The following is a 144,179-nucleotide window of genomic DNA, read 5'->3' on the forward strand; positions in this document are numbered from 1 at the left end:
TATAATGGCCAAGGCTTTGATTTTTTCCAAGCTTCATTGGCCTAGAGCCCTTGGCCCTTCCAAGAAAGTTGTCCAGATCTTCAATCTCAATCTATAGAACAAACCACAACAGTACAAGATATAAGATATTTATCTATAATGCATAATAAAGTCTAACATAAACTCAATGGGTAACTTCGAATTATATTTCATACCTTAGGGTGTTCATCTTCTTCAAGAAGACTATCATCATAAAGATTTATTGAACTCTTGGGCTTCTCATCTGATGGTGACTTCAATCTCTCTTCATACCCTACATCATCAATATGAAGTTTCTTCTGGACTTGCAAGAACTCTTCTTCTGTAGGTAGCCCCCCCTTTTCGTATTCTATGATCTGATTAATACATGTATGTAAGGCTATAGAGCTATCTTGGAAATTCTCTCCCTCAACATCAAGACTTGCTAGTGGTTCTTGTTCATAACCTATAAAATTCATGTCATTTTTGCCCCAACCTGCAAGGATTGCTAAGCAATAATCTTCTCTAAGATCAAAAAGATGTTGAATATCATTTAGCAACACATATCTCTTCTTGTTGATAAGATAAGTGGGAAATGTTGGAACACAGGCAAGAGGACCTTCTTCATCAACCTGTGCACTTGGCTCAATCTCCTTTTCTTCCACCATTGTGATATTGTCACTCTTGAATAAACCTACATCAAAACCTTGGACAAGTTGATTCTCAACATCTTCTTGGAACATCTCCTCCTTCTCTTCGACCTCCTTATCCATACTTGCAATATCCTCTAGCTTTCTCTGTTGGTCTATATCTAGAGAAGAATTTTCCATGTACTGAAGATACACAATAAATCCAACGTCCTTGTGGATTAGAAGGCATTGGTGTTGATACCTGTGGAAAGGGCAACATGTTTCTTTCTTTCTGAATTCCTCATCAATGAGGTTGAACCTGCCGAGCAAAGTTGACTTGGATGTATTGGTGGCTCCCATGACATCACTATAATGAACAAATCCATTGACTTCCAAACCTTGCACATGTCTATCATAAAAACATCTGTACTCCTTAAGTTTATCATCAAGATCCTCTAATAACTCCTTCAAATCAAAAGGAACATTGAAAATTTCCCTGATATAGCAAAACTTGGAAGAATTTCCAGTGATGTGTAAAAAATCAAAGAGCCTATCATCAGATGTCTCAATTATCTCCTCCTCATCCATTCCTTCCAGAGATAGCTTCCTCTTTGTCATTTTGACCAGAAAAATATTTATCCCTGAAAAAAAAAAGCAGAAAAGAACCAATATCCAATAAAACAAGATGATATCATGGAAAGAGGCCCCAACATTGATTTTCCAAGCCAAAAAAATCAAAACAGGACAATTTTTTTAGTTGACCGGTGAAACGCGAAAATTCAAGTGTGTAAGGCAAATGCTTGTGAAGGAATCGCGTTTCATCAGACACTAGCTTGAAGACAAAAATTATTCTAAAATGTGGCCGGTGAAACGCGATACTAAGAAAAATATCATCAACAGAGACATTGTCTCGCGTTTTACTTGTCAAAAATTGCAAATGAAGAAAAGAAACATGAACAATAAATAAATTCTATGGAAACACACAAATTGATGATATAATCATTTTTGGAAAAGATATGCTGCATTTGAAAGATAGAAAGCACATAACATCTTTAATTGTTTAAGTGTTATAAAACATTCTTTCTATATTAATCAAATTTATTTTGTTAAAATGCTTGTAATAAAAAAAATTGTTACCTATCAAAGATTGTTGAACTGCTCTCCACACAGGATGCAAGGACCTTGAAGGGAAGTCGAGACGAAATTTTGACAGAGAAGAAGACAATGTCGGAGAAATGGGTTTGAAATGCTTTTATATCGACCGTTAAGCATGTGGTGATAGTTCCAACGAAAAAGTTTGTGTAATAATGAAAATACACGTGTGTGTGACTTAACACAGCGTAATAAACTCCTCAGAAGACGTGCGCATTCTCTTTTTCCAAAAATACGTTTTACGTGTGTTAAATAACCCTTTCCAAGTAAATAAAAAATTCTGATAAGCGAGGGTACGTCACACGTGTGTTATTAACACTTTGCGAAGAACGTTGAGTCCATGCAAATTCACCGCCTTCAGCTTTCATCGCATTTCATCGCTACTCCATCTTTGTTTTTGGTGTTCCTTCCAGTCTCCACGCATTTCCTTCCAATCTCCAAGCATTTCACTGCTTCCCCAACAAAGCAAACCTTCAAGCATATTGTCATCTTTAGGCTGAGATTGTGAAGAACAAGCTAAGAAGAAGGTATGGTTTCTGCATCTTGCTTTTCAATAACAAGCTCCATTCAATGCATTGTTTTGATATTTTTCCTTAATCCTTTATGTTATTATTAGCTCATGACCACTACAAAAGAATTTTTTCCACAGTGAAAGCATTCCTTAATATTGTGGATATTTAAGAAAATCTTACTGTGATCTGCATGAGCTATCTGAAATCCATGCTGCTGTAAATAATTACTTATCTGAGAATTCCATGCTCTCGGTGACTGTTTCTTTCCTCCCTAATTCTATGGATATTTTAAGTAATCGTAAAAGCTTTCCTTGGTCAATTTTTATGCTATTCATGAGCTGTCCGGTGAAACGTGAAAATAAGGTACTTCAAGCAGGTTTCCTGGCTTAAATTCGCGTTTCACTGGACACAATGGACAACAAGTCCGGTGAAACACGAAAAGAAGCAGCTGCAAGGAGGCGCCTTGCTTGACACTCGCGTTTCACTAGACAGCTCGAGAAAAATTCAGCTGATACGAGAAAACGCCATGCAGCATAGATAACTCTTGTCTGGGACTTGCGTTTTGCTTTACATGCTGGAGAAGAAGTAACATATGTTTTTTTGGCAGATGGCTAGGACTAAGGCAACAGCAAGAAAAGAGAAGATTGATCCTAGGGATTTAGCATCAAAGATTCATCAGTCTTCAAAGCCTCAGAAGCTCTCTAGAAAGTCAAAGCCAAGGAGAAGGTTTTCTCAAAATGTCAGGTGTCTAAGGGAGATTAGGAAGGCAGTAAATGCTCTTGACAATGCAATTCCAAAGTTGTCTTTTCAGAGGCTTGTCAGGGAAATTTGTGACAGATATAGTTTGGATAGTTTCAGATGGACAAGAACAGCTCTTAATTGTATACAAGAAGCCACAGAGGATTTTCTAATTGAGTTTTTCCAAGATGCCTACATTTGTGCTGCTCATGCTCATAGGCTCACACTCATGGACAAGGACATGGTAATTCTTAGGAGGCTAAGATATAGATTTTCAAAGGTCCTTGAGCCAATTCCCCTCACTGATATGAAGACATTTAATATCCTTAATGTGCCCCCAGCTAGAAGAAAGAAAGATGATTATGGTGTCAGGGTTGAGGATGTCACCCATGAGAAGGATACAAGGCAACATGAAAAAGAGGAGAAGGCTAAAGAGGAACAAGCAGATAAATGGAGAGAGTATAGGAGGCAAAGGGTTGAAGAAAGGGAAATAGAGCAACTAGAGTCCTTTGAAAATGAGCTAGCCACCCTTCTTGAAGCAACTAATCCAAAAGGATTCAGTGTGTTTTGTTTCTTACCTGGTGACTTAGGCAAAAGAACTGAGGTTATCTCCTTTGATGCTGCATGTGTTCAGATTCTTAAGGATAAAAGAAGAGAAGTAAATGACAGTCTTATTCTTGCTGGCCTAAGGTATGTCCATCCATAATTACTTATACTTTTTTATATTTTTTTAGCAATAAGATTTTTCTTGTTTATACTCACTATTTCTATGCCTTTTCTAGGTGTATAATGCATGAGTTTCCTTTGGATATACAACAAAAAATTGAGGTTTTTGATCCATCTATCTCATTCTTTATGAGGAATGAGCTTGATGCAAGTTTTATTGAGCACTGGCTCAATTTGATTGACTTCGATACTTTGGAGCTGCTTATAATTCCATATAATGAAAAGTAAGTGATTCAATATTCTATTAGAGTTTTTGAGATTTTATCCTACTAATTTGTTGAGATATGATTGCTTTTAGTTCTCATTGGAGCTTGATTGCAATAGACCTTGTGGATAAGCAATGCTTTTTAATCAACTCTATGAAAGGAAGCCATGGAAATGCTAAATTGTAAGTTATATTATCCAAGGGCTCCTTGATATTTCAATTCTTTTTTTTGTAAGTACTCTAAATTTCAACATATTTTATATACAGAGGTGCCAAAAGATTAATTGAAGAGCTAGAGAAAAGACCCCCTATGCCATCTGATTTGCTTGCAACAATGCAATATAGACAAGTTGCAGTAAGTTATTCATTAAAATAATTGAAACATGAGTTTGTTCTATGAACTACCATTCGTCCTCTTTATAGTTTTACTTTGTGTTGGTGGTTGCAGTGTCCCCATCAGGATGATAGCCATTCTTGTGGCTGGAGGGTGATTGCAAATGCTAGAAGAATGGTTAACTTTGTTTATCTTAATGATGATAAACATGTAAAGGTAATATGAAAGATGCTAAACTTTAAGATAGATATTAATTGCAAATAGTCCATTGATGATAAAAATATAGTCTATTGTAAGAACAATAATGAACTAAAACTCTTTTTTCTATAAATGTGTGACAGTTTTCGAAGGATTGCTATACATCTGAGCATATTTGGTACATCAGAGCAAAGCTCTTGAAGTATATGATAATCAATTGTATACAACCAACAACAGAGATTGGTGGGGATTTGCACCATGAAGGAGATGCGGTGCCTATAACCACGGAAGGCAAATCCACAGCTTCAACACCTTCTATACCCAAGACATCAAAGAAAGGCAAAAGGACTCCTAGAAAGGATAGTTCTCCAAAAAAGAAATAGCTTTGCCATATCGCCTTGTAGGCCTTCATATATAGAAATTTGCCCTTCAGCCCTTGTATATCTCATAGAGATGGCAGATAGACATCTGCTACAAAATTTGTACATGTATTTTATATTGATAGTAAAGATATCTTTTCTTGAATGTCATTGCAGTGTATTTTATTTTCTCTCCTTTTCGATATCTGCAAAAAATAAATTACAAATGTTTGTTAGTTAGAAAGTGAGATCTTGATATACATCTAAGTAGATATAATATGATGTGAAAACTTACTCGTTTCTTGTCAAGTTGGAATACAAAGGAGCATGGTAGTTCAATGTCTTCATTTTGTAAATCCATCCTCACTTGATGTAGCGTACATGATTTTCTGATCTTTAAGATTGCAATAATATACTTGTTGAACCAAATATCAAGATCCACAATAGGATCCTTGCTGAAATCATTAAGATTCTGGTCTAAAGCAACTAGACTACTACCAACAAAATGCCATCGACTATAGTAAAAGCTAAGGATAAAATTTTGAGTAGCAATCATATATTTACAAGCTATAGAGTCTTGATCTATCTTACATATAATTTTTCCTTCTGTCCTTGTATCCCATCCTTCATCAATAAATTGTATGATATGATCATATGTTAGTCTCTTCACTGAAAGCATGGTTTTTGTTATTCTTATCTCCATATTAGAGAAGAAATCAATAAATATATTAATAGGCATAAATAAAGTAACTTTGCTTAGCCTACTTGAGATATTAGATTTTAGTGCTTTCTGGATCTCAGAAAATATCTTACATCTATAGCCCTCACTAGTAGCTGGACTTGGCAAAGGCCGCTCAAAGCTTGAAAAATCTGGCAAAGGAAGGAGTTTTATTGATCCCCATTGGCAACACCGCATAGGAATAACATAAGAATGGTCATAAAAGAATATTCCATTCTCTGCAAGCTCTGTCTTCTTTCTACCTCTATACATTTCTTCTCCAATTGAACCATGTATAACATCAATAACATCAATAATAGATTCCACTGGTTGCCATTCCTCAAGATTAGAGGGATAGACATCTACAAGACAAACAAATATTATAATGGAAAAACCTAAACCATGTTTAAGAAAGGAAAAACTTTAAGAATCAAATTCTTACAATTTGGTCTATGCATTGGAAGCTTTGAAGATCCAGGTTTCAAACACAGCTCTCTATGCATGAACACATGTTGCACTAGTACCTCTTTGATACTATTCTTATTTGCTCCAAGCTTAAAATCTCGGATTCTGCCCTTCCAAGCAGAGATAAACGAGCTCTCATGTCTTTGCCTTTTTCCACGTTTTGCTTGTTGCATGGTGATCCAACTACCTTTGCTAATGATAGTAGGAATCCATCTTCCATCAGTTTGGAATGAGTTAAACACTGATATGGATGTGATTTGGGAGCTTGGACGCCTTGTTGAAGGTTGAATTTCTGTATCCATGGTAGAAGAGAGAGATACATGCACACACACAGAGAGAGAGAGAGAGAGATAGAGAGAGAGAGAGAGAGAGAGGACTAGGCTATCATAACGGAGGGAAAAACAATAGAGGAATAAAAGAAACGAGGGAAAAAACTGAGCGCCATGCTTTTCACCAATTTGAATTTCGATTACATCAGTCATTATCATTAATCTAGAAACATCATTAAATAAAAGTAGCCGAGACTCTATGCCATTAATGCAAAATATGTCATAATCACGAATATAAGAGACTAAAAATACATAATAAAAATACAAATTCGTAATATTATCATATTTATATATTTTTATAAAATGATTTTTTATTTTTTTTTTAATTAGAAGTTCCGTTACGGAGGCTTTGCTCTTATTGGTCTAGAGCACTCTCTCTCCACATCTTAAAAGGCATTTTCGAGACCTCAAAACTCCCCTAATGAACAGGTAATCCCCGTAGAGCACAAGGACCACCAAGGAAGAAGAGGAGATGGAAACCGGGCACTTTCGCCCTTCAAGAGATAAGGAGAATACAACACGGATATGAGCTTCTCATCCCGAAAATTTATTTTCATAAATTTGTTTGAGAAGTCATGCAAGACTTGGAGAGCTGAAAGGGATGGGAAGATTTTGGGCACGTGCGGGATGGCCCACCAGCAGGATGTGGATTGCTGCAGCCATGGAGGCCCTACAAACAACTACATAGGGATTTCTCATCAACTTGTTTGAAGATACACAGCTTGCGGCCATCCATGCAAAGCGTGTCACAATCACAGATAAAGACATGAACTTTATCATTTGGCTTCGACACGGCAAGGGGACTCCACCATAGTTTACTAGATTAATGATGCAAGGTTTGTAATGAGTGTTACAGCACCATAACATCTTGGAAGCCTAGAAAAATTTGTATACTCTGACACATTATCATCACACTTATACGAACCACACATTTATTTAATAAATATTTATTTGTAGGAACAAAATACAGTATCTTATAATATCAAGAAAAATACATGTGATGGTTGTTAGTGATGTAGATACAAAAAGTCAATAGCCAACAAGAACTCTCAATTGTTCCTTGGCTTTTTCATCAATGGAGAGGAGGGGCCAGCTTCCGATGAAAATATAAGTTTCTTCTTTGCTTCAAAAATGATACGCTTCCCCTTCAGCTCTTTCTCCAAGAGAAGCAGATCTGACACTTTAGCGAGGCCGCCTAATGTCGCAAGCACACACATTGCTCCACCAGGCGTTTGGTCAAACAAGTAAAGAAGCTTTGACCACTTGATTAGCACCACCTTCTCCAAGCTAGATGTCACAGGTATTGCTCGAAAAGGTCCAAACTTGGTCAAAGATTAAATTTTCATGATTATTTCTTGCCATCCTGGTGAGCACTTCTTATGGAAGACCACCAAATCTGCAGCAAGGTTACTGATATACTCCTTAAGGGCTAAATCCTTGCATCGATCCGCATGTCGAGCTCCTCCTTGCCTTGATGCAAACTCATCTATATATAGTATGTCGTGAATGACAAATTCAAACCAAACAATATATTTAGCGACTAACCTAGAGTTATCAAAAAGCAATGAAACTTGATGGTAGGGTGCGTTGGGTCCCCTGGAGTCCACCGGTGAAATCTTGGCAAAAGATGATGCCTGCAGCTGCCATGTCCGAAGTCTGGCGTCTGGGGCCAAAAAGCCATGTCCGAAGTCTGGTGTTTGGGGCCACTTTCTGGCCCCAGATGCCAGACTTCGGAGCCCCAAACAGCAGACTTCGAACAGGGCAGCTATAGGCCAGAAAGTGACCCCAGACGCTAGACTTCGGACAGGGCAGCTGCAGGCATCATTTTTTGCCAAAATTTCACCAAAAAGTGGCCCCAAATGCCAGACTTCGGACAGGGTAGCTGCAGGCATCATTTTTTGCCAAGATTTCACTGGTGGACTCCGGGGGACCTGACGCACCCTATCATCAAGTTTCATTGCATAAAAATATATGGTAGTTAGAAATCTCACCTTCTCCAGATCATCTTGTATCTTCATTTCCTCGTGTGTCAGGGAGGCACCTCTTTGGGCAAAGGGATCTACAAACTCCTTGGTAGGAAGCTGGGGCCTTGGTCCGAACAAATCATGCTGTAGTACTTCAAATTCAGCATCGGGCACAAGGTAATCTTCTTCAACCAAGGTAATATGCTCATGTGCTGCTATGATCGCACTCACAGTATCTAAGCTTGTGCCATCATATCTTCCAATCTCTGCCATTGTTGGATGCACATCCATGTAATCATAATCGATCAGGTATTCCATTGAATCCCTGACTAGGATAGAAAACAACTCTTCTTCCTTCATTTCCAAGTATTACAGTACATCTGATAGAAGCAAGTATTATACACCATCTACTTCAATGGGTGTCAAGGAGACAAGGTTGGGTTTGTCGACTTGTGGTGGCTGTTCTGAAGAAGATGGCACCATAAGAGCCAACCCTTGCTCTGCCACCACTCGATGTTCCTCTTCAACATTTATGAGCTCTTCAATCGGTTCTTCTCCAGTGTATGTGATAGAAACAACCTGTGGAGTTGTATCTTCATTGCTCTCCTCCTCTAGGGGTGTATCCAATGCAAGGAGCTAAATTGCCAATGCGCAATCACACTCCACGAGATCCAAAGGTGATGTACCTGGTGCACTTCCCATGGGAACAGTGCATACTCTATGCGAAGGATCCACATGGGCCAAACACCTATTCACCACTTTTTAGTGATTCTTCCTTGCCTAAAATACCATGAGCTGTTCCACAGGCACCCAAGTCATGTCGGATCCCTCGATGGAGTATGTGCATGTAGCAATGGTGCATGTAGCAATGGTGCTCACCATTGCTACATGCACATACTCGATGGAGTATGTGCATGTAGCAACGGTGCTCACAAAGTCTTCCAAAACCTAAAGGGGGGGATCCAGCGATAAGAGCACGATTTCAAGGTTGAATTTCTTAGAGAAAACCTGGAATATCTCGTCACCCTGGTTGGCAAAGATAGTCTCGTGGATCCACTCATCAAAGTGTGTGCAAGCATCCATCGTAGCAAGTAGGAGGGATGTGGTGGATATAAAGAGGTGAAGAGAGAAAGTGTGAAATGAAACAATGAAACAAGAACTAAACTAGTTCTACCTTAAAAACCTTAAGTTTTAAACCAATAAGGGTTGTTCACATACGATATTTAGTTATGGCTTTACTTACATCTTTGTAAAGTTTACATGCATATGTAAATGTGTTGATGTGGAAAGTGTATAACAAGTGTATGATTTTGCATAAATACCATAATTTTTAAATATTGCAAGTTTATAAGCGACAATATTCTATTGGCCAAAAAAATCCAAAAATTTACAGGTGTTGAATATTACAAGTAGTGTTGGGATTTTTAGGGAGACTCTACAATTTCTAAAATATGTGGAGCCACACACTTTCCGCCGGTACTAGTATCCTCAGCTCGGCTTCGAATTTTCCTACCATCTAGTTTAAAATAGAAGCTAACAGGTGGATTCTACATTACCATTGTAATTTCCTAGCGCATTATACTCAAGGGCCAATCATCCTCCATTTGTAACACTTGGGGCTCGCGGCCCTCACAAATGACAGTAACATCCACAGCTACACTTTCACGCATGTCTTGATCAAGGCACAACCATTTATCCTTGAGCATCCTCCATCTACGATACTTGAACACTAGGCATAAAGTTTGTCGTGCGACAAAGTACCTATAATTGGAAAGGAAAGTTAGCCGATTCATCCCAAAGTAAGATAATAGTCAACTAAGAGAGAAAATTTTTACCTGAAAGGCATATCCCTTGTTGTGACTCGACACTCCACTGTGTCAGGACTGTGAGTTATTTTTTATGTCCAAGTTTTGCCTAGAATCCTTGTTACATAATCCTCCGATGTATTTTTTATGACGCACGTGCTTTTGGTACATCTCAAACCCTTACATTCCTTGAACATGTGTGCAAAAATTGCAATCGGTATGAACCAGCTTAGATGTACATTCTTTGAGTCGGTGCTTGGCTTCATAGAATTCAATATGTCTGCTGAAATTTTGGTGCTACACATGTGCAAAATGTTGCTACTACACAATGGCCATTCTATGCTATTGAGATTTGATATGTGCATAGACTCAAGGGTTCCATATTCTCGACTCCCCTTGGGCAATATGTACTTGGAGTCATAGAAAAAAACAAGGTCCTTTGCGAGTTGCTTAGCTGTACACCCCTCAAAGAGCAATCTACCAATTTCAAGGTGGTAACAACCAATGAAACTCTCAACATTTTGCCACTCACAGCAATCCAAAGGGTATACTTCTGTAAATACGAGACAAATTGTTACATAGGTATCATGAAATTTCTCATTCTCAATGAGTTGCAAATACTTACTTTTTGCAATGTTCGTTGAAAGGGCACAGTGAGCGCAATATATATTTGTTTTTGCATGAATACATGTTGCACAAACGCCTCTATTACAAGGTGAGAATCAGCATTCCTTTGTCTGAGAACTAAAATTGTACCCTTCCAGTGCTTTGATACATCTGCAATTGCATATGCTTTCACCCTGAAAGCTCCCTTCATACTTGGACACATATGTACCCAAGACGAGCAATGATACGTATCAGTGATCCAATTCCCTTCTTCATCTTTTCTGTTACGTACTTCTATCGAGAGAATGCTTGTTCTTCTCTCAAGTATTATAACCTATGCATTAGATGTAAAGAAGTATGTATTGACCCCTAAATAATAAACATTTTAAGTCTGTCTAGTAATCACCAATATGCCATACAAATCAACATGGCATTAAGAGATGTTTACACTTTTGTAAACAAACATAAGCATCGATATTGAAACTCATGTGGATATATATGTCAACACAAAGTATAGATTTAATTTCAAGACATCACTTTAATCATACCATTTACATGAAATATAATGAAAAGAATGGCACAAGAATACTCAGAGAATTTTACCAAAATAAATTTTATTATAATGAAGAGGAGTCTGATTTGATTCAATGCATTGTATGAAATGTGGGTATTATAGAGTAGTTATTACAAGGATAGCAGCCACATGGCATGCAAATCTTAATAGGCACATTGGATTGACACCTGAGATATTTTAAGACTCAACACATTGTGTGTTATATGGATTATATGATACAAGAGTTTCATGGATCATTGCCAATTGGCGTGGAGATCCAAATGGACACATAGGACCAATAAAGCAAAGGATTTTTGAACCATTGACTTCCAGCAGATCCATATCATCCAACACAAAGAAATCACTCACCACATCAAAATAGTTGATCGAGAATTATATGATTCACCTAAATCTTGTACAATACCTGCATGTACAAAAAAACATCTGCATGAATCCCTTTTAACAAAAATACTTGCATGAATCTCTTTTAGAAAAAAATATCTAGATAACTGCACGAATAGAAGCAATACAAAACATGACCAATTTTACCTATAAGATGATATGCTGAAGATAAGATTGAATCATTGCTAATCCCATCAAACATAAGAAAACATCAATCCCATCAAACATAAAAGTCACTAATTAAATAAATAAATTTTGGCACCACAAAATATTACAGATTTACCTATAAATTGAGCTACAGAATCTCTGCTTTACCTTATGTTAAGTGCTGCAACAACAATTGATCCTTAAGTTAGAACTAGCATGAAACCCTATTGTAAAGATAGTAGAAAAGAGATAATGCATAGAGGAAGAAACAGAGTGTGTGTGAGTACGCTGGAGAGAGAAAGAAATGAGCACCTATCCAATCTTGCCCAAATTGATCTCTGCAAAAGACAATTTTGCAAGAGTTAGTATTTGCATGAAGGTATACTGGAAAAAATAGTAGAAAAGAGGAAACATAGAGAGAGAAAGAGAGAGGGAGAGAGAGATAAGCACTTATGTAATGTCACCCAAAATTATATCTACAATAAAACAACAAGGGTTAGAACTAACATTGTGTTGTATTGAAAATATATCAGCAAAAAAAAAAAAAACAAATAGAGAAAGAGATTAACACCTTTGCCTCTTGCTCCAAATAAACTCTACAAGAAAACAACATTTAGAACCAACATCAAATTCTATTGAAAACACAACATAAAAGAGAAACAACACATAGAGAGAGGGGGAAAAGAAAGAAGAGAGAGATGAGCACCTCTGTCTTCTACCCCAAACAACCTCTGTAATAAAACAATAACAACAGTAAGAAATGACATCAAACCCTATTGAAAATATAGCAAACAAGAGAAAATGCAAAGAGAGATGGGCACCTGTGTTTTGCCCAAAATCTGGAGCTGCGTGGAGAAGAAAGTGTAGAGGTAAGCAAAATGCTCAAAACCCTAATTACTCTCAGCAGGGAGCTTCAATGGAGATGAAAATTCACGAGTATAGAGAAGAGAGGGAAAGTGGTCCGTTGCTTAACTTTTGGGTCAAACTAATTTCGTGAGAGGGAAAAAAACTGAAATAAAAAATTCTCCAAAAAAAGGGGAAAAATACGAGGTGAGAGAAACTCAAATTTTGTGTACTATTCATTCTCCCTTTTTTAATCCCCCACTACCCCTTTTTTTAATAGAAAACCCAAGATTTGGAGAGAGAATATTCACCCTCCATGGATGTCAACATCTAGCCTTCCTATTGGACAATCCAAAAGGCCCACATCTTAAACTATATTATTTTTAAGGGCCCATTTGTGAGTTCATTTTTTTCCTAATGGATTTGACTCTTTCTTTTTGTGCATTTGATCTTTTGGGTTATTTTAATTCATTAATGCTTAAGCATGTCTTCTGAGTAGATGGCACAAAAGAAACCATAAGAACATGCTCCACTAATTATCCACACATTGTAGGAAGGTCAAGAAGGCCATATGAGACCTAAGAATCATGGCATTGTTTTCTTTAGCTCCCTTCCTCTTCTTGTCATTAAGCTCTTGATGTTCTTTTGCAATTGGACCTCCACTGTTTCATTTTTTGAGTCAGATCTTTTGGGCCTTTTACTTTGTTAATGCTTATGTATGCCTTTTGAATAGATGGCATACACAAAGCAAACCATGAGAACATGCTCCACTGATTATCTACACATTATAGGAAGGCCATAGGAGACCTAAGAATCATGGCATTGTTTTCTTTAGCTTTCCTCTTCATGTCATTGAAGCTCTTCATGTTCTTCCACAATTTGACCTCCACTATTTCCATATCTAGATCATGGTGCTTAATAGCACTGAGGAAATCAAGTTCCATGGACTCACCATTCTTGGTGGTTTTCCTTATTAGACTCTCCTCTTCGCCACTTCCTAAGTTTGATTCCCACTTTTCCCTTGTTGCATGGGATGCCTCCACCTTTCACCTAGAACAAATGGCAATATTTAATGGGATTAATTGCTATAAATTGCTTTAGAAGTCACAAATGTCACATTGTATTGTAACAGCATGTTAGCTCCACTTTTCCAACTTCAAAACCCATCGAACATTTGGCATAACATAATCTTTATCTTGATGTCAGGGTAGAAATATTACTATTGGCCTTGAAAATAAAGGATCAAAACAAAGAGAAAATCTCATGCACTCAAGCAAGAAAAATGTTGAACAACACTATCTGAGCTCAATTGACAAAACATGGAAGGACAAGCAAAATTGTATATTAATTCAAACTTAATTTTTTCTCTATTTGTGTCAATAAAATGCATTTCCTTGGCTTCGATCTTTTACTTTGTCTCTATTTTCTTCTTCTTACTTCTCTTCCCTTCATTATGTTCCTTCATATATCATAAAGAGGTAACATTGCTATATCCAATGCATATGAATGTAATATATTCTCTATCTATGTCCACAATCCTCCTTGATGATAGAACATAGGGTTTAAAAATGGTCAAGATGGAGTATCCTTGACTAAAGGTAGAATGTCTAATTGTTATAACTATGCCCATGGCTCTCATCCCATCTACTCAACCTTTTTTCTTTGTGAAAGTGTGAAATTGTATTACATTATTAAGAAATCTTTACAAAGAGCATTGCCCAACCATTTCCACTACTACAAGCTATTTGCTACACAACTATTCCATGGTTACTAGTGAAGGCAACTAAGTATACATTAGTTGATTACATTCAATGTGGACTACACAAGGAGTATAGCCTTGCCTAATTACACACAAAAGCAAGGGCAACCTTAATCCTTCCATCTTGTGAGCAAATGGTTGATTCTCTCTATCCACACATTCCATAAATAGGTTCCTATGTGATGCAAACCCACAACATAGGAGAAGACCATTAGCTTCCCCTAAAAGTATTGTTTTCAGTGATAACCAAGTAGGGATGGAAAGGAAAAATGATTGTGTGTAGCCATTCCAACTTCTCTCTATTCCTAGGGTAGCTGGTAAAAGATGTGAGATTGTCTCCATGGCTTTTTGGCATCTAATACATATGCCATTTCCAATTTTTCCTTCACATCTCTATCTCATGTCCAAATCTCCTTATGAAGTATCAACCATAAGAGGCATAATATTTTGGTTGGATAGATATTGTAGAGATTTGGTGAAACCTATAGCTCCATTGTTTGTGATTCCATGAAAGGATCCATCTCTCATTAAGATTCTTTGTGATTCTACTGCTATGTCTAGGGAGGTTGGGGAGTGGTAGTAGACTCTATCTCATAATTGGATAGATATGGTCAAGATTTGTTGGAACCTATAGCTCCATTGATTGTGATTCCATGAAAGGATCCATCTCTCAATGTGTTTCCTAGTGATTGTACTACTATCTCTAGGGAGCTTGGGGAGTGGTAGTAGACTTTGTCTCAAAATTCCATGAAAGTATCCATCTCTCATTGAGTTTCCTAGTGATTGTACCACTATCTCTAGGGAGGCTGTGCAGTGGCAATAGACTATGTCTCATAATTCATTCAAAGTCTCTTAATTTGACATGCATGTTACACTAGATAAAAAGAGGTTTAACTTATTTCTATTCATAATACAAACCAGATCAACCTTGTTAAGTCTAAACATTTCTTGAAACTCCTATTTATCAACCACTTTTTCTTAGTGAATTTCCATAGGTCTACCCAAAGATAAACCCCTATTCTATCAAGTTTAGCTACCTTTGTGTATTCCTTAAGACCCAATGGTCAAACCGAGAGGCTGAGTCAAATGGAACGTAATACTACGCACCCTATTCCTTTATTGGGGGTTTCTATATAAGATAGGGTTTGTACTTTTTCCAAGATGTCCAAATCTATTTTACTAGAGGAGAGGCATGTTTGTGTCTAAATTTTTCCTTGGTTAGAATCATTTTATGAAGGGGGAGGTTCATGAGTCTAGGGCAAGTCTCACACAAAAGGTCTAGAAGTGATTCATAAATATGATAGACTAATCTTCCTCAAGTTTTGTGAAGGGGAAGGTTTGAAAGTCTAGGGCAAGACTCCACACAAAGGATCTACAAGTGATTCATAAATATGATAGACTAATCTTCCTCAAGTTTCTCTAGGTGTCTAAGGATCCATTTTCCTGCTAGCTTATCTATGTGACTCTAACTTCCCTTGTTTCTTAAGCAAATACAAGTATCTCATGCCACTTCAAGAAGTGCGTATTTTCTTGAAACCCGCAATAAAAAGTTCATGTAAAGTTTTTCTAATTGTCTTATGCTAGATTTAGGTGGATGCCAATAGGCTAGGAAGTACATACATGAGAGGATGATGATGTGGTTTAGTATAACTCTTCTTGAGACAAAGCTTTATTGGATCCATTCCACCTTTCTATCTTTTTCTCCAACTTTTTCATTACCCATCGCCATCTTTGGTGAAGTGATACCCCAAATTCCATATATTCACAAGCCTAAAAAAGTTTCCTTCCTGAAGTGGTTGGTAGCTAGCTTCAATTATCCAACTAGGAGGTGCTTGGATTAGTGTTTTAATTCCTATTTTCATATGGTTGACTTGAGACTTTAAGGCTAAACACAAAATGGATTCCAATATGAAATCCCACTCTAGTATGTAATGCAATCTATCAAAATCAATTTTCAAGAACACATGATCTTGATTAGCTTTTTATGTGTACTCTATTCCTTCCCAAAGACTGATTATGGTATCACGTATGTATCTATCCTTCACAAATCATTTTTCTCCCTATTAATTCACTTACCCATGTGGACTATTAGTCTCCTTACCAATGTTTTGAAGATTTATAAATGTATGTAAAGTGCTCGTGAGTCTCCAATTTCCCAAGTTTCCTTTTTCATCCTTTTTGTGAATTAGCCTCATTGCTCCCTCGTTTATTATTGTGGGAAGGGCCCCATAGTCCATTGCTTCTTACCAAACTGAGACTAATGGTGGGAGGAGATTCTCCTTGTAATGTTGAAAATTTATTGAAATAGCAGACACCATCTATTCATTTTTTACTCAAAAAATCTTATCTTGTACACACATAAAGTGAAGATGATTGTTATTATTATTATGTTATTGATATTTGGCATCAACTTTAGCTATTAATAGGGTGGGACCTACTATTTTCCTAGCTAAGACAACTTGATCAAATATAATTTTGTAAAGTTAAGAAAGATCCAACTTTCCATGGCCCTTCTTGTTTAGGTTTTAGTTCTAACATATGACATTGTTAACTCTTCTCAACACTAAACATGCCATTAAGCATTGTTGACTCTAGAAGACTATTAGGAAACTTGAACATGATACTATTACAAGAATATATGGCTCAATATTTGAGCTACTTGCTCCTATTGACACTAGATTCAAATGGTACCAATAATAAAAGTGTAAAATTAGGTCATGTTTTCTCAAAGATACCTTGTTTATATTTGATATTTATCTTTTTCTCTTACCTTTTTCATTTTATTTATTTTTAAAATAATTTTGGGGTATATTCAAATTGTGTTGCAAACATAACAATATTTTAAGAAATCTTTATATGCACCTTTGTTAAGGCCTCTTAAAGGATGTCACTACACCTCTCTCTCTCTCTCTCTCTCTCTCTCTCTCTCTCTCTCTCTCTCTCTCTCTCTCTCTCTCTCTCTCTCTCTCTCTCTCTCTCTCTCTCTCTCTCTCTCTCTCTCTCTCTCTCTCTCTCTCTCTCTCTCTCTCTCTCTCTCTCTCTCTCTCTCTCTCTCTCTCTCTATCTATATATATATATATATATATATATATATATATATATATATATATATATATAATGTTCTATGTAGACTTCTCTCTTTAGGCAAAAATCCACACCCCCAAACATGTCCATTCATCATGTCTATTTTTTTGTAGTAAATGAGAAAACATGAGATTAATTGTATCTACTATATGTTAAAGTATCCAAATCTTTTCTCCTTTCTTCAATATTTGAGAGACTAAACCTTTATCTTGAACCATAGTGTTTGTACCATGTTTTTAAAATATTAGGACTTTTAGAGAATGCAATCTTTCAAGTAGAAATCACACATCAATTGATGCATACCTACAATTTTGACTACCTTAAATATTACAATCTAAGCTTCAATTAAAAACCCTTAATAGCACTTTGGTATTTGTAGAAAACTTGATAGAGAGCACCTTCATGCTCCTAATATTTTTTATTTGGCATGTATACAATCTCATATCAATTAGTTGATAAACTAAATTAGATGAGGTAGTTCTTAAAGAGACACAAGCCATTGATGAATCAAAGTGGTTGCCAATTGAGCTTCGCACACTATCAAGTTGCCTAATGGAACTTCTTTGCATACCTTATTGTAATGTGCCTGGGTGGTGACATGTTTTAGATGCTACCTGGCACTCCCACGAAATGTCACAAGGTTTTTCGGTTAGTGACTCTCGAGTCTACTCCGCAACAAAACGTATCGGCCAACCTTGTTAGGATTGACCTAAATCTTTCTGAGTCTTTAATAGTCAAGTCACTCTACCACCTTCGAGCGCAGGCAGTCTTCGAACGAGTCTTCTGACAATCTACTTTGCATAGAGCATATGAACCAAAGTGAACTCATATTGCACTTGGTTCAAAGAGAATGGGAAACGAGAGGGATGCATCGCTCGACCTCTCTACCCATAGGGTAAAGTTCCATTCCGGTCCCCTAAAACGATATGAGCCAAGGTTCCACCCTACATTATGTAAGGTCAATACGTCATTGTGATTTGAATGTGGAGAAGCCTCCCAATCCCCTGGGACCACCCTGTCGTAGGATGGACCTATCAAGGGTTCTTCCCACCTGCTTCCCTTAATAGCTTTAGTTTTCTACTTACCTAAGGGCACATTAGTGGCAACACATACGAGCAGATTCCTTAATTAACCCGTTAGTCACATGTTCCTTTACGTAATTTTATGCACCGACACAAAAACAGTTCAGATAATTTTCTTTAAAATAAAATTTTATTAAAATTTCAGCTGAGATACAAATCACGTCCATAGACAATTCTCGCAATCTATAAGGATGCGCCTTATTTTCCTCCAAGTTTCCACCCTTGCACTGGTAAGAGGGCCTTTAGATTTCTTCTTAAGTCACGTAGATCATCTAAGTAGGATCCGGGGGCAAGGAATTTACAGCCAGAGCCCCCCTAGCACTTGAGCATCCTCCTAGACCTCTCACAACGAGTTCAGTCTACATTCCCTACGTAGCTATCAAAAACCCCCTTGGATAGGGTTGGCAGCTAGCTGGGGGTGCTCAACACGCCTTTCCCAGGTGTTTCAATCCTAAATCCAATTTTAAAGATTTTGTTTTTCTTATCAATTCCTTTGTTAGATGACTCATTTTCCAAATGAGTGTTTCTAAGTACAAACACAAGTAGAAGTGCACAATATGTACTAGACAATTATTTATTCTCATTGCCAAAGGAAATTTCGATTTAATATGATAATATCTAGTCTCGGCTTTATCCCCATTATTGTCTGAGATTTTGAGAGATAACCTAATTTAATTTCCTCATTCTTTTGAATGAAGGAGTATCCTTGCAATGTTGATTGCAATTTGGGACATTGGTTTCCCTACAATGAAACCCTACGTTAGGGTTTTTCCATATGAAATACCCTTACTAATTTCATAGTAGAAATCATAGCAATCCTAAGGCTTAGTAAGAACAATTTAATACAATCTATGTGTCTTTGTTAGAAGTTACATGGGCCACGAGATATTGGCCAACACAGTTGATACTAGCAATTTTGCTCATGATGAAAAGAATCCCATGATTCTCAATCATTGATTAATAGCTAATTATATGGTGTGGAACCCTAGGTTTTAAATCTAAACGTCGTAACCCATATTCCAGTTACTCAATTGACTAATCAATTTACTTTACCATAACTTTAAGGCTAAGATATTCTAAGTTTGGATCCGTTCACCTACTTGTGGGGTATGCGTTCATCTTCTTTTCTTCTTCATGAATACAACTTCACAGGTGCACTCTATCTAATGCATAATATAAGTGCAATTTAAAGAAACTATCAAAATCCTTCAAAAGTATCGTATATTTCTCGATGCAAAAAATCTCTTTTTCCTCAAATACTAATTTTTTTCTAATGTAAGCGCTCATGTTGGAGCCCCAAGAAGAACACCAAGGAAAAAGGAATTCTCTTGCAAGAAAATCTACCTTGTAATATCAACAAGCTTTTATTTCATTCTTTTGATCATGAAAACCAAGAAAACAGCAAATCTTCACGCAGCATCATAGTAGATTTCTCCCAGGGATTTGATAGAATCAACCATAATCTTCAATATCTTCATAAAATCCATCAATATAACAAAGAACACAAAGGAATACACCATCTTTGGATGGAAATTAATCACATATTATTCATCTTCAATGTCTTCTCTCTCTCCATCTCTCATATACAGTTACACTGTTTTGATATAATTGACTATCTCTGGCTCTCTCTCTCTCTCTCTCTCCATCAATAGTACATTATATTCTCACTACAATGCTCTCATAATAACCCTCAATAATCCTTCTTAGGTCGTGGATGCACCTCCCAAGAGGTATGTCTAATATGAAGAGTCACCAAAGCCAGTACAGTGTCTTTTCACAGCTCACTACTGTCACTGTCACTTAGTCTTCTCTTCAGTCTTCAGCAATTGTTTCTTCCACTTGTTTTAGCTCTTTTGAACTTAGATTCATCCTTTCCAAAGGTTAGAAAACTTTCCCAAAGTCACATATACATTCTACAGAACACCTACAAAAGGTCTACAGAACAATCACAGTACAGTACCAGAACAGCTACAATACAGTTACAATACAGAGACAGAGCAGAGACAAAGGCTCTACAGAGGGTCTACAGAAGGTCATCAAAACCTCATAACTCATACTCAAACCATTCCAAACTCTCAAAAACTATTCAATAAGCTTTCAAAAAATCTCAGTCTTCATCAATCATCAATCCATGCTTCATACAGAAGATAATCAGAACACAACAGAAGCTATATATAAGGTATACAGAACTAATCAGAACCTATCAGAACATCACAGAACCTCATATCTCCACTAAGAATTATCATGAACTTCCAGAACATAATCAATATCATCCAAAACACTCTCAAATACTTCCCTTACAACCATACATCACTCTAAATCCATCAAAAATCAATCATTCAAACCTCAAAAATAACCAAAAAAAAAATTGACCGTGGAAGACAGAATAGGCTGACGAGGAGGAGGAGGAGGAGGAGGAGGAGAAGGGGAAGGAGGAGGAGGAGGGAGTGGTGGAAGGAGAGAGGCAGAGGGGGGAAGGGAGGGGAGGAAGAAGAGAGGGAGGGGGAGGGAGGGGGAGGAGGGGATGGGGATGGGGGGGCAGGAGGAGCAGAAGGTGGGGGGGAGGGTGGGGGAGGGTCGGGGAGAGAGAAAGAGAGGAAGGAGAGAGAAAGAAGAAAGAAGAAGAAGAAAGAGAGGGAGTTGGTTTCCCGTTGGGAAGAGCACCCTACCACAGCACAATGAGAACCACAAACCGACTAAGAGAGGCTGCAAATACATTTGCTGGCCATGAAAACCTGCAAGAAAACTCTCCTTCTTCTCACCAAAAATCCATGCTCTCCAAACACACAAGAGAGAGGCACACAAGAAATTGGACAATTCTTCCATCCTCGCCCTCTTCCTCTTCCTCACTCTCCATTAGATTTTGCAAAGGAGCACAAGAGAGGGAAGAAAGAACAAGAAGGCAAGTGTTGTGCCAAAATGAGAGAGAGGGAGAAATGAACCATGAGAGGAGAAGATAAAGGAAGAGAGAGGGTGTAACCACCTCAACCTCCCACCTCCCCAAATCACCCGACAAACCTCTTCCTTTTCCTTTCTTGATATTATAAACTTGAATTGCATACACCTTGGCTAAGGTCTAAAAGACCCTTCAATTTTTGGAATGAGACAAAAGGTATTGACCTTTCTTTTCCTTTCTACATTTTTTAATGTGAGCCTTTTGGACTACACATTTTACATTGCTTCATATTTGAAATTTTACAAAGGGGTATAAAAGCAAAGTGTCAATTTGCAAAGGATGTTTCCATGTTGAGCACATTTTGGTGCCTTTATTTGCACTGATTTCCCGGTTATCACATGTACAAAAGAGTATCAAATCAACCACCATAACACACACTCATGTACAAAATACAATTCTCCAACCACCATAACACACACTCATGTACAAAAGAGTGTCAAATCAATGTCTAAAGAAAGAATCAATTAAACATAACAAGGTTCCTAGACTGAGGACAATAATGTATGTTAGTCTACCATGAGCTAAACTTGCTATCGCTAGCCAAACTTATCAATGCCACCCAATATCTTCATTCTTGTGAAAAATGGTGTCACCTCCAGACCAACCACAACACAAAACTTGCCTTTGTGATGAAGATCATATCATGCATCTTTATCTCATAAAGTGTATGGTAGCCTTAGCTAACCGAGTGCCAATAGAAGCCCCCCAAAAGTGATACACTCTAGGTTAGGTGCAACTTGGTGAAGTAGTCACAACACTAGCTGCTTTGCATGACAAAAGATAACACTTGGGAATCTCCAAGCACTTTTTTGGGCAACACTACAAACTCCATCCGAATACATCTAGGTCAATCATGCCAAATAAAGGACTCTCTAATCATCTGCTAATAGAGGTATCAACACAAGGTTTGGCATAAAACATACTTGATGCTCTACTTTGTCTAATGTCTACTATGTGAGGGTGCCTAATCCATATCAACATGCATCAACCAATCATGGTTGTGTAAGACGAGAAGCATTGCCAGGGCTTCTTCGTGATTGTTGATGACACAGCCACTCTCTTAGGTCCCACTTCAACTCCTTGACTCCCCCATATCCAAAAGTGCCATTCCTAGATATCAAACCAACATATGCACAAATCCAACTACTATGACTTGCCTTGGAGGCCAATAACATGGATCCTCCTTCAAGGGATGTCAAGAAAGGTCATAGCTTGTTATCCTCTATTGAGTTCTAATGGCATCCATCCTCTTTTATTGAGAAGAGGGTACTTGGGAAGCATCACCAAGACTACTTGCCACCTACAAAGGAATGCCCATAAGAAAAAACTCTAGTGAGAATGCCTACACCTCTCTTGGCTGCACTAGCTCTTTGTGTGTGGGGGGGTAAGAATCCCAAGGGGCTTGTTGCATCAATTTCTCTTCTTGCCTCTAGCCCTCTCCAGATGTAAAACCTCCAAGTATGCAATCCTATAGATGTCTCTCCAAACCTTGACAAAATGAAAATGGCACATCAACCGACTAGATGTAAGAGTGCTCCCCTAGTTACAACGTGTCTCAATATTAGATATAGGGGATCCAGATCATACGTTATCTATCATTTCTCTTCTTAGCATTATGGGGCCTCTTGATCTTAGGCTTTGTGAAAACTCTAGTATACCTATGTAAGGCACAAAAAAGAGGAATGATTTGGCTAGTGTTGTCTACTCATCTTCTTGAGAGAAAAGCAACGGTGTCACTTGTATATGACTTCACATTGTGTACATATACAAGGGGTGCCCATCTAGTTATGGGCCATTGTCTTTTAACCTAATATCCTCCCACTTAAAGGGCAATGTATCTTTATGTACTATAAGGAGAAAGTGAAGATACTATCCAATGCCTATCAGTACTCTACAATAGTGAATAAAGCACTCAAAAGATAAACTCTTCCTATCATTTATATAGATCTTAACAAGCCCATGTGCTTATCATATCAAACCTCCCTAATAAAGTGATATTTTACCTCAATGTGCTTTTTCTTTGCATGAAATGCTAGATTCTATGCTAATTGAATGGCACTTTGACTATCACAGTGCAATACCCAAGTATTCCACTAGAAAATTAAGCATATAGCTTCCTTACAGGTATCAATTGCTACAACATACTCTACCTCAGTGGTAGATGAAGTCATACATGGATGCAATCGAGAGACATGAGAGAGTATACCACCTATAAAAGTGAAGAAACCTACAGTAGACCTCCTAGAGTCTATATTCCTACAGAATTAGCATCTATATATCCAAAAACATATGCATCCTTCCTTCCGAAGCATATGCACATACATCTAGTGTCATTCAAGTATCTCACAATACTCTTTACTACCTTCTAATGCTTCTTGACAAGGTTCACTATATACTTGCTAATTGTTTCCACTGTATAGGCAATATGTGGAAATGTAGCAACCATGGTGTACATTAAGTTCCCAATTGCAAAAGCATAAGGAACCTTGGTCATTTTAACATTTTGCTCATTTGACTTGGGATTGCCTTACTATCTAATTTTCAAATATGGAGACAATGGAAGATTTCTAGCCTTCCTCCTCTCCATATTGAAACACTCAAATACCTTCCCAATGTATTCCATCTAAGGCAAATAGAGTATCTTTTTGTCTCGATCTCGCATAGTATATACCAAGAATGTGGCCATCACTCCCCAAGTCCTTTATATCAAAGGTTGCATGCAACCTTTTCTTTAAAGCATCCACATTCATAACGGACTTTCCAACAATCCGTATGTTATCAACATAAAGAATCAAGATTATAAGGTTACCATCCCTAACCTTCGTAATATATAGGTAATAATAATCAGTCTCACTTCTAGTATACTATGGAGACTGCATAAAGGCATCAAAGTTATGATACCATTCCTTAGGATACCGTTTCAAACCATATAGTCTCTTATACATCCTACACAACAATTGCTCCAATCCATAATTAGCCCATGATGCTACTACATGCAAATATTCTCATGCAAGTCCCCATGCAAGAAAGTAGCCTTTACATTCATTTGCACCAACTCCATATCCACTATGGTAACCAAAGAAAGGACCATATGAAGGGTGCTCATCTTGAATCCTAGTGAGAAGATATCATCAAAATCAATACCCTTATCTTGCTTAAATCGTTTGGCCACCAATCTTTCCTTACACTTAGAGGTAATGTATCAAATAGACATACCTTCAACTTGTAAACTTACTTACATAGTAGTGTATTTTTTCCCTTAGGCAAAGAAAGTGACTCCCAAGTAGGATTCTTTTCCAAAGAATCCATCTCTGACTACATATCCCTAGCTTCCACTTATATCTTCCCTAGTCATAGCATCAGCATAACGAGAAGGCTCATCACAATCCATGACCATGATATAGTCTACAGACGGAGAGTATATCTATCACGTGATCTAGAAACCCTCATAGACCTATGTAAAAGTGGCTTAACAAGAACCTCTAGCTATCCCACTTGTCTATCCTGTAAGGCATCAGGCTCTCTACCATCCTATGGTACTCCCACCTCAATATTAGTAGGTTGTCCAAGCCTTGCATCATATGGAATAAGTTGGACAATCTGTGCATGTGCTAGGATTACCCATCCTCCTCAAATATCACTTTATGGATCTCAACTATTTTGATAGAATACCTATGCTACTTATTCTTATTAAAGATGACATCATTGCTACATACTATCCTTCTAGATTCAAGATCCCATAAGGATAGCCCATTTCATTCAACTCTCCATAGCCAAGAAATGTGCATTTCTTAGACTTAGGATCAACCTTACTTCACTTGTGCCTAGATATATGCATAAAAATGCCTTATAGCCAAACCATGTAAGTGATCATAAATAGATCTCTTGCTAGATTATAGCTCCTCTAGTATCTTGCCATCCTATGGCTTGCTAAAAGACCATGTTGACAAAATATGATGTTTTCTTTACAACTTCGACTCAAAATCCATTAGTGAGACTAGTATTAAAGATCATACTATGGACCGTTTTCTAAACGACCCTATTAGTCTTCTCATCCATACCATTTTCAGTAGGATTCTTAGGAGTTGTCAACTCTCTCTTGATACCATGGCTTGCACGAAAGTTCAAGCCATACCATTTTCAGTAGGATTCTTAGGAGTTGTCAACTCTCTCTTGATACCATGGCTTGCACGAACCATGGCTCGCACGAAAGTTCATAAATGTGTGGGAAGTGCACTCTCCACTATTATCAATCCTCAAGTACTTAAGCTTCTTGTCTGACCAATTCTCTACAAATGCCAAAAATCTTTGAAACACATCACTCTTCTTGTGAAGAGTATAAGCCCAATATATCACTCTTCTTATAAAGAGTATAAGCCCAAACCTTCTTTCCATCATCGTGTATAAAAGTAACAAAGTAAGATACTCCACCCAATGAAACCATGGATATTGGCCCACATAAATCATTATGAATCAAATTAAGACATTCTAATCTTCTACTCCCACTACCTCTCTTGTGCAACTTTTTAATTTGTTGTCTAAAGAGAGAATGCTCAAAAAAACCAAGATAAAAAAATGTTAGACAAGAAAGATAGTTCAAATGGCACAAAGCTTTCATTCCAATGTGACAAACATATATCCCAAAGAGTGATGCCATAAAGAAATAGATACTTGTTTAGTGTCAACTACAACCTAATCTTTAATACCAAAAAATATGCAAAGAATATAAGTACCAAATTTTGGCCCTTTGGCCACAATAAGAGAACCCTTGTAAATCCTCTACACATGATCATAAAGGATTATAATTGCAATCATTAAGCTATCCTATATCAATCAAACTTTTTTTCAAGTATGAAACATGCCATATATTCTTCAAGTCAAAAGAAAAACCATTTGGTAGTGATAAGTGTATATCCCCAATGCCCATAATGTTGTACGTACAGTTATTTGCAAGATGAACACATCCTCTTTCCAACATCATAGACGTAGTAAACCACTCTCTATATAGAGTGACATGAAATGATGCTCCAGAATTCGTAAGCCAATTTTGAGACATGTCATTATCCATAGAAACCAAGAATGCATTTCCCAAAGATGATATATATCACCATCATCATTGCTTTATGCATTTATTTCCTCTATCTTTACCTTCCTTTTTTTTCCTTTTTGCCATCATATAGCAATCAAGATCAAAAGTTTGTACAAGTTTATTCATGAGATGCCTCTTATACATGCTTAATCATCAAGTGAGAAACAAGATTTGCTTCAATCGTAAGTGAGGTAGGTGCCATTCCCACCAAAGCCTCTTCCTAAGATTCCTCCTACTACATCTCCTTTTTCCACCAATTCAGAGCTAGTTCTCATGCAAAGTTTCATTCCTACTGCATCTCCTTTTTCCACCAATTTAGAGCTAGTTCTCATGCAAAGTTTCATTCCTAACCTTTAGTGCTTGTTCTTATGATTTTGGACCATAATAATACATGTGCAAGATCACAATATTTGGAACACCCTCCCATGGTCAAAACATGGCATCTATTTGACTCATGCAGACTAACGTTGAGCTTTACATCAATTATACACATGGAAGGACTTGAGTTTTACATCTTGGCTATCAAGCTACTATTCCACGAAAGCATTGTATGACATCTTGGCTACTAAGCTACTATTCCAAGATAGCTTTGAGTCTAACATCTTAGCTATTAAGCTATTGACCATTATTCCAAGCATACTTGTGCAACCAAGTACTAGAATAGAAAGCTAATAGAACATTTTAGCTTTCATCAATGTCCAAACTCCTACATCCTTTGTATTTTTTGATACGTCCATTAAATTGGGTTTGTCCAAGCTCTTCATGTTGTTGGATTCTTCACTTGGTTTTTCTTCTTCGAAAACTTTCATGTGCTAATGTAAAGAAATTTTCTTGAAAGGCCAAGCATAGTAGCCATATGCTACGCTAACAAGCATGCACTCTATGGAGTGTCTTCCAAACAACTTTTCCAAATCAATTTAAAGTCCAAGAAAGTCTACTCATCCACTAGACGTTAGTAAAAAGATACAATGATGAGTGATTGTCCCCATAAATGAGAAACTGAAGCACATGGACTCGAAGAAGCCTTCAAGGATGTCATTGAACCTATCTTGGTGAAGGTTAATATCCCTTTTATGCTAAGATTGTTGGTGGATCTTGTGGTTTTATAGGATTTCATGAGATTGGTAAAGATTATCCTCTCCTTCACAAATCTAGGAATCTAGAGCTTTTCTTTCTACCCACTACTACCACCCATGCCTTTAGTACCCCTACACCCATCACTCCATTCATGAATGAGTGTAGTACCATGCCAAAGAGTTTCCCAAAATCCTCCCCTCCACCAATTGGTAGTACTTGACTACAAGACCAAGGAAGAGGGTGGTACCTAGGTGTTTGGGAAAGTAGTGCTGAAGCACAAAGTCTGAGACTCTAAACCCACTATACCATGGAACCATATAAATGACTCCCTTGGTGGATGCGATAGGGGAGCTATCAATAAGTTCCCATATTGCATCTACTAAGATGATTCAAACCATAAAGATGACTTGCTACATTAACACCACCTCTGCAATTCCCGAGGTCCTAATGTGCAAGGTGGAAGAAATCTAGCCTATAAGCTTTACTCTAGAGAGGGAGTGACTGACGACTTGTCTGAAGATTACAATCTCCTTCAATTCCTCCTTAGTAGCTTGCACTGAATGCAGATGTTTCTCCATGACGACAATACACTACGCATTTGACTAGGATGTACATCCAAAGTGCTCCCGTGTTGGGCCAAAGGTTTTCATTATGTCTTCTCTGAGACCCATTGGATGTGTTGCATCCTTCAAGGGAGAATGCTACTACAAAGAGAACATCTGATGACAACTTGTTAGAGCCCATGCGGGGGGGTAGGAGAGGGAGGGAGGCGGGAGAGATAATGCACATGCACTCAATCACTCACTCGACATGGCATAGAAAGGTAACACAATATACGAGAGCAATGTATACTCTTGTATTATTCAAAGAAAGAACCGGTATAACATAGATACACTCCAAGTCTACACCCTCATGACATCGTACAAGTGAGGGTTCACCATTGAGTATAGGAAATCACACATAGAGTGGAAACCAAGCAGGGCTTAGAGTCACTACTACTTCCTATAGAAGTGCATTCATAGGCAACACTATGGTATACCTACAAATCCCTTACACTCACCCCTTCCAAATGGGTTGCTATCCTCAACAATCTAAGGGTGTTTATTTTGACTCATTCTGAGGTCTTCACGCAACTCATGCTAACAAGCTAGTCAATGTCTACCGAGTCTAGGACTGCGACTCATAAGGGGAGTCTTAACATAGTCTTTTCTATCAAGCCAGTCAGTGTCTACCACACTACAACATGGGGACTGAACACAACTTTCCTATCAAGCTAGCCAATGTCTTCCCATCTAGACTCTTTTGCTCTTTATTTCATCGATATGCTCATCCACCCTCCACTCAACTACATTTGAGGAGTGGAAGTGGTAAGGTCCTAGTACAATCTAAGGGCTCAAAATACTTTGGAAGTATCAGTGGGAGTCTCCTTGAGCCAGGTGGCCAAGGCCTCTTTATTGCATTTACAAGTTTTCACTTCTGAAATCCAAGTGGCTTCTTTGAGAGGGTGCCCTTTCCAATTAGTGAGGTATTTTGTGTTACCTTTGTGCTCTCAGCACCGAAGGATTGCCCCAACTTCAAAGGTGCTGTTGGAATGGAGTAGTGGTGTGTGTTGTGCCCATTGGATATCTAGGTAGAACTTGCGTAGAAGGCATGCATGAAAGGCATTATGCACACAGATGCTCTCAGGCATGTCCAACTTATAGGTGACCTCATTTAGAACTTGGGTGATTCAATATGGTCCATAGTAGCAATGATTGAACTTTGGGCTCATATTTTTGGGTAGGGACATATGCTTGGAGCTGACAAGGACCATGTCCCCCTTAGTGAAGAGAACTGCATTGCGATTCTTGTTGGCTTGTTCCCATGGGGATCTTACTCTTTTATAAACTTTTCTTGGCTACTACATTTCTCTCTCTATTTCCTTAAGAAATCTTCTACATCCTATATCCTCTACTTTCGTGGCTCAGAAGGCTAAGGCCAAAGTGATGATGACCTCTTTTCTTGTGGCTAGCTCAAGGGGGATGTAACCTATTGCCACTCCCACATGTGAAATTTCCTTTTACTTTGGTCAGCTAAGATAATGGGGCCATGACCATACTGTAATCTTTCACAAACCCTCTGCAAAATATTGTGAAGCCTAGAAATTCTCTAACTTCTTGGATTGTTTTTAGGACTTGCCATTTCATCACTACTTCTACTTTCTTTGGGTCTACTTTGATTTCTTCCTCCCTTACAATAAACCCTAAGGATTCAAGCTTCTTTATTGCAAATTCGCACTTCTCTAGTTCAGCATATAGCTTATGCTGCTACAACATCTCGAATACTAACTATAAGTTCTCTTTTTAAGCATTTCTTCTACTTTTTTGTTGACTTGGAGTTTTGGTGCTTTGGTTGATTCCTCTTTCATAGACCTTACTATGCAAAGATACACCATATCCCCTTAATTCATAAATTCTTAGGTTGATTGATTTGGAGCTCTTGGCTTACGATGTTCTAACTTTGGCAAGAGACCCCTCATTTGATATCCTTCATTTGCACTTTCATTGGCGCCATGTCGCATTCTTTCACATGGCACTCCTACACCTACTCCTTGTATTTCTAGTAACATCTCATTAACTCATTTGCCAAGCATTCTAATAACATACTTGTCATAAACGGTAGGGCCCAAAATGACTTCAAAGTCATCCATAGATATCACTAGAAAATTAAGCTTAACCTTCCATTTCCTTGCTTCCACTAGCACTACAAACCCTTATTTTGACTTCTTTGCTTCTCCTTGCACAAAGGTTAGTGTTAATCTTTCTGGTTAGTCTCAACCCATGCTTTGCTGCACACTCTAGCGTGATGAAATTGTGAGACACTCCTGTGTCCACCACGATTGCTTGATTCCTCTTACTTACTCTTCCCTTGAAGTACAGGTGGTGCACTGCTTCTACACGTGTTGCAGTGCATTGGGGATGTGCACTACATGCTCTGACTCTCAGGTAATCTAGGTTCTCCTCACTCCCGTTGGGGATCTCTTGAATGTGTGGGGGTTATGGCTCATCGCCTCCATAAGCACTTGTGACTATTACCTTGGATCCACTTGTTGATGTTATTTTCCATAGGACATCTATTCTGTAATTGGTCGCGACATTTGAAACGTTTGACTCCTACAACTGAGGCTTGGGGTCTCCACTATGATGTATTCAACCCTACTGACCCGTAACATGCGCTTGGAGTTGGTCTATAGTAATTGTTTCTCCACCTTTTAAATGCTTCCATTGGTACCAAGGCAAATTGTGATGTGGTTGGGATTACTCTTTAGAGCTAACTTATAACTTCAGAGATGGGTCCTCCTTCAGGGTTTAATCTCATGGTCCAAGAGTTGGTGGTAAGGATTGTGTTGAATCTAGTGTGCTCCCCTTACTCAATCCTCCTTTCTTCCAAATCTACTAATCTCTCAACCATTCTCATGGCCTTTGCTAGACTCTCGTTCTTGTCTCTCCACATCTCTTCTGGCCCACTCCTACATGCGGAATAGGTATACATGCAACTTGCTATCTATATCCATGTTTGAGAGTTGAAGCATTAATCCCCTATACTTGTTGATTTATTCCTTCATCTTCCCTTACGCTTACTTGAGATTTCTCCACTCATCCCTAACCTTGAGTTTTTCCATCTTTAGGATGACGTAGTCCTTAAGCTCCTCACTTGCCCTTGTACTTGGTAGGTTGTAGCATCTTAAGCTTCCCATAATCATCTCCTAAACTCTCACTCTCCTCTCCATCATTTGTGCCTTATCTCTTACCCTCCTTGTGGAACGCTATGATCACCTTCTCCTCCCCCTCCTTGCCTCCTACTTCATCTTCCTTTTCTTTGACCTTCATTCTCTCTTGGTACTTCCTAGATACTTCCTCCATAGCTAAGTTATCTCTCAATCTATCTATCTCCTCTTGTAGTTTTGCCTCTCTTCTCCTCCTCATGTTGTTTCATCCAATCCTTAAACCCTTGCTCTTCTTCAACCTTTCTTCTCTTCTTCCTTTTGTTATATGCTCCTGCAAATAGAGTCCAACAAGCCTGACATGCCATCTACCTATCTCTCTAATCCAACTACTTTTTCTTCTTAATCTTCTCTCCATTCTTAACCTCGGCTCTTCTTCCTATTTTCAACTACCACGTGGATTGGATGCATTTCTTGTGTTGTCCTCCATGGTGGTGTTGAAACCCCCGCCTCGGATGCGGGTGATGGATCGCAAGGGAGTCTTGTCTTAGCTCCAAGGTTGTCATCGCAAAAAAGCCATATTTTGACTTTGATGGAGGTCGTGGAGATGGCATATCATGCCAAGGTCATTGCGCCGTGGAGCATGGTGATGTGAAGCAACATGATAGTCATGATGCGATTTCGGAGCACTAGATCTTTTCTCCTACTTCCGCAAGCACTCCTTGACTCCAAGCAAGAGTCACTTTGATACCAATTGTAATGCACCTACACTCAAATCGCTTACTCCACACAGTACAAAAAAGTAAAACAATACATGAGAAAAAGGTATACTCTTGTATTATTCAATGAAAGAGATGGAACATGGACACCCCCTAGGACTACACCCTCATGAGAGTGTTCACCATTGGGTATAAGGAATCACACGTAAAATGGAAACCAAGCAAGGCTCAAAGTCACTACTACTTACTAAATGGTGCATTCATAGGCAGCATCATGTATACCTACAAAGCCTTTACCAGGGGGTATTAGGAAAGGGAGTGTGAGGCTTGGGCAACTCCATGTCTCCCCCCCTCCATGTAGGCCGTGCCTCGTGGAGCAACCATCGTTTTTGCCTCTTGGTGTGCAAGGTTCTCATTTTGAGCGAGGCAACCGGGCCCCCTGCTCCAAGTTCACGACACCGTGACTTCTTTTAAGGACAGGTGGGTTATGAACTATGTCGCCCCTATGGTGCCGTGGTCCAAGATGGTTGATTGTGGATCCTTGTGAGCCCATAACTCTTCTGTGGCGCGATCCAACAACTCCAAGTGCCATGTTACCTTTGTGCGAGTTAGACAAAAGGGCATGTTGTGAGCAAGCCGCGACGTAAGAGGGATATCAAGGGCATAACGGCTTGTGACACAACGCAACAGGGTCATGCTGTGACGCGACATGTGTCAACTTGGCATGTTTTGCGAGTTGGCTTCTGCTGCGTACTCAAGACGCGACACGGTATTACGTGCCTGCAAACCATGTTGCTTGTGCGGGTTTCCATGCACGGACCTGTGGGACCAGGAGTCAGCATCACACCGCGGGGGGGGGGGCGCTGCTTGCTTTGAACATGGCATCGTGAAGGGGTTGGGATGTAAGTGGAGCAGCTGTCAGTGGCGGCTGGAAGCAGCAGACTGCTGACAGCACGGACTACAGGGGGCAGAAATGATTACACAGGTGGGCAATGGCAAGCTAGGCTGTGGCGGTGGGGTGTCTGCAGGCATGGATTGCCAGCCAAGCGGTGTGGAAGCGTGGCAAACAGCAGCACAGCCAAGCATGGAGCAAGACAGCCAGGCGGCACAGGGAACTGAAATAGCAACACAGCCAGACAGCTAAAAGAAAGCTTGCTGCCTTCCTCTCACTCGCTATGTGTTGGTGGCCCTAAGCAGGAGGGCCCAAGCTGTAACCAGCAACCACATAACCCATCAACATGAAAACATCTCCCTCAAAGAGCACCCACATCCAAATTGGAAAGTAGCACGTAGCATTGCAAAGCCTTACCAAACCCACTAGTCATATGATTAGTCTTGTGGAAGTCCCCAAATATAGATTCTAATACCCTTTCATATTAAGATATTCTGCTCCAAATTTTCGGCTCAACAATCCAAATCGACCTAGTAATCAATTCTAATAGATGGTGTGTCCACATGAGACCTTGGGTTTAATGATTCTATGTTCGAGTTAAATCAAGTATTAGCCAAGAAAACGAGGTAGATGGTCAAAGGTACAAGGCAGGAAGCCTGAAAGTAGCAAATGACCTCTACAAACAAGACAGGACACAGTGAAACCTGCTGGTAATTACAAACAGTACATGTCTGATTCAAAACTTGTAAGTGGCATCTAACCCATGTAAAATCTTAACTAAATGGAGACTCGGGGCATGACTTGCACCAATATCACATCTACAGTCAACCATACTTTGATCAAAGACAAAGGAACAAAAAAATGCCAAGTGAATGCTGGGATAAACAGCTTGCAGAAAAAGAGCCACCCAGTCAACTGGTCTGCAAGCAACATACTCCAGAAAGAACTCATCATACAGAAAGCTGCTCATGACCTAGCTTTACCACTTGAGAATCCCAAGAAACGCAAATAGCAACCCTAACCAATGCTTTATAGACAATTGTACAAGAATGGTGTGACTAGCTTGTTTGTGTTGACTTCATGCTTCAACCAGATTGCCGAGAATTGGGCAGAAAAACCTTGAGTCTCATTAGTTCACAGAGGAACTCTTGTACTGTTGTGAGTGGTCACCATTGTAGATTTTTTATGTGACTTATATGTAACACTTACAGTAGAGGATACAATCTGTGTCCAACAAAGTGAATATTGAAAGAACGTTGCATTGGGATTCACCCATCAAAAGTTGCCAATAGCAAACAACTATCATCATGACATCTTTCTTTAGATGCCGATATGGACAAGAACCAGTTGGTCAAAAATTCTCACTTGTGTCATACAGAATTTCTACAAATGAACATGAGCAGCCTGAGAAACTCAATGCTCGTGTATCATAACTAGCTTCACTGTAATATGTTACAGTTCACTATACAAAGGGTGTGATTCTCCAGCAGTTCCCACTATCAGGGAAGCCTTCTTTTGTGTGGTTAGTTCAATAAACTCGTAAGTGACAAAATTGGATTCAAGTTATCTGACCGACAGGCATAATCCAGAAATGAATTAGCTTCCTTCCCTACAACTTTCTTGCACAAGGGATAGCACAAGCTGCTACTTGCAAACCCAAGCTTGAGGTCTTCTTGCTGTAGCAAATTGGAGTTGTCCCTTTTGACATCACAATATTATTGACAGCTGTATCTGCTTGAGCCTTGGGCTCACTGCACATGCCATATTGACTGCTGGCAACCTGTGTACATTGCTCAACTTAAGCCCTTGCTCTCCCTTCATTATTCCAGTAACAATGACGATGGCTGGCCTTAAAAATCAGCAAGTCATCTGTGATTTCTGAACTCCGTAAATGTGTTGCTTCGTGAAAAAACTCAGTGATGCTTTCCTATATGAGCAGTATCAGAGCAGAGAGAGCATCAGATGAGCTGCAAATTGTTCAGAAAAGTGAGTCCCCTGTGGCTGTATTGAGAGGCTCTAGGCATGGAATTGATACTGATGTGATAAAATCATTTACAACTCATGGACGCTCATCAAGGTCTTGAGAGGAAGAACCCTTCAATTCATCCGGAAGTGTCCATGAAATCAGGTGTCCTCCAGAATCAGCACTATACAGCTGCTTCAAGTCTGGTGTCACATGGACACATGTAACAGCATGTTTGTGCCACTTGAACACTTTAAACAGGCTAAGCTGGTACTCTGGTGTTGACACACCACTTTTCTGCACTTCTTGTTTTGAGGATGGAGGCATTGTGTTCTCAAACTCACAGCCAGAAGGAATGCTCTGACTACGAACCTGGACATTAGACACCCCACCATTTGAACTGTGATCCATATGCCAAAGTTTCACAGATCCACTTTGATGGCCTGTTATGAACCAGTTTGTCTCCATCCAATCAGAAAAGCAGGAGCTTGTGACAGAAACGATCGTGTCAGAAGGAAGCTGAGATGTATTTATCGTGGCCAGACAATCACCATTGATGCTCCACACAGACAGTTGTGTTCCAGCTGCAGTGACTATATCACCAGTCATATCATTTGCATGTACAGCAGATGCTGCTGCAGGCAGTACTGGCAGCTGTCTTACATATTTCAAGCTGCTCAGATCCCAAAGAATGACTGTGTGATCCTCCGAGCCACTGACTACGAGACTGTAAGCCTGGCATAGTGCAAGACATGTAACTTTGCGTGTGTGGGCACACAGTGCCTTCTGCAGGTGCAGACGCCTTTGTTTTTTAACACCATGTTTACGAAGTCGCCATACTGCCACCACACCATCTTCCCCACCAGTGGCAAGGATTCGCCCATCTTTACTCACACCAGCACAATGCACTTGTCCACAACCATGCAGACCTTCATGTGTCGAGATAAGCTTGTCTTGATCATAGGAGAAAAAGCGCAAGCTTCTGTCAGGAAAACCCCAACCTATGTATTTGCTGTAGGAGCAAGGTTTAAGAATCCGATTGGCACCAGCAACCAAAACTTTTTCGTGCAAAACAGCAACCTGGGAAATAGGAAAAGGAACTGTTTTTATCTCCTGTGGAATCAAATGATTGTGTTGCCGCAGGATATGCATGGGAGGGAATTTGTGCTGCAACTTCCTCTTTGGATGAGGTTTTAGAAAAAGCTGACGTGGAGTCTGTCCAAAATGATTAATTTGTGCCAGAATTGAAGCTTTCATTGCTGGATCCTCAACTGAGTCTATGTCAACAGCTCCTTCATATGTCAGATAGAAGAAGACATTTGTTGCCTCCACAGCAGCCTATGAAAAACCACATGCAAACAGCTTAGAACAAAACTGATGCAACTCCATAATACTACACAATACAGCAACCTTTGCTTGGAAGTAGTACCTGGCCTTGCTGCCGATAGCCAAAAATTAGATCTATCCAATGGTGTAAATTCTCTGATACATACTGTGATTCCAATGCCTCCCTATGCTTGCGTATGAACTCTCTGGCACTACCCTTTGCCCACGGCGGGAGAAGAACATTGTCAACCTGTTTAAATTTTTATTTATCATTGAATAAAACAGCCTTCATCCCTTTCTCCACATCAAACAAAACCACTTAAACCTGGTGCCCCATTAACCCAATATTCAGGTGGAGAAATAAAGTGTCTCTAAGCAAGAGTATTCTTCCTAGAAATCCAACCCAAAAGCTCTTATTTCACAAATTGAAAGCACAAGAAATCCAACTACAAGAAATTTCTCTAATGACCCATCAAGGAGGCAGTCCCTACTAACACCTGGGATGCAAACTTACCCGTGTGAAATCTTTGCACACTACCAGCAATCACAAGAACAGAAATCCTGACTGATGTCCTGCTTACCCTAGGATCATTAACATAGAAAGAATAAAAACTCACAAGATTTGCTCATTTCCAGTTTCAGTATCAACAGGGTTTCTTTCTTATGTTGAGCTCAGAAAGTAAGCAAGCTTTTGAAGGATACTACAGGTTGGCAAATGGCTTGTGGGTGTGGCTCCATACACAAAAGCAGCCTAGACACAAAAGACTGGAAACATAAAAGCATCTAAAAATTGAGCTCCAAATAATGGAACATTAGCTGCCACCCAACGTCTATGAATATGAAGCCTTTGCAAAAAAAAAGTTCTGTCAAACTCAATCTTCCAGAAACCAAAGGATTCATTGCTTTTCCTTTAGCAATTATATACTCAAGAAAACATGAAACAGAAGAATAAATTTTGTGAAAGTTTGAAAGATGCCCAGATGTGGTAGGATTCGATTCAGCAAAACAGAGCCCCTCATTCTGCAGCAGGCGAAACGAAAAATGCACACGTGCACATGAAGCTTACACAATATGGATCTATGATCAGAGACAGAGGTCTTGACTAAGGTCAGCCTCAGAGACGGCAACAAATGCAAAGGACTCAGACTCTATAGCACAGAGAAATAATATGGCATTAGAGGGAACATGGATAGGAAAGAAGGCATCAAGATCTTACTTGATATCTTTATAAAGTCCCAAATTCTAAGAATTGGCCACAACAATGCAACCTGGCAATGTCTGCAGTGGGAGAAGTTTTGTGAAGGGCAAAACCAAATACACTATCTTTATAAAGTCCCAAATTCTAAGAATTGGCCACAACAATGCAACCTGGCAATGGCTGCAGTGGGAGATGTTTTGTGAAGGGCAAAACAAAATACACCATGAACACAGTTATGCAGACCCTAAGGTATGCGAAAAAGAGAGAAGCACAAAAGCATTCACACAGTCATTAACGAATATATAATCAGTTCTTTTAATCCTATTATGCTATCCTTCCTATTAGGCTTCTCTTTGCTTTCAAGGAAATAAAAACTAAACTGCACATTCTCCCTTTTTCTTTTCGTGTGTGTGTGGGTGGGGGGTGGGGGGGTGTAGCAAAACTGCACCTTCTCCCATTTAAAAAAAGGGGGAAAGGACTGCACCTTCTCTCCTGACTGCTTGAATCCAAAGTCGAGATTGAATCGATTCTCAAACATTTCTGAAAGATAAAAGAACTCTGGAATAAGCTCCTTTACATCTGCCGTATTTCCCTGGCTGGCACTGAACCATGTATCTCTCACACTATTGAATAGACGGTCAGCATGATCAAATTGACCTCCCTGCAGCTTTTGGTTCTCGTCACTGAAAGGTGGCAATCGGATGAGGTAAAATAGTACAGTTCCAGCACTTGAATAATGTGAACCATAATGAAATTTAGGGATCTCAGGATCATCCCAGCTATCATATCTGCAAACAGTTTCATGTCAGCAATTTACACAGTAGAAAAACTACTACCACAAGCGCACGTGGTTTGAATCAGTACCTTCTTTTGAACTCTTCTTCTCTTTCAGGAGTTAAGGCACCCATAGGTTTGTCTAGCTGACGGAAGCACTTGGGATCATCTAGATTCAAATTCTCACTTTCATAATCAGCCAGAACCCAAGGGAAAACTGGGTATTGAGTGAGGTCATTGTAACCTCGGCCTGCAAGTGTGTTCAGATGCATCAAGTACTGAAAGTTGCTAATTTCCCCATTCTGCCAGCGCTTGCTAAACGACTTGGCCATTATCTTGAAGAGCCGACCCCCTTCATTACTTTCTTGTTTTGAGGCACCTGAGATGGTAGCATCCAACCTAACCAGCAATGTAGAACATGTAGACACTGAGAAAATAAGTACCACCAAAGGACTGGCAAGAGCAAACAGCTGTAAACATCAGACTAAATTAGAGCCATCCATATATTATGTTTGTTCTGAGAAATATTCATATTGTTCCTAAATTTCATCAAGAATTTTTCACTCTTGATGTACACAAAAAAAAGAGAATAAATCAATTCAAAAACATGTATACAGTTTTAAACTCACATGTTATGTTAGAGAAACAAGAAGATGCATCAAGGGTTCTAAAGTTAGGAGAATACATACATGCTATTCCGAGGAAGATTCATGGCGAGAAGATTTTTGAAGACTTCGTCACGTTCATTTTTATGAAACACAAGCAGGTCATTACATCCATCCATGCTGAAAAGCTCAATAGCTACAGGACGGAGTTGATATCGGCGTTTCAAGATCTCATGCACACTCTCCAACTTCCACATGCGCCAAGGGTGGACCATATGACTGATGCTTTGAACCTTTTCCTTGCCCCAGGCACCTCCGCTATATGCCCATGCTCGGCCCCCCAGCCATTCACTTGCTGTTTCTTGCCAAGAACCACTCTGCCTGGTCTCTTGAAAAGCCGCAATACCAGAGCTGCTTGACCTCACTCCAAGGGCTTGGTCTATCACAGACAAGTCATCTTCTCCAAACTTCTCACATATACGAGCTGAGTCATCTATATAAAAGTTTTCTATTACATACAGACACAATTCCCCGATAAGAAATATTCCATCCTGCTTCTCCAGGCCAACTACCCTTTCACAATTATACCTGTATCGTATCTTCTCACCAGGTTCTAAGAAAGGCCTGATAAGATATTCACCATCATCATGCACCTCCTTGTCTGCCCTTCCATCATCATATTTCAAGTCTTCACTCATTTGTTTTGGAGAGCTTTGACCAGATCGAGGAAAGTCAACAACTGTGCTAGTTTGAGCAGAGAAAACACTACTATTTCTATGGAGGCCTTGAGAAGGATAGGAAGTATTCCACCCACCTTTGGCTGAGGATGAGTTGCTATCCTCTTCTCTTCCTCTCAGATCATCTTCTTCATCCTCAAAACCTTCCAGAAAATCCTTACTACTGTAGCTAAGCCTATGCTGACTTGCACCACCAACTGAAAACAAATGAAAAAATGAATCATAATCAGGATCTGTGATATCCAGTCCAAGTCCATCTTTAACATTTCCCAGCTTATCACCTTCACCATAAACAGAGGCTTTGTATTTACTGAAACCCATGTCAATTTTTATTTTACAGCGCACAAGTTTTTTGCGCATGCGGTAGGGGCCTTCAGTTGCACAAAGTTCCCACTCAAGGTTTTCCTTCAAAGCAGGTTTCAGCATAGGTAATATGCCACGCTCGTGTATCAGATGCTGAAGCAATTCCTCCCATTCACTTTCTGCATGCAGAACCCAGCCAAACTTGTCTTGCCGCATGACTCTCAACTCCGTTGCCATTGCATCTCTAACTACATCAAGTGCATAGCGGCGTTCATTCATTTGATCCCAATGACGCTCCTCTAGCTTTGAAATATCACGAATCCTCCTCGACATTTCCCGCTTCCGCCGACTCTCTACCAGCTTCATCCGCACACCAGGAAATTTAGCTGCATTTGCAGCATACTTCATCCACATGATTGAAGCACATTGTTCCAACACCTTTGAGAGGACCTCCTGCGAGTTTCGGAACCATTTATAAAACAAATGCATGTTATTTGACTCGAGTTTGTCAAGCCCGTTGTTAAGAACATCCAAAGCTTCCCCTTGGCTAGGCCTAACAATCAGGAGCTCTTCCAAAGATGATCTCCTAAATGTCAGTAAAGCTTTCAAAATTTTAACTGCAAGGTTGCGGACACTTGGCCTTGAATCACACAACATAGATATGCTGTTGGTGCAAAGGCAACATACCAAATCTGTATCCAGATTTATCTGGCAGAGTATTAAGTGTGTGTTTGCTACCACCAATTGAAGCACTGAACAGATATCAATAGCAGCTGATAGAGGGCCTCCTCCGTCTGTATCATCAGACCTTTTCATTTCCATTTGGGGCCAACTAGAAGAAATAAAATCATCTTCCCCTATTGCACTGAGAAAACCAGGTGTGAAGCAGTACATTATCATCCGATTTGTATTTTTCAGCAAGCCTTGCACATAAGATTCAACCTGCCGGCCACCTCCTCTATTACGTGATAGCAAGCCCTTGCCAGGTATAGTTGATTCCTCCACCCGCCTGTCTTTGTTTGCAAGTTGCAGCATTGAAAGTAAAAACTCCATAGTCCTCAGCACTAATCCTGATTCCATAAAAGCACCCATGTATACACGATCTACAAGCAGGGAGCTGAAAGCATCAAGGTTAGATGACCATCTACTCTTATCCAAACGTTTACTTTTCTCCTCATCATCCCGCAGGAGTCTACGCTCAAAAAAATTCATGAGCCGACCCAGGCACAACCCTTGAAAAACAAGAGATGTATCTGCAGTAACGTACAAGGGTGCAGCTTCCAGCACTGCTTCTACAAGAGAAATAGCTTTGATTTGATCTGCCAAAGCATCTGCCAGAACCTCAGCAATCAAGTCTAGTACACCTACAGCTCCTGCAGAACAAGAGCCCCCTCCTGAACCCACAGAATCAATTTTTAATAGCAGCTCTGCAGTTATATCAATAAATGTGCCCTCTGGAAATGCTCCAGGTGCACTTAATCTGTAATATATCTCTGAAGTTACACTACTTGTGACAGTAGAGGGTGTAGCTGAAGCACCGATGTTTGTCTCACTGCGTGATGAGCTTCCCATCCATGATGCTGCAGCACCCATGTTTATCTCACTGTGTGATGAGCTTCCCATCCAAGACACTGAGGGAGCAGCAGGTGTAATAGACATTGAATAGGGTACCTGGGTGTTTGCTGCTAAGCCAGATGCTTCTGAAATCGGGGAACCTGGAGCCAATGGAAAATGAGATCCAATAGACTGTGTCTCAACATTTGACGGAGATGGTGAATGGTGTGTATCGCTGCTGTCTTCTTTTCGTGGATCACCAACTGGTGTGGAAACAGCAGCCAGGGCAACCAAGTGATCAAGACTATCCATAGGAAATAAATTTATGTCACAGACAATATCTTCTGATGGTACACTCTCCTCACTAGGAATGTGATTTATCTCTTTAGAAACTGAAATTGACCGTGGAATGCTCACAACTGTGTCTGAAGTGTTCAAGCTGCTTCTAAGATCATGTCCTTTCGACCCTGGATTTGTAGATTGTTGCTCACTCAAGGAGCCAGAAGAAGTAACTCGAGAGCTCGCTCCATCTTCTCCATCTGCATGATTATTTAAACCAAGCGGATCTCCTGGCAAACCATCTTGGGCAAGTTCAGCAGCATAAGCAGACCTGAGAAAAAAGTGTACAGGCAAGTGATCATGATTGTTATCCTCTATATTCAGCACAGAGACAATCTTAACTGCACAAGGCAAACAAAAAAAATAAACTATTATAGCAAAATATATGAATATTGACTCAGTTATGAGCAGCCTCCATGATTGAGAAAATAACAACCCACCTCACACATGAAAAGTAAAGATCAACACAACTTTCAAGGAGATCCTGCCGTCGAAGGGCAGTTGAAAAAGGTTTGCACATCTTTGCAAGATCTACCATGTACCGTAAGATAGATGTCACCACTGCTGGTGCTGCTGCTTCACCACCCAGCAATCGTGCTGCATATGTTTTGTGCATTAAGGCCTCCCCTTGTAGCTGCTCTGCTGAATCCACACCTCCCCTAAGATTTGCAGCAAGCGTAATATTTGTTTGCATCTGTTCCCCCATCTGCTCTGTTGGTTGCAGCTGCAGAGTTAATCTGTCAAAAGAAGCTTTTGACATAGCAATCACAGCTTCTAGCAGATCTGTGAACATCAACTCGCCAGATCCGCCATCATCAGGCATAAGTGCATGAAAATCTAGCATCCGCACCTCAGGTTGTCTGGGATAGACCGACTTTCCAAACATGAGGCAGAATAGGATATAGTAGACCTCTGGAGAATCAAAAAAACTAGGAAGAACCTGAACAATTCCTTGGTACCCACCACTTGTACGAAATTTGGCACCAAACGTTGGTGAAGATGAAAGGCAAACCCCGAGTAAGGTCATAACCCAGCGCATGCTTGTAGGGTGCACAGCCTCATCTAGGAGAAATGTAATCAGCTTTGAAGAAACAACTTTGTGCCATGATTCCAAGACTTCCTCTGAAGAAATGGTTACCTGAAGATCAATCAGCATCTCAAGCAACATGTTGCGAACTATCACCTGTACTCCCATCGTCTCCCTCTGTATGGCAGACCTCTGCAGTACTTCTGGAGGTTCAAAAGTCATGACTACAAAGTCCACGACGCATTTAAGTTCTGAGGTTAAAAATCCATCTTCCAGTAGTATTCCCAAAAGCACCACCAGCTTCTCTAGCACAGGAATCTCCACATCACCCCGTTGCAATGTTACCAAAAGATGTTGCACAATATTAATGCGCCGTAGTGTTGTCAGATTATGATTTCGGTATCTATGCATGGATACTAGCCGCTCAATAAATCCAAGCAAAGCAAGCTGAATTGACACTGGGGAAGCTACCCACAATGTCCAGTCCAACAAAACATATTCCATCATCTCTGGGTTGGCAAGGACAAGGCTCTTAGAGCTTTCTGAAGACAATTCAACTGGCTCAACATCTGAAACATGGCTCATAATCTCTTGCTGAAAGAAGTCCAGTGAGTCTATCTGTGAGCCACAAGGTGAGGAGAACTCCCCACTAACCTTAGTGACCAGAACATTCTCCACACTGTTAGTGCTAAATGTGGAGGCAGTGAGAACAACACTGCTTGCAGAATCCACGTTCACTATGTTGGATGGCCTAACCAAAGAGGCCTCACATGCAGCTATTTGAAACAGCAATTCAAGATCCAACACATCAAAAAGAGCCATCCGATGGCGTAAAAAAAGAGCAAGTAGGTGATAACCCCTGCTAGCAGACATGTCACGTAGGTTTTGAGAATTCCAACGGAGAACACATGCAAGTAAAGAAAGGGCCAGATGCAGCATCTCCTTGTTCTCAGCAGCCTCTACTAATGCAAGCACTACTGCCACCCCACCAATTTTCCGCATATTCTCACCAAGACTACATGGACAGCAAATGCTGATATCTCCATATAAACGTGCAACACGAGGTATTCCTGAATCACGTCACGTTAACAAGTTAACATTTACCTTCAGTAGGCACCATAATCTTAAAATTAAGTCATCACATTAGAAGGAGAAATGTTTCATGCACACCTCCAAGGGGTGAAGCTGCAGAAGATAAAGGATCAACTAAATTGATCATAGTGAGGGCTCCAGTGATGTTAGTGTCAGCACAGGTTCCATCGAAACAAAAAATAAGTTTCTTGATAGAAAGTTGAACTGCAAACAGGGCTAGACGTTCTAGATCCCACACAACACCACTGCCATCACTCTTGTTTTGGATCATTTTAGAGCTCATTTCAGCTTTCTGGTTATTAGCACCTAATGCTAACTCAACTTCCAGGGCCTCAAATGTTGCCAGATTCCCTCCACCACAAGCCTCATATGGCATAAACCGTAATAAGTCGGTGTCTTGAAACAATCCACGATAACCCCTTCCCAAAGAATACATCAAAAAGACTGCTGGTGCAGGGAGGACTTCTTCAAAAAGATAGCACGAACCAAGATCCCAACACAATGGCAGAACTTCAAATGAAGATGGTGGCGTACCAATTGTTGCCTGCAGAGTTCTTCCAACAGGTGATGCTGAATAGCCCAGCTTGCCTGTTTGCCTTAGCCTTCCATTTAGATAAAGACAGGCAGTGCTGGATTGAAACAAACCAGTCAAAGCATTTGGTTTGTTGTGCACAATGACAATGTGATGCCATACGCCCTCCTCAAGGTGCACATGTTTAAAAGAGAGAGAACCAGAACTGCTTGTTGCTAGTGCCAATGTTCCTGAATCTTCCATATAAAGCTCTGCATACAAACTGGACTTCTCTTCAGCTGATCCTACAGAAAATATTTGAATTTTGGCATGTTCCTTTCCTGATATGCCTGTTCGATACTTTGGCTGGCCACTTTTTGGGGCTACAAGAGTGTCATCATCTCCAGCCTGTCTAATGGTAAGATTTTTGTACCTTAACCAACAGGCAAAAGAATATCCTGATGCCGGTGGCCATGCCCGATCACCAAGAGACACTCGAATGCAGGCATAACCAGATTTAGCCATGTTCATTTCAACAAAAGGTACAGGATAGCTGTTCTCAGAGCTTGATGTCTCCATCTGGATCAACCTTTTCATAGATTCAAGAAGCTTCTTACCAGTTTCTTTGACAGATGACTCTCTACTCATCCATACCCACCTTGCGAGTGTTCGTAATTCAATTGAAGACAATCTGCAAAAGCTTGAACCTTTTTAGAGAAGATATTGCTTCATGACCTACTAATATGAGGGTTACTTGGTTAAAGCTGAAATAAATTGGCCTCTTTGGGATACCTGTAAGATCCAAGAATTTCCACAATTTTTAGGATGTGCTCCAGAAGCAAAGAGTTTCCACTACTAGAGTTTGCTAGCTCCAGCAGCAGGCTAATGCATCCTGAAACAAGATTAAACCAGTTCAGAGGCCCGACATAGGTCACCCTACCACCACCCTTCCCTAAACTATTTGTTATGTGTCACTCTACATTGGTAAGTCACACACACTACAGAGTCACTAGCCTACACTGTAACTCACCGACAGAAGTAAGACAGTCTTGGTTGTAAGACGCTGCTTTTCCAAGCCGTTTAACAACTTCAAGCACCATCAACTGCAATTTGGAGGAGAAGGAATCCAAGCAGCTGATCAATACTTCAACAGCTCCAGCATTCAGGACAAGTTCAACGGAATTATTACCACCGCACTGCTCAACTTCTGAGCATACTTCTGAAGCATTTGCAGGCTCTCTAGAACCACTTGAAGAGGGTAAAGGGTTCATGTTAGATAGTACAACTGTTTCCCCGGACACTCCCGTCTTCTCTAAAGCAAGACTTAAAAGCAAGTCTGCAACCAGCTCCTCATACTTAGGACAGAGTAAACCAGAATCACATAGAAGCTCCTTGAAGGTCTGTGACGAGATTATTTTATGCAGCCTTCCCCTGTTGACAGCATTACCCAACACTGCTGCCTTTGCAACATTTATAAGTGCATCAAATACTTCCATGTAAAGTTTCAGCATGGAGTCTTCCATATTCCCTGTGCTTGAACCAGCCAGTGTACCTTTACTATCTTGCCCTGTCTGAAAACTATGCAATACTGTGAAAAGTAGACTAAAACCACTAACTGAACCAAAAACATCTTTGCAGGCACTTGTTGAGCCAAGAATACGAAACATAGACCATAACAAATCACGTTTTGTTCCAAAGTCCACCTTCAATTGTTGACCTGATGAATTCATTACAACTCCACTTTTTGCTACCTCAATAAGGGCACCAAGTTCTTCAGGATGTGTCTATAAAACCAACAGAACCAACACTGTAAGTTCCTCACAATTTTCACACCTACCTTATCAGCAAAAACACAACTGGTAAATGGAAAACAGAGCAGGTTTCCTAAGCCAATACAAGTGAAACCTTCACTATATGAACCACAAAACACAGGGAGGCAAAACCTTGAAATCCATTATCTCAGAAAATTTAGTACAGCTTTTCTTGGAAGACGGGGTAACATTGACACAAAACAAGAAAGTTGAGTCAAACAAGGCCCTACCTGGTAGATATCTTCACAAATAAGGCAACTCAACAATCGTAGAACCCCACCCCGATGATATGAAGAGGTTAGCAATGGTAATACAACAGAAACTCCATTTGCCTTGCGGAATGCAGTCTGATTGCCTTCTGCACCTTTTAGCATTGTCACCAAACAATCCCACGCAGTACTAAGAGTGATTTCATTCTCAAAGAGTTGAGACTTTGTTGATAACTGGCTTTTAGTAGACAGAGAAAATGAAAGGCTTCTTGCTTTTAGACCCTTTTCTCTGAAATGTCTTGTTGGATGGCTGTCAAAATCAGGTGATAAGGTCGTCTCCAATTTTTTCACATCGTCAATAAGAAGCTCCAACGCTCCAACCTCTCTCAGAACTTTCTTATACTGTTTATCAAACGAGAGAAGTTTGACAAAGAACGATAAAATACTTCGACGCATGAAATCAGAAAGGGGTTGCTGCAACAGGCAGCATAAGGAGAGAAGTTCTTGTTCTGGGACACAATTTACCACTGTTATGGCATATTCTAGAATCTTTAGCATTCGTTCTTGGAGTACCTCAGGGAAACTTGGCATGTTCAATATGAAAAGTGTAAAAGTGCGTAATTCCTGGCATATAACATAATTTTCTTGATGACTAGCAAATATTCGTAAAAGTCGATCCAAAATCTCAAGTTGTAGACGAAGATTTTCAGCCTTCAAAAAAATATCCTGCAGCACTTGCACAGCCTTTATATCCCTCACTTTCCCATCAATATTTCTTTCGTCTTGGTTACCAGTTCTTGACACCTCAGAGACAAGAGAAGCACGGTTTCCACCACCACCAGACTTAGTAGAAACATTTTTTCCACCCTTGATACTTGCAAATTTTCCCTGGGCTCCAATTACTCCAACTTGAGCCAAATTTACTAGTATGTCAAGTAGGCGTGTAAGAACAGGAGGGAAGCTTCCCTCTGAACTGTTTGCAGTCTCATCTGTCAGTATACTTGTTGCTAGTAAACCACTTTCTTTAGTGGGGTTGTCCGAAGTATTTCCTTCTAATGCCTCATTGCTGGGCTGCAGAGTTTTACTGTCAGGAAAACTATCCGCAATATTCAAAGCAAATTGTACAAGGAAACGATAACCATGAGCATTGTGCAAATCCTCCCTCAGCCTCACTGATGATTCTGTGATATCAACCAACCATGGCATGTATTACTTTAGCTTGAATAAAAACATAATCTGAATCAAAGACAGGGTAATACCAAATGTTGGCATGTGCTACTTTCATCTTCAACAACATAATCTGAATCCAAGAGAGGATAATATCAAATGTACCTGGTCTGCATGAAAGTTCAATACATTCCAACAGCAGGTCTACAATCCCCACAGCATACTCTGCATCTTTGACCATGATGTCAAAATCTCTGATAACTTGGAGAAGAACTTTAATCTGGAATAGCATTGCACATAGAGTCCAAGTTATCTGATGCGGGATAGGAAACTACTGCTGCTTATAACAGTTCCAGTTCAAGTACTCAAACAGTTCCTTTATCATGAATGTCATCCAAAAATCTTTATGTGTGCACCACAATGCCATAATGGCACAATAAGACATCATTTCAAGATAATGAAAGACCAACCAGCTGATGTTTATGGATATATTGGGCTGAGCCGCCATTATCATTATTCAAGAGGAGGCCTAGAATCTGCATACAAACACAATTGGAAAGGTTCATCCTTAACACAACTCAAAAACCGAAAACTCAAAAATTGGTATTCACATTGAACACTAGAATTACCTGCAATGCTTGTCGATGGAGCTGAGCAAAGGAGAATGTATGTTTAGCAGGATCTTTCTCAAGATGATGACTGCTAGAACCCATTGCCACCACATGAAACAAAAGTTGCAATGAGTCATCTTCAGCCAAGCTTTGTGTTGCTCCAGGATGTTGAGCCAGTGCCTTCATAATATGAACAATGCTTCCCTCTACCTAAACAGGTGAAAAATAGACCTTAGAAGAAAGGACACCTCCTTCTACAACATGGATTTTTTGTTGATGAAAAATACCGCATATTTATAGGTTCTTTCCATGTCGGCATCAAAAATGATTGATGCATGGTCATCCTGTGATATGGAGAGTGTTTCTGTATATCTAGGAGATCCCAACACAGAATGAAGCACAAACACCAAGCATGAAAGAAGGCCTGCATCAAGAAGTGGTTGGACATCAAGTGGCTGCATAAAAATATTGCACCATAGTTAGTAAGATAATAATCTCTCTCTCTCTCTCTCTCTCTCTCTCTCTCTCTCTCTCTCTCTCTCTCTCTCTCCCAAAAAATACACCCATTGTATGGTGCCCTCGCCCCCCCCGCCCTGTCATTAGGTGGTGATACTTTCTGCAATTGCTTTCCTTATTTACTTATATAAATATTTTATTTTTCTTTTCTTTAGTAGTTGTTGCTTTTTACCCCCAGAGTTCTCTTGGATTAAGCCGGGATCTTTGCATGGCTACAAGAGGCAGCCATTAGGACAAACTGGACTAATGGTTTGTCTGAGCCTTAGGACCGGTTCCATATTGAATGGGCACTAAAGAATAGAATGCCAGTGGTTTGAGACTGTGTGCTTAGCCACTAGAGATGGTGTAGGACAATGAGCCTGGCCAAGACAGAAGATACACATGTAAGAATGCTCACGGAATAAAAGTCACCGTAACTGAGCCACATTACACTTTTTGATGTGGTTGCAATGATAAAAGTTGCTCAAAACAACTTGAGGAATGCAAGGGTCACCATCCCTAAAATTTAGGGAGTTACTATTTTTGAACCCCAGAATCCTTTCGTGTCATTATCTTCATTTTTGCATGAGGATTAATTCTCTGGTCTGTGCCGAGGTCAAATTTTGCACCAATCATGGAGAATTTTAGACCAGAAGATTTAAACGGGAAAATTGTTACATGTATGCCGTGTAGCACAAATTCGAGAGAGAGAGAGAGAGAGAGAGAGAGAGAGAGAATTTTAAAAAAACGTGATAGGCATGAGGGGCAGATCTGAGAATGAAGTTTAGAGGAGCTGGGGGCAGATTGTTGCAAGTGCATCAGCTATGGAGAGTACTTCTTCCTCTCTGACTCATGTACGGAGGTAGAGCTTGCTCCCTCTAGTCAACTCTCTCTCTATTCTCAGAGGAAATGCTCTGTATGATGGGCTGATTCCATCGAAGGTACAGTTCTGTGTTTTCTTTGCACTTCTGCTGAGGCAAGAGCCGCACTGTCTAGGTTCAGGAGCAGTTGTTGGCTTCTCCAATGCAGAAACTAAAGAAAGTGATGACCATGCCACACAGGAACAAGGTTTTTCAGCTCTAATTTAGTGTTGTTTGTGGGACTATTTTACTATTGGAATGATGCCGGGGTAAAAGGAATGTAGTTTTGGATATGCTGGACAGAAAAAACAGTTAATATAGAGTTCTGCAGAGTGCAATTCTACACATGAATCATTGAGTTATGGTCACAGAAAATGCTTTGCTAACAGGGATGTTGTTCTGGATATGCTAGACAGCAAGAACAATAAATACAAAGTTCTAAAGACTGCAATTCTGCACATGAATAATTGAGTTATGGTCATAAAAAATGCTTTCCTAAAAGGGATGTTGTTTTGGTCATGCTGTACTATCCTTATGCAGTTGGGATTTACTCAGAAAAGACGAAAACCAACTGTTCACAGGCTATCTATTTTGGAACATTTCATTTTTGTAACTTTCCATCTTTTAATTGATAAAGAAATACCGAGTGGGGCACCGGCCTTCGCGGCCAATCTGGTGTTGAGCGAGGTGTTGAGCTAAGAAATGCACTTAACCACTTAAACAGCCCCAAAACTAGGATTATTTTAGCCAAAACCCTAAAACGGGGAGCGGATCGAGAAAGTTAAGTGGGAGAGGATCTAGAACCCTAATTTTCTATAAATTGGCAGCCAGCCCTCCACTCTTTCACAATCTCGTTTTTGCAGGTTTCAGGTGTTACTAGCTTACTGCCCACACCCTGGTCAGGGAGGACATCTCAGCCCTTGCTGTCCATCACTGTTCCCTACAGTCTCGCGCCTGTTTCCAACGCTGATTGCTGCTGTTTCTGCCTGGCGACTAACTGATGTTCATCTGCACTGCTGTTGTACAGCCTGCCACGCCAGCAAACTGGTGCATTTGCAGGCTCCAGCTGCCGCCCTAACAGTTTTCTCCCTCTTGTCTGCAATCACTGCAGTCTTTCTCTCTCCTGCAGGCTGTCCTGCCTGCGTTTTTAGTCTTTCTCTCTCCTGCAGGCTCCATTTTTAGTCTCTCTCTCTCTCTTCACTGCTGTCCACATCAGATCCAGCTTCTCACTGTTGCGTTTGCTGGTGTTCGACATCCGGAGGCTGCCTTGCTGCGATTCGGCATCCGTTCGGAGTACGACACACTCTCCAGCTCATTACCCCTACCCTGATCCTAGAGATACAGGAGTTCGAGGTTCAATATGCATTCACTGCATAGTATGTTTGCTGCATGAGCATCATATTATTAGTAGTCATATCATTTCACTTATTCACTGTCTTCATTGTCTCTGAGTTACTCTAACCCTAACCCTAACTGTGTTCTTTTTATCAGTTTGTGCTTTGTCGTACAGTTTCTGTTTATGTTTCTGTGTTAGGGTATTTTTCTTTACACGAGGGAGTGAGGTCTTTGTTTATGTGTGTGTGTGTGTGTGTGTGTGTGTGTGTGTGTGTGTGAAAAGACTAGGTATTAATTGAAAGAACTGCCGCTTTATGTTTATGTGAGTCATAGACTGGTTCCCCCCCCTTTTTCTTTTTGTTAAGAGTAATAATATTAATCATAAGAGAAATACAAGAGTCATGAAAGAGTAGCAGAAGAAACTGCCATATGCCAACAAACTAAATCCTTCCTAGAAAGAAGGCCAGCATGCTGAATAAGATCTAATTGCAAATGGACAAGGCCCATGAGCCTAGCAATACAACTTTGAACACCAGATACAGAATAGGAGGCATTCCAGGTGACCTAGTTGTGTCAACAGCCCTAGAATCTAAGAAAATGAAACAAAATTTTTATGTGTGGCTGCACATGAACGGGCTATTTTTCCTTACCAAAGGCCCAATCACAGGGATGCAACAAAGATCCCACCACCACTCTCCAAATGTCAAATAGGAGGGTCCAAATTCTCCTAGTTAATGGGCACGAAATAAATCTATGGCCAAAAGATTCCACACTGAAAGAAACAATTGACATTCAAAATACAACACCTGGAGAGAGCCGAGGTGAGGGGCAAGCCACCCATTATCACTCTCCATAGAAAGTCTTTGCACTTGAATGGAGTCTTATTAACGCACCCTTCCATAACAATCAAATTCCACCATGCCTTGCTTTTTATGCAAAACCCAAACAACATTGGCTTTGGTTGCCAGCCAAACACAGTCTCCAATTAGAAGGCGATATATCAGGTAAACCAAAGCATTCAACAAACAGGCGACCCACAAGATCCTGTGTGCATGTGTGCGTGTGTGCGCGCGTGTGCACAACAAGGATGGAGCAAACATATTCATGCATAAAGCACCTACCTCTCCAAGTATCAAGCCAATTGCAACCATGGAAGTAATCAGCCATAATAGCAAGCCTCACACACAACCCACATGAACACAAATGCTCGAGATTGAATCAAAGATAAAAGCATTATGAGTCCGCCAAATATGCAAAAGACCAATCCATCACATGAGCTAAAAGAGGCAAGGATGATGGGACCATAACCTAGCCATGGATGGCATCTTGCCCAAAACCCAAGAACCGATGGGTGTTCTTTAACTTGTCAGTGATATCCATACTTTGGAAATTAAGACCCAAATCTATTTGGCAACCGAGCAAGAGATGAAAAGATGAGCAAGGGTTTCACTAAAGTAGTAAAAAAAATACATCTACCATAGGATATTTTGCAACCACGCAGCACATTGCCACTGGGAAGACCCCCTATAATGAATCTCCATATGAAAATTTTCCCTTTGATAGGGAAGCTTAGACTTCCATAGATCATGGCACTTAGCTCTACTATCACAAACACACCAAACTTTATTTGCTTTCTCGGTGACCCATCTCTTATCCTGAACAATTTTGTGGTAAATCTAATTAGTTGACTATTTCAAAAAGTCCTCCGATTTCACAAAAGTCCAATCCAACCATAAGGGCTGAAAAGCAAGCAAGGGAGAGTGCCTCCAAAGCAAGCCCTACAAGGTCAACCAAATCAGCTTGTAACCTTAAGGTACCTAGAAATACTGACCAATACGGCAAAAAGAATAAATTCTAGATAGACCCAAAATAACATCCTAAATAGTCTTCAAGTCCAATCTCACCACCCTATTAAATTTATCACTTTCCATGTGCTTGTCAAGCCAATGGAGCAACCTAGACATAGCCAAAACCTCTGCTTGTAAGGAATTCGCTTCCTTTATAAAATCAAGAGGGCGCCATACAGTGAAGTGAAGAATCTCCTACCATGATGTAATCAAGTGGGTTTAAAAAAAAGACCTTGAAGTTTTGAGTGATTGTGTCAAATTCAAAACATTCCACCATGAAAACTAGAAAGTAGTGTGGCCATGAGAAATGCCAATATCCTCAATAAAGAACCTAGCAATATCTGTCCAAGATTATGCCGAGCACATAAGGATTGCAAAAGAGTAAACCACGAGGCCATCATATGAATTTTGACATCCAACAAGGCAACACCACCCAACTGTTTTGGTGCAATAACATATTGCTAGGATACGTGCACTTGGCCCAGATTATTTCCTTGCTTCTTCCAGAGCATAAAGCAAATGGGCCTGAACTAGTTCTTGCAATGACTTTTGCATCCACAAGCAAAAGGCAAGAAATAAGAGATCACATTGATCATGATTTTTTGCACAACTTTCAATCACATATGTAGAGACCAACCTTGGGATTTCCAATATATGATCTTATCATGAACACATGAAGGCATCCAATCAAGCAAAGCACAAGGATCCACATTCACCCCAATGGGATAACCCAGGTGTCTAGTTCTCTCTCCTCAAGAAACAACGCTTCGCTCATGAAACGCTGAAAAGGAATGGAGAACCTCTTGAGTGGCAACTTGTGTATCCAAAACCTCCTCTGCACAAGCAAGAATGGCTATGGTTATGCTCAACATATTCTTCCAAGAGAGTGTTCATGAACTCAAGCAACTATTCCCAGTTCAGTTCTTGCAATTCCTGTGAAGTAAAAATGAGCGAGGCAAAGAATCACCTAGGTCAAGGGCCTCGAAGCAGCAATAAAGTCATCATAGAGATGCTTGCTGCGTTTGACAGATGGCTGAACATCAGGGTGGAGCAAAGCCATCTCGTCGGTGCAGGTTACCATGTCTTCTACCACTACATCTTCTTCCACGTCCATGTCCAGCCCCAAAGCTGCGGTGGATCCATATCATCCTGATTCAGGCCCACCATAAAAGAACAGGGCCCTCAGATCATTCTCCCACCATCTCCCATGGGCTGCCTTGCCCCTGCACACAGCAGGCACAGCAGGCGTGCCGGATTCCTTTGGTTCGCGCTCAGGGCAGGCAATGAAGAAACAGGCTGCACGCAGGTAGCAACCCCCAAAGACTAGCAGGGCAGCTTCCAAAACCAGACAGGGTGGCAGGTCCGCCCTCAATGCAGGCAGGGCAGCCTCCAAATCTGACAGAACAGCAGGGTAGGCACCCCAGGGCAGCAGACAGGCACCCCAGGGCAGAACAGCAAGGCAAACACCCCAAGATAGCAGGGCGGGCACCTCAGGGCAGCAGATGGGCAGAACGCACAGGTCAGGGCACAGGGGACAGAGTCCCTAGGCTGCACATGGCAGAAACCCGAGACGGCACAGGGCAAAAACCCTAGGCAGCAGCCGAATGAGCTCCTCTCTCTCTCTCTCTCTAGGTCACGCCTATTTGCAGGCAACGGCAGACTGCCTGGAGGGTGACAACTGACTGCAGATCTCTGCGGCATCTCAGATCTGCAGTTCTTTGTGAAGGCACATCACATCTTGCAGATCTTTCTATCTCCCATTCAGTCCTCTCTCTCTCTCTCTCTCTCTTTCTCTCTCTCTCTCTCTACTGGGACCTGGAAAGTTTCCCAGACATTTTGTATGTAATGTTTTCGTCTCATAGGCCAACTTGGCCTTTCGTAGACGTTAATATAACTCTCTCTCTCTCTCTCTCTCTCTCTCTCATATTACACCCCCCCAATACACCCACCAAAGGTGTAAGACTGCATAAAAAGGCCCTGCCCTGCTTCGAGCCTTTCTGGGGTTCTGATACCCATCATATCCTACGTAGATGGCATTGTACTTATTCAGACTCCCCTGAGGATATTTTGTACAGACAGAGATCTCTCAGTGGACATTGGGAGGAGTCTGATCAGTGAACCTTGGGAATGCGAAGGTAATGGTGTTCAACAGGATGCTGGCTTGATGACTAATCTTTCATATAGACAGAGATCTCAGTGAATGTCATAGTGTTCAAAACCACACGGGCTTGGTTACTATATCAAAGCTCCACTTCACCTTTGGCAAAATAACCTTTGTTTCAAAGCAAGTTTGGTTTTCCATATCCTTCAAATGTGTTCTAACCACCAGACTGTAGACTTAGTCAAATGCCATAATTTATTGGTATGCTCGTGAATCTGTGGTGTAAGCAGCCCTGTACGCACCCTTTTGGCTGAGCTGACTCAAAAGGGTAATTACTTTATGTGTCACTACGATCCAATCTTGTAATCTGCATTAGGATCCAAGTGGGACATTGGCTTCATAGATGTTATTAGTTCCCTGGAATCCAAATAGGCCCATTAAGCATCCAAGCCCAAAGCTTCTATATGTCTCTGTAAAGAAAGAGCATGTCCATCAATGTCAACCAATCATTGCCTAAAGGCCACATTGTGCCAACTAATAAACCCTACAAGATTCAACTTCAGCCAGAGATTGCTGAAACAACTTACGACACTGAATGCTCTCAAATGTCGTAGAGTTGCCGGCACACACATGTCAAAGCTATTCTTCTAATTGCTCAAGTACAAACCATACTCATGGGAACCTTCATAAGATGATAGCTCTCAGAAATGCTATTCTTCTAGTACCTTAAGTATCAAGAGGAAGATCCTTCATTTGATGGAAAAATTGTACACAGTATACTATGAGTATGGCTAGTGCATTGTGTAAAACCAGCTTTGTGCAGAATCTACCAAGCACTCAAAACAGATAGAGGACTATGACTTTTTCAAAAGAATGGCAATAACTTACAGGAGAAACAAGGCATTCAAGAGCATAAAGCATGTTCGCACCATTAATATTTCCTTCCTGCAATATGCAAAACCATATCTTGTTAAAAACTAAACCATTGCATCTCCATAATCACATTCCACGCTAATTATACTAATTGTAAAACAGTAATGATACACCTGCTTTACAGTAAAGAATTCAGTAATTCGAATTTCAAAATACCTTTGGATGTTCCATAAAAATTTGTAAGATACATTCAACATCTTGGCATTCATCTCGCTGAGGCTTCTTTAGCTTGGCAACTTCTGTAACCAAAGCTCTTGCCACCACAAACGAGAACACGCGAGCATCAACTAATCTAGCAGGACAAAACCCCCGAGAACAACATCTTGTCAGCAGTTTGAGCAGCCTCATGGTGCAGAGTTTCTAAGCAATATCAAGTCAGCTCCTTCCACCGTATATCAATGAACATAAAAATATCTGACAACATAGTGTCCACAACCTACACCATTCAAGGTGGAAAATTTGCTAAAATAATGAATCTTTAAAGACACATATTATGTATACAGAAAGGTGGCCATGCCGCTCATGCAATTGATCTAATCCGCAATAAAATTACATACAAAGAAAACCGGCATGTGAGGATGAAAAAATCAGAGACATGGGGGTAAGCTGCCAATATTTGCAATCTTCAAATATCTTTTACACCTCTCAAACAAGACTTGATTACACGTCACATCTTCCATGTGGCATTTCAATGTGCAGTTCAGTTTTCTAGAGGTTTTTTCTTAAAATCTAGCTTTTTCTTCAGGTTTTCAATGACAGATAGTACCTACTTTTGTCTAGTAAAATATAGGTAAGGTTGATTATTTCCCTTTAGAGTCAGTGCACAGATCTATTGATTTTGCAGGAAAGACAGAATGTCCACTTGGAATTAGCCATCCTATTCGAGAAACCAGCACCGAGTATACCCCTATGTCAGGTATGCCTGCTTTTACTTCTATACCAGCTCCTATTGTTTCTACTTCCGAGCAACATTTTGGTGATAATCAAGAAGAAGGAAATCTTCAAAAATGTTCATTCATTCAATTTTAAGTCCCAAAGAGGAGCAATTTTTGCATGTAAATTCACAAGAAGAGGTACGTATAAGAAAAAATCTGTAATCCCTTCTATAACTTTTCATTCATTCATTTTTCCTATGAGTTTTGTATCTCAAGGTCAATTTGAAGTTGGTTCATCATCATCTAATTTTCAATGTCCTAGTATAATCTATGCCCCACCAGTACTTGGTGGTTTTTGGTGCCAGTTGTATTAGAAGATAGGCATAGGAACCCACTGTAAGCAAGGGTGTATGAGGGCAGATAGGTGTGAATAGCCTAAAGGGCAGGGGAAACCCTAACCCTAGCTAGGCAAGGGCCACATAAACAGCCTATGGATCACTATCAAACTTGAGATAGAGTGTACCCAAGTTGTACCTTGAGCAACTTAGTAAACAAGATTTTGTTCTTGTACTTTGAGCTCCTATCTCCCTCTTGTGCACACTTTTTCTAGTTGCAACTCTGATTCTCCACATGGTATCAGAGCCTCCTCTGATCTCTTCAGCTTCCTCAAACCTCAGCTCCACTAAGTGAACAAGACAATCTCCATCTCTCTCATTTTGGACCTTCAAACTCCATAGCCAGCCAGACCCCCTGACCTTGGAGAAACTGGTGTGTGCAATAGAAGTAGTTTCAATCTCTGGTTTCTTCTAGAGATCTTCTCCTTAGCTCTGGGTGATTCAGCATGGCACGTCAATCCCTGACATTGGACATCATGGTGGGCAGCATTGTCACGAATGCAGAAAACAGCGCAGTTTTGACAGCATGGCTTTTGGTACTGTAGCACGGCCTGCAGCAGACGTATTAATGGCGGCCACCATGGGGCTTTGATAGTCCCCCCAAGTGGGCTATCTCCAGCCAAGAGGGTTCTCAAAAATTCTTCCTCTACTGCTCCCAAAAAGTCAAAACCCTAACTTTGGGTCTCTAGCAGCCATAGCCAGGAAGCTTCAAGCTTCTTCAAAATTCAAATCTCTCAATGTTTGGTCATTAACAGTGATTTTAATCATTGAGTTAACTCCTTCTGAGTCAGCTACTAATCTGGGAACCTAATCTCAGAGGTTAGTGCACTTGGAAAGTCATCATCAAGCTTATCAAGACTGACATTTATCATCTCTAGCAACATGAGCTACAAATGAGTACTTGTAAGCACTAAGGCACATTGTTTAATCATCATTGCTGCTAGTACTTACACAATCTGAATGTTTTTACCTGGAAATTAAAACAACTCAGTGTTGTGCTTCAAGTTGTAAGGCTATGTGTACAATTATAAACACATAAACCATCATACACTAGAACTGTATTGCATATCTTGAATGATTTTTTTTGTACACTGGTCAATGAAATTAGAGGGATGAGTGTCATTGTACTCTCCTCGAAGTCATCAGCAACAAGCATTGAAATCATAGACCGTCCTTGTCCAACAAAAGGTTCATCCACTAAGCCATACCACAAGGAGGAGCCCAAAGTCCAATCTAGGTTTACATCATTAAAACCTTAAAAGACTATTAAACCTCGAAAGAAGATTGCACATAAGAAAGGACCACCAAAGTCATATTTTGAAATATTACATATGTATGATTTTTAGCATTTCTCCTCATTACAACTTTGATATAAATTGATTAATTTGCTTCCGCATTCAGTGGCAAGTTTGTAAGGGACTAGACACTGCCCTTGTTCTAGCAAGTGGTAAGACCTTTCCAATGGCCACAACATATGCTGATGTCTGTCCTTAAATTCAAAAATTTGATGGCAAAGATTTCCACCAATGTCAGGTACTTATCAAGTACAAGATGATGGAGAGAGGGTATTGGCCTCTCATTCAAGGCACTAGAGCTGTAAACTCTACAAATCCACTTGATGTAGAGGATGACCAATGTGCCCAGGCAATCATCATGTTAAATTTAGATGAGTCATTGATTTATCATGTTGATCAACTAAATACTACTAAAGAAAAATGGGATGAGCTTGAAAAGCTCTATGGAGCCACTGGTAAAAATACTAAAATCTTCCTCAAAATTGAGTTCTTTGGCTTGGAATATAGATCAAGAGAAGACTTGGGAAAATTCATTTCTCACATGAAGGGACTTATGGCACAGCTTGCCTCAGTACAAGCTCCAATACATGAAGAAGATGCTATTGCTATTCTCCTAAAAGCTATAAAAAAGGGGTTTCCTACCCTTGTAACCACTCTTACCAACATTCCAGATCCTACCTTGGCAAGTACCATCCAATCCTGTTTGGATGAAGAAAAGAGAAACCACAAAAAAGGCAGCACCAGTCAGGCATCTTCAACTTCCCATGATCAAGTATTGGTACATAGAGTTCTCACTAGATGTTCTTTTTGTAAGAAAAAATGACAAATTGTAAACAATTGTTGAAAGAAGCATCCCGAAAAAATGAAATGTAACAAATGTAAGAAGACAGGGCATATCACTAGTAAATGCCCCAACATTCCTGATGTACCCAAAGAACTGGTGGCCAATTATGCCTCCAATCCATCTGAAGATCGACTTTTTTGAGTATTTAAACCATCCACCTAAAAATACTCTTATAGCCTGATTTATAAAGGCATCCGGTTTGTTTAAGGGGGGGGACATCTTACATGCCTTGTAATCCAATGTCATCCTGGCATTGAGGGGGGGTGTTAGAAGATAGGCATAGAAACCCAATGTAAGCAAGGGTGTATGAGGGTAGATAGGTGTGAATAGCCTAAAGGGCAGGGAAAACCCTAACCCTAGCTAGGCAAGGGCTATATAAACAGCATATGGGTCACTATCAAACTTGAGATAGAGTGTATCCAAGTTGTACCTTGAGCAACTTAGTAAACAAGATTTTGTTCTTGTACTTTGAGCTCCTATCTCCCTCTTGTGCACACTTTTTCCAACTGGAACTTTGATTCTCCACAAGTTGTTGGCCTAGGTCATTCATTTAGCCATAAGTGTTGATTAATGACACTAAAGAAGTGGTGTTTAATAGTACCTAACACCAATCTAATAGTCAATGATGGTGTAGAGACACTCAGGAATAGAAGTTGTTGTAACCAGCCTTCCTTCCATGGATGGGTGGTAAATCCCTGATTACAACTTAATTACAGCAACAAACAATTAGTGCAAATCTAAAAAAACAAATTTACCTACTGATCTTGGACAATGCACACTTGATTGGCCCCAAAATTAGAGCCCCTTTCGGTATTTCTTCAGCTTTATTGAAAAGAAGTTGATTTACAATGGGATTCTTCCAATCCCTTTCAATATTCCAACTCCACTTGCTATTTGAAATCACTAGCAAGTCTTTGATCTGATTTGCTCCTTAATTCGGGTAAACAGTTGGCCTTCACCCGCTTTGATGGAGATGGAAATGCCCCAAATTCAAAATTTGTTGGTCCTTGCACTTAAATAGGCTAAAAATAGCTTCAACCCTATTGAATCCAAGTTTGGATCTTCCAATTTCTGGCACGCTTCCCAAGGCTACTTCAAACTCTAGTTTCAGCTGCACATTAAGGGTTGCAGCAGAGAATCAATAGCCTTGGGAAGCGTGCCTTCAACCCAGTTGAATCCAAGTCTTGAAGCTTCCAACTTCTGGCATGCTTCCCGAGGTTACAGCTAAACCCTAATTTCAGCTCTACAGATTAGGGTTTACAGCAAATAAATCTGAAATTTCTCAGCCTCCAAGGATCCAAATGCTAATATCTGCAGAGAATCAGTCAAATGCAACTGCTGCCCTACCACAACAGCATGTAGATGCAAAGAACTGAAGAAAATCGGTCATTTACTCCTACTACCCTATCTCAACAGCCTGTAGATGCTGTCATGTGCTATTGATTGGTCTTATTCTGCCCCTGGCTGCCTCTGAAGGTCCCCCAATGGCTGCAAATCAGACTAGTAGCCTCTCCTCCTCTCTCTCTTGCAGCCTAAATCATAAAAATGCCTCTCTCCAGCCTCTAAAGATGTTTTTCAATCTTGCATGGGCAATTTTGACAAGTGGCAACCTTTCCCAAATGGTTTTTTTACCATTTTCCATAACTCAATATTAATTTTCAATCTTTAAATACTAAAAATTAATCTAATAATTATTTCGGTGCCCTGAAAAATAATCTGACTAGCCAAAATAATTAAATTGGCTAGGCAACTTCCATTCCCGAGTCTCTCTGCATCATCTTTGACCATCAGATTGGCGTTAGGTACCGTTAAACGCCACTTCTCTAGTGTCACCAACTAACACTTATGACCAAATGGATGACCTAGGCCAACAACTAGCACTGGATACCACCAAGTACCTGTGCGGAATAACTTATAGCAACTTTCGCCTTTGATATCCCGTGATTTCTTTGGGTCCCGGACTTGTAAATTTACTTTAACCCCAATTGCACCTCACATTTGCAACATTTACTTAATCATGTGATTAAAAATTAATCCACATGTTAAGTGAGGTTTCAAAAATATATATCCTCATGATAGCTCTCCCCCTGGAAATCCTTGCAATCGTCCTCGATTGCAGTGCCAAATGCATCAAAAGCAAAGTACTACACTGGAATTTCCATAGGGCATCATAGTCAACACAACATTGCGCACTACTATTTAACCATTCCTATGCCCAACATATGCTGAAATTTACCAATCAACATAACATAACATAAGACTCACAAAGAATCTCAAAAACATTGTGAAAACTGAGCATGATCTGATCATAAACTGATCACTTGCTGATCTGAGAACTGATTACAAACTGTTGCAAATGTGACCCTAAACTAATCACAAACTCATTGCAAAAACTGACCAGCAATCAGTGCAAAAACTGATGCACAACTGATCCAAAAAGTGACCATAAAGGGTTCTCAAGCTAATCAAAAACCGAGCTGAAACTGATCAGAATTTTTATTTAAAAATTAAGGCAAAATTCATGCTAAATTGATCATAGGCTAATGCAAAAGTATAGTTCTAATGCCCGGGTAAAATTATACTCATCTGCATATATCTCATAGTGACTAGTACACTAAGTAGTGATCTCATGGCAAACATACTGTCAGCGCAACACCTTGGATGTATGCTGAATACATCTGAGATCCACTACATACAAGAATTGTCCATAACTGAATGGAGGAGGGAAAGTGCTGCCTTCCCCTTAAGCATCAAGCAATACTCCAGACCCTTGCTCTGCTGAACCTGATGAGCCCGAACTAAAGTCGACTCTAACTGAAAGGCATCTAGGTAAAGCTGCAGCAATTGAGGATGGTCTACCAAGTCATCCTCTTCCATCCATTTGATATCCATTGGTGATTAATTTTGAAATTTCACCAAGTATCTCCTAAAAACTTTACCTTTGACCTTTCTTTCCTTATGAGCCAAAATCTGCTCAGGTATCAAAATCTCATCTAGCTCCTCAACCTTAGATTGAATTTCAGCAAACATATCCTCCGACACATCACCATGAAAAGGACTCAACAAACTGACATGAAAGGCATTGTGTATCTGCCAATGTAGGGGTAATTTCAGTCGATATGCCACATCGCTAATCTTCTCCAACACTCGGAAGGGCCCATAGTATCTCATACTCAACTTCAAATACAATCTTTGTCTTCCTTTCATCTTTTTCAACCTTGCCTTTTCAAAACACAACAATACATAATCACCCTTTGCAAACTACAACGCACGTCTGTGGCGATCAGTTGCCCTCTTTTGCTTTTCTTGTGATCTCTAAAGTGCATATTTTATCTTTGCATAGGCTACATCCAAGTTTTCCACATAACGATCAGCCTCAAAGATCTTATCCTTTGTTTGCAGAATAGGTGGTACCTTCTTGCTACCCTCAACCACCTCAAATGGAGCTTTGCCCATAGAACTATGCACCGTGTTGTTGTAAGCAAACTCAACCAAGGGCAAATATTGCTCCCACTGTGTCTTGTGGTCTGAAACATAATACCTCAAAAGATTTAACACTATGAAATTTGGTTTCTTATACCGACCATCTATCTACGAATGGAAGGATTATGAGAATTTCAGCGTGGTACCCATATCCTCAAACGAGCCCTTCCAAAATAAATTGGTCATCCGAAGGTCTCAATCACTAATGATCGACTTCGGCATACCATGATACTTAAAGATGTGCTGCAAAACAATCATGCCATATAATTAGCCTTTATTTTCTTCCTCACCGGAATGAAATGGGCTTGTTTGCTAAACCTTCAAATGATAGTCCATATCCCATCATTCCTTGTAGATGTCTTAGGAAGCTCAAAAATAAAGTTCATTGCAATGCTCTGCCAAGGCCTATCTAGAATAGGCAAGAGCTGTAATAAACCCGGCACCTTTTGCCTATCATGCTTTACCTTCTGGCATACGATGTATGTCTTAACAAATTCTTCTACATCATGCCTCAAAGCTAACCAATAAAAGAAATGCTCCACTGCCTTGACCATGGCATCAATATCTCTATGTCCTGCATACGGAGGAACATGACTTTCAGTGATAACTCTAGGCCTTAGCCGCTTTGTGACACATAGTCGTCCATGCATCATCAGAAATCCATCTCTCAGCACAAAGTGTTCATGCCTTTGGCCATTGCAAAGCTAATCATAAACATTAGCAAAGTCCGAATCAGCAACATATTCTCTTTCATGGCATCCAACTCAGTGTGATAAACCATGTTTACGGTTGAAATTTGTGGCTTATGTGACAGTGCATCAACCACAACATTCTTTTTACCATCAATATGTACAATCTAAAAATGAAACATAGAGAGAAAATTTGCTCATCTCATATGCTTCTCTGACAACTTTGTCTGCGTCTGAAAGTACCTCAAAGTTCGACGGTCTGTTTGCCCTATAAAATCAGTCCCCCAACAAATAATGTTTCCATGTAGACAGTGCATGAATTACAGCCAAGAGCTCTTTCTCATAGACCTGCAAATTCTTTTCTGCACCGTGGAGAATTGAGCTCTCATAAGCGACAACTCAATCATCCTGCATAAGAACAGCCCCAATGTTGTTACCACATTTATCACATTGAGCTATAAATGACTTTCTTAGATCGAGCAACACAAGCACACGATCTAAAGTCATCTTTTCCTTCAACTTTTGAAGTGCTGAAATTTCCATTGATGTTCCATCTAAATGACACATTCTTTTGCAAGGCATGCAATGGGGATGCAATTTCAGCAAATCCGCGTACATACTTCTTCTAATAAGATCATAAACCCAAGAAGCTACGGATCTCATGCACATTCCTCAAAGGTGATCATGATCGTATTGCTTCAACCTTTGCAAGGTCCATGCAAATACCATCAACCAATACAATATGGCCCAAAAAGTGGATTTTATGCAAGAAGAATTCACTTTTCTTGTCATTGATAACCAGTCTATGCTCACGCAGCTCATTGAACACAATGTCCAAGTGTTTTCCATGCTCTGCCGCCTCGTTCTTTGAATAGACAATCATGTCATCAAAGAAAGTCCCCACAAATCCTCTATGTGGCCTGAAGATACAATCCATCATCCGATTAAAAGTGGCAAGAGCATTTGCAAGTCCAAAAGGCATAACAAGAAACTCATACAATCCAAAAGATATCTTGAAAGCTGTCTTAGGCACATCTTCCGGTCTAATGCGTATTTGATGATACCAAGAAACTCATACAATCCAAAAGATTTCTTGAAAGCTGTCTTAGGCACATCTTCCGGTCTAATGCGTATTTGATGATACCCACTTTTCAAATCTAGACGGCTAAGTATGATTGCCCCTTGCAATCTTTCCATAACATCATCAATCCGAGGAATCGAAAAGCGATTCTTTATTGTGATCTTGTTCAGAGTACGATAATCAATGCATATACGCCATGAACCATCCTTTTTCTACACCAAAAGCACTCCAAAACAAAAAGAATATGACCTGGGCTGAATCAACCCTTTTTCTAACAGCTCATTTACCTGACTCATAATCTCCTCTTATTGGGGTGTACTGACTCTATAGGGTGGCTTATTAGGTGGGCTACTTCCGAGAATAAGATCTATAACATGATCTCTAGCCTTTCAAGCGATAAATGCCTTGGAAGTGATTGAGAGAAGCAATCGACATACATTTTCAAAAATGGCATACAATCCTTCTCTAACTTAGACATGTTCCCAGCATTCTTACTATCATCTTTATCCTTAGTAAAAACCAAATATGTTGAAAGATGATTTTTCATTACTTTAAAAATGGCAGTTGCAGATACAACAAGCACAGATTCACCTTTCAACTTTACATCAAGTGTGAGTACCTTTCCCTTATGCTAAATAGTGATCTTTTTTGCATGAGAATCAATCACTATATGCATACGGCGAGACCATGGCATACCAAGCAATACATCACAACCCTCAAGTGGAGCAATGAAGAACTCTTCATTGTCCACATATCCTTGTATGTGCAACTGAAGCTTTCCAATGAGCGGTGTGACAAGCTCTACATGGCCTTTACATGCCATTCCAACTTCCCCCATGGGTCCCATCTCATCCTCTCACATGCCTAGACGGGCGGCCATGTCAACAAAGATGAAGTTGGCTCGTGCACCATTATCAAAGAAAATCAATGCATGTTGATCCCTAATTTTGCCCCATGCTCTGCACAACTCAATAGCATCATCATTGGACTGATCACTAACAACATTGGGCACCAATCCCACTGATGTTTTGGGCTTCTTTCCTTTAGAATCTCCCCGATTTTTTGCTTTTCCAGCTTGCTGCCTATTGGGACAGTCCCTTGCAATGTGACTCTCTTGTTCACAAATAAAGCTTTTATTTGCACCCATCGATTCCCTACGTTGTGCCAATGTTTTCGAGCCCTTTCTTTGTTGTTTTGGTTCCTTTTTAGGCTGATTTTCAGATTTGCCCCTTTTCTCAACCTTAAACAACTTTTTATTCGGCTTCTCCCCACTCTCTAGGCAGCCCGAATCCTTCCCACGCAGCAAAGCATTGGCTGTAGCAGCAGTCTCTATAAGCTGAGACATGCTAAACACGATGGATTTAATGCAAAAATCCCTGATTCCTTTGGACAGCCCACAAACATATTTTTCCACTTTCTCATGAAGGGGTATGGGCCGATAAGAAGTAATAGGAAAAAATGCATCCCATATTCCAAGTTGTCATGATGTCCACCTCAAAGGTACTTGTCAACCAATTCAATACAAACATTTGCTTGAATTGTACCCACGTTGATGGTGCTCTACCTTGCATCAAAAGAGTGGACCACCACTGTAATGCATTCCCTTTCAAGAAAGTGCCTTTTGAATCTTTGAGAACTCCGTGAAGTTTCCCCCTAAATAGACTGCATCAACCTACTGAATGAAAGTCAAAGCTTTCAGCCTATCTTGTACACCACTGAAGGACTCAAGCTTCACCCCTTTTCCACCCTCATCATAGTCTTTTGCTGCCCCTTTGGGTGTCAAGTTGTCATACACTAGTTGCTACAAAAAGGGTGCATTTGCTGAATTTACATCAAAACCAACGCCAAACGGAGCATTTACATGACCAACATTTATTCCTTGAGCCCCATAAGCATTCGGGGGTGCAAATGCAGTACCAAACATGCTACTTTGTGCCCTAGGCATCAAGCCAATGCTGCCATACATAGGGTTTTGTATATTTCCAGCCATACCCGAATACATTGGGCCTTGCACTCCATGCATTGGTTGTTGCATACCATAGGGATTTGTACCATACATTCCCGTATGTGGTCCTTGTCCAACTATAGCATGAAAAATTGTGCTTCCACCAAAATATCTTGGCTGCCCCATCATAGCATACACGCCTGGCTGTCCAAAATCCATTGGATTGGCACTTCTGTGATGGCCTTGCATTTGCATTCCTTGCCCCATAGGTACCAGTTGTTTTATTTCATTACCATCTTTGGGAGCTTCAAATGAAGGGTTTGGCATTATCTTCGGTGCATCTTGCTGTCCCGAAGGTGTAGAAGACATCTTCTTCTTCTTGCCTTTGTCGTCCTTCTTTGGAGCATTCAACAATCAGGTAAATTGAGGATCCTTTGCCAATACAGCAAAGAGATTTGTTGTTGTCCTCATCCGATTCTTGAACTGGTCATCAAATTCCTCTTCACTTTGCTGGTCATCAGCCTCCTTATGCCCTGAAGGCCGTGCATCTTGCCCAACAGCAACATTTTCAGCTTGATGTCCATAATCTGAGCTTTGTCCAAGGTCAGGCATTGCATTTCCTTCATTCCCATGTGCATATTCATACTGAGAGGCATCACCATTGCTTGAGTCCATCTCACTGTATGAAGACATATTGCTGTAATTTCTCAGCCAAGAGTAAAAATCAGCACTAGCACAAAGCTTTGGCTTGCAATCAAGTGCCTCGGGCCCACCAAATCAAGGGATTGAGTGGTATCCCGACAATGGAACCATGTAACCAACCTTCCTTCCATGGATGGGTGGTAAATCCTTGATTACAACTTAATTACAACAGCAAACAATTAGTGCAAATCTGAAAAACAAATTTACCTACTGATCTTGGACAATGCACACCTGATTGGCCCCAAAATTTGCGCCCCTTTCTTTAGCTTTATTGAAAAGAAGTTGATTTACAATGGGATTCTCCCAATCTATTTCGATATTCCAACTCCCCTTGTTGTTCAAAATCACCAACAAATCTTTAATCTGATTTGCCCATTGATTCGGGCAAACAGTTGGCCTTCACCCGCTTTTATGGAGATGGAAAATACCCCAAATTCAATTATTTGCTGGTTCTTCCACTTGAATAGGCTAAAAACAGCTTCAACCCTGTTAAATCAAAGTCTTGGAGCTTTCAACTTCTGACATGCTTCCCGAGGCTACTACTAAACCCTAATTTCAGCTGCAAATTAGGGTTTACAGCAAAGAAATCTGAAATTTCTCAGCCTCCAAGGGTCCAAATGCTAATATCTGCGGAGCAAGGCTATGAAATGGCCGGGAGATGAGAGGAAAAGCTCTAGAGAGAGAAAATTCAAAGTTTTGTCTCGCGAAGAATGACTGAAAATCAGTCAAATGCAACTGCTGCCCTACCACAACAGCATGTAGATACAAAGAACTGAAGAAAATCGGTCTACTACCCTATCTCAACAGCCTGTAGATGCTGTCATGTGCTATTGATTGGTCTTCTTCTGCCTCTGGCTGCCTCTAAAGGTCCCCCAATGGCTGCAAATCAGACCATTAGTCTCTCCTCCTCTCTCTCTTGCAACCTAAATCATAAAAATGTCTCTCTCCAACCTCTAAAGACGTTTTTCAATCTTGCATGGGCAATTTTGACAAGTGGCAGCCTTCCCCTAGTTGTTAAGTACGAAAGGTACAATACAGTACAATACGATTAAATATAGTACTAAATGGTAACTTACGATTTTAAAAGGTATAGTACGATATTGGTACGAAAAAAAAATAACTTGATTATTTTGGACTAAAGATAATAGAATAGATATTTCAAGTCTAAATAGCAATGCTATTAGAGTATATAAGATGAGTACTTGAGGGTAACATGCAAAGACCTAATGTTGCATACGCAACATGTGCTACTGCTACCTACAACTTATAACTACATAGATGGGAGTGGATACATCATACATGCATGATAATACAAATAAGAGAAGTGTGGGCTTGAGAGAGAGAAGGTTGAGAGAAATTGTTTGAATCTCAAATAACCTAATCTCATGGGAGAATCATATTAATATAAGGAGCATTTAGCTCGTCCCAAAGTGCAGTTCGAATGGAAAAGATGTATCCATTAAGTTGGCATCTTATGGTACTAATACGTAAAGTACAGTATATAATGTACAATATAGTATCAAACCTTTCATGTGTGGTACTAGTGCAACTATGGTTGAGAGAGAGAAAGAGGCTAGAGAGAGAGAGAGAAAAGGTTGAGAGACAGAGAGAGGAGAGACTTGAGAGAAAAAGAGGGTGTAAGAAGCTTGAGAGAGAGAGAGAGGCTTGGGGGAGAAATAAGAAATAAAGAAGAAAAAAAAAAGAAATGAGAAAGAAAAAAAGAAAGTTGTAGATTTAAAGGAGAGTGGCCAAAAAGTGCACATTTTTTCGTACTAAACCGTACGGATACGTACCGTACCGTACCGTACAAATCAATCCGTACTACGTACGGAGACAACCCTAGCCTTCCCAAATGGTCTTTCCAACATTTTTCATAATTAAATATCAATTTTCAATCTTTAAATACTAAAAATTAATCTAATAATTATTTCGGTGCCCTAAAAAATAGTCTGACTAGCCAATAATTAAATTGGCTTGGCAACTTCCATTCCCGAGTGTCTCTGCGCCATCTTTGACCATCGGATTAGCGTCAGATACCATTAAACGCCACTTCTCTAATGTCACCAACAACTGACACTTATGGTCAAATGGATGACCTAGCCCAACAACTAGCATCAGATACTACCAAGTACCTGTGTGGCATAACTTATAGCAACTTTTGCCTTTCACATCCCGTGATTTCTTCGGGTCCCGGGCTCGTAAATTTACTTTAACCCCAGTTGCACCTCACATGTGCAATATTTACTTAATCATATGATTAAAAATTAATCCACATGTTAAGTGAGATTTCAAAAATATATGTCCTCATGATAGTTGCCTAGCCAATTTAATTATTAACTAGTCAATTTTTTTTTAAGGCACCGAAATAATTATTGGATTAATTTTCAGTATTCAAAGACTAAAAATTAATATTTAATTATGGATAATGCTAAAAGAACCATTTGGAAAGGTTGTCACTTATCAAAAATGCCCATGCAAGACTGAAAAACGTCTTTAGAGTCTAGAGAGAGGCATTTTAGTACATTCAGCCTGCAAGAGAGAGGGAGGAGATGGTACTAGTCTAATCTACAGCCATCGGAGGATCTTCTAAGGCAGCCAAGGGCAAAAGAAGACCAATCAACAATAGTAGGCTATTGACACAAGGCAGCAATAGTAAATGACTCATTTTTTTCAATTCTTGGCATCTACAAGCTGTTGAGACAAGACAACAGTAGCAAATGACTGATTTTCTTCAGTTCTTCGCAAAGAAAGTCTAAATTTTCTCTCTTCTTAGCCTTCTCTCTCATCTCCTAGCATTTCCACAACCTTGCTCCAAAGATTACAGCATTGAGATCACCAAAGGCTAAGAAATTTCAGATTTCTCTGCTGTAAATCCTAATCTGCAAACAGAAATTAGGGTTTAGAAACAGCCTTGGTAAGCATGCCAAAAATTGGAAGCTCCAAGACTTGGATTCAATAGGGCTGAAGCTATTTTCAATCAAATTCAAGTGGAAGGACCAGCAAATCAATGAATTTGGGGCATTTTCCATCTCCATCAAGGCGGGGAAAGGCCAATTGACTGCCCAAATCAAGGGGCAAATCAGATTGAAGACTTGCTAGTCATTTTGGACAAGAAGAAGAGTTGGAATACTAAAAGGGATTAAGAGAATCCCATTGTACATCAACTTTTTCTTCAATTAAGTTAAAGAAATACCAAAAGGGGAGTCAATTTTGGAGCCAACAACGTATCCATTATCCAAGATTGTAAGTTATTTTGCATTTCTCAGTTATGTAATAAATGTTACTACTGTAACTAAGTTGTAATCAAGAAATTACCGCCCATCCACAGAAGGAAGGCTGGTTTCAAATATTCCTATTATCCTACTTCTCAATGTTTTCAATTTGTTCTTGCATGCAATCAAATTTAATTCGAGTTCACTGATCCTTTTGTCCTACTCTTCAAGCTATTCTCTCAATTCATTTTACATTATCCCTTTCAATTTAAGGCGTTGCATGGCTTCTGTCTAATCCAATATAGTACGCATTTTAAAGAGAGAGAGAGAGAGAGAGAGAGAGAGAGAAGCACAAACCTCCACGCTAATATTTGTGTGCTATGTTTTGGTGGCCTTTTGGCTTGACTAGTGATTGCTGGGATTTTCATGGTTTTCATGGTTAGCCAAAAGGCTTGATGTAAATACTTGTATTTAATTTAAGCTTCTTCACAAAGAAAAAGAAGCACGGGCTTAAAGAGTAGTCCAAACAACTGTCACTCAATTGGCTGGTGGAATGCATGGTGACCAAGGTGTCAAAAAATAACAAAGAGATCAAAGAGACGGTAGGGTTTGCAGGGAGAACACTGAGTGTGTACGACAAACGCCTAGAGAGAAGAGATACTCGAAAACACAAGAACACGATAATGCTACGCTGAATCATGCTATGAGAAGAAAAGCTGATACAACAGAGCCGAAGCTCAGAAGATAATCCCACTATCCTATCGGAATCAGGCAACAGCACCTATGGGAATCTGTACAATGAAGGGAGAGAAACACAGCCCTATAGGCAATGGGTTATCGAAGTATTCACTGAAGGTGAAGAACAGTTGTTGAGGGAGTAAACCGTAGTTCTTTGATGCTGTCGAAGACGAAGAGGGTAATCACCAACTATCAAGGGAGTGAACCGCAGTCCTCAAATGTTGAGGAGTGACCTAGATAGCAAAACGCAATTCCCAGTGTGTCAAAGCTGTCAAACACAAGGAGAGCAGCCCAGATGTTGACGCCAGGGGATGGATGATGACACCGAATGAAGGGACAACCCCCAAGAGCGTAAACGTAGCTTGTGAAGGCCTGTCAACCCAAAAACACAGGAATCTGGGGCTGCAGAAATCGACGCTAGACGTGGGGTGACGCCAGACTGGGGAAGATGATGTCAAATATGAAGGAGATCCCTAGGCAGCCAAAGGCAAATCTAGTGAAGCCTAAAGGGAGTGGAAGAGACCACCAATTATGGAGGACCGATGCCAAGGTAGGGTTGTTGTCACCAACAGTCTAATGATCATGCCAGCAAGGTGGAGCCTCCAAACATAGGATCTAAGTGATGGGACAAGGTGCTTGAAGGAGAAGACGAAGGGTGACCACGAACTGAGATGTCCTCCAATAGGGATATGGGCAACAATGGAGTGAAGAGGGAAGAGTGTGGGAGTGACGGAGAAAGAGGGGTGAAGAATGACTAAAGTGGTGTAGAATGAATGAAGTAACTACCTATTTATAGGTATAAGGTATCTAGGGTGGTACACGACTATGTGGGCGCCCACTAAAAAAGTGGCCAAAATGTGGACACCGTCCCTTTTTGGGGCTGTCAATGCGAAAGCCTAAATGAAGTGTGTAAACTGAAGAAGCGGTTTCTCAACGTCCTCTCTCAAGCCCAAAAAGGGATTAAGAAAGAGGAGTGAAGAGAGATACCAAGAAAATGTAGAGGATCCAAGATTGCCACTCGAAAGGTAACATGTAGTAAGGAACAGTAGACAGGATAAACTATAGAACCTGACTCCACCTCGGGAGAGAAACCACTATAACTTTATGCTAGAAGGAATTTGAAGGCCTTGTCACCAAGTCGCAGCAGTACCTCCAAGGCCTCGATCTAAGTAGTACCTAAAGATCCTAGGTATCAACAGGAAAAATGACTGCTTGAAGACAACCATCCCAAAAGAATAAATTGTGGGTGACGAACTTCATGATAAGTAGTTGTTCCCCCCACCCGAGCGTGGAGACGCAGGGGCTCCCTCTAAAGCCGGAGAAGTAGAAGCCCCCTTTAAGGGCAAAGAGAGTGCATCCCCCTCTACGAGAGAGAGAGAGAGAGAGAGAGAATCTAAAAACTCATGGATCACGGACTCCAAATCATCCAATGACGAAGGAAGTGCTGCTGGTCATGCCGAAGAAGGTATCTGGGGTATTGAAGGTATCAAAGAACTCTGAGAGGTGGCCTCTCGAACTCGAGTAGTCGAGGGTGGGAAAAAGGGAGGCTCATACTGAACCAAGGGTAGGCAACAGTGCACATCGATGTCTCTCAATGGAGTGGACTACAAAGCCAAAGTAATGGAAGATGTCAAACAGCCACTATCTCATGAAGGAGTAGACTACCGAGGGGATGGTATCCAACAATCACTATCTCTCGGTAGAGTGAACTGCAAAACCACAGATTGTCAAGGTGGCATTCCTGAAACCCCATAAGAAGTAAAAGCAACCTCCGTAGCGTATTGCAGCAGTTGCAAGGAGGCTATCGTACCAATCAATCCTCCTATGGCTTGAAAGAGCAATGCGCATCGGATGCATCTTATGGCCTTGAGCATAAAAATTTGAAAGCCAGTGCAAAATAAACTCTATGGCCCAAAATGGAGAGATGGCACAACAAGGGTCAGGGGGTAGACACATATACTCCTAGGGTATAGGAAGCAAAGGTCCATGTCGCCAAGCATCAAGGGGGGTTCCGCTGATGCTGGAAGATGAGCACCCTGTGGTCTATCCATCTGTCCGTGGAGAAGTCATAGCACCTAAGTGCCAACCTGTAAAAGGGAGGGTGGGTGGGAGAGGAAGAGAAAGGTATCTCTATCGTGTGATGTAGCAGAAATGAAGAGGGATATCAGTGGATGATGCAGTATCCACAACCTGTCTTTGCCTTCTTTGATGTAGAGGATCTTTGTAGCTCACTAAGCACCTTTGGTTCTAATAGGATAACCCCCCAACAAGGAAAGTAGAGTGGTGGCAACCACAACTTGTCTTTGCCTTCTCTGATCTAGAGGATCTTCATGGCTCACTAAGCACCTCTAGCTCTAATACCATGTCAAAAAATTACAAAGACCAGAAAGATAGTAGAGTTTGCAAGGAGAAATACTAAGTGTGTAAAGGAAACACCAAGAGAGAAAAGAAATTCAAAAACACAAGAACATGATGATGATACACTAAATCATGCTATGAGAAGAAAAGATGATACAGCAGTGCCAAAGCTCAGAAGATAACTACATTGTCCTATCTGAATTAGGCGGCAGCACCTATGGAAATCTACACAACAAAGGAAGTGAAACACAGTACTTTGGACAGTGGGCTATCGAAGTAATCACTGGAAGGTGAAGGACAATTGTTGAGGGAGCGAACCGTAGTCCTCTAATTCCGTCGGAGATGAGGAGGATGATTATGTTAGAGATCAGGTCATAGCCTGATCAGGGGCAGCAGGCTGGTGCAGTCGGACTGCCACGTGGCAGTCCGACCTGCAGCAGCCAGTCGGCTGCATTTAATGCAGCTGCCTGGCTATTTCTGGCGCCCTATTTCCCCCGGTTTTTCAGCTATTTATACCTGGCACTTTCAGCAGTCTGGGACACTTCTCTGCTCGTAGATTACAGACCGGTGACACGCCCAGATTCCGTCTCTGTTCGCAGATTTCAGACAGCAGACAGTGCAGACTGCAGCGGACTTCGAGGTGGACAGCAGGTTGCATCGTCGAGGTGGAGACACGCAGTCCAGCGCACTGCGCCCGTGTATATATCTGCATATCTTTGTATTCAGCATTCTTTATACAGCAGATCTTCATCATCCACTATCTCTTTCTCTCTCTTCTCTCTCTGCGTTCTCTCTCTCTCAGTCCTACGCTTCCGCACCGCTGCACTCTGACATGGTATCAGAGCAGTGTTTGAGGGCTGACTGAGCGCAGAATCAACCTGAAGAGGAGTTTCCATTGCGACACAAATTTGCGTTTTTTGCGTTTAAGGGCAGACAGGAGGGCTGCGCCTTGGAACAAGGCTGAAACGAGTGTGGGCGCACAGGAAAGGAGGACAGGTGGTGGATTTGCTGCTGTTTACTGCTGTTTGACGCGGAGGAAGTTTGAGTTTTTAGCCTACAAGTGCAGGTTTTGCTTTTTCATCGCCTCCGGCGGGTGAAGAAGGATCAGGACGCGGAAGAGCCTTAGCAGGCTGAGTTTTACCAGTCAGAGGGGGCTGCTTTTGCGTTTGTGAAGGCATTGCAGGTGAAGATGTCTACAGAGATTGACTTGGAGTTCCAGGCGATTATGGACCGGAAGGTGCCTGTCTTACCGGCTCTTCCTACAGATCAGAAGCTCGAAAGCGACAACTACCGCATTTGGCGCGTTATGATGTTGGCCATTCTTGAGTCCTATGATTTGGCGGAGTTGGTACAGGAGGAGATTGACCGGCCCTCGGTAAGAGATGAGTCCAAACTCTCTTCCGATGCTCGTGCGGAGTTGGCCAAGGCCCAGTCTCATTGGGACAAACTGAATGCCAGGATTCGATCCTTTCTCTTTCTATCATGCACTACGGCCGTGATCGCTCACATCAAGCACTTGACGGTGGCTCGGGAGATATGGCTGGAGCTTAATCAGATGTACAATCGGATGACCCTAATGAAGCGGGTTTCTTTGGAGGTACAGATGCGGACCTTGTTCGTAAATAAGTCTTCTTCGCTACGGGAGCACATTAACAAGCTAAGGCAGCTACAGATGCAGGTTCAGAATGCGGGGAAGCCGATTTTCTCCGAAGACATGGCGATCACACTATTATCCCAGTTGCCGCCACGATTCGGTACATTTTACTCTGCCCTTATTGCTTCGGGGCGAGAGTCTACTCTTCGGTGGGAAGAGTTGGTTCCTATGGTCTTGAACCAAGAGGAACAGTTAAAGGGACAGAATGCTTCCAAGTCGGAGGCGCTGACAGGTCAAGCCTCTCAGAAGAAGGGGAAGGACCAAAAGAAGAAGAAGGGGGATAACAAGTCCAAGAAGGACAAGGACAAAGACTCCACATGCCATATTTGTGGAAAGACTGGCCATTGGAAGAAGGATTGCCCTGACAAAGACATGAAGGACACCAAGAAGAAGGACACCAAGGATTCTGGAGCGGTGGCTGCACCCTCATCAGCTACATTTCTTCATCTAGCTGTCATTGAGGACGCTTCACCGAATGCTTCTGATGATACGATGATGGCTACCCAGGCTCGAGAGTGGATTGTTGATAGTGGTGCCTCACGGCACATGACTCCTTCATCAGACGGTCTTGCCCAATTGCGACCCTCGCGTGGGCAGATTCTCATTGGAGACAGCTCTTCAGTTTCTGTTGCAGGTCGGGGTAAGATGTAGCTTATTCCGGATGGACGAGGTGGTACCCATACCTCAGAGGTTTTGCATGTACCAGGATTAGGGTACCATCTCCTTTCAATTCATAAGATTTGCTCTCTTGGTCTTTTGGTGGAGTTTGACAGTACTACGGTGCGAGTCCTTAATCGTGGATCGAGGAAGGTTCTCTCATCCGGATATGAGGAGAACGGCATTTACAAACTGAAGTCTTCCACCGCCCTCTCTACTCTTCTTCTTACCTCTCAGTCACAGTCCGAGTTATGGCATGCTCGGTTTGGTCACCTGAACTATGACTATCTTCGGAGGGCGTCACGTGGACAGCTTGATCGAGGGTTGCCGGATATAGTGGTGAGCCAGCAGCCATGTGTCTCCTGCATACGGGGGAATCAACATAGGGATGCCATTCCCCACATAGCTTCGCGGCGCTCTACTTCACCGATGGAGCTAGTATCTACAAATCTATGTGGCCCTATGAGGAATGAGTCCTTGCGTGGGAGCTCGTACTTCATGCTGATCGTGGATGACTACAGCAGGATGACATGGGCCTACTTTTTGACACTAAAGTCAAAAGCTTTTTCGCACTTCAAGGATTGGCTTCTCTTTGAGGAGAACCGATCAGGCCGGAAGTTGAAGACCTTGCGATCCGACAAGGGAGGTGAATTTGTTTCTAATGAGTTTGCTCGGTTTTGTGCAAATAGAGGAATTCACCAGGAGTTTGCCAATACCAACACTCCTCAAGAAAATGGTATTCTTGAACGGAAGAACCGCAGTGTGATCGAGATGGCGTGCACCATGATGGAGCACCGACAGACCCCTCAGGTTCTGTGGGCCCAAGCTGTGGCTACTGCAGTCCACATCCTTAATCGATCCCCTACTTCGGCCGTGAAAGGGATGACCCCATTTGAGGCTTATTTTGGGACGAAGCCCGATGTTTCTTACTTTCGGGTCTTTGGGTGTGATGCCTATATTCACATCCCCAAGGCTCACCGTGATAAATTTGAAGCAGCTTCCCGAAAACAGGTATTTGTTGGCTACAGCTCCCAGTCCCAAGCCTACCGACTGTGTGATTCCGTCAAGCGGGATGTGTACACTAGCCGTGATGTGCGGTTTGTGGAGGTTCCGGCTACTTTAACGGGTGAGGAGCATCCCGTTCTTGGAGATCCAGGGGAGAGTTGGGCTCCTTCGACAGTTCCACTGGAGCCCGTGCCTTTTGATTATGATTCTGTTTCTGACACAGAGTCTACTGTTCCACCGGACACCTCTGAGGAGTTACCGCCGATGGATATTCCAGAGTCTTCTAATGATGGAGAACGACGAGGGGAGGTTCGGCCTCCTCCTCGCTGGGCCCGTGACACACTCTGTGATTCAGGGATCGAGGGGGTTCCTGAGGAGTAGGGACCGCAGGATGGTCCGCGGCGGTCACGGAGGCACCAGGCACATTCTACGGAGCTTGTTTGCTCCAACTATTGTTTGATGACCCGTGTTATGCAAGATCGAGAGCCCACCTCCGTGAAGGAGGCTTTACAGTCCGCACCATGGAAGAAAGCAATGGAAGCCGAGTTGGAGGCTATTGAGAGGACTGGCACTTGGTCACTCGTGCCTCGCCTCCCGAAGAAGAAGGTGATTGGAGTCAAGTGGGTCTTCAAGACCAAATACCTAAGCGATGGTACTTTGGATAAGCACAAGGCTCGCCTTGTTGCTAAAGGTTTTGCACAGCGCCCAGGGATTGACTGTCATGACACTTTTGCCCCCACAGCTCGTATGGCGACCATTAGAGCTGTTCTTGCTTTGGCTGGCCATAGGAGATGGCCTGTTTATCAGTTGGATGTGAAGTCGGCCTTCCTCAATGGTGATTTGAAGGAGGAGATCTATGTTGAGCAGCCTCCTGGCTTTGGATCTTCCGACGGGAACGTCTACAGGTTGAAGAAGGCCTTGTATGGCCTCAAGCAGGCTCCGCGTGCGTGGAACGAGAAGATTGATTCGTTCCTCCAATCTCAGTTGGGATATCGGCGGTCCACGGCCGATCCGCAGCTGTATGTTCACACTTCTGAGGATGGTTGTGTGCTGTTTGTATTATATGTTGATGATTTGATTGTCACAGGTGATGCTGCACAGCAGGTCCAAGAGACGAAGTCAGCTTTACATCGGACGTTCGAGATGACGGACTTGGGTCTACTCCATTTCTTTTTGGGCCACGAGATTTATCAGTCTCAGAGGGGAATCTTTATCTCTCAACAGAGATATGTACAGGAGCTCTTGGTGTCTTTTGAGATGGAGGATTGTAGGGCCCTCTCTACTCCTATGGATCCGAACTGGAAGGCCACTTCCCATTCAGCTTCTCCTTTGGCGGATGCGTCCCGCTATCGACAGTTGATTGGGTCCTTGATTTGGCTTCTCAACACGAGGGTTGATCTATGTTTTGTTGTTGGGCTCTTGGCAGGGTTCATGAGTGAACCTAAGACGGTGCATTGGCAGGCTGCTCAGAGGATACTTCGGTATTTGAGGGGGACGTCTAATTTAGGGATTCATTACCCCGCAGGGACAGATGGGTCAAATCTTGTACTTGCAGGTTGGAGCGACTCGGATTGGGCCGGTGACGTGGACCACAGGCGGTCTACTACAGGTTACTGTTTTACCTTGGGTGCAGGTGTTATTTCATGGAGTAGCAAGAAGCAGCCCACGGTAGCCCTTTCGTCTCTACTGAGGCGGAGTATCGGGCCGCGTCTTCCACCACATGCGAGGTTGTGTGGCTTCGGCGATTATTGGAGGAGCTTGGGTGCCCCCAGACTCGTCCTACATTGCTGCGATGTGACCATGAGAGTTGCATTGCCTTGGCAAGGAATCCTGTTTTTCATGCCTGGACAAAGCACATCAAGATCCAGTACCACTTCATCCGAGAAAAGCTTCTCGATGAGACTATCACTGTGGAGTACTGCAAGACGGAGGACAATCTTGCGGATTTGTTTACGAAGGCGCTTCCTCAGGCTTTACTTCGGAGACATTCCAGATCCCTCAGGCTTCTGCCCTGCCCAGGCTCTGAGAGGGGGTGTTAGAGATCAGGTCATAGCCTAATCAGGGGCAGCAGGCTGGTGCAGTCGGACTGCCACGTGGCAGTCCGACCTGCAGCAGCCAGTCGGCTGCATTTAATGCAGCCGCCTAGCTATTTCTGGCGCCCTATTTCCCCCGGTTTTTCAGCTATTTATACCTGGCACTTTCAGCAGTCTGAGACACCTCTCTGCTCGCAGATTACAGACCGGTGACACGCGCAGATTCCGTCTCTGTTCGCAGATTTCAGACAACAGACAGTGCAGACTGCAGCGGACTTCGAGGTGGACAGCAGGTTGCATCGTCGAGGTGGAGACACGCAGTCCAGCGCACTGCGCCCGTGTATATATCTGCATATCTTTGTATTCAGCATTCTTTATACAGCAGATCTTCATCATCCACTGTCTCTTTCTCTCTCTTCTCTCTCTGCGTTCTCTCTCTCTCAGTCCTACGCTTCCGCACCGCTGCACTCTGATAGTGTGACATTAAAAGTGATATTTAATGTTACATTAAGGTCATAAATATGAAATGTGACATTAAAAGTGACATTTAATGCCACATTAAGGTAAATCTAGGGGAACATGCACGAGAATGACCGTCCGGGCTTTTGGGCGCCCGAACGGGGTTAAGGGGAGCCTAGAGAGTAAGGGAGTCCAGGAATAGTAGGACTTCAGGAAGTTGACGGCTGGCAAAGGGATCCAGGTAGGGGGCCAGCACTTATCTAGGCGTGGCTGGGAGGTGAAGGACACTCGTGCTTTTCATCGTTTTGAGTTTTCTGACTCTCCGTCATCTATCATTGGTATCAGAGCCTATGTTTCAGATCGTTAATCGAACAGAAATCCGTCAGGTTGTCAGTCGCCAGTCAAGCCGTCCGTCTTTGTAACGTCGCGTGAGCACCAGGCGACGGGCCGTGAAGAAAACGAGGGGGAGAAGCGCCACGTCACATCGCGTTTGTACTTGGCACAGTGAAAACGCGACGGGTCGGGCCGTCGGAACGGGCCATGAAGGAAAATAAAAAAGAAGCGCAGCGCCACGTCACATTAATGTGACATTCAACGTTACGGGCAGAAAAAGAAAAAGAAAAAACGTGGGTCGCGAGGACCGGATCAGGCGTGGAGCTGCTAGCATCAGACGTGGGTCATTAAAAAAAACGTGATTCTGTCACGATTACTGCTGACGGGTTAATGCAACTGCTCCTGAGACGGATATGACTGCGACTGCTGTGAGAGGGACAGAAGAATGTCAAATACGACTGAAGTCAGGAAATTGAATTTCCAGTATGATTACTTCACTGTTCTAATTTGGGAAGATACAATTTGTTTCTTACTCTTCGAGTTTCTTTCCGAATCAACAGCCACTATCTGCCATTAAAAATCAAGGAAGTACTTTACTTGTATGCAAATTTCTTATTTTTGCTTTCCAATTCCAATGTATTAATGGCAGAAAAAGGGAAAGAAAGGGTAATGGAAAGTTCTAGTTCTGGGGATCAACCTATGGTAGATCCCCATGATCCAGACATACAAGAAGAACAATGGGAAGAATTTTTTGCCACGCGAGAGCAATTCGATGATCTTACTGCTCGTGTGCAAACTCAGGGGGTTCAAATGGAATTTTTAACCCAAACACTTACTGAAATTCTCAATTAACTTTATTGTTGGAAAGAGATAAAAATAAGATAGAAACCTCGGATGTCCCATCTTCATCGAAAGATTTAGATGTGACTATGCGAGATCCTAAAGAACCCCAAACTTACCATAAATTGAGGGATAATCCAGTTTTAAAGGATATGAAACCACCTCAATTTTACGGGGAGGAAAAAGATAGGAATAAAGACACAATCTTTAATTTCCTCCAAAAATGGGAAGATTTACATAAATTGAAAAATACCCCACCACATCTCCAAGCACTGGAGGCTAGTTTAACTTTGGGGCCTAAAGCATATAAGTGGTGGCGAACTTTAAAGGAGGCGAATAAAATACCTGAAACTTGGGCTCAATTTGAATCCGTCTTTTTAAAAGAATTTCTTCCTGAAAATGAAATGGAAAGAAATTGGGAAGATTGGGATTATGTCAGACAAAAGGGACGACCCCTACTAACATATCTGGAGGAATATCGTGAGATAATCCTCAAACTGGAAGGAATTGATGAATTCCAAAAAACAAGAGGATTCATTAGGGGATTGGATAAAGCCTGTAAAAAGGAAATAAAACGGAGTTTACCTAAGACGTTGGAAGAGGTAATTAAATTTGCATTAATTTATGAAGATAGTACACGTCCAAGTACACTCACTAGTCTCACGGATACGGAGCCCAAGTCTAAGGAATTGGAAACCTCAAAATTTGTGGGCAAATTTAAAAGGAAAATGCCATTTTTCAAGGGTAAAAAACAACCTTTTGAAAAGAAACCATATATGAGGCCAAAGTTAAGTCCTGATGACTTTGATAAGGCCAAAAAAGAAAAATTGTGTTTTAATTGCCTATCCCCTAACCATGCTGCTTGGAATTGCCCTCAAAAGAAAAAGGGGGAAGACAAAGGAAAGGACAAGGGCAAGGGAAAAGAAAAACAAATCCATGTAGTGCAGACCTTAGAATTAAAGGGCCATGAAAAGTATAAATCTTTAGAGGTCTTGCACATGGATGTACAACATAAGTGTTGTATGTCAACTTCTATGTGGCAGCCTACTTTTGGGCCACATGATTTACTTAGAGTACATGGATTGATAGCTGGAAAACGGGTTAGAGTCATGATTGATGACTCTGCCACACATAATTTTATAAATTATGCACTCATCAAAAAATTGAAACTTCCCCAACAAAACAGTGAACATCAATATGTTGTTCGTATGATGCAAGGCCAAGACAATAAAATATGGGATACAATGGTATCCAACTTGGAAATCGAGATTCAAGGATATAAAGATAAGCTTGATTTCCAAATAATGAACATGGAAAGAGCTGATATTGCTCTAGGGAGGGAGTGGCTTGGGGATTGGAACCATCCTTAAAACGTAGCTATCACCATAATACACTGGAATTTGAAAGGGATAGTAAGACTTTTGTCATTCAAGGTGAACATGAAGTATCTGATAATCCTTTGCTATGTTCTACTAAAGTTCAGAAGCTGATAAAGAAGGAAGTTTGTGAGGTATATATGCTATGGTCTCTTCCTGTACAGAATACTTTTACTTTCTGTAATATTAAGCAACAATTTTCTTATGTTTGTGAATTGAATGTTAATAATGAATTGAACAGTTTGTTAGATGATTTTAAAGATGTGTTTCCTTCTGATTTACCAAGCGGCCTTCCACCAGATAGGGGTGATATAAGTCACCCAATTGATATAAATAAGGATACACACCCAATTTCGAAACCACCATATAGATTAAGTGAAACACAGTATCAAGAAGTTGAAAGACAAATTAAGGATTACCTGGATAAAGGATTTATTCAACCTAGTAATTCACCTTGGGCTTCACCAATTTTATTGGTAAAGAAAAAAGATGGTTCTATGCGACTTTGTGTTGACTATAGAGCACTTAATAAAATAACGGTGAAGAATAAATTTCCTATGCCCAGAATGGAAGATCTTTTTGATCAATTGCAAGGGGCAAAATTCTTCACAAAGATAGATTTAAGATTAGGCTATCACCAAATAAGAATTAAGGCACAAGATGTTTCCAAGACGGCATTTCGTACTAGATACGGGCATTATGATTTTTTGGTGATGCCTTTTGGCCTCACTAATGCACCAGCTACCTTTATGAAGCTGATGAATAGTGTTTTACGGCCCTATCTAGGATATTTTGTAGTAGTCTTTTTTGATGATATCTTGATCTTTAGTAAATCAAGAGAAGAACACTTGGAACACTTACAATTAGTATTCCAACTGTTAAGAACACATTCCCTTTATGCGAAGAAAACTAAATGTGAATTCTTTGCACAAGAGGTCAAATATCTAGGACATATTATCTCGAAAGAGGGAATCAACATGGATCCAGAAAAAGTAAGGGCAATTATTGAATGGCCACCTCCAAGGAACCTGGAAGAGCTGCAGATCTTCCTAGGTTTATCTGGATTTTATCGTAGATTCATTCGAGATTATGCCAAAATAGCTGTTCCAATGACAGACCAACTTAAAGGGAAAGGGAAAAGTTTTAATTGGGGAACAGATCAAAATGAAAGTTTTCAAAAACTTAAGGTAGCTATTGCTACAGCTCCAGTACTATTAATAGTGGATCCCAATAAACCATTTGTGGTTGAAGCTGATGCCAGTGATAAGGCAATAGGCGCGGTCTTATTACAAGAAGGTCGACCAGTTGCTTTTGAAAGCAAGAAATTAGATCGTGCAAAACAGAATTATTCTGTTTATGAGAGGGAGCTATATGCAATAGTACATGCAATGAAGAAATGGAGGCACTATTTGTATGGTGCCAAACTTTTGATTTTATCGGATCATGAAAGCATTAAGTGGCTTAATGATCAACCAGATTTACACGGGCGTAAAGCCAGATGGGCCGAACTCCTTCAAGAGTTCGACTATGAGATCAGATATAGAAAAGGAAAGTATAATATAGTAGCTGATGCACTCAGCAGAATGCCCATCATTAATGAATTGAGTTTTACTCAGTTCACTTCCAACTTGCTTGAATCTTTAAAAGGGAAATGCCAGGTTGATCCGGCATATTCCAACATATGGGAAGCAATAAAAAATGGGGATCCAAATGAAAGTGCTTCTACTGAGGGAGGAATATCTGAGGATGTTCAACAAGGAAATGGAGCATCAGGGGTTGCTCAAACTGGATTCAAGTGGATGAATTTTACCATTGATAATGGTTATTTACTCTACAAGGGTAGGGTATGTGTCCCGAAAGATATAGAAATAAGGCGCCAGATACTCTTTGAGTGTCATGATACCCCTAGTGCGGGACATCCAGGAGTTAATAAGACTTATAGTCTTATTAAAAGGCAGTTCTATTGGCCTGAAATGAATAAGGACGTCCTTGACTATGTGGTCAAATGTAATAAATGTCAGGTTAATAAGGCTGAAAAATTAAAAATGGGAGGACTTCTCCATCCATTAGAAATTCCTTCGGGAAAATGGGAGAGTATCTCCATGGACTTTATTGTTGCTCTACCTAGAACACAGAGGGGGCACGACTCTGTGTGGGTGATTGTGGATAGGTTAACCAAAATGGCTAGGTTAATTCCAACTTCAACTGATGTTAAAACACCAGAATTGGCTAGATTGTTCGTAGAGAACATATACCGATTGTATGGCCTTCCGGCAAATATAGTTTCTGATCGGGATAGAAAATTTGATAGCCATTTTTGGCGTGCGGTATTTAGGAAATTGGATACTAAACTTAGCATGAGTACGGCGGATCATCCGCAAACAGATGGGCAAACTGAAAGGGTTAACCAAATTCTTGAAGATATGCTTAGGGCATATGTAAGTAAAAGGCAAACTAATTGGGAAGAGTATTTACCGATAGCAGAGTTTGCATATAACAGTGCCAAGCACTCTTCCACTGGATATAGTCCATTTATGTTAATGTATGGGTTTCAGCCCAAAGCTCCTTTTCCAGTAGGACTGCATAAGAAAAAGGTTCAGGCAGCTAAAGATTTTTTGGAGGATATGAATAGTATGTTAAAATTTGCTCAAGAAAATATTAAAAAAGCTCAAAATCGAGCTAGAGCATATGCAGATCCTCACCGAAGAGACATCTCCTTTAAAGAAGGAGAATTGGTCTATCTTAAGGTGCCTGAACAAACCAAAACTATGAAAAAGGGACATTGTCCAAAGCTTTCACCAAGGTATTGTGGTCCTTTCATAATACTTAAAAGGGTGGGAGAATTGGCTTACAAGCTCCAACTACCTGCTGGTAGTAAAATACATCCAGTTTTTCATGTAAGCAAATTAAGGAAGAAGCTGGGTGATTTGGATAATCTAATCTTAAATGATGATATTGAGGAGTTATTCTATGACCAATCTAATCCACATGAACCAGAAAAAATATTAAATGTTCGTAATAGACGAACGAGGAATACTATTTATCAAGAATGTTTGGTTAAGTGGAAAGATTGTTCAGAAGAAAGCTCAACATGGGAGCGAGTAAGTACTTTAAAGAAAAGGTTTCCCGATTTACAGTTAGATCTTCCAAGTATCGTTTTCGAGGACGAAACCGATTCTTAAGGGGAAGGAAATGTGACATTAATGTGACATTAAAAGTGATATTTAATGTTACATTAAGGTCATAAATATGAAATGTGACATTAAAAGTGACATTTAATGCCACATTAAGGTAAATCTAGGGGAACATGCACGAGAATGACCGTCCGGGCTTTTGGGCGCCCGAACGGGGTTAAGGGGAGCCTAGAGAGTAAGGGAGTCCAGGAATAGTAGGACTTCAGGAAGTTGACGGCTGGCAAAGGGATCCAGGCAGGGGGCCAGCACTTATCTAGGCGTGGCTGGGAGGTGAAGGACACTCATGCTTTTCATCGTTTTGAGTTTTCTGACTCTCCGTCATCTATCAGATAGATTACTAGCTATCGAGAGAGCGAGCTGCAGTCCTCAGATGCTAGGGAGTAGCCTACGCAGCAAAACGCAAATCCCAAAGTGTATCGAAGCTGTCAAACATAGGTAGAACAGCCCAGATGCTGACGCCAGGGGATGGATGATGACACCAGATGAAGGAACAGCCACCAAGAGGGTAAATGCAGCATGTGAAGGCCTGTCAACCCAAAAACGTAAGTACCTCGGGCTGCAGAAACTCACACCAGATGTGGGGTGATGCCAAGCAAAAAGATGTTGATGCCAGGCTGGGAAAGGTAACGCTAGATGCGGAGAAGGTCTCCAAGCAGCCAAATGCGAATCTGGTGAAGCCTAAAAGGTGAGGAAGAGGTCGCCAGCTATGAAGGACCGACGCCAAGGTAGAAGTCTTGTTGCCAACATTCTAATGATGACACCAGCAGGGTGGAGCCTCCAAACAAAGCACCAGAGTGATGGGATAGGGTGCCTGAAGGAGAAGAGGAAGGGTGACCACGAACTGCGATGTCCTCCAATAGGGATATGGACACCAGTGGAGTGAAGAGTGAAGAGTGTGGGAGTGACAGAGGAAGAAGGGTGAAGAATGATTGAAGTGGTGTAGAATGAACGAAGTGACTCCCTGTTTATAGACATAAGCTGTCTAGGGTGGCACACCACTATGTGGGTGCCCACTAAAAAAGTGGCCAAATGTGGACACCAGCTTTAGTGCGAAACCCTAAATGAAATGTGTAAATTGAAGAAGTGGTTTCTCAACACAACGATCTTAAATTAAATTCCTACACATGTACGATCATCTAGCAATAGGAATAAAAAGCAAGATTTGAATCCGGGTTGATAAAATAAGTGGTCTAATACTTAATGTGACCAATGAATTACCAAGGAGAAGAACTTAAAACTGATGAGCTGCAAGAAGCATCGCAGACTCTCCTACTATGAACACATAACCTCAAGCTGATTATTTACTCAAGATTGAGGAAGAGAAAGTGTTTTTTATGGAAATCTCAAAAAGGATATGCCTAATTGCCCCTATTCCCATGCATGTGATGTAACATGTTTTCCAATATTGAACATTTCAATTATACATGTTGAAAATGCAAAAAATAGTGAACACAAGAACCAAGATAAGCTGACACTAAGACACACAAGTCCTTGCACCCATAATGTGAAAGATAAGCAAATCATCACCAAGACCATACTTTGTATGCAAGCAGCACTTATTGATACACAGTATAAAACATAGCGTAAACTCTTTAACAATCTGCCTTTAAAGCATTTACAAGTAAAAACCCAAGATTAAAACATTTTTTCTTGTGCCCAATGCTACAGTACAGACCAGATTAGATTTGCAGATTATCACGCACTTACATGAAAATCATGCACATTAATTGACACCAACCTGGACATAAATATGGGAACTAAGTTACACATAAATAAATCAGACTATGGCCCCAATGAGATACTCCTATATAGTCATGCATCAGTTCAAGACCAAATACCACTTTTGAGAATTCTATAAATTACCAAAGAGCCCACCAGAGTGAATATAGAATGTCTTCAAGTATTTTTTTAAAGGATCGGAATTCCACAAATGGGCTTCCCTTCTCTTATGGGCCCACTGACTTATGTCTCTTCAATGCTGACACCCTATCCAAGGTTCCACTCAAACAGTAGCAAGGATACCACATTAAACAAACACAGCTTATAAAATCCTACATTGTGGAAGGCCCCAAAGGTGTAAAAAGACACTAAACATTCAGTTTCCATCTTTTACTTAAAGCCAAAGAGGGAATTGAACTGTCAAAGAGAACATACGTATTTACAAAGTGAGTGGGATTCCCTGTCTGCCTTGCAAGCTTGCAAAATATCTCAATTGCTGTCTCCAACGCTGCTTCTTTCTCCTGGATAGAAAAACATGAGATAAGGCAAGCAGTAACTTACAGGAATGAAATTCCCTCCTCTCGAGGACCTTATGGTGTCTTTGACTAGTTACATCATTTCCTCCCTCCCTCCCTCCCTCTCTCTCTCCCCCCCCCTACAAATCTGTGTAAGCACACCATACAACATACTATGCTTAACAATAAGAATAGTTGCTTATTTTCATGACTAACCATTTCAATAAAAAGGAAACACTGAATATTTGAGTCTTGAGTATGACAATTATTCAGAAGTAATCACATCCCTAGAGTGAGGAGAACTATCTCTCACTCTCACAAGATCATGCAAAAAGATGTACCCATTCACACATGGATCAAATGTACATATTTATTATGCAACAAAACAGCTGATTTCCTTTCAAACTGAAAGCTTTTAAAAAGGGAAAATTAGCATTTCTTCATGGTTGTCCAGCAATAGATTGGCATAGCTTCCTTCCTAATTCAAAAGTGGAAGAGAGCTTAAAAAGGATGTGTTGTTGTGAATTAACCAGTCCCCTATCCTGAAAACAGCAGTGAGAGAAGAGGGAAATTGAGAGATTCAATTTGATGAGAAGTGGAGGATGATGGTGGAGATGGATCTCAACAACTTCAAAGCTACCTCAGCTATTGTATAATAGATCACAGCAACAAAAACTTGATGAAAATGAAAGAAAGAGAGCCCCTTTTATATGAAAGGAAAGCTTGAGTGCAAAGAGGGAAAGCAGAGTAGCACAAGACAAGTGTCTGTCCAACCACATGCCATGAAATGACAGAAGTGTAGAGGGACACTTTGGAAGCTTCAATGACTGGTGCCTTGACACTTTTCTCTTGTTTTTGGCTTTCCTTCTTTATCTGAAAATTGTCAACAATAGAAACAACTAAATTTACTAAGGATTGTCAAGACATACACTATATTTAGAGCACCGTCCCTATATTTAGGATTAGCGTTTTCATGCCAATCTTATGCTCCTCCTTTAGTGTAGAAACCCCACCCCCAATTTGGGTATATCACTTGAAATCCATTTCCAAGTACATTGCAAAACCAATTCTAGAATCTTCATATGAGATTTCTATCCAGGAATGTATGCAATGTGCATCCTTAACTTTCAGTTCATACCATCTTGTTGATTGTAATTACTATTTTGGTGGATCTAGCCTACAGTCCAAGGCATTAATCCTTTTTGTGTGCCAATCTGACCCTCGTATGCTTGAGGGACAAACTAGGTCCACCCAATTGGGTCATATAGGTACAAGTGTGCATTATCTTTGTTCTAACCCACTGCATGGGTTGACCACAACCTGTGACCACTCTCAGCACAGCCAGCTCTATTGCATTATGTCACTATGTCTTGTTCAAGGTGCCATCATTAAAGCTTGGTCCCAACCATGGCATGATATTCAAACCAATTTGATTTTTTGTCTTTAAGACCTTATGGCCTTGTGTGTCCCCCTTCCTATATATGTCCCTCTTTTCCACCTTCAACTCCGGAGTCCCTCCCTATTCACACATGAATGCAACATAAGAGATGATACAGTCAAAGACAAAAGGCAAAGCTTGTGGCTCACTTGCATTATTTGACCTCATAAGGTGCAAGCCTTGATTTCCTGAAGATGAAGCCAACAATAGTATAATGATCAGAGGACTTTGGTCCCTAGATCATGTCTACTAATTATAGTACCATGTAGATCTACATGGATGAATTTGATTGAAGAGACCATCTTGGAGCAAAGGGCCAGCTGTGTGCAAAAGTTCCCAATGCTCTCACAAAGAAGTTAAAAAATCATCTGCATCATGAAGGAAATGATCATGTGCTCATAAACCATAAGGGAAACCTCCTTTCAAACCTTTAAAACTTAGCTTGGAGATCTGGATTCCTGGTGTCAAATTTGAACTTAATCATTATGACTCACTCCTCATACTAGCATAGCACTCCCAAGACCCAAAATGCATCCCAAGGAAACTACTCCACAGTGCATCCTGAGTGGAACTAGGACTCCATCTATAGAGTTTGTCCAACTCTATTTGGGAAGCACCCATCTTTTGGGCCATGTACCTTTAATGTCCACCAACTTATCTCTGTCAAGAGATCCTATTTTGCCCTACTATAGGACACCAACCTCTCACACACATCATGAAGTCATCAAAATCCATATCCTTTCCATCTTCGATACCACTTTTATTTTATACTCAAATCACCGTGTTTGTGAGATCCTTGGACATCCAAATGGATGCTAGTAGCATTAGTCACAATGGTCATAAAGTGACCTAGTGCAAGTGCACTGAAACCAGCCTTCCTCTTCAGATAGGGTGGCAAAACCTAATCAAGCACCTAATTATAGCAATTAATAACCGAGCATAAACCGAAATGCACATGTTACCCTAACAATCTTAGACAATAGACACCTGGTTGGTCCCAAAACTGATACCCCTTTCGGTATTTCTTTCACTTTGATTGCTAATGGACAGTATACAAGTTGAGATTCCATCCTTGGACATCGAAATGGGTGCTAGTAGCATTGGTCACAATGGTCATAAAGTAACCTAGTGTGAATGTGATGAAGCCAACCTTCCTCTTCAAATAGGGTGGTAAAACCTGACCAAGCACTTAATTATAGCAATTAATAAATGAGCATAAATCGAAATGCACATGTTACCTTAACAATCTTGGACAATAGACACCCGGTTGGCCCCAAAACTAACGCCCCTTTCAATATTTCTTTAACTTTGATTGCTAATGGACAATGTGCAAGTTGAGATTCCACAATCTCCTTCGCTAATCCACAAGCCCCTTGTTGTACATACAATCAACAAGCAATTTTGGTAAATTATTGCCCCTTAATTTTCACCCAGGATTTGCACAAATGGAACCACCAATTGGCCAAATGGAACCACTCAATCCATCAACAATTAAAGTTAAATAAATACCGAACGGGCACTAGTTTTAGGGCCAACCGAGTGTCTATTGTCCAAGATTGATAAGGTCACGTGCATTTTAGTTTATGCTCATTTATTAATTTGTTGTAATTAAGTGCTTCATCAGGTTTTACCACCCTCTCCGAGACGGAAGGCTGGTTTCATGGTTCCATTGCCAAAATACCACTCAATCCCTTGATTTGGTTGGCCCAAGGCACCTGATTACATGCCAAAGCTTTGTGCTAGTACCTTTGAGGTGGACATCATGACAGCTTGGAATAAGCTAGATGCTAAGGAATGTAAGGATCTTGAGCAATACAATAAGAAGTTTTGGGATGCATTGTTGCTCGTCACCTCTTATTGCCATGTACCCCTACATGAGCAAGTGAAAAAATAAATTTGTGGGCTCTCTAAAGGAATCAGGGATTTTTGCATTAAATCCTCTGTCTCTAGCATGTCTTAGCTCATAGAGACTACTATTACAGCAAATGCTTTGCTACATGGGAAGGATTTAAGCTTCCTTAAGAGTGGAGAGAAGTCGAATAAAAAGTTGTTTAAGATTGAGAAAAGGGGCAGATCTGAAAATCAGCCTAAAAAGAGGCCCAAACCACAAAGAAAAGGCTCAAAAAACGCTAGCACAGTATATGGAATTAATGGCTTCAAATGTTTTATTTGTGAATAGGAGAGTCATAGTGCAAGGGATTGTCCCAATAGGCAGCAAACTGGAAAATCAAAGAATCAGGGAGATCCTAAGAGAAAGAAGCCCAAAACATCAATGGGATTGGTCCTCAATGTTATTAGTGATCAGGCCAATGATGATGCTATTGAGTTGTGCAAAGCATGGGGCAAAAAAGGGGATCAACATGCATTGTTTTTCTTTGATAATGATGCACAAGCCAACTTCATCTCTATAGACATGGCAGCTTGTCTAGGCACCAAGGAGGATGAGATGGAACCCATATTGGAAGTTAAAATGGCATGTAAAGGCCATCCAAAGCCTGTCATACCACTCATTGGAAAGCTTTGATTACATATACAAGAATATATGGACAACGAAGAGTTTTTCATTGCTCCATTTGAGGGTTGTGATGTATTGCTTAGAATTCCATGGTGTCATCATATGCATGCAATGATTGATAGCCAATTTATTTATGGATGGACACATTTAATTTTGGGTAAGGTCAAAAAGGCTGAAATTAATTTTCAAGATTATTTAATTCTAAAAATTAATTAAATGGCTGAAAAATGACTTTAGAAAGCTAGCACTTGACAAAAATGCTATGCAAACTCAAAAAACGTTTTTAGGGACTGGGTCTCAACCATTCAATCAATTTTATAGGTTGGGAGAGAGAGAAAAGAAGCTACTAGTCCATTTTTTTATCAAAGAACAGCAATTTGCTGCAAAAGGCAGCCATCTAGGAGCCTCAATAGACAAGGGACAGCAAGGAGATACCTTCCAAGGGTTGGCAACGGCGTGGCTGCTCAAGTGACAACATTTTGGAGGTATCTAGCAGTAGGTGACTGCATTAAATGCCAGTTAGAGAAGGCCCAAGCAAATTTTAGGGTTTTCTCACAAAGAAATCAGATTTTTCTCTCATTTCAGTTTTCTCTCACCTTTTCCAACCTCTTCTCAAGAGATCTCAGTCATTTTGAGCAGATTGAAACCAGCCTTCCTTCTTGGAATGGGTGGTGATAACCTGATTTAAGAGTTAATTACAGCAACAAATAAATACACATAAAATGAAATACACACTTTACCATAACATTCTTGGACAATAGACACCCTGTTGGCCCCAAAATTTGAGCCCCTTGCGATATTTCTTTAGCTTTCATTCAATTGGAAGGAGTATAACTTGAGATTCCTCAATCTCCTCCTGCTAACCACTTGCTCTTGCTGTCATAAATGACCAACAAGCCTTTTGGGTCATTTGCCCCTTGATTCACCTAGGACTTCTTCTCCAATTTGACCCTTGGCTGGCCAAATGCTGCCCCAAATCAATTTGGAATGGGCTGGCTCCTGAAATCCCTTGATAATCTTCAATTATCAGCTGCTGATTTCAGTCCCTCGAGCCTTCAATCTCTGGCATGGATCCCAAGGTGGCTGCTAAGCCCTGATTTTTGCTGTAAATTAGGGTTTACTGCAGAAATTACAGATCAACCCACCAAAAAATGGCTGAGATCTCCTCCGAATGGCTAAGATTTGCTGAGAATGGTTGAGCATAGGCTGAAGGAGATGAGAGAATGCTGTAGAGAGAGAAAATTCTAAGATTTGTCGCGAAGAACTGATCAAAATCAGCTGCTGCCCTGCTGTACCAGCCCCAAACGGATGCACCAACAACAATAGGAGCATCAGAGACTGTGATCTTCAGGAGAAAGTGCATCAGTAGCAATTGCTAGCTTCCCAAGGTCAAGAATGTGCAATCTCCATCACCAAAATGGTCTCCAATGGCTGGGAATTGACCCCAAAAGCTGGCAGCAACAATCCAACACCTCTTTCCAACAGCTTCAAAAATGAAAAAACGAGATTTCCCTCTCCCTTCAGCCCTATTTAACCTTTCCTCCACTTGCATGGGAAAGTTTTGCCAAGTGGCAGCTTTCTTAATCCATTTTCAGCAATTTTCCGCCATTTAATTAATTTTCAGAATTAATTAATTCTGAAAATTAATTCAACCCTTAATCCATGCCCAAAAAATTGACCTTGCCCATCCAAAAATTAATTAGCTAGGCCATTTGCAACCCAAAGTGGTCCCATGCATTAATTGACCCTTGGACAAGCATTAATCCATTAATTAATGCCTAGTCTCTAGTGTCACCATTTAATGGTCCTAGGGGCAAACTGACACCAAAATTCACCTAGAATCTAACAAGTGTAACTTGTTACAACTTTTACCTTTGACACCCATCTTTTTCACGTGGTCCTTCGGCCATCAACTGTGAAAAATAACTTGCATCTCACATGTGCAACACATATGCATCTTTTAATTACACATTTGATTAATCCTTTAATCAAATGTCAATTAAACATAAGCAAAGCATCAAATTTTCACGTCCTCATGACACAGATCTTAGTCAAATTTGGTGGATAGCAGAGGGATGTTTGCTTTAAACCCTTGCAACCACTTGGGACCCATGCCAACAAGAGAAGGCATCGTACATTGAAATCAACACCTGAAATTCGTACAATTGATAGGGATTTCAGATGCCAAGCCATCCATTGTGAATTGGGGCAATATTTGGCTAGTTGGTGGTTCTATTTGTGCAAGTCTTGGGTGAAAATCAAGTGGCAATTGGCCCAAATTGCTTGTAGATTATTTGTATAGCAAGAGGCTTTTGGATCAACAAAAGAGATTATGTAATCTCAACTTGTACTCAATCCATTAGCAATTAAAGTTAAAGAAATGACAAAAGGGACATAAATTACTTGCCATAATTAAGTGCTTGATCAGGTTTTACCACCCTCTCCGAGAGGAAAGCTGATTTCAAGAGGGCTGAACCATTCATGGTGAGAAAGATGGAAAAATCTCATGCAAGGGTGAAGCTTTGGCAAGAGGAATCAGGGCTCAGGGCTGGACACTCAAGGTATTCTTTTGGGCATCCAAGAAGGGTATTTGTGGCTCTCTTGAGCTGTGAGGAGCAAGGCAAAATATGTTTGCTCAAGCTAATACTGCTGTCCTGAGTTTTCAGCTTGAATCTTTGGTTACAAGGATCAACACTTGAAGCATTTGCATACCTACAATAAGTTAATATTTGAAGTATATGAGGAGCCCACTCTAGGGTAATTTTGGGACAACACATAGGTGGTTTTTTGCTGCTGTAAATAACAATTGAACAGGGCTGAAATCATATATTAAGGCCCATAAAAGGATTTCATTGGTTTCTTTGCTTACCATTACTTGGCTTCATAACTGGTTGATGGTAGCTACTATATGCTACAGATTTTCTTGGATTGGAGATGAATTTTGAAGCTTATGTGATTGCATAGAGCCTATGTACAGCAGAGTGTTGTCCCACCACAAGGTTATCTTTGAGTTCTTGTCTTAGAGCTTTTGGGCAATCATCCCAATACAAGGTATTGCACTCATACATTGAGTGCATGTATTGGACTTGCTTTGTTGTGCATCAAATGAATCAAAGGGCTTTGCGATAGCTTCAATCAATGAATCTCTATTCTCAAATTGATTTAATCTTTTCTTTTCTTATTATTTTCTAACTCTACTCTTTGCATCCTTCTAAGTTCTCTCTTAAACCCCTTCCATTAAGGCCTTGGACATAATATTCCCCCCCCACGGCAGGACATTTGATGAATTGGACATGAAGGCCATCGGAAGGGTGCAAGATGGCTGATGCATCAAGTTCGGTTTCTTCTGCAAGAGCAAGTGATGAGATGGAGTAGTTGATTCAGACTTTTAATGTGTATTTGCAATCGCAACAACAACAACAATGGATGCAAGCTTTTGCAAAATCGGTATTTGCAACGGTTAAGGCTTTGCAAGCTATGGAAAATGAATTGAAACTATTTATTTACATCTATATGCAGTAAAAGTGGATTTTTTTGGGATTACACGGCTTGCATAGAGCCAATACTTTGTTCCACTTACCGTGCATAAGTCAAAAGTGTGCATTACAAAGTTGTATCTAAAGGAACCAAATTGGGCTGAATTTAAAAAGGCTTTAAAAGAAGAGTTTTACATAGAGGATGCAAATTTGGTTATTCGCAAAGCGTTCGAAAAGCGGGTAACTAGGCCCAATAAAGGACTTGTAGCTCCAATGAATGCTACGTGAATTTGAAAGAAAATATGATCAATTAGATGTAGTAGAGTAACAAACTCTTGAGACATATAAGATTGAGGTATTTTTACATGCAGCAAATTCTAACTTACAAGAGAATTGGGAAGATCTTTTGGAAGATCATACAACAAAAACAGGGCTTAAGATAGAGTGACACCATGTAAAAGAGACTATTAATGCACTGATAAAGAAACGAAGAAGAAGGGCCAAATTGCATATTGGGACTCTACCTACCATCTTTGGCAAGGCAACAAAATCTGCAATTAAGCCACCAGTGCCTATGGCTGCACCCACTATACCTACAATGAAAGAGGATGTCATGGATGAGTTAGTGAAAGGGATGTGCCACCTATAGCTGAAGGTTGCGAAGTTAGATGAAAGTGGCACGTTACAGCACCTAAGCCTACTCGGGAGGGCTTTGCACATTGTTGTATATGGTGTGGCAGTCCTCCACATGAGAGGCGTGATTGCGACATGTATCATGATTATTTAATCTTTTGGAGGGATGGAAAAATTCATGCGAAAGAAATACGCCTTCCTCTTGCTTTGAACTTTTGGAAAGAAGAAATGCAAAAATTATTGGATGATATGGCTACCAAAAATGCACATGCAGCAGTGCATGCTACCATATTTGGATTACAGATAGAGAAAGTCCTTGGGAATGTCATAGCTGGTCATGGAAACGCTTTTGCATTTCAGCCAACAAAAATAAGCTGTGTGGATCCGAATGTAGTGGCTCCAATGGTGATATTTAGAAATCTGCATGTTCCATGGAATTTGAGGACAATTTCTGTGCCACGAGGTTAATTCCCTAAACTAATGCAGTTGCTAAATGAGAAGCTACGAATGAAGATTTTGGAGCCATCATCAACGCCATACTCAAATAGATGGCTTACTATACCCAAGAAGAATAGTGCGTTGAGATTTATCTAAGACATATAGCTAGCCAACAAAGTGACAATTAGAAATGTTGGTGCAAGTACTGTGGTCGACGAGTTTGCTTTGCTAGCAGAGCGATTTATTAATTGGGGGATTTATAATCAAGGTATGACCAATTCCAATTGGCAATGGAAAGCAAGGATATCACTACTATAAAGACACCCTTGGGATTGATATGGATGCGTACTCTTTCTCAAGGTGTAACAAGCTCCGTGACACATATGATGAATGTGATAAGCAAGGCCTTAAGAGATTACATACCATAGTTAACTACACCATTCTTAGATAATATACCAATAAAGGGTTGTACAAAGCATGAGAAGAGCTGAAAAGCATGGTTGCAAAGAGTTTGTTGCCAATCATATAGCCGACTATGAACAGATTTTTTTTCATATAAAGGAAGTGCATTTAACTCTTTTGGACCAAAAGACTGTGTTTGAAGTTAGGGTATTGATTGTGGGTCATATGTGGAAGCCCTATGGCAAGAAACCTCCACTAGCGAAGATAGATGGGGTTGATCGTGGGTCATATGTGTGGGACCTATGGCAGGAAATCTTCACTAGTGAAGATAGGTGGGATTGACAAAATGCAAGATATGTGTTCCAACATTTCAAAGATCAAAAGGTTTTTAGGGGCATGTATCTTTTACCTCGTATGGATACTATATTTTGCACATGTGGCTAATGATGTATATCGATTATTATGGAAGGGACAAAAATTCCAATGGGGCAAAAAGCACACCAAAGCCATGAAGAAACTAAAGAGATTGTTGAAGTCTACACTGACATTGAGAAAGGCCAATTATTCAAAGTTAAGCCTATTATCATTACAGTGGACACTAGCCTGATTGGTATTGGATGGGCAATCGGGCAAGTTGACGAGGAAGGTGGAGGAGGTACCCATAAGTGACAACCCTTAAATGTGGCAAAGAGTACTTTAAGATCCACATGTCGTTGTTGAAACGGATTGTTTGCCATTAATGGGGATGATTGCTAGTTGTGCCACTCCGGATATTTTCATGTTAGGATGAATTGCATATATAAAGTCAATAAATCCTCAATTGCAGCACATTGCAAGGAGAGAGAATCTACTTGCAGACATGTCGTCTAGGGCATACTTTGAGGATGAAGATGGAATGATACATGATGAATAAGAGGATGAATTTACCACTGAAAATACATACACTACTGCTGGGGGTAAATTGGCACCTGCTGTAATTGCAAGTACAGCTCTCATGAATGCAGGGACAGCATTAAATACAACAAATACAGCAGATGAACTGATAGGGACAGCTGCTGTAACAGTGAACACAGCAGCAAATAAAGTGTGTGCAGAGATGGATGAAGCTTGGATAGTAGAGAAAAAGCACTAAGTGTTATGTTTCAGCTTTAGAAGTGTTCTTGGAAGACTTATATGCAAGGGAATGGCTTAAAATAGGGCTGTACCTCAGCACACTGTCCAAGAAACATAAATGACCTGAAGAGGAATACAAAAGAATCAAAAGAAAAACCTATGGACTTTTTCTAAAAGATGGATATCTTTGGAAACATGAAAAGAAGAAGAAGGGGGCTCCACTATGAGTCATTGGTAATAAGACTACTCAATTACAGGTAATGAGAAAGTATCATGAGAGTATGGGCTGGCCATAGAGATATTTAGGGCACATTTCAAAAGATTAAGGAAAGGCATCGGTTGAAAGGAATGTATAAGGATGTTTCACTTTGTGGAATCAAGCAGTGCCTACCAAATGTATTCAACAATGAAACATAGAGATGGGTTGCAACTAACCTGTCCTTTGTCTCTTCATTATAAATAGGTGGTAGATTTGGTTGCCATGCCTACAGGACTTTGGCAGATGAGATACCTCATGCTTGCACATGAAGATTTGACTAATAAAGTGGAAGGGAGAGCTCTACGCATTAAGACAATGCAGGCTGTATGCAAATTTCTCTCAGAAGATGTCTTTTTATTCCTATGGTTGTGTAGGGAAGACTACAACTCATAGAGGGAAACAGGATGCAGATGAGGCTCGTGTATTCTTCCCAGTTGGAATTAAGTTTGCATTAACTTCAGCATATAATCCAAAGGGTAATGGGAAGAGTGAGAGGAATAATCCGCCTAGCCACACTTATTACCATATGCATTATGGACTGATTGGACGACACAGTGTGCAGTGATTTTTTTTTAATGCCTGCTGAATTGATGTATATACAAAAGCTTATTATGCCTATTGAAGAGGTGGCTGCTACATGAAGTGTGTTACCTTGGGGAGGAAGGGTTGAGTAGAGAAGAATGGCTTGCTCTACGCATTCGACAGTTAGAGATGAGACTAGAAAACATTGAGACAGCAGTTACAAATTTGAGAGCAACAAGGGTTCACAATAAGAAAAGATTTGACAAGAAGCATGAAGGAGATTGGGTGCTGGTTTATGACAGCAGTTTAGATAATCAACATGACACCATTCGGAAGGTCATCAAACGGTGGTTTGGTCCATATATGGTGAGACGTGCATGATAATGCTACCTATTATCTCAGTGAGTTGAATGGGACAGCATTAAGGATTCCAATTGTAAGGAAACGGATCAAAGTCTTCAAGAGACATGAGTCTGATGCATATGAGGTAGAGGGGTTGGATACAGGTACTTCCCAAGATAGTATTGAGGAGGATGGTGAGCATGACATGGAGGTGGATTAAGAAGGCTCTGAACCTGTAGAATAATGATAGTCTAGGACATGCCAGAGGATATGCAGGTTTGAAGGGGGTGGTGGTCATACGATTTTATGTCCATTCTATGAAGGTAGATGAAAACACGTAACTCCATGCATTCAAAGGTATGTAAACATGACACGATAAGATGAGCTGTAGAAGATCTTGAGCCACTGTGGAGTCTTAATTCAGTGGTTTAGTCACGAGTGTTGAGATTGGACTCAAGGGAAGAAGGAAAAGTCAAGTAAGTCCATGATCAAGAGTAAGAAGGCATGTGACCTCATGTGGAATAAGTAAGAAATTTGGGAGACTTTCTTGTGGAGTAGGAAAGGGAGGAAAAAGGAGAGGAAAGGGACAACATTCAGTGTGAGTTTTTTGGCACAAACAGGCCTGGAGAGGGCTGAGCTATTCGTGGTGAGGAAGTAGGAAAAATCTCATGTAAGGGTAAGAGGGATCAGGGCTGAAGACTCAGCCTGTAAATAACAATAAAACAATACTAAAACCATCCATTAAGGCTCATACAAGGATTTCATTGTCCATTACTTGGTTTCATAACCAGTTGATGATACCCATTATATGCTACAAATTTTTGATCGGAGATTAATTTTGAAGCTTGATTGGAGATTAATGTTGAAGCTTGTGTGATTGTATAAAGCCTATGTACAGCAAAGCGTTATCTTACAACAAGGTTATCTCTAAGTTCTTGTCTTAAAGCTTTTGGGCAATCGTCCTAACACAAGGTATTGCACTTGTACATTGAGTACATGTATTGGACTTGCTTTGTTGTGCATCAATCGAATCAAAGGGCTTTGCAATGGCTTCAATCGGTGTTTCTGTATTCTCAAATTGATTCAACCTTTTTTTTCTTATTCTTTTCTAACTCTACTCTCTACATCCTTCTCTCTTAAATCCCTGCGGTTAAGGCCTTCAACTTAATACCCCCCATGCCCTCCCCCGCACCGTCCAATTCTTACGTTCCAATACACCATTTTCTAATGGAATGTTGGTGTTCACCACCTCTTAATGTATCCCTTGATCCGCACAAAATCGAGCCATTTCGTTAGATGTAAACTCACCGCTTTTGTCAGATATAAGACCTTCAGCTTCCATCCAAATTGTGTTTCTTCAAAGATCAACTGATCACAAAATAGAGAGAATGCATGTGACTTCAAATCCAAAAAGAGAGCCCATGTCATCCTGCTAAAATCATCAATCATGAGCATGAAATACCTACTCTCTTTTAGGGACTCCTATTGCATGGACCTACACAATTTCATGTATACCAAATCCAAAGGACTTTTGGCCCATTGAGATGCCTTTTTGGGAATAGGGTCTCATTGCAACTTTCCTTTGATGCAAGATGCACAAGGTGTTTGGCTCACCCCAACCTTCAATAAGCCACAAACCATCTTGCAACAAGCCATCTTCCGAAGGTACTCATGGTTAAAATGATTGAACCAAGCAAGCCATAACTCAATAAGGGACTAAGAAGAAAGAAGATAATGAGAGAGAGCCGTCGTACACTTCAACTTGTAAATGCCATGCTCCTCATATCCATCGCACATGTTTGGCATAGTCACAAGTAACGCAAAACAAGAGAAGGATAAGGGAAGGGGAACCGAGAGGAATTACCATCACTTATGACTATATTATCACATGAAATGGAACGTGGAACACAAAGAAGCTACAATCCTCACACTTTCAATATCAAAAATGACTATCACTTGTGACTATGATGTCTAGCTATCTTGGATGTTAAAGGGTCTACCTCAAACTCCACTTACACCCCAAGCTATAAATCTTCCTCATCCATAAGAGGTAAAAGCCAAGACTAGGTGCATAAAGCACCTCCAATGTGGAAGTATGTCCATCTGGAATGATTTGAACCTCTCCAATACCCACATAAAAACTAAGAAGCTATCATTGATAAAGGCATTGTCTTACCTCAACTGCAAGTGGAAATATCTTCCTTTGAACACCACTATCCACAATAAATCCCCAAGCCAAGGCAACCATAACAATTGCATCCTTGGAGGATGATGACTCCAACACCTCAAAACGTAGTGGATGAAGATGAAGCAACCTCTACTCCTAATCTCACTGAGAATCCTTCTTTGGATGTCTGCTTCTTAGCCTCCCTATCCTTGTTCAAGAAATTCTTGTTGAAATGACTTGTCTTGCAACATGCATGGCAAGTGGAGTCCTTCTCCTCTTGGATATGTTGCCATAGTTTTTTCCATATGTTTCCATGCAGCAAACACATATGGGTACAAAAGTATGATTGGAGTATGATTCAGCCCCCATAGATGAATGATACGTGACCGTAATTTTATTTGAAAAATAAACAAGTACACATTGTCCAAAGAACCATAAAACCTTAAACTTCAAATATTAGCTTTCAAACTTCATTGTTATTGTATGAGAGGCACATTTGCAAAAGTAGCATATTTTTTATGTCTAGGACCCCAATTTTGCCATCTTACAATGGTCAAGCGTTTGCTGTTTTCCATATGGGTATGAAATCATTCATTTCCCACATCAAGTTCAACTAACCATATGAGTACAATTCCAACTATGTATATCACTCTTCTTCTACTCCATACCCTTCTTCTCTAGGTTTGCAATTTGACCCATCAAAGGCTCCAAATTTCCCTTGGATGAGAATGTATCTTGAAACAATCCTCTTAATCCAACACTATGGGCACCAACTCTTCCTGTGAGAGTTAATCAACCCTTTCAAAGGTGATCGAAGAAGAGGAAAGCCAACAGTACAGAGAGAATAGCTATGAAAGTAAATTCACAGCCATATCTTCAGAGGAGTTCATCTCCCATCAAGAGAGTGTCTTGTTGCAACTCTTGCAACTTGTTAATGCGATAGTTCATTTGATGCAAACTTGTTCAAGTCCAAAGTCCAAATCTACACCTCCAAGGACAGCTACTTCACAGGCGCCATCCAATCATAACATGTCATATGCTTGACATGGGCAATGATTGCCAGTGTGCATGAGAGAAACATGAAGGAACAGCCAACAATCAGTCCCAATGCAACTAGGCCTTCTCCAAATACACTTTCTTTGATGTAGAAAGAGAGTTGGAATCCTTGAACATTAGATGATCCATCTTCTCAATCACCATCTCCGTAAGATCATATGACTCCAGAATGGCCTCCATCATCTTCTTCTAGATGCTAAAGTTGTCTCCATCTAGCTTTTGATCCTAGGGAAGCACAAGTAGAACATGGACCTTACAATCCATCAGGGCCTAGAAATCCATATCTAAATCATTAGACATCCTTCTCCTGCCTAGAGAATGCAGCACTTCACATGTAGCCCCCTCCAACTCCAAAAACACTGTTGGCTAGGACATCCTCCGCTCAATCGATGGGTCTTCTTCACTGCCTGAGGCACTGAAAACCCAAAATCTGCCTTCAATTGCTGAAAACGCAGCTTTCTCGGCACTTCTGCCAAAATCTTTAAGAAATCAGGTCCACAAGCCTCCTCATGACAAAATGCAGGTCCATGCTGCCCCCTTGATCTGAAAACTCAGCACTTCTCCTTTTGTTGGCACACTATCCAGCCTTCTAGCAATAGCCCGATGCACAGCCCACCTGCTCATGCTCAAACACTGCTCCTTTCGTGCCCACTACAGCTCTGATACAATGTTAGAGTGTGATCTGGAAGCAGATGCATGTGGTGATCAGAAAATGGATGTTTGTGTGTGTGTGTGTGTGTGTGTGTGTGTGTGTGTGTGTGTGTGAGAGAGAGAGAGAGAGAGACTTTGAAGATGGAAGCTATATGCTGAATAAGCAGGGCAGAATCTGTACAAGCACACGTGTACGTCCCTCAAAGAACCTCACACAAATAATGCTTGAAAAATACCTAGGTTCAGTGTAAACCCACCTTTGTATTTTGAATTTAGCTCTAAAACTAAACTTAAGAGGTGTGGAGACCTTAAAATTTGAAGGGTTACAAAAGAAAGAGAGAGAGACAGATAGAGAGAGAGAGAGACTTTGAAGATGGAAGCTATATGATGAATAATCGGAGCAGAATCGGTACAAGCACATGTGTGTACGTCTCTAAAAGAACCTCACACAAACAATGCTTGAAAAATACCTAGGTTCAGTGTAAACCCGCCTTTATATTTTGAATTTAGCTCTAAAACTAAAATTAAGAGGTGTGGGAACCTTAAAATTTTAAGGGTTTTAGTATAAAACCCGAAACCAGCCTTTGAAAACCTAGATGTGTTTTACCACTGTTTCTACCATGTTTTGAATAGTCATATCCCCTTTGTACATTTGTGCACATTGTTTCAGCAAGCAAAAAACATGTGTAAACGCATGCACACATGTGTGTATGCATGTCTTGAAACACTTTGTACAAATATTAGACTTACAATCAAGCTCTTACAAGTATATACCTTATCATTAGACGAAGATCGGAACTCCTCCCAAAACCTCCTGAAGTCAAGCTCCGATTCATGAATGTCGCTGCACACAAACTTCTCATTACCTTATGGCACTCTTGTTATTTTCTATAATCGAGCAATCTTTAGCACCATTTACCTGGACTTGACAAGAGACCCATTCACAGGAGTTTCAAGTTGGTCATGTCCAGGAAAATATGCAGACTGTGGTTGTGGAAAACCAACTTTATCTTTGAAACGTGCTACCCATTTCATTGTCACTTTGTTTATTCCGGACACAAAAGAGACATCTGCAGCTTGACTTCACACTGCTCAATTAATACAAGCAACAAATTCAGGTATAAACCCTCCGTATGGGCTGGATATTTTTATCTGCCAAAATTGAGAATTGAGAGCATCTTCCAGCCCTTGCTGTCCCTCCAACTGCTGATGAGATCCAAGACTATGATTTACATATCCTGCAGGTTTCAATTCTTTGCTCTTCAATGCGAATGCTGGTAGAAATGTGACAGGGAAAAACACTCAGAGTTAGCTAACTACGAGTCTCCCTCTCTACTCTCTTCTCCCTCTCTTCAACTGTAAAAGATAACAGTTGTTATTGATGCATCTTCATAAGCAAACATGGAACTTCTGTTCTGTCTAGTACTCTTAGATTTGTTTTCGGAAATCTAGAGAGACATCGCACCCATATTTCTTTTTTATTGTTTAGTGATTACACGATCAATCACTGTAATTAGATCCTTTTTCTTCGTGCTTCCAATCTATTCAAACTGACAGTATCCTCAACAAGCCTCTCTGCTGTGAAGTTTCAACTCGGAAAATTGCCTTCAATGCCCCTAATGTTTCAGTGTTCAAGCTTACCACGCATGACATCTTCCTTGAGCACAATTGGGAGATAATCTCTAGAAAAGCACGTACAAAAAAGCAAGGACTGCTGGCCAATTCATGAAGAAACGAATCTTGCTTAAGAAAGCAGATACGACCAAGCAACTTGCAATCTGTCTCGATTCCAATACGAGGAAGGGATGTAGTAAGGATGATACTTACTGCATCACTCCGGTCAGGATGGAAGGTTTGGAATGCAGCAAATCTGCATTGCCTGCAAGCCAACTCCAATGATCCTGTCTCTTCTTCTTACAAGAAAAATCACACGTCCAAGTCAACTTTGCAAAGATTAAAAAAGAGCTCCTCTCAATGACCTGCTCCAATCTGCAATACTGATACTATAGCAACACCACGAGCAATGCCAATCCCTGTCCGGAAGCCGGTTTATAAAATCCTAAATCCAGAACCAACGCAAAAGAAAGACTGCCTCTTGGTTAGAATTTTTTGATTTCTTAAGGCTGTCCAGTTGTGGATTATTGCTATCCCAAAATAAGGCTTAGCTGCTATGACCAGAGACGAGCTTTCCCCTGTCCAGATCACCAACAAGGCTGATGGAGAAACTCCAGAGGAAAAATGGATCAAGCTGAGCCGAAAGGAACCGGATTTGGATCGGAATTGGCCCGCAAAACCTCACCTTGAACCCTGTTTGGTCCCGCGGGGCGCCACTCTGCAGCTGCCCACTTCGGGAGAGGAGCTGTGCAGATCGTCCGGAGGGACCGGGGAGGCTGCAGGGAGGGGTTAAGAAAGAGATGCCGGGATGATGGAGCTGAGGGGATGTGGGTCAAAGGGTGGGGGGGTGGGAAACAGGGGAGGCCAAAAGACTTGCAGGGAGGAAAGGCGAGAGGGAATGGATCTGCGCCCAAAACGAATTAAGAGGAAGGAAATACAGAATCGAGACTCTCTCACTCTGTCTTTCTGTCTCCGAGGCTCTGTCCCCCGTTTCTCTCCCTCTCAGTCTCTTTTTCTGCCTGTTCAGCCGGCGATTCGAGCGAGGACGTGTTCAGACGACGTGCGGGCATAAATAAAAACCCAAGTAACAAAAACAATCAAATTATCGGATTTTTTAGAGCTGAAAAATCAGGGAATTTGCCCAGAATGGGTAGTTTGAAAAAAGAAAAAGTTGGAAAAAGGTCCCCCTTTCCATCACAGGAAATATATCATTTAAGACCACTTCTTCCCCAGTTTCCTAAAGCTCCGGTTCTAGGTTTTAACTTGTCTCTCCATCCAAGCCCTTTGATAATATAAGATAAGAATAAGAATAAGACAATGTCAAAGCTCCAATTACTTCTTCTCTCCATAATCATACTTTGCCTCTCTATCAAAGGCTTTTGATTATATAGACAATGTCAAAGCTCCAATTCTAGGTAAACTTCTTCTCTACATAATCATCAAAGGAGGTACTTACACCTTTGATGAATAAACAATGTAAGAGCTCCAATTTTAGGTTAACTTCCTCTCTCCATAATGAGGGTGGTTACATACTAGGTTTGCTCTAGGTAAACACGCATGCACACCCAAAGAAGATAAACAAACCTTTTGCATAGCATCCCCCTAGGTAGCAAGTTATTCACAAAGGGATTGTTGTATACAATTGGGGCATGTTGCAAAATTGGCTACTTCATCCTAGTTGTCTATGTTAAATGTAGATGCTCATTCTTGGCAATATAAGGGTTCAAATGCAATTAAGTATCAAGGATTCCTACATATCTTAGTGATCACACCAACGAAGAAGGAGATAAGTTTTTTTTGTCAAATTTAGCTCTATGTAATGCAAGTTCTTATGATTAGAGCACATTAAGGAAACAAAGAAGTCATCGCTTGCTCGAATGCTAGATTCCCTACCTTTATGTTGATATTCCCAAGATAAACAACTAATTTACACATCTTTGTGCAATGAAATTTTTTTATATTAAGATACACACCCCAGAAGAGGTGAACTTGCCATTGGCAACATTACAAAGTGCTCACTTAGCAAGCTTTTTTAAGTCCTCTAAATACAATTTTGAAACAATGAACCTTAGACTTCATCTTGCCAAAAATAATAAGAGCTTCTCTCTTATTAGCACTAAGTTCTTTCACCTAGAGTCAATTGAGCCAATTTCTCCTATGTATAACTAGATTTTTAACTTCCAAATGGCCCTCATCATAACTAGCCTTATGGTCAACCAAACTAAACTTCTCTTGGTCCCCAACACTACGTTCCTAAAGGTAATTTGACTATTTAGGGAAGCTTGTTAAGCCATCTCTTACCTAGTCATCAAAATGCATTAGACTCCTCATAATCCTTAAAAAGATGAGGAAACTCTTCTTCAATCTTCCACATAGATAACTACGAGGGGAACATCTACCCAACTTAGCAAGTACAAATTTCAATGGAAGCCCCATGACAATTGCTCTCCAAGTCATTACATTTGAGCTCTTAGATCTAGTTGCCCTTGTTAACATTCATCAATCTTCATCTCCATGACTTTAGCCTAGTATGTGTGTTTTTCAATCTGTCCTTTAGTTCAAAGTAAGTGACAAATGCCTACCTTGAAATTCATTTCCATCTTTACACATATGTGAAGGCTTTCCACTACAATATGCTTAGACTAGTGCTCGACATTCACAAAAGGAAAAGATGGCCATTGTTCCCTTGAGCTTTATCCAGAAATCCTACATGCCAATATTCGACCTTCTTCCTAGAGAGCCTAATTGTTGTTTTGATCCAATCTACCTATTGAAGTAAAAGGTTGGAGCTTCCCCAAATGTCCAACCATAATCATACCCATTTCTCATTCAAGGTTTTTGCATGATATGACCATTGACTATAACTAATGCTTTGCCTTTAATCAACGATTTCTTTTGTCATCCATATGAATCTGATTAGAGATACATTTTGGGGTTGTTTGGAGGTGGACAAATTTCTTATTCCATATCTTGGTAAGTCCTCACATCAGTAAGAGCTAATGGTGGGTGGGGGCTAAAAACTACAAGTTATACTTATGTGACACTTCATTGTGGAAGCTCCTTGATTGTAGGGAGGATGTGATTTACTGTAAGGAATAGAGAATCAAAGTTTGAGCATCGGAAGTAGGTAGAACTCTATTGAGGCATGGTGCAATCTACTAAATTGTTATGTCTGGAAGGGCTTAGTTGATTGAATAACCTAAATTGCATTTCAAATCAAGACCAAATACGTGCATAAAGGAGAAGATTGCATTAACAAATATTAGTGCCAATGTCAAAACATCATTATTTACAACCAATTTGCCAACCAAGCTCAAAGGAATCTTGGACCGCTCCAATAATTTGCTTTGAAACTTGACCATTAGCTAGTCCACCCTCTACTTGGATGTTATGGCTATACCTACAAGAGCACCAAGATTTCTAAAACCTCTCCAACCTTAATTTTTAAAAGCATATATTCCTTCCACCAACAATCAAATTTATTTCAATCACAATTAGTAAGAAACAATCAAAGTCATCTCTATCACACAATCAATAAGAAGCAACTCATTTCCTGGTGTTGACCACTCAAATTAACAAAGTTGCAAATTGATCATAGACTCCTAAAAGAGCCATCAAGAAATTCCTTATCTCTCTTCAACAAGTTGGCATTATCATCAACAAACATTTGACTAAGGAAGAAATTCCCTTTTGGCAACCTTGAACCTTCCAAAGTCACCAAAGCAGATAACAATGGCGCTACAGGGTTTCCTTGATGACTAACCTTTAGATATTAAAGGCATCCATGAAATAGCCCTTAACTTAGATTGTAAAAGTAGTATTGCTAAAAGAAGCATAAAAGGCAATACAAAAGTGGGGCCCAAAATCTATCCAATTCATGACCCCTTTAACTAATCTCCAAGTGATCTCATCATAGGCTTTATCCAACTAAAGTCTAGGTTTGCCATCATGTAAGCCTATACTATTTTGAATGCATAATCAATGGCAAACATTAAGTTGAGAATGTAGACATGGATCTTCCTTCCATTCATGAAACCATAATAACATCAATGGACAATTGTCAATAGTAGAAACTTTATTCTTAGCACTAAGACATTTTGTAAGACTTTATACTTCACCTTAAGCATAGTAAGGGGTCTCTAATGGCTAGTGTTCCTTGTTATCAAACCCTTGGGGATTAGTTCAACCAAACCTTTATAATCTAGAAACAATATTGAAGCCATTATCACACATGGATTGAGAAAATTGCAAAAGAATTGACCATAGATTTACCATGGAGTTTGGAAGAATTCAAAGGAATTCCATATTGCTCGCGTATCTCACATTAATTTTAGAATAATTTCTCGATGAATTTGGAGGATTTCAATAGTAATTCCATCTGGGCAAGTGACTTTTATTCTTTAGTATTATTAACAGCATATTTAACTTCCTCCACAAAGAAGGAATAATGCAATAAGAGAATAGTACCCAATTCAACCTTGTGCTCGCATAACTCAAGAAATAAGCAAGATGAAATCTAGTAAAGAGGCCAAATTTGCATGAAATACAACAACAATATCCTCATTATATTGTATTGGTAGATGGGGACTAGTCTCTCTAGCCATGATTCTCTCCTTTCCATGTTTTACAAAACTTTGTGGGTGCATCCCCTTCCACATCCCATGAGCCTTTGAACCTTAACACCCTTGTAAGTGAAAATTTTCCTACTTTTCATCAAAACTTCAAGGTCCTAAAGGATCTTGAGATGCACAACATCATTAAGATTCGTGGCAAGAATAAGCAATAGCCATCATCTTCCTTCAACAACCTAGATATGGATCTCCTTCTCTTAACAACATTCCTCATGTCTATCCATTAGAGGCCTATGTCACAACCTCAATCACGCTATGCACATCTCAACTAGAGTTCCAAGCACCACACTAGGCCAAGCTTATTTTCCTTTTTTGGTGATCTTTCAATACCTCTACTCTTTCAAGAAGGCCGTATTTAGGTAAAAAGAAGGGAGGGCATACTTAGGCTTGATTGAGGTGATTGACTTAAAGGAAAAGACCATGAGAAGACTGGTTAAGTAAAAAACATGATGCAGGTTATGGATCCTGCTTTTAGGTGCCATCCAACATCCCTTAGTCAAGCAACAAAATTGGTCCAACCTAGTGGCTCCCCATGTAGACCTTTTGTGCTTACTATGCTTAGCGAACCCTAAGTTATGTGATAATGGAAACATCCACCAACTAGTGCTCTAGTGTTAAAGCTCCCCAACTCATTCTCTCTTCATATATTATAGAGTTTGATCCATGTGATCTATAAATTTTATGTGTGTTCATATTTCAATCCCCCATAAGAAGGGCTAGATCTCACCCTATCATCTTACTTAAGACGTATGACTTTCTTACCCTTTCCAAGGATACATTAGAAGCATAAACAATTATAATAATGAAGACATCCACACCATCACATATGACTCATACAACAATCAAATCTCCAGTCTCATTAACCCAAAAAAAAAGGCCTAAAATATTGCTTAATCATTGGCATGTAATCACCCCTCCATCAAAATCCATACTTTAGAAAGCACATGTAGCCAAGCATGCTCGAGGGGGTGAGCTCCTCCTCACCCATCTTAATTTTCTATGGTCCCACAAAGTCAGACATATTATACATTCCTCCTAATGGTCCTTAAACACCTAATTTTATCCTAGATATATAGCAGAAACCCCTTACATTCCATGCAAAGGAAATAAATTCCCAAGACACCTATCAATAGTAGCATCTTCTACTCATCTTTCAAAACTTGTTCATCTTCCATTCTCTTTAGTGTTGGGGTACAAGGCCCTTGGGCCTACCTGTGTATATAGACCACCCATTCTTTATTCATATATAATATGAGAATAGTACAATAAGGCTGTCATATCACTTTTGGACAGCACCTACATTGTGTGTGCTCTTCTCTCCCGTATCTTCCTCTTCTCCTTCTCCACTTCCATTGCATCCCCTTCAACTAGTATCAGAGCTTTGGATCAGAGCTTGATCGTGGAGCTTGGCCTGGCATTACTTCAACTCGGATTGAAGACCTAGAGCTTGGAGCTTCAATGCCAGCAATGGCTTCTTCCACCCGAGGTAAGATTTCATCTCCCGCCTCTCCCTGGCCCTCTTAGGCTATTTGGAGGTGTTCTTTGGCTTCATTGGACACCTTGTATGCCCCTATTTGCCCCCTTATCCTCAAGATAACCAGCACGCCCCACAGTAGTAGCTTAGGTTTCAAAATCTGACTAAAAAATCCCATTTTTTCTCATATCTCAGGCATCCAGAACCTGATTTAGGCAAGGTAAGAGTCTAACTTGGAGTTTTGGCATGCTCCAAACGCAATGGCAATGTCAGATCTACCAAATTCTGATCATAGAATGTTCTAAAACAGATCTGAGTTGATTTACAGTAAGAAAATGTCGTGCTCTTAGCTTATGTGATAGTTATGAGGCTTGGTATTTGATGCCCAAATGCTTTGGGGATGTTTGCCCAATGTTTTGAGATGCTTTTGGGGTTGAATTTGCTCAGTCATTCACTATTTTATAGAATCCATAGGCAGCCCAAAACAGGGCAGCCCCCTGTCATTACATTTTATGATTATACTACATGGTCATTTGATGCTCGATTATGCCCGGTTGGTGCGTATACATATGGGAATGTATGCCCATGGTTTGCCTATCGATTCAAGCTTGGTTTGAGCACTGATTTGCTCATTTTATAGAGGTTATTTGCTACTAGAATATTCAGGGCTGAAGCTATTTATGCTACAATTGGGTTATGCCTATTGGTCCACGGGGTGCTCTTGGTTATTTGAGGTTATAAACTGATGTATTTGGATGATGCCACATGGTTCTTTTTGCTCCTGGAATTCTTTTGAGCAAGAAGTAGAGCTCAGTTATATGGTTCACTGTTAATTTTTATTTGCAGCTGGCATTCCACTTATGGCTGCTTATGCCTAGGCTAGCCATGTGGGTTTATGTCTTGGTGGATGCTTTTGGGTTGCTATGGCAGATGTTTGGGCTTGACAAGACTTGCATTTGAGGAATTTTGTGGAGCAATTGGACATTGATTTGGCTTTTTCCATTATGATCTTGGATGCTACTTGGCCTTATGCTTCGATGTTATGGATCCCTAGATATTTTGGTTGATGCATACATGTATTGAGCAGAGTTGCTTCATTATCTTGGCAGAGTTTTATTGAGCTTTGTATGCTCATTGGTGCTTGGATTTATTGCGGGTTATTTTGGTCAATTAGTGGACTTTACAATGCTTGGGGCTGCAATTATGGCTTTCTTACTCCTCAGTTGTCTAGTTTCTATGCTAGTTGGTCTACTATTGCCCGTCCATGTTAGAGAGCATATGCTATGTATGCTTACCTATCTATGCACACGACGGTCTACTGTTGTATACCTTACAAAGCCACTTATTTGGATGTTGTTTTATAGATGTTTGGGCTTCTCTTGGAGCTTGATTCTTGTAGGATGCTTTGCCACTTGTCGATCTTTACTTGACTTGGATGTTCCTAGATGGCATGATGTACTGCGAATTAGTGATGCAGTAGGTGTTACCACTCTTTCTAGTGGTGAGGTACATGCAGTTACCCATGATGATGCAGTTGAGCATGTCCTCTTGTCGTCTTGTTTCCCTACAACTTACTTGCTCAATGATCATGCCTATGCCTTTGATTGGCTTTTGGACTCTATGGCATCTTGTCATGTTACCCCTCATAGAGCATGGTTCTCTTCTTACAAGGAGGTTGATGGATGTAGTTACCCATGATGATGCAGTTGAGCATGTCCTCTTGTCATCTTGTTTCCCTACAACTTACTTGCTCAATGATCATGCCTATGCCTTTGATTGGCTTTTAGACTTTATGGCATCTTGTCATGTTACCCCTCATAGAGCATGGTTCTCTTCTTACAGGGAGGTTGATTTTGGCCTTGAGCAGACTTATGCTATTGTTGGTACAGGGGACATACACTTAGCTTTGCCTGATGGGACTTCTCTTTTGCTCCATGATGTATTACATGTTCCTATGCTTAGTAAGAGCTTGATGTCTATCCGTCAGTTGCATGATGCAAGTTACTCTGTTTCTCTTTAGGATAGGTCATGGAAGATCTATCGTGGTTGCTTGGTTTTGACCAGAGGTTTTAGAGTTGGTTCTCATTACCCAGTGCATGTCTCTCATGTGGGAGATTCTATGGTTATAGTTCTCCGGATACCACATGCATTGTTATGGCATTATTGCCTAGGCCATATGCACCACAGAGAGATGGAGATCTTGTCTCATTCAGACTCCATGTTGCCTCCTTTGTCACATGAAGATCTTGATGCTTGCCCTAATTGTACTTATGGTCTTTGCAGAGCCCCTTTGGCTCATGGAGATTGTAAGAGGCATGATCCTCTAGATCTTGTCCATTGTGTAGTTTATGGACCTATGCCTACTCAGTCACTTGGTGGAGCTTCACATTTTATGACCTTTGTGGATCATGCTACCCACCTTGTTTGGGCTTTTCCCTTGGTATGGATCGAGGATGCCACAGTTATGCTTGACAGGTTTATGGATTCTGTTGGTTGCAGGCTGAGGTGCTTGCATATGGATTATGAGAGTCGTGCTACCTCTCCCAGCTTTTAGTCCTATTGTCAGCAGTCTGGCATTGATTTCCTCTGGCCACAGTATTACGGGATTGCTCATGGCATGTGCCTGACTCTATATGCAAAAGTTGCTTCTATGCTTACCACAGCTGGGTTATCTTATGGCTTTTGGGCTGAGGCCCTTATGACGGAAGTCTACTTGCTTAATAGGACGCTGTGTTTGACTTTGGATGGTATTACGCCACACGAGGCATGGAGTGGCATGAGACCCTCCTATGATTACTTGAGGATGTTTGGCTATCAGGTATTTGTATGTATGCTAGATATGCCTATGTCACGCAGATGTATCCTCCCTGGTTATGGAGATGGTGACTTGCGGGCTTACAGGTTATGGGATTTGGATGCCTATCAGGTTATACGCAGCCGTCATGCTGTCTTTTATGAGACACATACATCTCTCAAGCCTCTTGATGTGCATTCAGTGCACTTTATGGTTGATGTGTATGTCAGTCTTTCGCTTCGCTGAGTCCGCATACTATCTTGAGACCCCATCTGACATGTGTATGGGATGCTGGCCCTTCTTCTATGATTGACTTTGGAGAGTATATGTGCTCTCAGCTGTCTTCTATGTGCCACATTGATGCTATGCGCTACTCTGATGCTTATGCATTACAGCCTTGCACTCACGAGTTGTGCCTACTTCATGAGAAGCATTCTTGGATTGCTCCATTGTATGGAGCTATGGGATCGCTTATCTCTTGGACGTCATGGACTCAAGGATGCTTGACTCTTCTTTCACAGAGGTCCCTAGTTATTACACAACTTGCTTTCCTATTGGGCGTTGGGTGAGATGTCATGATTCCTCACATTGTCTCTTTTCCTTTTTCTTTGTTTTTTCACTCCCTGGCCCATTGGCCTTTTAGTGGGAGGTTGTTGGGGTAAAAGGCCCTTGGGCCTGCCTGTGTATATAGGCCACCCATTCTTTATTTATAGGCCACCCTTAACTTCGGACGTTTATTAATACCTTAACCTTATTTTGCATTTTCCCAACCACTACTATAATAAAGGGCCTTTTTGTACCTTGGCTAAATTTTCAACATTTTCAAGCTTTTCAACAACCACTAGAGCCTCCCATTTGTTGTTTGCATTAGCATTGGTGTCCTCACCCTTCTACTTATCACTTATCTTATGAGGAGGTAAATCTCTTACATAATGACCACAACCCCTACAAATATAACATGAAAATGGAGAGGCTGAGAAAGAACTTCCATGACCACCTTGATTCATGTTGCATCAAAGACCTTGAGAACACTCTCTTCATCTATTATTGACATTACACATTAGCCTCATTAAACATCTAATTTCTCACATAATACATGGTCTCGTCTCCACACAAGTGCTATCATGCCTATTCTTTGGGATGTAAAGGACTCTCCCATGTATGGCATTGACCTCTCCTTCCATCCAAATAGGAAGAGAGGACAAGAAAATCCATACAAGGCAACTGGAGGAGAGAAATTAGTAATCCATGAAATAGGATTAACAAAGATTGCCTTTAAAGCCCACATTGCTCTTAAGAATCCAATACCTTTCCATAGTTGTGTTGACCTATGGAAAATAGAATCATTTTTGGTATTGATCCAATGGGGTTTCTCTTGGTATGTTTCCATGAAAAGTCACCCAATTTCATCCTTGCCTAAATGTTTCCCAATAGTCCCAATAGTGAATAATGAAGATATGTTTGCTTATGAAGCACAAAAAAGAAAGCAACATGAACCCTAAGAACCCTCTTACCACTAGCTTCAAGTTGAGCTTTCCTTTTGCCATTATATAGCCTAAGGTCGCCCTTGATTGCTCTTATACATCCCACAATGCTCTTAAGAATCCAATCCCTTTCCATAGTTGTGTTGATCTATGCAAAATAGAATCATATTTGGTATTTAACCAAAGGGCCTTTCTCTTGGTATGTTTTGATGAACAAGCACCCAAATTCATACTCACTAAAGGGTTTCCTGTGAGGATAGAAAAGACACACCAAATAATTAATAATGAAGGTACCTTTGCTTGAGAATTACTAATGAACAAGTAGCATGAGCTCTAAGAACCTTACCAATAGCTCCAAGTTGAACTTTCTTTGTGCCATTATAAACCTAGAGATCACCCCTAAGTGCTCTTTTAACTTATTCCATATTCGACAGAACTACTCTAAGGGCATTCACATACTCATCTTTTCATTGTATCACCATTCTCCTCAAAGCTATACTGGAAGGCATAGCTCCATCACTTGCAAGAGAAGATGGGTGCTTAGCCACCACTATAAGATGCAGCATGGTTTTTTGTGCCATTACATGATAATAACATATATGTTGAAGCTTCCATGCATCTTCAATATGGAGAAATGAAGGAAGATAGTTGCTTCTATCAATATATTTAAGTAGGGATGAAAAATTTAATCTACTTAAGTGGGGGTGAGAAATTTAAACTATAGCTATCAATTGCACAATCCTAAACTTTACGCATAGTGGCCTTTTTGTGTAGACACAAATGATGCTCTACGCTTTGATTTATATTGTCTAACACACATGCCCACTTTTTAATTCATTGCTAATTTATGTGCTAGAAGACACATGCACACCCATGCTCACAACTACACACACGCATTTAGAGCTCTATAATACAAGGGGAGATCTAAGAAAATGTTACAAAAATAAAAGGATGTATAAAGAGAATTGGTCCCAAATTTTCCTTCATTGAAAAACTAAAAAGGGCATGGAATGAATAGGAAACTCATGGGAATAACCATGTTTCAAGGTAGTCATCTAATCCAAAAATCTAAATATATGGAACAACCAAGTCATCTAATCCAAAAAACTCAATATATGAACCAACCAAAATAAGGATTAGAGCAAAGTGTTCACACTTAAAGAACCACAAAGCAATGCTGAAATAGTATCTTGAAGTAACTATCTCACTTGAGGGAATGGATAAACAAACATAACATTGAACAATGTCATGTTCCAAAAGAGATTGCACAAAAATGCTTACAAAATGATGGAGTATCATAGTCCAAGGTTAGGATTGTAAAATTAATACATCAATAAGTGTTGTTATGTGAAAACCATGAAGACAAATATTCAAACATTTAGACTTATGTGCCTCTTTGATGACAAAATTGTTCCATCATTCTATCATTTCAATAGCGAGATTGGCATCTTACTACAAGCACTTCAACATCCAACCACTTTCAAAATGCATGCTTAAAGATATAAAAGTTGGGGAAGATTTGCATAAGCCATTCTTGTGTGTTTCTCTATAGTAAGGCACAAGCAAAGATTTAGGAGGCTCTTGAAATTAGATTTGAGCGTACTCATGGATCTTGAGATAATTATTAGTTTTAATTGAAGGCAAGTAATTATTATTAGAAAATTAGTGCCACTTCCTACATTGTTATTGTGCAACTAGTAAGCATACAAAACAATGCCACTTTCTACAATGTTGTGCAACTATTAAGCATACAAATAATGCCATCTTGGAATGCCATTGCGTAAAGATTAAGTAAACAAACAATGCCACTTCTAAGACTATGATATCCTTGTATCTAACCATCCTTCTTTTCTCTACCACCATCTTTTTTAATGCAAGGATGTTGTATTATGAGTCTCAAACTCTTCTTGCAGTGCAATTGTTTGGGTCATGTAAGAGAACACATGATTTATATTAGTTTTATGTCATTATGTTGTGACATAAAATCTAGTAAAAGCTCGCACATTTCATATAAAGAGACGAACCATACAAGCTCATTTCTTAGATTACTGCCTTGGATTGAAAGGTTTGCTTTTGTCTTTTGCTAGTCAAGAGATTGCATCTTACATTGTCTACATCAACAAGTCCACTTAAAATTTGATTAGATCAACAATAAATGCATGTCAGCAAGGTTAGGAGCATTACACTAATCAACAACTAAAATATTTTCAAAGACTTGGGATTGTATATTTTGAACATAATTAAGAAATACTCACATGTTATATATATATATATATATATATATATACATTGTCTATTTTCTTCATGTGTGAAAATGTATGTGGCATAGAAGAATGGAACATATGTAGGAGTTGTCAACTAGACCGTTGAAAATTTAATTTGCTGAAAACATCTTAACGTACTCAAGACGCAAGACCTATAAAAAAAGTCCTATGTTATAGGTAAAATCTTCACATCTAACACAAAGATAATTCATATAGTTAAAATGTATTATTGTATGTACACACTTTTCGTTGCTTGTAAGGGTAACAAGGCCTTTTCGATCAATTTGCCTTACATGATAATGTAGCTTATTTATTTAATTCTTTCATGCATGGAAAAAGTACTCAAAAGTTAAGTATCTCATAGTTAACAACCTTTGATGAATCCAATGCTAAGGAACAATTCTTTCAAGGATATGAAATAAATTTTACTAGGAAAGAATAAAAAAGTTGTTAGCAATTGCAATTTAGCATAAAGGTAAGCACATCCTCTATGTGTGTTTTAATGTGTAAAAACAACAATGGGCTCAGTAATCAGAATCAAGTATTATATTCATCTTTATAGTTTTAGATGCAAGTGACAAACTTTGCAACTTCTTGATGAATCATAGTGCTTATTTAGAGGTTGAGTGTTTGCTCTCCTTTACACCTTAGAGAGGACACGACTTGTTGTATACCTCCTAATTGGTGAACTCCCTACTCACATTTGGATGGGGAGTTTCCCTACCCACTTTACAAAGTGATGGCCAATGGTGCACTTTTTTCATGTATAACCAATCTCCTTTTGGTGTGTAAATGTGTTGCACCCATGTGCATGCCCACTCTCAAAAAGTCCACACCCACAATTTGGGCTGGGGTAGGGCATCCATAAGTCATTGCGTAGCCACCCTTAAACATGGATTTGATCTCCTAGCAAATGGAAAAAGTTTGAAAATGCATATATGAGATCTCAATGTTTGAAAACTAACTATCATGGCTTGAGTGTTCAATGACTTGTAATAAAAGAAAAAACTATATGAAAATGAAAGGTTTCTCAAAGATAAGTAAGATTTACACCACATAATGATGTCTATCAAGTAGTAAGTAAAAATGTAGTTTTCCCTTCATGGTTACCCTTGTTGATATTAGACTAACCATGTGCTTTCCTAGAAAATAGGCTTTGGATTTGTACCTTTTGAAACCCCCCCTTCCTTGACATACACATTATGTAACAGTTAACCACACCATCATTATGCAGAATGACACCTTCATTAGGATCCTAGTTGTGCTATTCAAATTCACAAACATGTGATCATGCCATTACTCGATAGTTTTAAATATATTTGATTGCTAAGTCAATTAATATATGTATATTATTAAAAGGCTAATTAGTTGCTATGTTATATTGAAGTGCACATTTGATCTACATATTCAAGGACTCAAATTTCAAGTCAAGAGTATTGAGAATTCCATTCAACATGCTTGAGAAAGTTTCAAGTCAAGAGGTGTTAAAGTACACATACCTAATAAAAAATTGGCCTATTGACTTGAAACTAAACTCACCTTTTGAGCCTAAATTTTTAAATATCTTAGATGGAGGGCAATCGAAGGGGCATGCATGTAGGAAGAACTTACTTCATATAAAAATTTTAGAGTTTTGGATCCCCTCATAAAAAGTTCTAGTTCTTAATTAGCCATTATTCTCCAAGTTCTTTTGTATTCACAATTGATCAACCAAAGTTTCAAGTTCCTAGGGGGTCAATATTGCAAAATCCTAATGTGTTATATAAATGTTTGGACTTATTATTCAAAAACTTGCTTATTGCACATTGGAAGTTATGGTTGTGTGTGGTGTGAAATGGTCTACCGATTGAGAGGACCAACATGTCCTCCTCTATATTGGAGTCATAGCATTGATGCATTTATATTAAGAAATTAGCTTCAAACATATCTCTCTTGTTTCCAATTACTCTAAATGTTGTTGAGAAATAACAAATGATGTATGCTCTAGGAAGAGAGTTCTGAATCCCATATGCACAGTGACGAGAGTGGAGAAGCTAAAAAGCTATAAAGACATGTACTTGGTTCACTTTTCAAGGCAATGCTATTTTGTACATTGTACTTCATTTTGTGTCTCTGTCATGGTCAGCTCAAGATTGTGTTTATGAATCCAAGCCTACATCTTGGAACCTAATTCACTTGAGCAATAGTTTGTCCTCTTGTCTATGTCACTACAAGTCTTGTTATCGACTTCCGTCCTCCATAGTCAGTGCTATGCTCTAGATCCGTGTTTTGTAACATGGTATCAGAGCCCAGTTGGGCATGGCACAACTCATACTCTGACTCTCTAGTCTCCCTTCACCTCTGGTGATCTCTAACCAACACATTCAGCTCATGTGTCCAGTTTCAACTTTAAATCTCAGTTGGACCTTGTGGCAGCCATAGCCAGACTACACCTACCCACCTTGAAGCCTCTAGATCTCTCTCTATAGGCCATATCTTCCAATGATTCCTTTTAGAGATATCTTCCTTTGCTCAAGACGCTTCCTCCTGGCACCTCAATTGATGAGATTGTTGCTCTACAGCTCCAACATTGTAGAAATTGGAGCTCGCTGCCATGTTTGCACCTGTGTGCTGTCTTACAGTTCTCGCCACTCATGCGTGCCATGATCCAGCTTGTAGCTATAGGGCATTTGAAGCTCATTATATGAGCTATCTCACCACCAGAGGGTTCTTCAAAAGATATACTACAGCTCCTGCTACAAGCGAAAAATCAGTCAGCTTGTTTAACCCTAACAGAAGCCATAGCCTTTTGAGCTTCAAGCTCACAAACTCACTTCATTTTCTCTCTTTTGACACTCAAACCAACCTATTGCTACTCTGATTCACTGACTTACTCAGTGATAAACATCAAGAAGAAGACATTTGTGGAGTGTTTGGAAGACTTGGAATATTTAATCAAATATCATCATCAAGCTCCTCTTCCATCTCACTCTTCTCACTCCATTGGAAGGTTTTGCCACTCTGATCTGAGCTCCCAGCTTAGTTTCCAACAAGGACTCAAGTTGAAGGAAAAGACAAGCATCAAACAATCACCATCAAGAAGGAAGAAGAGTCAAGCTTAAAGACTAGACATAGTATATCTTGATACTACAAAGTAAGCATTCACATTACGTTGCACTTGTGTCTCTTGACACATCGAAATACAACTCTTTTGTTGAATAATTGAAGCTTATCAACATGGTAGAACTTGAGCAAACATCAAAGATTAATGGGGAAGGTTTCCATGCCTAGAAGGAGAAGACCATGTACCACCTCATGAGGAAAGACCTCTGGGATCTCTTTGAAAATGATGAAGGTGATGTAGATGACAGGGAAGAAGATTCAAAAAGCAGGATCCTTGCAATAACTTTATCAAAAACCAAAGAATGGAAGAAGATGAATAACAAGGCACTAGGCATCATTGCCTGGAGGCTAAGTGATGATGTGCTACATCATATCTCTGGCATTAGAGATGCTAGAACCGCTCGGGAGGAACTTGACAGGATGTTTGGTACCCAAGCAAAGAACTGGAAGGTAAAATTAGTTATGTAGTTTTATAATTGGATATAAAAGGTAGTTCACCTATGACTGTACACATCAATAAGTTCAAGAGCCTAAAAACTCAGCTAGCAACTCTTAAAAAGAACATTGATGAGGATGAGGCAATAGCAGTGTGCTTGCCAGTGTTAATCATGAACCGCATGAGAACCTTCTTTCAACACTAAGTAATGTTCTTAGTCTCTCACTCAAAGACATTGAGCACTCACTGTTTGATGGAGAAAGCAAATTTAAAAGCAAAGATGTAAAAGAGACTAGCTCAGGGGAAAATCTCCTATACACCAAAGGAGCTACTGGACCCAAAGGAAGAGGTCGAGGATTCAACATCGACAACAAAAGTTGGATGACATGTCATTATTGTGGTAAAATTGGCCATATTGCCAGTGAATGTTTTCACAAGAAAAGAGCATAGCAGATGTAGAATGACCACCACCAAAGTCAATTCATGAATGAAGAAGAAGAAGAAGATGCTTTTGCTACCATCAACAACTCTGACATATTGTTTTAAGGAATTTGTTCCCATAGTGGATCCACTTTGTAAAAACCCTTGCCAAAGATGTAAAGTCTCAAACTTTAACTTGACTAGGTTGCCTATGAGCTAGTCTCTCGGGCCATGTTATCATATAGGGGGAGCAAAAGCTAGCAAGTGTAGGGATTCATCATTTGAGGGGGGGTGTTGAGAAATAACAAATGATGTATGCTCTAGGAAGAGATGTCCTAAATCCCATATGCACAGTGAGGAGAGTGGAGAAGCTAAAAAACTATAAAGACATGTACTTGGTTCACTTTTCAAGGCAATGCTATTTTGTACATTGTACTTCATTCTGCATCTCTGTCATGGTCAGCTCAAGATTGTGTTTATGAGTCCAAGCCTACATCTTTGAACCTAATTCACTTGAGCAATAGTTTGTCCTCTTGTCTATGTCACTATGAGTCTTGTTATCAACTTCCATCCTCCATAGTCAGTGCTATGCTCTAGATCCGTGTTTTGTAACAAATGTATGACTAATTCAATGTCCTAAAGGCATTATTGTAACTTGGGTATTGAAGCCTTAGAGACAATGCCTCACTATTGAAATTTAATATTGATCAAGATGAAAGAGTGCCATGATAGAAATAAGAATGATAAAATGTACACACTTATTGAGACTAAACTATGGTTCAATAAATAGGCTTTGAGTATAACTATTGTCACTCTCAAGGGACATCCCCAAATCAACTCCACCTTTCCTGGAAATGGGGATGCACCCTTATATTAAACTCCACCTCATTTTACTAAGATTTAGTTGATGTCATTGTATTCAATTCACTAACAGCATTGCTTATGAATTGATAAGTGCTACCTTCTAAAAGTTTGGTTACAACAAATGTAATGCATTAGGGTTGAATCTGAATTTACATCTCATCTCTTGCTTTTCTCCCATGAAAGCGCTATAATGCTCAATATTTTCTTCTCACAAGAAATTCCATGTTTGCACAAGGATTAAGGGAGAGGGAGATTGATATGTTTTATTTAAGTAAAAAAAAAATCCCCCTTTTTGCAACCATGGAAGCAAAGTAAGGAGAGTAATATTAGGAGGATTAAGGAGGGTGGGAAGAGGGAGCAAGGGGGATAAATTAGTGAAATAGTAAATTCCGCCCCTCCCTAAGGAGCACACACTCCCTTGTTGTTGGAACAAGTACCACCCCTTCTGATAGCCCATGCTACTGCTCCCATCACCATATGAGAGAGATAGGGGGGAAGGCAAAAAGAGAGCCTAGAGAGAAGTGAGAAAAAGGAAGAGAGTTAAGGAGGGTTCATAACCAAGGAAGAGGAGGAAATCAATTGAAAATCAAAATGAAGAAAGAAGGAGCATCCTTGCCCTCCATGCTATTGCAAACCATTCTAAATTCCCATACCAAGATTATTCAGCTACCATCAACAAAATTTCCAAGAGAAACCAATTCATGTGAGTTAATCTATGACAATTCTAATCACAAGGTGAAATGGAGTCTATAAGCTACACTACATATCTTTGATAATGTTAAAGAGATGTAGAGGTAAAAAACAATGAAATTGTGGAGGAGGCCCTAGTGGATGAAGCTATTAATATCATCACACATGAACCCTAAGTCTAGCATATTGGGTATGGAGCCCTAGATAGTAAAGAACATTCAATTATGGAACTCCATATGTGAGAGAGAGAGAGAGAGAGAGAGAGAGAGAGAGAGAGAGAGAGAGAACATGTGTGTGTGTGTGTGGGCGCGCGCACACGCGCGCGCGCACACACACACACACACACACACACACACACACACACACACAAGGAATTGACAATTGACAATTGCCTTAGTAGCATTCCTATGCCTCTTTGATTGATGTCACCTTTGATTGCTCTTTCCATATCCACTCATAGATAGATGGTTGTCTTTTTTATTTGTTTTCTAAGTTTAAACTCTCTAATCGGTAGCAGTTGCTTCTCTTGCTCATCGATTAACTTTTGTAGCAAGGTTTTTAAGTGGTGGGGTCAACGTCATGTCTTTATTTTTCCCTTGTGCTAATTTCCTTGAACTAAAAGCAAAGTTGACTCTAGCTCTTAAGAGTGTTAAGTGAATATGCTTGTTGATGTACTTGGCATTACATTTCATTTGATACTTTAAGGGTCATCTCAAAAGGATCTCTTCCCTTGAATCTTCTCTATGTGGGATGACATAAAAATTCAAGAGAATGCTTTCAATTTTGATAGTCATCATGAGTCTACATGTCCCTAGCAAGGTATATGGAGTGCCTACAAAGTATCCTCACCATGATGTCTTGCCAAACTATCCTAACCAAAGATTCTACTCTATGATCAAGCTCGGCTATTGAGACAAGAAAAGAAAGCAAAGGTAGACGATGGAAATTCGCTATGCTGTAGTCTAGATGGTTGTTAATGGTCTTTAAAGCTCCTATCGATCCCAAAATCCATTGCTCCTCATAGCTGCATGCTCCTCATTCTATGAGATCATGTGCAAAACAATGACCTCCTTTGCTTGTTCTTCTAAAACTAAGTAAGCTATAATAAATAAATAAATATATTGTCCCTCCACAAATACCAATAGATGGAAGAAAGCAAGGTGAACTAGAATTCAATCAAGTGGATAGAAGACACTCCTCTTTTAGAAATGACTCTAGGCGACAATGGCATCCTTGTACCATGTACAAATTGGAAGTGAGGGCACCTAATTAGGCTGATGATGGCAACGGCACCGAAGACGAATGAAGATGACAAAGTTAGAGAGTACACTTGCTAAAGAAGGAGGGAAGATGATGATATATATGACTACCAAGTGGGAAATGGGTATAAATAGCCAAATATCCCAAAAATTGGCTAACCTAAAATTTGGGATCTAAAATATGGTCGACTAGCATTTAATGTTGGTAAAATGCCAGAAATGCTCAAAAAAATCCTAAAAAGGGTGGACAATGTCTGGGCAAGTGAGGCGCACAACAATTAGGACATTGGATGGACTTCAATTCTTTTAGAAGTTGCAACTCACTTCGGTGACAATCTCTCACCTTGTCTCTCAATACTCCACTCTAACTAACCAAGCATCCTTCTCTCTGAACCAAGAAAGAAAGAACACAAGATTAGCTTTGCATTATAGTGAACTCACTAATCTTACCTTTCAAAGGCTCGAAGATCGTTTCATGACCCAAGAAACACGATCCAATGCTGTCACTCCTTTGCATCCACCACCAAGCACACCAACAAGTCACAAAGCTAGTAGAGAAGAAGAAGAAGAGAAATAAGATAACGAAGAGCTTCACCTTCCCTTAGTCCCTCACTCAACACATCTCTCACTTACTCTCAACAATGGAGGCAAGATAATAGAATACAAGAAGATAATAGAAAGCTTCAATAGTGACACTGATAGAGCTTCCATTGCGTGGATGCACCAAAAGGGTAAATACAACTAAGACCTCCCACCCTTATATAAACATAAATTAGGATTAGGGTTAGGTCACCTCTCTAGGATGGCACACCATTTTAGGGTTAGATTTTATGCCCCACTTTGCCTTTTAGATTTTCCACCGTTATGAATTAGGGTTTGCGGCCTCTTTTGGGTGTCTTACCCACTTTGTGGGATCTAGGTTGGTCAATCCTCATAGCATACTTGTACCTTAGTCTAAATAGACCAATCCTATCCTAACCTAATCACAAATACATGTGCACAATCCACACAACACTTACGAGTGTGACAAATACAGTATGGAGATAAATACAATGTGTGCAGGAGTGAGCCTTGCTCTCATAGAAATAATACAACCATCGTAATCTAATGTCCATGAAGTACAAAAATTAGTGTAAGTGCCCAAAAATAATCATTGAAGCACTCCAAAAATAAATCCACTATCAAATATATCAAGCACTTGTGCTTTGTCTTTGTGATCTTCTTTGACTTTCGCCTTCACAAGTAACATGAATGATCAATGATAGCCTCGCTCAAGAAGAAATCATGGAATGGTGAGGATATAAAGGCCATCGATGTTGATGGTTCATCTATTCTTCAAATGATCTGTTGTAAAAATCCTACAAGCCAACTGGTGCTCTCCCTAAGGGGTGCGGGTAGCTTACTTGTGTAATGATTTGCGCATGTATAGGTGGAAGTGAGAGATGGATCAATGAACTTTAGGCAAGCCTAAAGTATTATCCTATACTTGAGGACCCAGTGGGTGTGGTGCTAAGTGAAGTGTGATAGGTCATCCTAGCAAGCTAGGGTGTGATGCCCTTGATGTGATCTAATATTGTGTAGTGAGGGAAGGGCTAGGGGGTTAGAGATTGAGCCAATTGACCAAAGCACTAGATGCACCTAACTAGAGGATCCCTAGGTATAGTGAAAATGTGAGTGCACCTAACTAATCATGGAGATTTTGCCCTTTGTTTTTTTTCCCTTTTTTCTTGTCTAGGAGATGTGCAAGTGATTCACTTCGTGGGAAGTGGCTATAAGGTGAGTGAAAGACACCCTCTACTCAAAAGATATAGCTTAGGAAAGGTTTGAAGGTGAATGGGCGATTTTGGATAGAAGGGGTGTGTACATTGAGCAAATTTGTCGTCCACCATATCCTCGAGTAAGACTACATACAATATAGCTCAAAGAAGAAGATTTTGGTGAGGTTGGTTTGATGATGAGGAGAGGGTTATGGAAGATGATGAAGAAAAAGTAGATGTTATGGGTGAAGAGGAAAAAAGGGGAGGAGAAGATGGTAGGGGAGATGGTGGGGTGTTGGAGGAGGTGGAAGAATGATCATAGAGGGAGTAAGTGTACACGTTTGGAATTGCTTGATTGAAGTGGGAGCTCATGCTTGACCTCCAAGACCCTTGGACCACTTATTGCTTCAAGCATTTCAAGCGAGCAACTAATGGCTATCTCTCACTGAGCCGTGCACACTCTTGATCCTATGAGTGTAGTGAGCTTACCTTGATGCCCGATTGAGTAGCCTCCTCCCACAAGCACTGCGGTAGCTCCATGATCTGAGATGGGAGCTCAAGCAAGCTCAATCCTCTACCTTCAAGCCTCATCTTCCATAGCCACGCACGCGTGATAAGAGAAGACAAGAGAAGAGAAGAAGAGAGGAGAAGATGAAGAGCTTCTCCACCACAGTCCCTCACCCTCACACACACACTCCCTCTCTCAAACACAAGCACAAGCATAAGTAAAGAGAAGGGAAGAAGTGAGACACTTTAGCCACACACCAAGAATGAGCTCTTCCATTCACTTTTTGGTTTTTATACATGCCCTTATCCCTTTGGGCATCCATCCCCTTTTTACATGATTGGGCATCTTGCCAAGGTTCTCTTTTCCTATTTACATTATCCCTTCATCTATGCCGTCTACTCTTTACAGATTTCATAGGAATGAGCTTGGTGCTCTTTTACAAAATTTGGGGGCACCTTTGCATTTTAAAATGCACATTTTCCCTTTGCCTTCTTTGCATCTTTTGCCTTTTCTTCTTTGGTTTCATCTGTCGAGTCTGCATTTTTGAATTTTCTTGGATTTATTTTTGCTTTCTTTTTCATCGTCTTGCACTGGGGTTAACATTACCCCCTCTTAGTCAAGCGCTAGTCCCATGGCACTTGTGGGTCTTTGTTGTTGAGGGCTTAGTGATTGAAGGATCATCATGCGGTTGATGATGGGGCTCTTGTGAAGATTTGACATGGAAGAGAAGCATGCCAGAATGATTGAGGCTTTGGAGACCGCGGGTATATTGAGTGGTTGATGGGGGCCTTTGCGATTGATGGTTGGTCGCATTCGCATTCACTTTAAAAAAGGAAAAGAAAATTGCACTACCTAGGGAGTGTGTCTACCTTATCGTGTGGTGCATTGTGTCCCGTGTTGGTGGAATTGGGAGCTGGGTCTCAATCGTAGGCAAGCTTGGGTATTGACCCAATTTGTGTGTAGGGGAGGTGCGGTGGGTGTGTCTTAGGGAGATAGGTCTACCATAGGCAAGCGTGAACTCCCTAGGTATGTCTTGCCCTTGATGTGCCCTAAGCGTGAAATGGGGAACAAAAGGGGCTAGGGGGTTAGTAAACACGGAGCCGGCGGTCGATCGAGGCCACTGGATGGGACTATCTTGAGGATCCCTAGGTGCAGTGATTGTGGCACTCATAAAGTGAGGTGTGTTTTCTTGTTTTCCATTTGATCTTCTTTTCCCTTCTTGCCCTTGTCTTTCTTTTTTATATTTTCTTTCTCTTTTTCTTTTTCGTGTTTTCTTGTTCTTTCTCTTTAAAATAAATAAATAAATGTGTACAAGGAACTAATCCTCGGATTCTGGATTGCTTGCTTGGAATAAATGAATTCCTTGAAGTGAAAATTGTGTTGCAATCCCTTTGTCTTCTTGTGGAGAAAATGATCTTGCAAATGAACTGATGGAAGCTTGTTGTGCTATGATAGGAGCTAGAAATGGCAAGATAGCAAGACCATGCCCATTGACTTCCATTCTCGCAGAGGAAGAGAGAAGATGGTAAGGCATCGCCCTCCAGAATCGGGCCTATAATCAGCTGAAGTTCAGGACCATCCATAATGTTGGCAAGGTGGTTGCCAAGGAGGAGAACCTACAACTCTGATAGAGCTTGTCGCACCATGACCGTGGGAAGAGGCGAAGAGGCCAAACAGGTGCAGATAGAGCTAAGCAAGGCCTTAGTGGAGAAGGCACTGGGGTTAGCACCCAAGGTGGAGAGGAGACTAAAAAGAGATGTTTGTTTGCTTTTTGGTGTTTTGATTTCCAATTGATTTCCACCTTATCCCCTCCCCCCCAAGAATGATGTGGATCCTTCCAAGGATTATAGGTTGAAGGGTTAACGGCATTCAGTGCTTAGGGTGCTTTACTTCCGCATGAGCCAAGTGTAGAAGTGCGGGTTGTATTCCAAGTTAGCATAGCAGTCCATGTCGAAAGGTTGGATGCCTACATGAGTAATGTAGGTGAGGACATCCATTAGGAAGTCACTGAAGTTGATTTTGTTGGCCATGTGTAGCTCTTCCTCAGTAAGGATGCAATCTAAAGAGAGGTGGGTCATGACATGCTCTTCTAGAGGTTGGTTGCAAGTAATGGCCAATACCCTATAGGAGGTGGAAGCTACATAAGTTGGGTCATAGTCAGAGGTTTTGATTGTGCATCTCTACTTAGCGGTGGTCATAATTTGGCAGCCCTCTTGCTCCCATTGAAGTCGGAGAGCATACCATTTTTGCAAGAAAGAAGAGACGTTGTCGGCTAGGTTTTTCAACTTTTCAATTTCCTGGTTTGTGGTAGAGACCGTGCTCTTGTCATAAGATGTGATGAGTCATTGCTTGCAAGCTTTCTCGCAAGAAAATTCATTGGCAATCAACTCTTCAGCTATGCCATAGGGCCTTAATGAACATGAATTCTGATTCCTCCTAGGTGCAAGGTAGTGTACACACTTCTATTTTGCTAAAGGCTCTTCTAAAAGACCTAAGTCTAATTGCTCATAGCTTTTAGCAAGCATGGTAAATGTAGCATCCAAACATCGAATGCAAGTGACCAGGTCATCCTTCGTATTTTTAGCTAAGTGTTAGAGACCAAGGTAAGGATGGATTGCCACTCATAAGATGGTTTAAGGCTTGTAGGAGGCTGGGGTTTGACTGGACTAGACAGCTCAACAATTGGTATCTACGACTTTGGTTGATCCTGAGGGTGCGATTTAGCCTCTTGTGCGATACACGTGGTTTGCGATGCTAATGTTGTGTTGTTAGATGCTTTTATGCCCTTAGGACATTAGCAGCGCTAGGTTGAGGTGGTTTGGAAGTAGTAAACTGTGATTTTTGTCGGTAGACTTGTTGAGGCTCTACAAGCTTAGCAATTTTGGGCTCTATAGGCTTTGTAGCTTGAGTCTCCTGTGGTTTCGGTTCCTTAATTGTTGTATGGTCTTGTATAGAGAGGTTCAAGGTGGCACTTCAGTGGTACACTTGGCAATCTTGGCTCTAGGTACCCATATCCCAATATTGCCATCATAATAGCCTTGCCCTTGCAATAGGGTTTTGGGGACCCATCATGGCTTGACCATTCATATATGACTATAGTGTCTTCTTTGTCTCCTTGGTCTCAAGTATGAGTTTCTAGCAGTTTGAGGTCGTGTTTTCTTATTTTTGGGTGGAGGTCCTTGGTGGTTAGACACCCATTCAAACTTGGGTTCATTGGCCTTGGCTTCACCCTTGGCGATTTATTAGCATTGAGGCTTAGCAGGTTGTGACAAGTTGTGACTCCCCTCCTTAGACTCGATTGTAGGTTTATCTATCAGTGGCTTTGTGGGCTTTGATGGAGCCATGCTGCCCTCACCGAAAGCTATCACTATGCTATGTTGTTGATGTCAAGGTGAATGTGTTGCAACTCGTAATTGACATTGCAATGTGCCTGCTTCTTAAATGCGCATTCTAACAGCGATTCCTTACCAACATCCATTGTGTTTGGCAATACATAAAAAACCATGGGTATGTTCTCAGACTCGATAGAGATTGCAACTTTGCACTTTCCCAAAAGCATAAATGATTGACCCCCAAATAGGTTGAGTTTAGTGTTTGTGGGTTGTAGTTGTCGTCAACCAATGAGAGTCCAATGATTGTGAGTTAAGATAGTAAAGTCGGTCCCCCTCATTGATCAATGTGTCAAAAGCATGCATTTGTTGGGCGATGACCGTTATGCATAGGTAAGCAGGTGCTACTACTTCCTCATCTTCATCCTTAGTGTTTGCAATTGTGGTAGCTCATACCTTCATAGGGGACTTTAGCATTGGAGGCTCATGTAGTAGATGCATGGGAGGATAGTACTTCTTTATGTAGCTACCATTGAAGAAGCTTATGCCCTCTTCATCTAGGGTCTCGAGCTCTACATTGTCGGTTCGACTAATGGTGCAGTGGACTCTGAAAGGCCCTAACCCCCTAAACTTCATCTTACATACTAGGTCGCCCTGGTCAAAGTCTTGTTGCTTGACATGCTTTTGAAACTAGCTCTTACATTGTGCCTTTTTGCAAATTAGTGCATGGGTGGCTAGAAGTCGAGTCTTTGATGATAGGCATTCTAGTTCAACTAGACATTCTGTCCATGCCTCCTTTTCATCCCATCTCTCTTGGATGCTACTCTCAGGCTAGGAACAAAGAATTCCATTGGTAGAATGGCTTTAGTGCTGTAGGTTAACTTAAAGGAAGTTTGTCCCATAGCCGTTTTATAGGCTGTTTAATAGGCCCATAAGGCTCATCATCAACTTGTTGTCCTAGTCACTGTGCAAAACAACAACTACCTTTGTTAGGATGCTCACTAATATCTTATTTGTGGATTTAGCTTGGCCGTTTGCTTGAGGGTAGTAGGATGAAGATTTCCTATGGATGATCAGGAAAGTAGACAGGAGGTGGGCAATCACTTTGTTGATGAAGTGCATGCTTTGGTCACTAACTAGCTCAATGGGGCAACTAAATCGTGAGATCACCTACTCCCAAAGGAACTTATCCATGGTTCTAGAGTCATTTCTCCTCATGGCTCATGGTTATGCCCACTTTGTGGGGTAGTCTGTGAAATACTTGGCTTGCGACAAAGTATTGTGATGTAGGACTAATCTGCCCAATGAAGGCAATTCCCCATTTTTTGAATGATTGCCTTTTGCGATGATTGGGGTTAGCTCCATCATGTCCTTGCAAATGGTGACCTTGGTCCATTGGTGCTCATCGCAGTGCTTCACAAATCATGCTGCATTGCATAAAAGCATAGGCCACCATAGTTGAGACTATAGCACCTTGCGCACTATCGTGTCTCCACTGAAGTGTAATCTATGATTTTACCGTGTGCATCTGCAAGTACATCATGCATCTCATGTTCACATACAGAGTGTCATAGTAAGCCATCTTACCCTAACCTATAGAGTTGATCGGCTATCAAGTGATAGGGAAGTATCTTGAGGATAAGTCGCCTAAGCTGGGCCTTCTTGATAGCTCTCTCAAATAGTTTGTGCTCTAGCACTTGGACTATGTCGTTTGCCCGATATGGTGTCAAGTTGCCTCTAAATAAATCCTTCTCGCTAGACAAGTTAAAAAGATGCGTGTTCGATAAGTCTTCTACAATACCTTGTCCAACGGCTTCTCTTGTGGTGGGTATGCGAGACATGTGATCAGCCATGTAGCACGGCTTCCCCTTGTGTACAACCATAGAGAAGTTGAATTCTAGTAGAAGTAGTAGCCACCTGGCTATGCGCCTAGTAGCGCAAGGTTTGTTCATGAGAGCCTGATGGTCTACGAAGAAGGTGAAAGGCGTAGCTAAAAGATAATGCCAGAATTTCTTCATAGCAAACATCATTGCCAAACCTTCTCTCTTAGTTGTGGAATAGTTCATCTCGATATCAGTGAGTTGTCTACTACCAGCAAAGCTCACTGGATAGTTTAGATTGTGCTCACTAGGCTAGCACAAAATAGCTCCCATAGCAAATTTTGAGGCATCAATATGTACGTGGAAGGTTATGGTCCCCAGTCCGGGATTCTTAGGATTGGTGTGGTTGTCAGAGCCTTCTTCAACTCTTCCTATGCTTGTTGTGCATTCCGTAGTCCATTCAAATACTATCAGCAATTTATAGAGTGGTCTAGCAATTAGCGCATAGTTTAATACAAATCACCGATAGTACCCTGTATGTCCTAGGAAGCACTGAACTCCCTTGTAGTTGGTTGGTGGTGGAAGGTTGACAATAATCTTAACTTTTGAGAAGTTAGTGGCAATGCTGTTCTTGGACACCACGTGCCCTAGGATGCATCGCGTGGCTAAGTACAATGACTCCAACTCCCATGTCCACAATCCCTTTCCTCGTAACATCTCCTAGTGCTAATACTGGCAAGACTCCACGCATCTCTGTGCCTTCCCAAAAAGCATTAACATGTAAGGATGTAGGTATTGAGTGTAGTGTCAAACTAGGTATCTGAATCACTATGTCTTGGTCATGTAAATCAACTGCCCCTTGCTCAATTAGTCCTTCCACCCATTACTTCAACTCTTGCCATAGCATTGGGAGCTGCCTAAGCACGTCTCCTAAGCACAAAGTCACAGGGGTTATCACTAGCGTCATAAGAAGGTTGACAGCTGTTGCTGCTGCTACTTGCTTTTCTCCTAAGGAGTAAGGACAAAGAAAAGGCAAAGACAACTAGGTGGAGGGTGAAGATGGAGGAATGGTGGTGGACAGTCACCAATTGTAAAAGTTGGGATTATACTCCAGTTCCACAAATGCATCAAGGTCAAATGGTCACATAGCTAAACCACACAAATAAGTGGTAATATATATGAGGAGACAAGGACCGACAAAGCAACTAGCCACATGTAGTTCCTCTTCTATAAGCATTTTATTTAACAATGGATGGTGCTGCAAATTGGATGGCACATCTAAGGCACAAGCCAAAATGATGGCATGAAGTGAAACATTTGAATGATATGTAGGATCATCCTGAAGGTTACTAATGGTATGCCATTGCTTAGTAGTGGTTAGAAGACGACTACTAGCATGAGCAATCTCAAGCCAGTGGCCATACCAGTGGTGTAAGAAAGGACTAGAAGTGGTTTGTTTGGTTGTAAGGTCTGGAATCTTAGTGACATCATCAAATTTGGTCAATGGAGCATAAAAGAAGAGATAAAATAGGAGGATTGGAGACACTACAGAGGAAGAGTCTTAACATAGGCAGCTTGCACTAAGAGACTCTTGCAGAAGAGATGTTCATTCTTCTCTCAAGTTGGATTGCATAGAGTAACAAGGTCAAGTGTCTCATTGTTTGGCAATCAATCATAGCAAACAATTTTACAAAAGTGGTAAAACATAGAGTCAAATTAGAGGAATCAACTAGCTTCTAAGGAGTTATTCTTCGTGCTAACTTGGCTGCCATGCCATTGAGAGAGCAATAAAGAAGCAAAGGTTTTAGACTAGAAGGTGGATCAGGAGTGTTGGAACTAATTTGAAGATGATTTTGGAATGGTTCCTTGCATTCATGTTGGATTTTAGTTGGGGTGGCATGATCTAATTGGTGGATGGCTGAGAGAGAGGGGAAGTGGTAGATGCCTTGGAGGAGCGTGAGGGCCTAAGGGGAGTGTGGGAAGAGGTCTGTAGATGAATCCATGTAGTGAGAAGAAGCAACAAATGGAGAGGGTGGGTTGGATGGAGGCGAAAGAAGATACTCCTTGAAGTGGACATGCAAGTGGGGTGGAAAGGGTGGTAGAATCAAACTCTACATGAGATGGTGTGATTGGAAATGGGGATGAGTGAGAAGTGTGCAGATAGGAAGTTTGGCATGTGGATCTACCTAGAGCAACCATGGATGAACCCAAGGAGAAGGGATAGAGAAAAAGTCAAATTGTTTGGGAATCCAAATGTAGGCATTAACCTTTGTGATAGCCCTGAGCCTCCAAGAGAGAGCATGCCACCCAACATAAGAAAGTTTTTATCTAGGAAGGAGTCATGACGCATCGAAGGGGCTTTCTATGCAATGGCTTTGAGCCTGAGGTGGAGATGGGACTCATGTTGGAATTAAGAAATCTTGAAGGTTTGAGTTTTGAGGCATGACTAACATGAGTAGCTTGGGGAGATTGGGGGCTTAGAGCAATTGATGAAAAGAGGAGCTACTTGATTGAAAAGGGGTGGGATGAAGAGTGAGCATTTGCCCCATAGAAGGATCCCCTTTACTAAAAGCAGAAATGACATGGATACCTAGAAACTACAAAGTAATGCGGTGTCAACATAGTTGATGATGCGAGGAATCTGATACTTAAAGGATCCGCCTAAGAGAAGTTCCTTTTCCACATCCTCATGGTTTAGAAGAATGTAAAAAAAAGGGATGCTCACAATTGCAACAATAAGCAAGAGCTTACTGTTAACCCCCAGTGCAAGAAAGGTAAAAATTAAAAAAGAAGGAAGCAAAAGAAAAATTTAAAATATAGGGGTAAAGTGGAAAAAGATAGTTCAATAACATATATAAGAGGAAAAAGGGCTAAAAGTGCAAAGACACCATAAAAACCCAAGGCAAGTGCAAAAATGGAAAGGCACATTTTTAAATGCAAAGGTGCCCCTAAATCTTTGTAAAAGAGCTCCAGGCTCCCTCCTGCGCAATTTTTAAAAAGTAGACGGGGATGGGTAAAGCCAAAACGTAAATAGAAGGGAATAGGAAAAGAGGACATAGGCTATACAACCGGTCATGTAAAAAAGGAGTGGGTGCCCAAAAGGGATGAGGGCATCTATAAAAGCTAAAAAGTGAATGGAGAAGCTCATTCTTGTGTGTGGTTGAAACTAGCTCTCCTCTTCTCTTCTCCTTCTCGTTCTTGTTCTTGTTTGCTTGAGCTTGTGCTTGAGTGAGGGAGTGAGTGTGTGAGAGTGGGGGACTCGATGGAGAAGCTCTCCATCTTCTCCTCTCTTCTTCTTCTTCTCTTCTCTTCTCTTGTCTCACATGCCGCAAGGGAGCATGGAGCTTAGAGCTTGAGGATCGATCTTGCTTGAGCTTACACCTTAGATCGTGGAGCTACCAAAGTGCTTGAGGTAGAAAGAAAATCAGACATGGAGGTAAGCTCACTATACTTGTAGGTGTGAGAGCGCATACAACTATGTGAGAGGTAGCCATTGCACTTGGCTTGAAACATTTGAAGCAATAAGCGGTTTGTGGGTCTTGGTAGCCAACGAGCAAAAGACACACATTTTGGTTTTGTTTTATCGGGACAAAAAAATGCAAGGCTTGAGTGCTTGCATGCCCCAAATCGAGCATTGAAATAGGGTTTTCCCCGAACTAGTTGTATTTGAGGTAGATAGATAGGAGAAGGGGCATTTGATCTTGGCTGCAGGAGACCAAGGGAGTGGAGATCGCATCGATTCGTGCAATTTGAGTGTAGATGATGCCTATAGGTGAGCTACCTCAGTTGTTTACATCCCATAGATTGTATCTGGAGCTTGCGAGACCTTGGGGTTGGGAATCGAGCCCAAACAACTTAAATTTGAGCCGCGTTGTGAATTCACATTGATGGGATCGTATAGTCCCATTCCTAGAATCAGATGGTCCTATTTGACCAGGAATGTTAGGAATGTCTGATTCTCTCAAAATCGGGATCGAACACCAATACCACAATTGGAACTAAACTAGCTCTCTCTATCCGATCGGACACCCACCCAAAATTAGACAATGGAAATTGAACCTAGACTCGGATCGGATCGGACGCTAGAATCACATAGAAAAAATTGGATCAGATGCTAGAATCGATGCCTGATTCTAGGAATCAGATAGAAATTGGAAAAATTGGATAGATGAACCAAACCCAATTTTTAACTTGCTCTTTGACTTGACTAAACCTAGATAAGGCCCGAACACTACATGTAGGACACTCCAAATGCACTTCCCTTCAAGTAGATACGACAAAGAGTGGATTCTTCCAAGGACTTGGCACCCTGCAGTCTAGGAGTGACTACAATTGCAAACCACACCCAATAGAGACCTTGAGCAAACTAAGAAGGGTAGTCATAATATGTGCCTCAGAGCCACATTGGGTTGAAATCAAATGAAGGGGGGGGGAGCGACACTTGCATTGAACTGGCTGCATTCACACATCACATTATTTAATCACTTGAAATGCACATGAAAAGTTGAAAGCCTGGTTTCGCACGGTGCACAATTAAGAGCACTACTCATAAGGTTGTTGCTTAAATTAGAGGGCTATTTCAAATGACAAGGAACTCATACAAGATAATGTAAACTGAATAGACCCACCATTAGTAGAAGACCTTAGATGTCCAAGGCAGGAGAATCAAGGAGCTAAACCACTTGGAGAAAACGAGGAACAATACCATTAGGGACTTAATGTTGCCTGACTTGATCAACCTGATCGACACCTTAGTGGCTCAGGGAAATAGCCTACATATCTGGCTCTAGCACTACTCACAAAATTGATGTGCTTGACATGGGAGATTTTCCAATTGACATCCATCAAATGATTAATTGATATGATCCGTAAACCAAGATGGAGCATCATGGCAGGCCAATTGAAGACATCATACCTGACCTTGATAAAGAGTGGAAATTGGCAAAGAAAGTGTTGCAAGGCATAGCTGCTTACAATCAAGAACAATGAGCTCAAAGACTAAGGTAGGACGTAGAAATGCACGAGGTTCAATGTGTCTTAGCTCTGCCAATAGAGCTAGGAAATGACCAAATGCTGAGAGGGAGAGAGCCTTAGAGGTTGATCTTATGCTAAGTGAGATTCTCACAAAGCAACTCTTAGACAACACAATTGCGGAGCAGAGTAGCTTTAGCGACTACATTGCTAGTAGGACTAGGAATCACCCCGAACTCTAGGAGCCAGACCAAGATACATGTGGTTTCTAAGAAACTCGACAAGTATAAGCCGCCTGACAACAATGACCCATACAACTTTGTGGAGAAGTTTGAGCAAGTATGTCAGGTGAATAGCCTCAAGGACCTAACTCAATGTGCACAAGCTTTCGGACTTTGCCTAGGAGACAAAGGATGGATGTGGTACACTAGTCTAGACAATGCCAAACACAATGACTTTAATAACCTCAAGAGTCTCTCATCAAGAGATTCTTTGGGACAGGATACTCTGACAACCTCATTGTTAGATTGATGAACATCAGTCAAAAGGATAAGGAGGATATCCAAGACTATGTCACCCATGTGCGTAGTCTCTTTAAGAGAGTTCTAGCTATAGAGTGACCTAGCAAACGAGTGGTCTCCATGGTATTCATAAATGGAATCTGAAGCGAAGAGCTTTACAAGGCCTTGGTAAGCAACTCAACCTTGCAATGGGATGTGCTAGCTAGGGTCTTCGAAGAAGCCATACGAGTGGATGACCTACTCAAGCAGAGGAGTTTAAGACCCAGAATCTAAAACAACACTATCTCTAGAACTTCAAAAAGGGATATGACAATTGGTGAAAGATCTAACCAGAGCACCCAAGATAAGGGAAAGAATGTCGATTGGAGCCAAGAGTTGGCAGATGTGAAGCTAGATTTGGCTAAGCTTTAGGAGATGATGAGAAGGCTTGCATGACCTCAAGTGTAATGCATGCATTGCGGAGGAAACCACCTTCTGGTCAAGTGCATGGATTCTAGATCCAGACCTTGTACCAATTACAGTGGGTTTGGTCATGATACAATGCATTGCCGATTGTTGAGGCAGTTCCCATACCCACAACCATACAATCAACCTTATACTACCTTGGGAATAGACTGCCACTTTATGGAAGGGGAGCTCCATTAGCTCTTCTAGCACCCAATGATTCAAGGCCAACTATCCCTAGGATGGACATCAACCCCACAAGGATACCTAGACCATATGGACCCTTCGTGACCCATCCACCGAGTGACGCTCGAGTGCATTATGTCGAGGAGCCAAATGAGGAAGAGATATACGTAAACCCTTACATCTCCTATGATGAAGAGGCAAAGGGTAATCCAATTCTAATGGATTTTAGATTAATACCGATGATGGCGTTAGGTTGGGGAAGGGTTAGAGGCCTAGTATGTCAAAACCAAGAACCTATCGCATGCTGGGGACTTGCGACCACCCAAGACACGTCTCATCTTGTTTCCTTGAGAATGAGAGTATGCTAATCGAGAAAAGGACGACTTGAGATGCCCTAAGTGTGGAATCACTCATTTGTATGCCAAATGCCCTAAATGGAAATCATCCACCAATTTAGCTATCGTGCCATCCATGCCTTTGGGGCTATTTGGAGTCGAGACACTTTATGGCCAGGCCACTCCCATCTCATTGAATGTCATGACCAGGACATAGACAAGGTAGGCTGGCATCTAAAGGGAAGTGCCAAGGTTGGAGAATATCCTGATCCGAGGCACCAATTAGAAGTGGTTGATAAGGTCAAGGAGTGGGTGAGAGAAGCCCAAGCACACCTAAAATATGCAGAACCCATCATGGAAGACAAAATCGATGAGCTCTCTAGTGTGAGCACACTGATCTCGCCTACTCGCATAGAATCCAGAGAAGATTCTATACCCCATGTAGCACCACAAGATGAAGCCTAGGCTCCAGAGGCGGGCGGAATGCCTGAGAGCAATGGCAAAATAGTAGAGCATAATTGAAGGTAAGTAGCTAATAGCATGCTTACAGGATCCATATCGGCCCCTATGATTTTGCTAGTGGGGGTCCTACTTAGACAAAGTTCCTCATTATGACAAGAGTTAAAGAGGTGGGTAGAGGGATCTAATGAGCCAAGTGCAGCCGAGTTGCATGACCATGATACATCCACATAGATACTGAACCTAATACCAAATTCAGTGTGTAAGTCCTTGCATGAAAATGCTTTTTGGGAGGGCGTAGGGATGCATGCAATCCTACCAGTGGTAACATTAGGAGACGTCACAAGAAAGGGGATTATAGATATAGGAGTAGGAGTCAGTGTGCTTAGCCATTCGGTCCTACATAGGCATGGGGTAACCTGGAGTGGAGACCACAAGTTTAACGTCACACTGGAAAATGACATGAAAGTTAAGCCATTTAGGGTGCTGAAGGATTGGCCCTTGACAATAGTGGGTGTCTAGTTCTCAGTGAACTTCATAGTTATGAAGGGAGTGGACTATGATATTTTGCTAGGCCAACCCTGGATGCGGAACATACGAGTAATCGAAGACTGGGGCAACAGTCTTATATTCCTAGGTAATAGGTCAGAGGCAATAAAAGTCGAGAAGGACATTTGGAAGACTAGGATGGTTGACTTGGATACCATCTCCTCTATCTTGAAGAGGGACTCATAGAGGAGGAATTCGTATGGGCCATTAACAATGTATATTCCTTATGTCCTGAAGATGAGCGGGATTGGATGCATGTGCTAGCCACCATTGACTTGCCATTTTCAGATGAAGAAGAGGATTATAAGCATGCTGCAAGTACAACAAGTGAGTCCCATAAAGCTACCATACCCCAGTTATCGAAGGGTGAGACCCAATCTTCAGCACCACTTTGCATGATGGCTAGAAGCCCTAGTAGACAACAACCTCTTGCCCCTTTCCATATTCCTCCTAATAGACTTGAGCTCCAAGGGATTCCTGAGTACTTGATGAGGAAGGTAGCCGGTAACCCACCAGCCACCAATCTCAAGCCACTCCAAGACCTCATGGATAAGCCGAAATGGAAATGGATCAAGGTGCACAACCTAAACCTCGTGTACAATTGGGCACTGATCACATGGATGAAAAAAGAACTGAGAATAGAGACCTAGACAACAACGAGTAGTTAGAGTAATGTAGTGATTAGGATGACGAGTATGAGAACTGTTGCTCTGCAAATGAGAAAAGTGAAGAATAGGCCGAGATGATGGAGTACGACATAGATGTCCGATCGATCGAATAAATAAGAGTAGATTCCAAGCCATGGAGAGCCAACAGTTTTAGAATTGAAAGAGGAATCTTCAGAACTAAATGTGATCAGGATCACTTAGGGGTGATAGACTATGAGCAAGTGTAGGGCTAGTCCAACCATGTGTCACACCTCTCTTGAGAATAGAATCAGCCTCAAAGCTGCGACTGCCAGGGGAGACTCCCTCCTCTAGCGAGGGTTGCGAGTTTAACTCGAAATCTAAAGTAAGTTCTGAGAGTGATCCACAAATACCTTGACCACATAAAACTAGACACACCAAGGGGGACTTGGCGGTTCATCTAAGGCATAGATGGTTGAAAGAGGAAAGGAGAGGACAACCAAAGGGGTTAGAGGTCGAACAACAAAGGAAGCCCCAAGACCTACCAAAGCACTTCACTAAATGCAAGAAGGGAGATAGGGTAATGATCTTGTTGGGAGCAAGAGGTAGGGATAGGCAAGTAAACTGATAGAAGGGCTTCCCAAGGCAAAGGAAGTCAACTTGGCTGGGCAAGGGGAGAAGCCTCGACCCATTTTTATAGCCGATGGCTTGACCAAGTAGGAGAAGGCTGATCTCGTTGCTCTCTTGCGAGAGTATGTAGACGTGTTTACTTGGTACTTAGATGAACTCAAAGGAGTCAATCTGAGAGTCATAACGCATAGCATTCCAATGACTCTTGATGCAACACTAGTAAAGCAACAACCTTACTCGATGAATCTGAAACATGCTCATGCCATCCTCAAGGAAGAGATTGATAAACTATTGAAGGCCGGATTCATCTATGAGAATGAGCACACGGACTAGGTATCATCCATCGTGATTGTCCTGAAAAAGAGTGAAAAAATCCGAGTGTGCATGAACTACAAAAAAGTCAATGTTAGAACTAAGAGAGACAATTATCCATTGCCCTACATAGAGTATATGCTCGAGAGGGTAGCAGAAAAAGAAGCCTACAATTTCTTGGATGGCTTCTTGGGCTATAACCAAGTTCAGGTGCACCCTGACAATAGACACAAAATGACATTTAGCACAAAATGGGGTGTATTTGCCTACATAGTCATGCCATTTGGGCTGTCTAATGCACCTATCACCTTCTAGTGTCTAATGTGTGCAATCTTCAAGGACATGATTAGGTGCGAACTAGAGGTATTCATTGATGACCTATGTGTGCAATCTAGTTGGGCGACATAACACCTAGAAAAGCTTTGCATAGTCTTTGAATGGTGTAGATTGTATATTCTCTCTTTAGACCCCTTAAAGTGCCAGTTCTGGGTAAAACATGGATGTATCCTGGGGCACGTGGTGTCCAAGAATGGCATTGCCACCGACTTCTCCAAAATCAAGGTTATTATCGACTTGCCATCACTAACAAACTGTAAGGGAGTTTAGTGCTTCTTGGGACACATAGGGTACTATCAATGCTTTGTCGTCTTGAACTACACATTGATAGCTAGACCACTCTACTAGTTGCTAATTGTATTTGATTGAACCAAAGAGTACCAACACGCTTATGTGAGGAACTGAAAAAGGCTCTCACCATCGCACCTATTCTACGAGCCCCAGATTGGAGCATAATGTTCCACATGCACATTGATGCATCAAAGTTTGCTGTGGGAGCTATTTTGTGCCAACCTGGTGAATACAATCTTGACTATTTGGTGAGCTTTGCTAGCAGAAAACTCACGAATACAGAGATAAACTACTCTATGATGGAGAGAGAAGGCCTAGCTATGGTATTTGCTGTAAAGAAGTTTTGGCATTATCTTTTGGCTATGCCTTGCACCTTCTTTATGGACCATCAAGCTTTTCTTTATTTTGTAAGGTCTATAGGACACTCATAGCTAGATTGCTACTTCTACTTCTAGATTTTGAATTTTCTTTGGTAGTACACAAGGGCAAGTAGCATTACATGGCTGATTACATGTCCCACATACCCATAGGAGAAGCTGTTGGACAGGGGATTATAGATGAACTGCCGTACACACACTTGTTTAGCATGTCCAGTGAAAGAGACTTATTCAAAGTAGACTTAATGCCATATTGGGCAGATGACATAGTAGTCTAGATCTTAGAGCATAGATTGCTTGCGAAACCTATAAAAAAGGATAGGCTAAAGCACCTTATCCTCAAGATTCATCCCTATCAATTAATTATTAGCCAACTCTATAGATTGAGACATGAGCTTACTGCAAAGATGCATGTGTGAGCATGAAGTGCGTGACGTGTTGACCAAAGCACATGCTGGAATTGCCAGAGGGCACTTTAGTGGAGATACCACGGCTCGCAAGGTGCTACAATCTCAATTGTGGTGGCCCACCCTATTCCACGATGCTGCCAAATTTGTAAAGCATTGTGATGAGGACCAAAGTCCCTGTTCATAAAGATAAGATGGTGTTGACCCCGATCATAGTATGACAACCCATGCCAATTAGTCATGTGGCACAGTACTCCTAGGCCAAGTACATCATAGAGCCACTGATTATCTCACAAAATGGGCCGAAGTTGGAGCCATTAGGAAGAACACACGAGGACTACGGCTAAGTTCCTTTGGGAGCAAGTGATCTCAAGATTCGGCTATCCCATCAAGCTAGTTTTAGCAACCAAGGCACACACTACATTAATGATGTAATTGCTCATTTGCTATCCACATTCCTAATTGTCCATAGAAAATCGTCACTTTACTACCCTCAAGTCAAAGATCACGTGGAATCCATGAACAAAACCCTAGTGAATGTCCTGACTAAAGTGGTCTCTACCTTGCACAATGATTGGCATAACAAGCTCATGGCAGTGCTATGGTGTATAGGATAGCCCATAAAACGACAGTGGGGCAAACACCCTTCAAGCTGACCTATAGGACCGAAGTGATCTTGCCAGTAGAGTTTTTTCTTCCAAGCTTGAGAGTAGCAGTACAAGGGAGATGGGATGAAAAGGAGGCATGGATGGAAAGCCTAGTAGAGCTAGAACATCTTTCTGAGACCCGATCCATACACTAATCTATGAAAAAGCACGACACAAGAGTTAGTTCAACAAGCATGTCAAACAACGTTACTTCAAGCAAGGTGACCTTGTGTTTCTATACTTTGTGAAGGGCCATAAGCAGAAAATGAAATTCAGAGGATCAGGGCCCTTCAAAGTTTGCAACATTAGTTGAGCTCACAATGTCGAGCTCTAGACCTTAGAGGGTGAAGGCATAGCCTTCTTCAATGGTAGTTGCCTCAAGAAGTACTACCCTTCAACCCATTTGTTGCATGAACCATTAATACTGCAACCTCCTAGAAATGTAAGACTGGACACTATCATAGAGATTGAGGACACAAATAATGAAGTAGTAGCACTTGCTTACTTGCGAGTAATAATCGTTGCTCAAAAGGTACATGCTTTTGATGCTCTTATTGATGAGGGAGCTAACTTCAACATCCTTACTCATGAGCATTGGAATCTCATTGGTCAATCCTAATTGCAACCCACAAATGCTAAGATCAACCCATTCGGGGGGTTAGTCCTATCCACTCCCAGGAAAGTGCAAAGTAGTAGTCTTTATACTGAAAGCCTCCCTATGATCTTCTATGTGTTACCTAACACTAAGGCTGCCGGTAGGGAATCGTTGTTGTGTCGCACATTTAAGAAACAAGCCCATTGCAATGTTGACTATGACTCGCAGTGCATTCACCTTACTGTTGGCAATGTGCAAATAGTGACGGATTTTAGCAAGGGTAGTGTGGCCCCACTTAAGCCCATAATGCCACAGAAGTACCTAGTGCAAAGTCGAAGGAGAGGGGTCGTGACTCGTCTCGCCCTGCCAAGACCTATTGGTCACAACCCAAAGAAAACACACATAAGCCCATAGAGCAGTAGCTCAAATGGGGGCCAATACGACATCCCTAGCCACCGTGAAGCCAAACCACATGAACCCATAATCCTCAAACATCATGTCCTCAGCCTAGGTGACAAAGTCGGCAGTATAGAATGAAACGAGTGGCCAAGCTGCGATGGGTGCCTAAAACCCTATTGCGTGCTCAAGGCTATTATGAAGGGAACAAATGGTTTTGGTTGCCTAATATCATGAGTGGCATGTGCACCCTTAGCCGCCACCTCCTAGCCCATCTCCAAAAACTTTGAAGCCGCCTAGAACTGAGATATTACATGAACTAAAAGCCATTGAACCCATATAGTCTCAACGGGTCTATTGACCAAAACCAAAACCTGTTGCCCCTCAACTGATGCAACTTGACACTCTCAGTGTCCTTGTTGTTTCATAAGAAGGAAATAGTGCAACCTCAATGCCCCTAGATAAGCCCCTCACACAAATCGCTGATGAGAGCTCTACTAAACAATCCATACACAGACATCAATTGTTGAGTTATCTAGCCCCAGTCAAACCCCAACCTCTTGTAGGCCTTAGACCCTCTTATGAGTGTCGATCTATTCTCACTTTGACCTATGATATAGTTGAGAACATGGGGGATGAGTTGGTCACTTGCATTTGACGTTTGGATGCCACCTTCACTATGCTTGCTAAAAGCTACGAGCGCTTGGACTTAGGTCTCCTAGAAGAGCCTTTAGCAATTGATGTACACATGCTGCCATGCACTTGGGAAGAATCAGAATCCATGTTTGTTAAAGTCCCCCCAGTAGATCTAAGGAGTTGATTGCCAATGGAATTTCTCAAGAGCAAGCTTGCAAACAATGACTACTCACATCCTATAGCAAGAGCAAAAACTTTGCAACCCTCAAGAACTAGCAGAGTTGAAAACACTAGCAGTGGACTTCGACTCTTCTTTTCTATGGAAATGGTATGCTCTCCCATCTCCAATGGAAACTAGAGGGTTGCCAAATCATGACCAATGCTAAGCAAAGATGTGCCATCAAAATCACGGAGTATGATCCAACTTATGTACCTCCTACATCCTTCAGAGTATTGGCCATCACCCATAATCGACCCTTAGAAGATCATGTTATGGCCCATCCTTACTTGGATTGAATTATGATTGAGGAAGAACTACGCATTGCTTAGCCGGATTAACTTTGGTGACATCCTAAAAACTGATATCCAACCCCCAATTTTATGCTTGGCTCATGAAAAAGCAAAAGCATCATTCCCATGCACTTAACCCTTCATCCTCCAATCTTAGGAAGGATTTTCATAATTCCCGCCGGGGCGGGGGAGGAAGAGTAAGGTGGAAAATAAATCCTCAGACAAACATGAATGATAAATCATAAAAAGG

At 40.8% G+C, this 144,179-nt stretch overlaps 2 protein-coding genes across 3 annotated transcripts; one reads left to right on the top strand and one right to left on the bottom strand.

Moving 5' to 3' along the window:
- The first annotated feature begins 4,250 nt into the window (after positions 1 to 4,250).
- On the top strand, positions 4,251 to 4,912 carry LOC148031588 (uncharacterized). The gene is made up of 3 exons (XM_087685772.1): positions 4,251 to 4,314; positions 4,408 to 4,509; positions 4,635 to 4,912. Exons 1-3 carry the CDS (start codon positions 4,270 to 4,272, stop codon positions 4,872 to 4,874), a joined length of 387 nt encoding a protein of 128 aa, XP_087541898.1. The 5' UTR covers positions 4,251 to 4,269; the 3' UTR covers positions 4,875 to 4,912.
- A 29,183-nt stretch (positions 4,913 to 34,095) lies between these two features.
- SPI (BEACH-DOMAIN HOMOLOG A1) lies at positions 34,096 to 104,907 on the bottom strand. Of its 2 annotated transcripts, XM_087685163.1 has the most exons (20): positions 104,083 to 104,907; positions 103,175 to 103,529; positions 103,030 to 103,099; positions 87,164 to 87,249; positions 55,998 to 56,133; positions 55,797 to 55,853; positions 48,558 to 48,725; positions 48,289 to 48,480; positions 48,130 to 48,195; positions 47,825 to 47,939; positions 46,514 to 47,673; positions 45,503 to 46,256; positions 45,265 to 45,364; positions 44,040 to 45,163; positions 42,283 to 43,939; positions 38,994 to 42,113; positions 38,395 to 38,703; positions 38,015 to 38,318; positions 36,436 to 36,582; positions 34,096 to 36,344 (listed from the first exon to the last, which is right to left on the bottom strand). In XM_087685163.1, exons 2-20 carry the CDS (start codon positions 103,288 to 103,290, stop codon positions 35,103 to 35,105), a joined length of 10,923 nt encoding a protein of 3,640 aa, XP_087541289.1. In that variant the 5' UTR covers positions 103,291 to 103,529; positions 104,083 to 104,907; the 3' UTR covers positions 34,096 to 35,102. The 2 variants fall into 2 exon arrangements, with proteins under 2 accessions (XP_087541289.1, XP_087541290.1); XM_087685164.1 differs by lacking the exons at positions 55,797 to 55,853; positions 55,998 to 56,133; positions 87,164 to 87,249; ... (1 more) ...; positions 103,175 to 103,529; positions 104,083 to 104,907 and having other exon boundaries at positions 48,289 to 48,476; positions 48,558 to 48,661.
- Positions 104,908 to 144,179: the final 39,272 nt, after the last annotated feature.

This window comes from Lygodium microphyllum, chromosome 9, assembly GCF_053477565.2.
Source record: "Lygodium microphyllum isolate KBCC chromosome 9, Lygodium_microphyllum_v1.1.10, whole genome shotgun sequence".
NCBI classification, from domain to species: Eukaryota; Viridiplantae; Streptophyta; class Polypodiopsida; order Schizaeales; family Lygodiaceae; genus Lygodium; species Lygodium microphyllum.

What these genes read in the sequence shown, in the direction of transcription:
- LOC148031588 (XM_087685772.1), top strand. Translation starts at nt 4,270, where the DNA reads ATGCCATCTGATTTGCTTGCAACAATGCAATATAGACAAGTTGCA. An exon ending in TGCAATATAGACAAGTTGCA is followed by an intron (nt 4,315 to 4,407) that starts GTAAGTTATTCA and finishes TGGTGGTTGCAG; the next exon opens with TGTCCCCATCAGGATGATAG. An exon ending in ATGATGATAAACATGTAAAG is followed by an intron (nt 4,510 to 4,634) that starts GTAATATGAAAG and finishes AATGTGTGACAG; the next exon opens with TTTTCGAAGGATTGCTATAC.
- SPI (XM_087685163.1), bottom strand. Translation starts at nt 103,290, where the DNA reads ATGAAATGGGTAGCACGTTTCAAAGATAAAGTTGGTTTTCCACAACCA. An exon ending in AAAGAACCTATAAATATGCG is followed by an intron (nt 48,481 to 48,557) that starts GTATTTTTCATC and finishes TCACCTGTTTAG; the next exon opens with GTAGAGGGAAGCATTGTTCA. An exon ending in AATCTTCCTCGGAATAGCAT is followed by an intron (nt 38,704 to 38,993) that starts GTATGTATTCTC and finishes ATTGCTGGTTAG; the next exon opens with GTTGGATGCTACCATCTCAG.